Source organism: Halichoerus grypus, chromosome 10 (assembly GCF_964656455.1).
Source record: "Halichoerus grypus chromosome 10, mHalGry1.hap1.1, whole genome shotgun sequence".
In the NCBI taxonomy this organism is placed as follows: domain Eukaryota; kingdom Metazoa; phylum Chordata; class Mammalia; order Carnivora; family Phocidae; genus Halichoerus; species Halichoerus grypus.
Genome location: NC_135721.1, coordinates 86,451,963 through 86,596,141, shown reverse-complemented (window position 1 = coordinate 86,596,141; position 144,179 = coordinate 86,451,963). Strand labels below are relative to the sequence as shown.

General features: G+C 40.3%; 2 protein-coding genes and 1 pseudogene across 6 annotated transcripts; all 3 read left to right on the top strand.

The window, feature by feature from the left end:
* Positions 1 to 27,137: 27,137 nt before the first annotated feature.
* On the top strand, positions 27,138 to 28,499 carry LOC118532905 (baculoviral IAP repeat-containing protein 3 pseudogene; annotated as a pseudogene).
* Positions 28,500 to 53,138: 24,639 nt separating this feature from the next.
* IL1RL1 (interleukin 1 receptor like 1) lies at positions 53,139 to 96,062 on the top strand. Its single transcript, XM_078056720.1, has 12 exons — positions 53,139 to 53,347; positions 75,249 to 75,488; positions 76,305 to 76,501; positions 77,206 to 77,416; positions 78,461 to 78,635; positions 78,728 to 78,890; positions 81,222 to 81,293; positions 82,725 to 82,866; positions 83,294 to 83,433; positions 88,081 to 88,227; positions 89,195 to 89,362; positions 91,860 to 96,062. The coding sequence occupies exons 3-12, from the start codon at positions 76,441 to 76,443 to the stop codon at positions 92,243 to 92,245; spliced, it is 1,665 nt and encodes a 554-aa protein (XP_077912846.1). The 5' UTR covers positions 53,139 to 53,347; positions 75,249 to 75,488; positions 76,305 to 76,440; the 3' UTR covers positions 92,246 to 96,062.
* A 1,994-nt stretch (positions 96,063 to 98,056) lies between these two features.
* On the top strand, positions 98,057 to 134,437 carry IL18R1 (interleukin 18 receptor 1). 5 transcript variants are annotated; one of them, XM_036089507.2, is made up of 12 exons: positions 98,057 to 98,729; positions 105,110 to 105,195; positions 109,184 to 109,427; positions 113,388 to 113,556; positions 116,471 to 116,621; positions 118,562 to 118,624; positions 121,835 to 121,955; positions 124,354 to 124,493; positions 125,656 to 125,817; positions 130,294 to 130,452; positions 131,117 to 131,274; positions 132,179 to 132,280. In XM_036089507.2, exons 2-12 carry the CDS (start codon positions 105,138 to 105,140, stop codon positions 132,203 to 132,205), a joined length of 1,452 nt encoding a protein of 483 aa, XP_035945400.1. In that variant the 5' UTR covers positions 98,057 to 98,729; positions 105,110 to 105,137; the 3' UTR covers positions 132,206 to 132,280. The 5 variants fall into 5 exon arrangements, with proteins under 5 accessions (XP_035945400.1, XP_035945399.1, XP_035945397.1 ...); XM_036089506.2 differs by lacking the exon at positions 131,117 to 131,274 and adding an exon at positions 103,519 to 103,624 and having other exon boundaries at positions 98,058 to 98,729; positions 132,179 to 134,437; XM_036089504.2 differs by lacking the exon at positions 131,117 to 131,274 and adding an exon at positions 103,516 to 103,624 and having other exon boundaries at positions 98,058 to 98,729; positions 132,179 to 134,437.
* The last annotated feature ends 9,742 nt before the right edge of the window (positions 134,438 to 144,179 follow it).

The following is a 144,179-nucleotide window of genomic DNA, read 5'->3' as shown; positions in this document are numbered from 1 at the left end:
TGAGTGTATTGATTTCAACAGCTGCTGTGATCACAGAGGCAAGTTAGTTCCTCCCTTGGGGGCTCTGTTGAATACTCACATGCAGCTTAAAAGCCAACATCCCTGGTTCCACAGGAGATGCTCCCAATGGCTGTGGATCTTCTCAACTTCCCTTGGAAGGTACATGTCATGGTTGTCAACGTGCCAATGGCACAGCATATCAGCTGAACACTTGTCTTCAAATCATAGGCTTTCTGACCCTAAAGAAGGTAGCAAAAAGCCACTCGTCCAATTCCCCAGGTCCTAGAAAGACTACCTCCCTGGGTGCAGTGATTGGAAAATGGACATGAGAGACATCTACAATCAGACCTTTCTTCTTTGCAAGTTCTCAGATGAGTTTGAATCCATGGAAAGATCAACCTGGTAGTAAATCTCTAGAACTGACTCCTCTAGTTGAACATGAGGTGATCTGTTGAAAATTAAGAAATGAGGACAATCTTTCTGTCCATTCCCTAGTAACTTTCTGCCTCAGGGCTTCTGGAATGGTTTACCTGATGTTTTCAGACTGGTGAGTCTCTCTGAGGCCAGCAAGGAAGAGGAGGTTGGCTTAAGTCAGATGCTTGTCTGCATACTCTATCTGCAAATGAATGACCATTGTCAACAATTCTTGATCTCAGTAATCTGACAACAGGTGCAAGACTTGGACTGTTGCATAAAGATTCAGAGAGTGCAGTGAGTCATTCCAAGAGGCAGTTCTCCCCAGTGGACCTCTCATTCAATGGCCCCGCAAAATCAAAATGGATTTTTGCTTTTTGGTCAAAATTAGGCCCTTAAATAATAGCATACTTTTCTTCATTAAAAATCCTTTCCAGTGATTGCACATACTATCTGCAAGGGGGGATTCAAGGGGGTCTGGAGTCTGATGCCATGGTGCTCCTCTCCACACAGTTATTGCTTGGGGTGGCCATCATGCTCTCAGGATGTACTTGCCAGGATGTACTGACCAGCCTCAGACATGCCCCTTTCCAGGTTGCACTCCTTGTTTTCCAGTGGATGGCGAATGTGTTGAGAACTCTGGTCACCAGTCTATACTCACAACTTGAGGGTCTTGGGTAGGGCCACCCTACTGCCCACCACTATGTCTCTCTACCTTGGAATTCCTGGGAACAGTCCATCTCTTTCCTTTCAGCAAAAGTTTCCCTGTAACAAGGTCTATTCCCCCATAGAGACAGCCCATCCAAAAGAAGTTTCAGGGGCGCCTGGGTGGCTCAGTTGGTTAAGCGTCCAACTCTTCTTGGTTCTGGCTCAGATTATGGTCTCAGGGTCATGGAATCGAGCCCCGCATCAGGCTCTGTGCTCAGCAGGGAGTCTCCTTGAGGATTCTCTTTCTCTCTCCTTCTGCCCTTCCCCCACTCTCTCTCTCTTTCTCTCAAATAAATAAATAAATCTTTTAAAAAGTTTCAATTATATTGTTCTCTGAGGACAGTGACTGCCAACTCATCTATGTTTCAAACCTAAGAGCACACTCAAGTGACCTCACTCAAGGAAAAAAAAAAGGTCTGTTCCAAGATAACTATTTGTCTTCCAAAGGAGGTGGGGTTGGAAAGTTCTTAGGAATTAAAAAAGAAAAGAAAAGAAAAGAAAAGGCCACCCACTATTACATATAAAATGCTACCATTTTTGGTACTTTTATTATGGACCCAGCATTTTACATTTGCATTTTCTCATGTAGCATTGCAATAACCTTAGGAAGTTGTTAATAGTTACCTCCATTTTACAGATAAGGAAACTGAGGTTTGGAGATGCTAAATAACTTGCCCAAGATTACACTGCTGTAAGCAGTAGGGGAGTTTCATACACAGGTGGTGTGGCCTCAGAAGTCTGTTCCTAACCGCTGTGTTTGTCTACCTTCTGGGTCCTGATGTGGCTAGCCAAGGCCTTGAGTTCCCTAAAACATTTCCTGTTAGGTTCTGCATTGTATTCTGTCACTTGAGGTAACAAACAGGTTGGGCAGTTTGCTGATCTGATGTGATCAGGGGATGTGATGTAATATAATTTGCGTAGATGGTGGGGACATTTTCAAAAGATCTGAAAAGGGGGAAAAAAGCAAAAAAAAAAAAAAGCTCTAAACGAAGTTTGATCTGTATAAGCAAAACAGCTATCCTGGAATTTCTTGGTCGGTAAACAATAACAGAAGTACTATTACCAGCTCATGTAGTTGGCACTCCTAGTGTCTTGGCGCTTGGAGATTGAAGGGCAGCTCCAGCTTGCAAGAGGACACATCTGTGTAGGAGGGCTTTATGTCCATTCTTCAGTTCAGTGACAGAGTTTAAATCACTATTAGGTGAGGTCAACTCCTAAAAGCACCCTTCCCTACTAGGAAAGGAAAGGTTTACATACACATACACATAGAGAGAGAAAGAGATGGAGTCAAATAGCCCCAATGGGGTTTAAAGTTCTTGTTTCATTTTTGGAGTGCATGCATCACAGAATTCCTTTATTTGAAGCAGCTGATGTTGTAGCCTAAGGAATTTCTTCTTCTTTCTGCAAGTACGTATTGTGCTAAAACAGACCAGCCTTCTTGGAGTTACTTTGAAGGTAGTCGCTTTCTGGGACGGCAATGCCATCTGTGGAGCATGCTGGAACCTCTTGCCTGGTTGTTCTGCTCACTCCTTAGGGATTCATTTCATCATCTCTGGATCTTCCCTTGAAGACGTCACCCCCTCTCCTCTTGGCATGCCCCGCCAGAGGACATGCCATGACTGTTTTCTGTGCTTTCTGGTACCACAAAACCTGTCAAAAAACATTTAAAATATTCTACACTGATCCTCTAGATCTGTCTATATGTGCATAAACCACGCTGTCTGTCTCTAAGTGAGGACTTCCCAAACACACCGTTGTCCCCATCTTGAGTTTAGGAAGCACCTTCTGGCAGTTCTGAACTTGGGGCTCCCTCCTGGGTGGCCATCCCAGCCCACTCCTGGATCTTCCATTTCTCCCCTTCGTAGTTGTCTCTGGGTCAAGAGCTTGCCCTAGTCTTCAGGAATAGTTAGGTCCAGTGCATCTCCCTTTCCCTTTTATAAAGGTCTATACTATCCTTTAAGGTCATTACTTTCTTCCTAGCAAAATTCCTCTCTTCTCCAGCTGGATATTCATGTGTCCTCCTTCATTTAAAAAACAAAAGTTCTAACACTACACTTGTTCCGACTTATAGGACCAACACTTGTTTTTTTTTGTTTGTTTGGTTTTTATTTGTTTCTTTAAACAAACACCATTCTTCTTTAGTGTCAAATCAACAGCACTCTTAAAGATAAGGCAAATCTTTTGAAATGTCCTTTAGGTTCTTGTTGAAGTTTTGTTTGTTTTTTGTTTTAATCTCAATTCAAAAAGCTAACTGACTTACTATGTGATGAGATCATCCACCCTTTTTATAAGGATCCTCTAATAAAAACCAGCCACCCCTAGTGGTTGAGCTTACAGCCTGAGTCCCACAAACTTCATCAGACTTGGTGCAATTACTGATCCAGAATTAACATAAAGCTTTGAAACACAGGGTCTTTCTCTATGCTTGAGGGATTGTGCGCAGGCCCCTTGAACCCAAAGATAGCCCCGTCGACAGTAAGTTCCATCACCAACTGGGGGATGGGCATTAAAGAGGGCACGTGATGTGATGAGCACTGGGGGTTATAAGCAACTGATGAATTATTGAACACTACATCTGAAACTAATGATGTACCCTATGTTGGCTAATTGAATTTAAATTTAAAAAAACCCAGTAAGTTCCCCCTGTATTTTATAAAGAGGGACAGAACGTGGGCTGCAAATCTGGTGCTGTCATGGTCCTGGGACCCGCCCCGTCCTGGGAATGATACCAGAACAAAAAGTCTCATGCACATGTGCCCTGGAACTTTTTCAGTTTATACCTCTAGATTTGAAACAGAATGAAGGGGAGAAAAATAGATGGGCTTCTGCCTAAAATCCCATGCACTTGAGATCCCCTCGTCTTTGCCTTCCAGTACCTGGGGGCCCTAGTCTTTAAGGTACTTAGAGACCCACCCATCATATTGTTTTTGAAGCCTGCAGACTCACCTGAAGTTGAGAGGTGAGGTCTTGCTAGAGGATTGGATTTCCAGGAATCCACTTAACCAGAGCACCTGAAGCCAAGTGGCTGCCACCGCAAGTCAGAGTTTGGTTTCTCGGTGTTGGACTTTGCCTCTCAGAGGTCACTATGGCAGCTGGCCTGGTAGTTTCCTGAAAAACACAGTGTGTGCTGCACATTTGGGAATGTTATCCCCCAGACCTCGTCCTAGGTAGGTTCTATGTGGTGGATAACAAGACCCCAAAGACCCAAAGCTCCCTCAGTGAGAAGGCGGGGTACAGAGGAGGATTTCTTTTCCTCCAGGATATGGTGAGCACAGTGCCACAATTACCATTTAGAGGAAAGCCTCCATCCACATGTGAGGAAGTTCAGAGGCTAAGGATGCTGAGAAAGAGTCACAGACTAGCCGGCATCTTGGTAAAGCTAACAAAAGACTTTCTCCTTTTCTTTGCATTTCCTTGCCATGCTCCCTCCTCCAGGCAAATCAGATATCTTCTGTGGTCTTTGCAAGGCGACAGGACACTGGTCTAGAATGTACTGTGTCCTGGGCTCTGACAACATGCAGTTCCTCCTCCTTATTCATGGATTCTGTATTTGTGATTTTGCCCATTCGCTAAAATTTCTTTGCAACTCTGAACTCAATACTCCTGGTGCTGTTGCACTATTCATGGACATGCACAGAATGGCACAAATTTGACTCACCCACTGTGCATGTTCCCACCTGATGTGGAGCAAGGCAATGCTCTGCCTTCTTGTTTCAACTCTCGTATTGCAAACAAGGGTCTTTTTTGCGGTCTAGTTAGTACCAAGATCTTTGCATTTTTGTGCTTTTTGTTGGTGATTTCATGGCTTAAACTGGCCTCTAAGCCTGATGCTGAAGTTGGCTAGTGTCCAAAGCACAAGAAGTATTTGCAAATCAGTGTTCACAGTGACTTTATAGAACATAATTACTGGGAGTAATGAAAATCAATTGTATTTGATTGGGAGATGAGTTGTAATGGCTGAGATTCGTTTTTTAAGTTTTACGAGTATCAATGGGGTTGGTGATGTAAAAATGCTTTAACCTTGGAGCATTTTGGGAAAATAGGATGCATGAAGGATACCATTGGATGAAATACACTGTGGAGGGGTATCTGGTAGGAAAGGACCAAACTGATGCTAAATAAAGGGATCAAGGACTCCCCTGGCTGAGTAGTAGAATAAAAGAAATAAGTAGAAAACGATTTGGATTTTTGGTTTTTAATTCAGAGTAAATTGACCTAGAGGTTAATTTCTTCTTGAGGTCTTAATAATGGAAACCAATTTAAATTGGGGACTTTTTTTTTGTTGCTGGAATTGGGATATGATTGTATTATCATCCTGATTTATTGTTTATTTCCTCTGGTCTATAAGGATATTTTATTTGGCTTCACTTAAGGCTAGAAGGAGATTAAGCCATGAGTTTTTGTCCTCAGTTGAGAAATGTATTTAATGTCCTGTGCTGACCCCTTGTAGAGCTGTTTCAGTGCTCAAGCTAACCTTCTTTCTCCTAGGAACAGAGGATAGTGGAACAGTCTCAAAACAGGAAACAAGACTCCCCTAATCAACCACAAATCTCTTCTCCCAAAGAAGATATCGAAAGAGTAAGTCAGACAGCTTGATTGCTAAGCCTGAGGAGTCAAGAGGACTAATAACAGGGTAATGTTAGAAGTTGCCTTATCCTCCCTTCTTCATGTTTCTCTTAAAGGGCTTTTGTTACTGATGAGACTGGGGTCTAACTTTCAAGCAGCACCTTATTGAAAGGATGGACCTGAAATTCTGTCAGGGTGGGTGACTCTTTATCTCCCTCTGTCCCCTCCTTCTTGTCCTTAATTCTCTCCTTCTTTTTATATAGAAGACACAGGCTTACCTTACCCATGGAGTTATGAAGGTAAATCAGAGTCTTATGGTTCCAAGTCTCGTGTTGAGGTAAGAGGCTCTGCTTTTTTTTTTTCTCTCTAATCCAGATTTACTGTTAACGTTGACTGTATATCTTAATCCATAGCAGATGTTTTGTACGTATTCATCAATGATAGAACCCAGAGAAGATTAGTATCCTGGAAACCCCATTAAGAAAGAGTACAGGGTTGAGCCAGAACCATGATATCAGGGAATGACTCCAAAGGTGGTCTGAAGGGGAGTGGTTGTGTGGCTCAGTTGGTGAAGCATCTAGCAATTGGTTTCATCTCAGGTCATGATCTCAGGGTCGTGAGATGGAGTCTCACGCTGGGCTCCACACTCAGTGGGGAGTCTGCTTGAGATTCTCTCCCTCTCCCTCAGCCCCTCCTGCTCACACATTTGCTCTCTCTCTCGAATAAATAAATAAATCTTAAAAAAAAAATAAAACAAAAAAAAAACCAAAAGTGGTCTGAGGAGTCCAATATCACTGGTCAAAGGTGTAGAGGGCAAACTCAAGTTCAATCAGCATCTGATTTAAATCACAAAGAATCCGACTTGCAGAAGAGATGAACAGTTTCAAAACTTCTGTTTGTTGCTTTATTTTCTTCAAGTGGGCATCTGGGTTAGTGATTCATAGATATCTGAGGACTAGAATCCAACATGGAAGAAGGGGAAAGTCAGCAATGAAGTGAGGCTCAGACTCCTTGGCCATTGGTGCCATTGAGGGTTCATCTGAAGAGGAGACCCGAGAAGGTCAGGCTTCTCTCCATTCTGCAGGTGCAGTGAGGGGTGTGGTCCTGTAGGATTTCAGCCTGACAGGTGCATACACAAGGAGTTGCTCCCACTGGCATGCTCACTGTGCTCAGGGACAGAGATTTTCAGATCCTCCTTGTTAGGGAAGAGAAATAGCAAAAAAAAGTAGCGATTGAATTAAAAATGGTCAGAGGACCTGAACAGAAATTTTTTTCTGAAGAAGACATACGAATGGCCAATAGGTACATAAAAACATGCTCAGTATCACTAATCATCAAGGAAATGCAAATCAAAACCACAATGAGATATCACCTTACACCCGGAAGAGTATCTATTATCACAGAGACAAGAGAGAACAAGTGTTGCTGAGGATGTGGAGGAAAGGGAGCCCTCATGCACTGTTGGTGGGAATGTAAATTGGTGCAGCCACCATGGAAAATAATATGGAGGCTCCTCAAAAAGTTAAAAACAGAACTACCATATGATCCCACAATCCCACATCTGGGTATATATTTAAAGGAAATGAAATCACCGCCCTGATAAGATACCTGCACCCTCATATTCATTTCAGCATTACTCACAATAGCCAATAGATGGAAACAACCTAAGGGTCCATCTATGGATGAACGGATAAAGAACATGTGGTATGTGTATGTATATATACATACAATAGAATCTATTTCAGCCACAAAAAGAAGGAAATGCTCCTATTTGTGACAACATGGATGGACCTTGAGACATTACACTTAGTGAAACAAATCAAACAAAGGTAAATACTGTTTGATATCACTTATAGATAGAATCTAAAAATGTTGAACACATAGAAGCAGAGATTAGAATGGTAGTTTCCAGAGTCTGGGGGAAGTGGGGAGATGATAGTCAAAGGGCACAAACTTTCAGATATAAGATGAATAAGTTCTGGGCAACTAATGTACCACATGGTGACATAGTTAAAAATACTGTATTGTAGGGGCTCGTGGGTAGCTCAGTCGGTTAAGCATCAAACTCTTGGTTTCAGCTCAGGTCATGATCTCAGGGTCGTGGGATCAAACCCCACATTGGGCTCTGTGCTCAGTGTGGAGTCTGCTGGAGATTCTTTCTCCCTCTCCTTCTGTCCCTCCCCCTGCTCACTCTCTCTCTCTCTCTCAAATAAATAAATATATAAAACCTTTTAAAAATACTGTAGTGTATAATTCAAAGTGGCTAAGAAAGTAAATTTCAGTTGTTCTCACTATACACACACAAAAGAAGAAGGTCATTATGTGAGGTGATGGATGTGTTATTGTGGTAACCTTATTGTGGTAATCATTGAGCAACAGATATGTGGATCAAATCAGCATGTTGTGCACCCTAAACTTACACAATGCTACATGTTAATTATATCTCAATAAAGCTGGAAAAAAATGTTCCAGAACATTCCAGAAGCCTCTGGTTCACTTCTGTCCTTAAACTATCCCTTTGTTCCTGTCACACCTGACCATGGCTACTTTTTACACATATCTCAACCCTCTTCAAACAGAAGGAATGCAATTCTGAAGGCCCCTCTTTACTTTCTTACCCAAACATCTGCCTCCACTGTGTCATCCTCAACCTTTGGTTTCAGTCTGGTTCTACTTACCTTCAGTGTTTAACTGAGACAATCTGTGACAGCCACTGGATCCTCGTGACTCTTTTGAAGTGGTGTGTTTAAATGGTTACATGAAGCTTGGGAGCAGGCTGCCTGGGTTTGTTTCCCAGCTCCAGTTTTTACTAGCTTTGTGACTTGGGGAAAATTTTTTAACCTTCTCTGTTTCAGATTCATCATCCTATAAAGTGCCTGCAGTGCCTTCCTCCTAGGGCTGGTTTGAAAAAAACATATAATAGCTATAAAGTGCTCAGTGAAGCATCTGCCCTCTAGCAAGTGCTCCTACGTGTTGGCTTTTATTAACATGTGGAAGCAGAACAGGTAACTCTTCTTGAGGTCTTCTTGTCAGAGGAAAACAATCGTTGAATGGTTCTATCCAGTAAATGACAAAGGATTTTTGTTTTGTTTGAAAAAGCATGTTTATTTTCTGTACAACTATTTCTGTTTATTTTCTGTACAGCACCTACAATCACAACATGCACTTGATATAGTCTTCACATAATACTTCACATAATACTTTGGATAGTCTGTTGAAAGTTTCCATTGGTAAATTATTCCACCACCAATGGCCGGTGGGTCAAACCAAGAGGTCACCATATGGTTTCATTAATACCACATGTTTTTTCCCAAGTAGCCATTGCAACAGCGATTGAGTTAATCCTCGTATGATGAGCAAAGGCACAGCAGTATCATTAACCCTAACTATAAATCTTTAAAAATTTATGTGGAATGTTTTTATAACCAAATCTGGGTCTGTAAGGTCACCATGCTGTAGCATCCATGTTGCATTCACAGTGATATTGCAAATACGACAATCGTCAGAAGCAACTGTCTCAGAATTGTCTGATGGTGGTACCCACATCCTGGTCTTGCCCGTTTTGCACGTGAACATGATCACCTGCTGAAAGTGTTAGGAGCTATAAAAAGAGTTGCTAGATCCCCAAGGGTGTGTTTTCTCAAGGTGGCCCACTTCTTTTGACAGATTCTACATCTCCGTATTGTTTAATGCAAAGGCAAAATGCTAGGGCAACTTGTCATGACCTGAGGAGGTGTTGGTGGGTCTTAATTGATCCATAGATTAAAATGTTCTGGGTCAGGCATTCCTTTTAAGAGCTCTTTGTAACAAACAGGTCTCTAAGAGATAACTGTACCTGCATAAAGGAGACAAACTAATAACATAAAAGAAGCAAAAGAACAAAAGTTGAACCATATCAGCTTCTAACAAACATTATTAGTAAGTCACATGTCATAGAATTTTTGGAATTGTTATGGAATATCCTAATACTTTTACTGAGATTAAAATATAGGCCTACTTCTGTTTCATCCAATGTTCTTACTGAGGATTGTGTTTGACCTGTAATTGGGGCCACTAATTCTACCCTGTAACAAAGAGCAAGACAAATAACAAAATAGCAAATAGCACCAATCAACCTCAGAATTCCTGCAAGAATCTGGATGGAGATTCAGAATTTTTTTTTAACATAACACTCCAGGGAACCATGCCAAAGGATCAGAGTTGACAACAAGTTGGAATCTTTCAGTCATTCGTAGTTTTCTATAGTCTTCCCCTTTCTATTTTAATGAGCCAATCGCATCACAGGAGAGTGACATCTCAAGAAGATGACTTTGAGCCACTCTTATCAGGGAGCCTGATGTGTGCGTCTTAGAGCCACACACGTGTAACCCTGGATCTGGCTTACTGCTGTGAAGATGGCGATTCATGGGAATCGAGGCCAATGCAGGAGACTACCCTGACTGTGTGTGCACATGAGAAGGAAAAAGGCAGAGATTGAGTGCAGGAAGCCAGGAGGTAGCAAAAAGCAGAAGGTGGTGTCAGAATTTGCAATGTAGGGAACTAGAAACAGATAACAGCCTGTGGCAAGAAAAGTATATAAGACTACTTTAACTTCGGGTACGGGACATTGTTTGCTTCAGCAACAGACTCCTCTGCATTTCGCCTTGGCAACAGCCAGAAAGAAAAGCTTGGGCATAGGAAGAAACACCTGGGATAGAGATGTGCGTCTAGGCTGCCATCTTGCAGGCAGGTGTGCAACCTCCAGGTAAGTGAGGCTGTGAGGGAGAGAGCCGACGTGGGGAAAGTGGATATGGGGCCGGGACTGAGTCAGGAGGATGCCCGCAGGTAAGTGGCGGGTAGAGGAAGACAGCTAAATGAAACACAGTAGAGGGTTTTCTGAGGAGTATACGTTTGCTGAGAAATAAAAAATGTAACCAAAGAGGTGCCTTCAGAGATTATAGAGGCAGAGTGATTAAAAGTGCCAACAGTGGCAAAATCATTTACTGGATTTGACCACACTGAGGTCATCGGTGATTGTAGAATGAAACTCTTGGGTCTCTTTCCACCTCCATTTCAGACAAGCTTCTTCCCATTTTCTGCGATGGAACAAATCTCATGATCAATAATAATCACCTCTCTGCACTAGATCCTCAGACCTCTTCTCATCTAGCCTCTCATCAGCATTTGACAATGTTGACCACTTTCCTTTGCTTAATTCCTCTCTTTTCTGGGATTTTGATGTGCAAGCTACTCTTTGTTTTCTATTAACTCCAAAACTGCTCTTCTGTCTCCTCTCCCTGGCTGTTGATGTCAAAGTTGCTCAAAGATTTATGCTTGTCCCTCTTCACTTCTCACTTTGTATTCCCTCTCTGATCCCACCTGCATCTGTGATTTCAATGACCAATGAAATAGTAACAACTCCCCATAGCCAGTCCCAGTATCTCTGTTGAGTCCATACACTTAGCTGCTTACTTGACTTTCATTTGAACGTCTCAAAAGTCCCTCTCAACTCAGCATTTCCAAAACCAAATTCAAGTTATCTTCCTCTTGAGCCAGACTGTGCATTCTCCATTCTTCTACCTCTGTTCCACAGCTTAGGAGTGGGAGCACTGTCCGTTCTGCTATGCAATCTGGAAACCTCTGCTTTCTCCTCATATCCATTCTATCACCAAGTCCTGCTAATGTAACCTCTTCAGTACTTTTCTCCCCCTCTGCTACCACCACATTGGTTTAAGCTACCCTCCTCTATCACTATCTCTATTGAGATGACTTTATTACTAATTTTGCTATTTTAAACATTGCCCTGAAGTTCTTCGATGTATCTCACATTGACAAATGAAGTTTTATGTTCTGTGCCCTTGAAATTGGCTGCACTTGGGACTGCCCTGACCAATAAAGTCTCATTGAAGTAGCCCTGTGTTACTTTAGAGTTGGGTCATAAAAGGCAGGGCAGCTTTATCTTGCTTGCTAGAATGCTCATATTGGAGCCCTGAGATGCTCAGATCACCATGCTCTCAGGAAGTCAAGCCACGTGGAGGGGCCACATGTAGGCATTTTGGTTGGCAGTTCTATTTTTTGCGCTATCTCAGCCAAAGCCTAGACAAGTGAGCGATCAAGTCATTTAGATGATTCCAGACCCTTCACTCCCAGTTTTTAGTCTTCCCAGCAAAGGTCCTAAGCATCATGGAACAGTGGCAAGTGATGCCTGTTCTCCCTCTGCCTTCTGCTTTCTCCATCTCCCACCTCCACCCCAACTGTACAAGTTGCAGAAGCACTAAATCAATCAGCATAATCAAAGATTGTTCTAGGAGATGAAAGGTACAGCAAAGGGAATAGAGTCAATGGCATCATGATAACAGCACTGTATGGTGTCAGAAGTGGTGAGCGTAGCCTTATATACAGACTTGTCCAATCACTATGTTGTGCACCTGAAACTTATGTAATATTGAGTGTCAACTATACTTCCATAAAAAAAAAAGCTGAGGAATTGAGGGGTAATTTGTTGAGCAGGAATAGCAACTGCAAGACTGATATATCCCATCTGTGTCTGCACATTGCTACTTTGTTCTTGACACTGCACAGCCGGAGTAATCTCCCTACTCAAAACTGTTCAGTCGGGTCCCACTGCTCTTAGGTTAAAGATGGCAATTCTTTTGTTTTTTTAAGATGTATTTATTTATTTTAGAGAAAGAGAGAGAGCACGTGAGTGCACAAGTGGGAGGGGTGGGAGAGGGAGAGAGAATCCTCAAGCAGACTCCCTGCTGAGCGCAGAGCCCGATGCAGGGCTCAATCCCAGGACCCCAAGATTGTTACCTGAGCCAGAATCAAGAGTCAGCCACGTAACTGAGTCACCCAGGTGCCTCTAGAGATGGAAATTCCTCATGTGACCTCAAGGATTGAGCAGGCATCTCCACCCTCATCTTGTAGCACACACACAACATTTGTCCTCTGATTTCAGTTCTCTGTGTCCCCCACCCTCCTTCCTGCCATGGTGATCTGCTCCGTTTCCTTTGCCTGCTCTACTCTTCCCCCGCCTCTTCCCCTGGAAAGGGCAATTCATGCTGCAGGTCACACAGCAGTCATGCTTCCTCAGGGAGACCTCCCTTGGCTGCACAACTCTAGGTCACATTTCCTCATTGCGTGCTTTCACTGACCCCCATTCCTCTCGGCATGACAGTTCCCACTGTCAGAGAGTTTGCACTTTATTTGGAAGGTAATAGGAAGCCACTGAATGATTTTGAGCGAGTAATTGATAATGAGATGTAAAATATATCCAAGCAAGAAGCATGGATATATTTTACATATTTTGTTGTGGTTGTTTGTTTTTGTTTTTGGTAAATATCGCATTAGTTTCTGTTTCCTGCATTAGACTGTCAGCTCAACATGTCAACAGACCATGTCTGTTTCTGCTCCCAGGAGTATTCTTGCTGCTTTGCATGGATCTTTGGTTTTTAATTCATGTAACACTGAGTATATACTTGGGAGGATGAATGAACAAACCTTGGGGGTTTAGTTACAAGGTCAACGTTTTTAACCATTATGGTTTATGGCACAGCTTTAGGTTATGGGGAGGGTAAAGAGATGAAGTAATAAGTCTGTTCTTCAGGAAATCACAGTCTGCTTGGGGAGAGATGCATTACTAGGATACGTACATCACTACCTCTGATGGTTGAGCATCTATTGTAAGACAGACACTATGCTATGTGCTTTATATCAACTATGGTATTTATTCTTCACCACTCCTATTTTATAGATCAGAGAACCAAACCTCAGGCAGGGTTTGAACCAAAGACTTTGATTCTAAAAACTAGGCTGAACGCATGAGATTTTTCTTGGTAGAAAATATTTTAAGAACAGCAGTGGGAAATAAAGTAGATTGAATCTGATTTTCAGGCTAAGGAATTTTGAGTTTATTCTGTAAATAGTGGTTGATCTACTAAAAGATTTTGAGCAGGAGACTGCTGTAATCAAAATTGATTTTTCAATACCATGACAGAGCATCTGGTGTTGGACTAGCCTTCTTACCACAAATAACTAGAGGAATGGACAATGCTTATTAAAAATTCATCCAGACTTTGGACGGCAGGCACTGTATACCTTGAAAGAAGGAAAGCTATTTAGGTAACTCCCACATTGCCTGAGATTTTTGCTTGCAGGCACTTTCTGAACTGTAGTGCAGGGCAGGGAGCACAAGCGTTACTGTGGTCATCCTTAGCTGATAAGACAGTGATCTGAGTTTGGAGATGTCTTGATGGGGAAAGAATACCAGAGAAAAGGGAACTATACAGAGAAGCACCAGAAGTCCTTTTGGGGATTTGGCTAAATACGAAGCTGCACACACACGCAGTTTGAACAAAGAACATCTATTGAAGCTGTGAGCTAAAAATGAGATCCAAATCTCTGTGAGAGGTAGGAGATATTTAAGGTTTTATCAGCCAAGCCAAAGTGGAGAGACCTTGCTGAAACTGAGTAGTAAGTAGAGCTAGTCCACCATGGGTAAAGGCTAATCTAGACCCACCCAAAGAAGCTTTATAATAAGCTTTCAAAGGATCAAGTGGATCCACAAGTAAATTACTTCTTACTAGAACAATAGTCACAATTCAAGGAAAATAACAAAATCCAGACACAAAACAGCATAGCATCCCAAATATCCAACATAAAATAAAAAAATCACAAAACATTCAGAAAATCAGGAAAATGTGACCCCCAAACCAAGAGAAATAGAAACAAATATGAGAGAGATGCTGGAATTAGCAGACAAAGATTTTTAAAATAGCTATTTTAATTACTTTCAAAGCTTTAAAAAAATGTGACCATAGTAAGGACCAAATAGGACATCTAAGGAAGGAAATGGCAATGAAAAGGTTAAAAAAAAAAAAAACCCAATGGAAATCCTATAACTAAAAAAAAAAAAAAAACCCAAAAAACCAATATCTGCCATGAAAAAGTCTTTCAGTGGGCTTAACAGTAGATTGAATTATGCAGAAGAAAAAAATCAGGGAACTTGAAGACAGGGTAATAGAAACAGAGACTATAGCGTAGAAAAAGGAAGAAAAGGTGGAAAAAAAGAAAGAAAAGAGATTCAGGGACTTGTGGGACAGTAAGAGTCTAACACAACATCAAGAGTCTCAGAATGAAGAAAGAGATTTAAATACAAAAAATATTTAATGAAATAATCATGAGAACATTTCAAAATTGGGATGAAAAAAAAAGCCACAATTCTAAGAAGCTCACCAACCACAGACAGAATAAATTCAAAGCAATGGCATGCATAATCAAATTGTTGAAAACCAGTGATACAGAGAAAATTTAAGCCAGAGGGGAGGAAAATATATTACCTATAGCAGAATGATAAAAATGATTGCTGTGTTGTCAGAAACAGTGCAAGCCAAAAATAATGAAACAACATCTGTAAAATGCTGAAAGAAAAAAAAAAAAAAACGACTTAACCCAGAATTTTATATCCATTGAAAATATCTTTTAAAAAGGAAGGTATGTGTTGTGGTGAGTGCTGTGAATTGTGTAAGATTGATGAACCACAGACCTGTACCTCTGAAACAAATAATACATTATATGTTAATAATAAAAAAGGAAGGTGAAATAAAAAATATTTGTATGCAAAGCAAAACTGAGAAAATGTATTACCAACAAATCTTCGTGAAAAGGCAGTTTAAAGGCAGTTCTTCAGGGTAAAGGAATGTGATCCCAGGTGGAAACAAATTACACGAGGGAACGAAGAGAGTAAAACATGGTAAATATGTGGGGAATATGTTTGATAGTGGATTTAAGACATAATTTACTGTTTAGAGGTGCCTGGGTGGCTCACTGGGTTAAGCGTCTGCCTTCAGCTCGGGTTGTGATCTCAGGGTCCTGGGATCGAGCCCCACATTGGGCTCTCTGCTCAGCTCTCTCCCTCTCCCTCTGTGTTCTCTCTTTCACTCTCTCTCAAATAAATAAATAAAATCTTAAAAAAAGACATAATTTACTGTTTAAAGTAAAAAGTAACTAACCATGTATTGTAGGGCCTTAATACGTGTACAAGTAATATGTATCACAACAATAGCCTAAAGGGGGAGATAAAACATATTGCTTTAATGACTTTAATGTTCTTTCATTTTATTTACATGGTATGAACTACTGGAAGGTAGACTATGAAAAGTTAAAATGCATCTTGTAAATCCTAGGAACCTGTAGCAATAATAAAAATAAACAGGTTGAGATAATAAGCCAATGGGGAAAAAATGCAATATTAAAATAATTAATCCAAAGGATGCCAGAAAATGATGAATAAAGAATAATAAATAGGAAACAAACAGCACAATGATAGACACAAACCCAATATTAATATTTACATTAAAATATTTACTTTGCTAATTAAAGACAGAAATTGTTAGACTGGGTAATAAATAATAAATAATACCAGTACTAATAATACAAATTTCTGGTGTCATTCAGATAATACTCGGCTACTTACTAAGTAAGTCAAGTCATGGTGGCACTTATCATTTTACACAGTGCCTTTCTTGAAGAAGAAAATCTCTCTGCTAACAATGCTTTTGATTTCTTCCACAGCAAATAGAACTTGCAAATTCAAAACTAATCTTCTGTAATTCAATTCTGCAAATATTTGAAAAAAAATTAGGAATGTTTATAATTCCATGTAGTTACCACATCTGTTTTGAAATAATGTTTCAGAGTAATGAGAATGTATAAAACAAAGCATTTGGCTATGGAAACATTGGAAAAACAAACAGAAATTTAAAGGATGTTGTAAATTCTAGATCTTTATCTGATAAAGTTAATCATTTTGAGTACGACCTGAACAAACATTCACAGTGGATTCAATAATATGAAGCTAGTAACGGGATAAAGAAAGGTTTATGGAGAGGGGAGGAAAGTAATGGGAATTCAGTTCACTGTGTGCATGAAGCAAATACAACATAGACATGTGAGTGTCTAAGATATCCTTAACATTACCAATGAGTAGGATCCCAATCCACTCAAGATAAAGTAAATTATACTACAGAATCATAGGATTTTAGAGCAGTTAAAAGAAAAGAAAGTAAATGGACTAAATCCCCCAATTAAAAACAGAAAGTATCAGTCGGGATTATTAAAGCAAAGCCCAAGCATATGGTGTTTACAAGGCACGTAGCCAGTAAAAAGACACAAGTAAAATGAAAGTGGGAAGTATGCCATGTAAACTCTATCAGAAAGCTGGGGTGGCTGTATTAATATCAGACAATGTAGATTTTTAGGACAAGGAGTACTGCCAAAGAAAGAGACATTTCATAATGTTAAAAAAAAGCAATTCATCAAAAAAGTAATAATTATAAAGCATATGCACCCAATAATAGAGTTTCAGAACACAGTAAATAAAAATTGCCAGAGCTGAAGTGAAAAATCACCAAATCCACAATCATAGCTGGAAATTGCTTTGATTTTCTTTCAGTAACATACTCTTAACCTTAAAACAGATCCAAAACACCCCCAACCTCTTTATGATATAAAAAACTCAATAAGCACAAGTGATTGACCCAAACTAACTGACATTTACAACACTTCACCCAATAACCACAGAATATTCTTTTCAAGTGCATATGGACCATTCACCATGATAAACTATATTCTGCATCATAAAACAAGTCTCAACACTTTAAAAGTATTAAAATCATACAGAGTGAACTATCTGACCAAGAGAGAATGAAATTGGAATTCAATAACAAATAGGTGTCTGAAAAATTCCTAAATTATTTGGATATCAAATAACGCACTTTTTGTTGTTGTTGTTGTTTTTTTAATTTTTTATTGTTATGTTAATCCCCATACATTACATCATTAGTTTTAGATATAGTGTTCCATGATTCATTGTTTGTGCATAACACCCAGTGCTCCATGCAGAACGTGCCCTCCTCAATACCCATCACCAGGCTAACCCATCCTCCCACCCCCCTCCCCTCTAGAACCCTCAGTTTGTTTTTCAGAGTCCATCGTCTCTCATGGTTCTTCTCCCCCTCCGATTTCCCCCCCTTCATTCTTCCCCTCCTGCTACATTCTTCTTCTTCTTTTTTTCTTTCTTAACATATATTGCATTATTTGTTTCAGAGGTACAGATCTGAGATTCAACAGTCTTGCACAATTCACAGTGCTTCCCAGAGCACATACCCTCCCCAGTGTCCATCACCCAGTCACCCCATCGCTCCCACCCCACCCCCCACCCCAGCAACCCTCAGTTTGTTTCCTGAGATTAAGAATTCCTCATATCAGTGAGGTCATATGATACATGTCTTTCTCTGTTTGACTTATTTCGCTCAGCATAATACCCTCCAGTTCCATCCACGTCGTTGCAAATGGCAAGATCTCATTCCTTTTGATGTCTGCATAATATCCCATTGTATATATATACCACATCTTCTTTATCCATTCATCTGTCGATGGACATCTTGGCTCTTTCCACAGTTTGGCTATTGTGGACATTGCTGCTATAAACATCGGGGTGCACATGCCCTTTTGGATCCCTACTTTTGTATCTTTGGGGTAAATACCCAGTAGTGCAATTGCTGGATCATATGGTAGCTCTATTTTCAACTTTTTGAGGAACCTCCACACTGTTTTCCAGAGTGGCTGCACCAGCTTGCATTCCCACCAACAGTGTAGGAGGGTTCCCCTTTCTCCGCATCCCCGCCAACATCTGTCATTTCCTGACTTGTTAATTTTAGCCATTCTGACTGGTGTGAGGTGGTATCTCATTGAGGTTTTGATTTAGATTTCCCTGATGCCGAGCGATATTGAACACTTTTTCATGTGTCTGTTGGCCATTTGGATGTCTTCTTTGGAAAAATGTCTGTTCATGTCTTCTGCCCATTTCTTGATTGGATTCTTTGTTCTTTTGGTGTTGAGTTTGATGAGTTCTTTATAGATTTTGGATACTAGCCCTTTATCTGATATGTCATTTGCAAATATCTTCTCCCATTCTGTCAGTTGTCTTTTGGTTTTGTTGACTGTTTCCTTTGCTTTGCAAAAGCTTTTTATCTTGATGAAGTCCCAATAGTTCATTTTTGCCCTTGCTTCCCTTGCCTTTGGCGATGTTTCTAGGAAGAAGTTGCTGCGGCTGAGGTCGAAGAGGTTGCTGCCTGTGTTCTCCTTTAGGATTTGGATGGACTCCTGTCTCACATTGAGGTCTTTCAATCATTTGGAGTCTATTTTTGTGTGTGGTGTAAGGAAATGGTCCAGTTTCATTCTTCTGCATGTGGCTGTCCAATTTTCCCAACACCATTTGTTGAAGAGACTGTCTTTTTTCCATTGGACGTTCTTTCCTGCTTTGTCAAAGATTAGTTGACCATAGAGTTGAGGGTCCATTTCTGGGCTCTCTATTCTGTTCCATTGATCTATGTGCCTGTTTTTGTGCCAGTACCATACTGTCTTGATGATGACAGCTTTGTAGTAGAGCTGGAAGTCCGGAATTGTGATGCCGCCAGCTTTGCTTTTCTTTTTCAACCCCTCTGGCTATGCGGGGTCTTTTCTGGTTCCATACAAATTTTAGGATTATTTGTTCCATTTCTTTGAAGAAAGTGGATGGTATTTTGATGGGGATTGCATTGAATGTGTAGATTGCTCTAGGTAGCATTGACATCTTCACCATATTTGTTCTTCCAATCCATGAGCATGGAACGTTTTTCCATTTCTTTGTGTCTTCCTCAATTTCTTTCATGAGTATTTTATAGTTTTCTGAGTACAGATCCTTTGCCTCTTTGGTTAGATTTATTCCTAGGTATCTGATGGTTTTGGGTGCAATTGTAAATGGGATCGACTCCTTAATTTCTCTTTCTTCTGACTTGTTGTTGGTGTATAGGAATGCCACTGACTTCTGTGCATTGATTTTATATCCTGCCACTTGACTGAATTCCTGTATGAGTTCTAGCAGTTTTGGGATGGAGTCTTTGGGATTTTCCACATAAAGTATCATATCATCTGCAAAGAGTGAGAGTTTGACTTCTTCTTTGCCGATTTGGATGCCTTTGATTTCTTTTTGTTGTCTGATTGCTGTGGCTAGGACTTCCAATACTATGTTGAATAGCAGTGGTGATAGTGGACATCCCTGCCGCGTTCCTGACCTTAGGGGGAAAGCTCTCAGTTTTTCCCCATTGAGAATGATATTTGCTGTAGGTTTTTCATAGATGGCTTTTATGATATTAAGGTATGTACCCTCTATGCCTATACTCTGAAGAGTTTTGATCAAGAAAGGATGCTGTACTTTGTCAAAAGCTTTTTCTGCATCTATTGAGAGGATCATATGATTCTTGTTCTTTCTTTTGTTAATGTATTGTATCACGTTGATTGATTTGCGGATGTTGAACCAACCTTGCAGCCCAGGGATAAATCCCACTTGGTCGTGGTGGATAATCCTTTTAATGTACTGTTGGATCCTATTGGCTAGTATTTTGGTGAGAATTTTTGCATCCATGTTCATCAGGGATATTGGTCTGTAATTCTCCTTTTTGATGGGGTCTTTGTCTGGTTTTGGGATCAAGGTAATGGTGGCCTCATAAAACGAGTTTGGAAGTTTTCCTTCCATTTCTGTTTTTTGGAACAGTTTCAGAAGAATAGGTATTAATTCTTCTTGAAATGTTTGGTAGAATTCCCCTGGGAAGCCATCTGGCCCTGGGCTTTTGTGTTTTGGGAGATTTTTGATGACTGCTTCTATTTCCTTAGTGGTTATAGGTCTGTTCACATTTTCTATTTCTTCCTGGTTCAGTTTTGGTAGTTGATACATCTGTAGGAATGCATCCATTTCTTCCAGGTTATCTAATTTGCTGGCATAGAGTTGCTCATAATATGTTCTTATAATTGCTTGTATTTCTTTGGTGTTGGTTGTGATTTCTCCTCTTTCATTCATGATTTTGTTGGTTTGGGTCATTTCTCTTTTCTTTTTGATAAGTGTGGCCAGGGGTTTATCAATCTTGTTAATTCTTTCAAAGAACCAGCTCCTAGTTTCGTTGATCTGTTCTACTGTTCTTTTGGTTTCTATTTCATTGATTTCTGCTCTGATCTTTATTATTTCTCTTCTCCTGCTGGGTTTAGGCTTTATTTGCTGTTCTTTCTCCAGCTCCTTTAGGTGTAGGGTTAGGTTGTGTACTTGAGACCTTTCTTGTTTCTTGAGAAAGGCTTGTATTGCTATATACTTTCCTCTTAGGACTGCCTTTGCTGCATCCCAAAGATTTTGAACAGTTGTGTTTTCATTTTCATTGGTTTCCATGATTTTTTTTAATTCTTCTTTAATTTCCTGGTTGACCCATTCATTCTTCAGTAGGATGCTCTTTAGCCTCCATGTATTTGAGTTCTTTCCAACTTTCCTCTTGTGATTGAGTTCTAGTTTCAAAGCATTGTGGTCTGAAAATAGGCAGGGAATGATCCCAATCTTCTGGTACCGGTTGAGACCTGATTTATGACCTAGGATGTGATCTATTCTGGAGAATGTTCCATGGGCACTAGAGAAGAATGTGTATTCTGTTGCTTTGGGATGGAATGTTCTGAATATGTCTGTGAAGTCCATTTGTTCCAGTGTGTCATTTAAAGTCTTTATTTCCTTGTTGATCTTTTGCTTAGACGATCTGTCCATTTCAGTGAGGGGGGTGTTAAAGTCCCTCACTATTATTGTATTGTTGTCGATGTGTTTCTTTGCTTTTGTTATTAATTGCCTTATATAATTGGCTGCTCCCATGTTAGGGGCATAGATATTTACAATTGTTAGATCTTCTTGTTGGATAGACCCTTTAAGTAGGATATAGTGTCCTTCCTCATCTCTTATTACAGTCTTTGGTTTAAAATCTAATTTGTCTGATATAAGGATTGCCACCCCAGCTTTCTTTTGATGTCCATTAGCATGGTAAATGGTTTTCCACCCCCTCACTTTAAATCTGGGGGTGTCTTTGGTTCTAAAATGAGTCTCTTGCAGATAGCATATCAATGGGTCTTGTTTTTTAATCCAATCTGATAGCCTGTGTCTTTTGATTGGGGCATTTAGCCCATTTACATTCAGGGTAACTATTGAAAGATAGGAATTTAGTGCCATTGTATTGCCTGTAAAGTGACTGTTACTGTATATTGTCTGTGTTCCTTTCTGGTCTATGTTGCTTTTAGGCTCTCTCTTTGCTTAGAGGACCCCTTTCAAGATTTCTTGTAGGGCTGGTTTCGTGTTTGCAAATTCCTTTAGTTTTTGTTTGTCCTGGAAGCTTTTGATCTCTCCTTCAATTTTCAATGACAGCCTAGCTGGATATAGTATTCTTGGCTGCATATTTTTCTCATTTAGTGCTCTGAATATGTCCTGCCAGTCCTTTCTGGCCTGCCAGGTCTCTGTGGATAGGTCTGTTGCCAATCTAATGTTTCTACCATTGTAGGTTACATATCTCTTCTCCCGAGCTGCTTTCAGGATTTTCTCTTTGTCTCTGAGACTCGTAAGTTTTACTATTAGATGTCGGGGTGTTGACCTATTTTTATTGATTTTGAGAGGGGTTCTCTGTGCTTCCTAGATTTTGATACCTGTTTCCTTCCCCAAATTAGGGAAGTTCTCTGCTATAATTTGCTCCATTATACCTTCTGCCCCTCTCTCTCTTTCTTCTTCTTCTGGGATCCCAATTATTCTAATGTTGTTTCGTCTTATGGTATTGTTTATCTCTCGAATTCTGCCCTCGTGATCCAGTAGTTGTTTATCTCTCTTTTTCTCAGCTTCTTTATTTTCCATCATTTGGTCTTCTATCTCACTGATTCTCTCTTCTGCCTCATTTATCCTAGGACTAGCGCCCCCATGTTTGATTGCACCTCATTAATAGCCTTTTTGATTTCTACTTGGTTAGATTTTAGTTCTTTTACTTCTCCAGAAAGGGTTTCTCTAATAACTTCCATGCTTTTTTCAAGCCCAGCTAGTATCTTTAAAGTGATGATTCTGAACTCTAGATCTGACATCGTACTAATGTCTGTATTGAGTAGGTCCCTGGCAGTCGGTACTACCTCTTGTTCTTTTTGTTGAGGTGATTTTTTCCGTCTTGTCATTTTGTGCAGAGGAGTTAGATTAATGACAGAACAAAATGCTAGCAGGGTAACAACGTCCCCAGAAAATATACTCTAAACAAATCAGAAAAGACCTGAAGCAGTGGGAAAAGAAAGGGAAAGAGAGAAAAAAGAAAAAGAAAAAGATAAAGATAAAAACAAACAACAGAACAAAACAAAACAAAACAAAAACAGAATGTGATCAAATATGATCAGGCTGGTTTATAGATCAGTGCCATACACTAGATTTTGGGTGTATTTTGGTCTGTTAAAAGAAAGTGCCTCCCAAAATTTTAAAGAAAGAAAAACTTATATATGTACAAAAATAAGGGTTGATATGATGAAGGGATGGAATATGACTGTAAAGATGGAAATTATAAAAAATTTTATAAAAGGAATTGATAAGTTGTTTGAAAAAAGAAAGAAGAGGATTTAAAAAAGAAAAAAGGGAGAGAATGTGATCAGGCAGGGGAGTAGAAAAAAACCATACGCTAGAGATTTAGAGTATATTTTGATCTGTTAGAAGAAACTATCTCAAAATTTTAAAGAGAGAACAACTTATATATATATGCCAAAAATACGGGTAACTACTATGACGGGATAGAATATGACTCTAAACATGAAAAATAAAACTGTTTTTTTAAAAAAGGGATCGATAAGATGTTGGTTGAAAAAGGGAAAAAGAAAAATTCAAAAAAAAAAAAAAAGAAAAAAAGACCGTTAAAAAAAATAATTAACTTTGAAAGACTAAAGAATCATGGTAAAAAAGCTATGAATTCTATGTGCAGTATTCCCCTAGCGCTGGAGTTCTGCCGTTCTCATTGATCGGTAAACTTGGTCTTGGCTGGCTGTTCTCGCTGATCTTCTGGGGGAGGGGCCTGTTGCCGTGGTTCCCAAATGTCTTTGCCAGAGGCGGAATTGCCCCACCCTTGCCTGGTCCGGGCTAAGTAATCTGCTCAGGTTTGCTCTCGGGAGCTTTTGTTCCCTGCAAGCTTTCCATACAGCTTTGGAGGCGGAGAGTGAAAATGGCGGCCTCCCAATCTCTGCCCCGGAGGAGCCGAGAACTCGGGGCCCCGCTCCTCAGTGAGCCCCCAGAGAAAAGCAGTCAGTCACTCCCGTCTCCCCGGTCTCTGGCCGCACTCCGTGCTCACCCGGTCTGTGACCGCGCATTTCTATCTCTGGCCCCCGACCCTGTGTGGAGTCTCCAAACCCAGCAGATCCCTGCGGTGCACTCCCGCACCTCTCCTCCCTGGGGAGGAAGGGGAGTCTCCCCGGATCTGCCGCTTGTTGGGTCCCTGCTGGAAGAGCAGTGGCCCGACTGTGCTGCGGGTCACGGTTTATGGCAACCCCGAGCTGAGAGCCCGTGCCTCGGCTCCGTCTCTGCAGCCGGCTTCCCCGCTCCGATACCTGGGAGCTCTGCCGCACTCAGGCACCCCCGGTCTTTCTGTGACCCCGAGGGTCCTGAGACCACACTGTCCCGCGAGGGTTCCTCCCCCCACTTAGCCACCAGAGTGACGTCCCTCAGCGGAGCAGACTTCTAAAAGTTCCGATTTTGTGCTCCGTGGCTCTATCACTTGCCAGAAGCTGCCGATGGAGGCCCCTCCCCCGCCGTCTATCCTCCCGAATATCGCCTTGGATTCACTTCTCCGCACGTCCTACCTTCCAGAAAGTGGTCGCTTTTCTGTTCAGAGAGTTGTTGCTCTTCTTTTCTTCGATCTCCTGTTGAGTTTGTAGGTGTTCAGAATGGTTTGATCCCTATCCAGCTGAATTCCTGAGAGGAGACGAAATCCAGGTCTCCTACTCCTCCGCCATTTTGCTCTCAAATAACGCACTTTTATATAATCAATGGGTCAAAGAAAAAGTTATAAGAGAAATTAGACAATACAGGGAACAGAATGTGTGCACATGTGTATGTGTGTTTATATGTATATATTTGTGTGACAAAATTAAAGCAGTGCTTAGAGAGAAATACATAGCTCTGATTTATAATATTCATAAGTTATAATAGAAGAGAGGAAAGGATTGAAATCGGTGACCTAAACATCTATTTTAAGGACGACAGGGAAAGAACAACATTACAGTCGACCCTTGAACAACATAGGATTGACCTGCCTGGGTCCATTTATACATAACTTTTTTGTGATAAATACAGTATAGTACTGTAAATGTATTATCTCTAACTCCTGCATTGTTCAAGGGTCAGCTGGAATCAAACCCAAACTTTATACTTCAAGGTAAAAAGCTGAATATTTTCTCCTTAAGAACAAGCAAGATATCTGCTCTTCCCATTTCTATTCAGTATTATACTAGAGGCCCTAGGCTGTATAATAAGACAAGAGATAAAAGACATAAATATTGGAAAGGAAAAATAAAATTATCTCTGTTTCCCAAAGAAATAAGTCTGTATGCAAAAAAAATCACTCAAAGGAATCTAAAACATAAAAGCTTCTCAGGCTAATAAGTGAATTTACAAGGTCATAAGATGCAAGATCAACATATGGAAATACTTGTTTTTCTATACCAACAACGAATAGTTAGAAAATAAAAATTTTTTAAAGAATATGATTAACAATATGTGTAAAACCTCTACATTTCAAACTATAAAACATTGGTGAGAGAAATTAAAGTAGATATAAATAAATGAAGAGATATAGAACATGTTTATGGGTTGAAAGTCTAAATAATTCTAAAATGTCAATTCCCTTCAAATTGATCTACTGATACAATGTAATTCCAATCAAAATTCTGGAAGATTTTTTTTTGTTTTGCAGGAATTGCCAACCTGATTCTATAACTTATATAAAACCATAAGGAACCTAGAATAAGCCAAAATAATTTTGAAGAAGAAAAAGTTGGAAGACTCATAATACCTGATTTTAGCACTCACTATAAAGCTATGGTAATCAAGACTGTGTAATACCAGCATAAAGATAGACAAACAAATGAATGATGAAATAGAGAGTTCAGAAATAGACCCACAAGTATATAGTTTTGACTAAGACCTTAAATTACTTTATTGAGAAAAAGATTGTTTTAAGAAATAGGAATATAAGAGCTACATATCTCTATAAGAAATCTACCTAGATTCATATTTTACATTACATAAAAACCTTAATTTAAAATGGATTAGAGATTAAAGGTAAAAATTAAAAATATAATACCCCTGTAAAAAAACAGAAAAAAATTCACTTCACAATCTTGGAGTAAAAAAAGATCTCTCAAAAAGGACCCTAAAAGCCTTAACTTAGAAAGAAAAAATATGTATTCGACTTCATCAAAATGAAAAACTTCTGCCCATGAATATTTACACAGCATCGTTATTTATAATAACTCAAAATGGAAACAACCCAGTGGCCCATCACCTGGTGAATGGCAAACAAAATGTGGTCTATCCCTATGATGGAATACTACTCAGCAGTAAGAACAAGTGAAGTTCTGATACACAGTAAACATGGAAGGGCCTCCCAAACATCCTACTAAGTGGAGGAAGTCAGGCACAAAGACCACAGAGTATGTTTCCCCTTACATGAAATGTCTATAGCAGGCCAATCTACAGAGACAGAATGCAGATGTGTTTGCCTGGCACCAAGAATGGGAAGAGTGGTTCACTCTAAGTGGGCCCTCAACTGTCTTGTTGCAGTGGTGGGGATGTCCTAAAACTGGATTATGATGGTGGTTGCACAACTTGCTAACTTCACGAAAAATCATTTGATTGTACACTTAAAATAAGTGAATTTTGTGGAATTAAATTATGCCTCAATACAGTTGTTGAAAATCATTCAAAATTGTACAATGAGTTGGAAGAAAGAAATGAAAGGAGAGTACAAAAGATAGAAATGGAAGGCACCTTTTAAAATGTTTACAGTAAGTATGTGTAACCCATTTCAAAATTAAACACATTTAAAAAAAAAAAACAATGACTTTGGGGGTAAACAAAAAAGATGTTGATAACAATGGAATATAAATATCAAATAAATAAATATCAAATGTTTGAGCAAGAGATCTGAAAGACTTCTGTGATTAAAATCTCTAAATCTGTAAAACTTTTTTTATAATTTTAGGTTTTTTTCTTTTTTATTGTTAGTCACCATACTACATTAGTTTTTGATGTAGTGTTCCAAGATTCATTTTTTGCATATAACACCCAGTGCTCCATGCAATACTTTTCTAAAAAGCACGGAAGAGGACTTAAATACATGGAATGGTGTGCCAAGCATCTGGAAAAGGACCCTCATCATTGTAAAGACAGCCATTATCACTAAATCAATCCATAAACCAAATCAAAATTCTGAAGACTTTACAAAATGAAACCTAGAAACTTTAAAATTTATCTTTCCCTATCAAATACACACATATATTAAATAGAAAGTTACTGGTCTAGTAATTGACAAATAGAACAACAGGGGAAAAATAAAACTTTCCATATGAAGATTCAAGCCTGGAAACAGGTTCAAATATCAAAAATTCCAAGGTGTGAGTACTTGATACGCATCAAAGGACAAGAGTTCATCAGTCAAATTCAAGCCAGTTACCCTCATCTACTTGAACAGCTGTTATCTACTTCAGACAACACAGAAGATGAAAATGCTGAATCACCAATTGTCCATTTTGGACCTGAAGAAAACCGTTCAGAAGACGCAGTCATGATGAACACCCCCGTGGTGAAGGCCGCCTTGGAGATGGGCTTCAGTAGAAGCCTGGTGAGGCAGACGGTGCAGAGTAAGATCCTGACCACCGGGGAGAATTACAGAACCGTTAACAATATTGTGTCTGATTTACTTCACGCGGAAGACGAAATAAAGGAAGAAGAGAAAGAAAGAGCAGCTGAGAACAGAGAATCAGACGACGTATCATTGATCCGGAAGAACAGAATGGTGCTTTTCCAGCATTTGACTTACGTGCTCCCAATCCTGGATAGTCTGCTAACTGCCGGAGTGATTAGTGAGCAAGAACACAGTGTGATTAAGCAGAAGGCACAGACGTCTCTGCAAGCAAGAGAGCTGATTGATACTGTGTTAGTAAAGGGAAGCTTTGCGGTCACCATATTTAAAAACTCTCTACAAGAAACGGACCCCGTGTTATACAAGCGTTTCTTTGTGCAACAGGACATAAAGTATATCCCCTCGGAAAATGTCTCAGATTTACCAGTGGAAGAGCAGTTGAGGGGGCTGCAGGAAGAGAGGACGTGTAAAGTGTGCATGGACAAAGAAGTTTCCATAGTGTTCATTCCGTGTGGCCACCTGGTCGTGTGCAGAGACTGCGCCCCGTCTCTACGAAGATGTCCTATCTGCAGGGGCGCAGTCAAGGGCACAGTGCGTACGTTTCTTTCACGAGGAAGATCCCAAACTTTGTCTACACTTTAAAATTAATGGATTAAATGTATTGTAATTTTGACTACTATGCTGGTTGGTTTTCTTAAGGTATTTATCTATTTGCAACTCAAAACTGTTTGATATAAATATATATCTAAATGCTGTGAGCCGTGTGTACCTAAGAGAGAGTGAGAACGATAGGCTTTTGTTCATGTGAACAAAGAGACAGCACTACAGGCACAATACTAAATCAGAATTTCCGCACTACTGAACTCACAAGTGAATGAAGCTTTCAGAATTTTAAATACTTTGGAGTCGTATTAAGAAACAGGAGCACGGATTATCTGCCTTTCTTGATCCAAATCCTGTATGTAGAAGGTCTTAATATTTGTTGAATGACTTTTTGGGGACCTGGTGGTTTTGTAAAGAATTCTGTGATGAACATTTTAATAAAGCCATAAAATTAAAAAAAAATGAGGACTCATCATTGAATTTGATTTTACTGCCAACCCAGTAAAAACAAACTTAAAGTATAGATTCAAGTTAAGTAGACAGGGAAGAGGATGTGGCACACTTTTAAACCCGGTGCCTGTTTTCATGTCACATTGGGATGCCCTGAGTACGGCAACGTCTCTGTCAACCTTGTCCAGGTGTGTCCCACATCCAAGCTAAGGGCCCAAATGTGGGATGAACCGGGGAGCACCTGACAGGGGAATGGGTGGGGTGTGTTGACAGCCTTTACCTGCCTGCGGAGTCTCCAGGAGGTATTTGGATCTCTGGGTCTTTTCCCAGGAATGGTAAAACCCTAGCCAAATGAGCCTGGGATCAGGAAGGTGCTGGCAAAATACCTTTATCCCTTATTGGGGCAGCCAACTTGGCCTCCTCTGTACCCTTTCAGAATCCAGTTCATAGACCTGGAATCATGGACAGATCCAGCTTAGTTGTGGCCACTCTTAGAGAACCATTTGGATCCAGCAGATAATAAATACATACATATATACTTCTGCTCATATTGGAAGACAGTGTTAAGAAAATGAATAGGCAAGGTACAGAACAGGAAAAATATTCACAAAAATTTACATTTCAAAAAGTTCTTTTATCCAGAAAAATAAATATATATATCCAAAATAGATGTATGTTCCTTATGACCCCACAGTTCCATTTCTAGGTATATGTTCAAGAGAAAAGAGAACAAATATTCACAAATAGACTTGTACAAGAATATTTTTAGCTGCCTTTTTTTCACAGTATCCCTGAATTAGAAACAATTCAAAGTCTGTCAACATGAGAACAAATGAACAAATCGATATAAATCCATAAAATGAATTATTATTCAACAATAAATAAGCATGAACTACTTGAAACCCATAGCAACATGGATGAACCTCAGAACCCTTATGCTAAGTTAAAGAAGGCATGCACAAAAGAGTACTGAATATTTGTTTTTACTTATATGAAGTTCTAGAGTAGGCAAGTGGAATCTATGGTGAAAGAAATCTGAACAGTGATTTCCATCAGAGGGCGAGGAGGTGGGAGTGGTGGAAATTGCCTGAGGTGATATGGTAGCCAACCTCCAAGATGGCCCTCGATGATTTCTCCCCAATATTCACAATGTTGTATAATTCCCTCTCACATGGTACCAGGCTTGGCCTGTAATAGAATAAAGCAAAAGTGAAGGCATAGTATGCTTCTTCTGAGATTAGGTTACAGACATCGTAGCTTCAGCCTTATATTCCTATTCTCTCTCTCTCTCTCTCTCTCTCTCTCTCTCTCAATCTTTCTCCTTCTCTCTCATTCTCTCCAGTACTCTGGATCATGTCATGAACATCCCTATGGAGAGGCCAACATGGTAAGGACCCAAACCTCTTGCCAACAACTGAGTGAGCTTAGAAGTGCATCCTCCAGGTCCAGTCAAGTCCCCAGAGACTGTGGTCCTGGCCCCCGGCTTGACTGAAGCCTTAGGATAGATGCTGAGCCAGAACCACCCAGTTAAGCCACTCCCAGACTCCTGACCCTCAGAAACCACGTGAGATAATAAAACAGAAAGCTTGTTGTTTTACATTGCTAAGTTTTGGGGGATAATAGGTTATTTAGCAAGACGTAACTAGTACTGGTGGGCATAGGGGAGCTTTTGGGGGTAACAGAAATGTTCTATATCTTGATTGAGGTGTCAGTTATACAGGTTTATGTACATGTTAAAAAAACCCATAGTGCTATACTCTTAATATCTGTGAATTTATGTAAATTGTAACTCAAGACAATATATTGTCTATATAAAAACATTTAGGTTTAAGAAGTTTCTTAAATATCCAACACTCAGGCACAGTCTTGGGAAGATGTGAACCTTTTGGCAGACACCAGAGACAACTGAGTAGTAGATACTATTGCTTCTCATGGCTTCCACCATACTTTGTAATATCTGAGCAGACTCTTCAGGTCTTTCCTATGGCTGGCAGTTTGGGTGGTGAGAACGTCCCTGTGAATAGGTGCCCAATATGAAAGTATAATTCTCAAATTGTTAAAATCATAATTCTCATAGGAGTAGGTAGTATCTGTCAAAATTTAATTAATGGGGGAAACAACAGGACATTGGACTCATTCTGTAAGTTTATGAGAAACTGGAATGTTGAGATAATATTGCTAAGTTGGTTACAAAATTGCTTAAACCATGTCTGTTATGTTATCTTATATGTCAGACAGGAACCAAAAACTCATCTGACTTATCAGTTTTCTGCAAACTAATCTCTAACTTTGCAGAGTTGCAAAATAGCTGAGCTCTAACCAATTTTGAGTCAAAATTATGTTTTTTTGTGTGTGAGAAAATGATGATTTCCAGACTGGCTTGTTAAAAAATGTCCTACTCTTTTTTACATTATTTTCAATATACCTTAAACACCAGTAAGCCTTTTGTTGATTTCAGATCGAGGATCTCCAACTTATTTTTGTCTTTTGTCTTTGGTGTTCCTTAGAATGAATGTGTTGGGAAAACCAGTCGGCTAAGCAGAGGGTGTGCAGGAAATAAGAGGAGGCCTCAAAGATGGTCCAGGTTATGGCCTATGAATGCCTGAGGAGATGTTGGTGGTGGAAAGTAGGAGGACATAGGAGAAAGATACTGTGTTGTTAGAATCAATAAGATTTGGCACCTGGTTGAACACGAAGGGCAAGGGAGAGAGTTCCAACGTGTTGAGCCAGGGGACCAGGGGCCCATTAATAAACACAGAAACCTTCTGCACTTAGGGGCAGAAGGAGAGGGAGTGGAAATTGGAAGGAGGGGTCAGTGAGGAAGCAGAAGAGCCAAGACAAAGTAGCAACTTGACTTGGGGCGCCCTTATTTGATGGTTCAGAGCATGGTGTAGGAGTCCTATGGATAAGGGTTTACACTTACATACACTGTGTATGCTTAAACAAGTTACATCATCTCTCCAAGCCTGTTTTCTCTCTTATAAAATGGGGGAAATAATAGCTCCTTCCCTGGATCGTCCTGAAGATTAAAGTAAAAGAGAGTGTAACTATTCAGCGCAGTGCCTGCCACATAATAGCAATGCAGGAATAACTCCATAGCCAGCACCATTCTCACAGAGTCCCGGGTGCCTAGCATAGAAGGGGAGAGCCAAAGGATGACGTGGCAAAGACAAATTCAGGAGACTGGAGACTGAGAAAAACCCACTGGATTTTTGTACTTAGGGCATTGCAAACTTCAATGAGAACAGTTTTACGAGATAAGCAGGTGGGGGTAACTGGACTTCAGGGTTAAGCAGCGAGTGGGGTCTTGAAAAGTTGGGCAAAATGAATGTAGGGGTTATTTTATTATTATTATTCTTTTTTTGGTGGAGTTGAGAATGCAAGCCTAGGGTGTAGATCAGGGAGTGGCAAGGCTGAGGAATGTTCTTCGTTCTGGCTTTTCTGAGAGCGGGGAAGACTGGGTTATGCTTGTAGACTGAGAGGAAGAGCCTCATGGAGGACACAAGGAATGATAGTTGGCAAAAGATTTTGGGGAGACGAAAACAGAGTGGGTTGAGCGAAATTTTTTTCCTCAGCACAAGGAGGGAAGAAGGAGAAAAATGGGAGAAAATAAAGGGAGCTTGAGTTGAAGAAAAATGCAGTGAAATATATATCTGTGTTATCGTCATAGAGGGGTGACTGGCTGGTCCACAGAGACTGTGGAAGTGGGGTGTGCACTTGAGGGAGCTGGGAGCTGCATGGCGTGGGCCCACATGGGGGAGAATCTGATAGGGAGACCATGCAAGAATTGAGAAGCAGGTGTGGGGGCTGGGTAGGAAGGAAGGAGGGGTGACATGGCCTATGTGAACAGGAACGGACTGAGGACGAGGATGGCTAAGGTCAGGACAAAGAGCAGCTTAAGGAAGAGTGAGTAAGGCATATGGGAGGCTGGAAGGAGGCAGAGAAACTTCTAAGATCAAATTTTAAGTCCAAGGATGATCAACTACAGATTGGTTCCAAGGTATGTCTCTGCCTAAGTGTGGTTGAGGCAGAGTGGAGGTGAACTTTGTTCAAAGTATAGGAACTTCCAGGTGTGAAATAAAGCCACAGAAATGGAAGCAAGAGAAGTGGGGCAGCCAGCACCGGGGCTCACACCTTCTTACTGTGGGGGTGTCCAGGCCAGAATCACCTTGTGGGAGTCCCGTCAAACGGTCAAGGTGGGACCAATTTTGAAACCCAGTCTGTCCCCTGGCCTGTGTGCAGAACAGCTTCAGAAGGCCTGCTGGGGACAGGGAACTTTTGGCTCGTGTCAGGGAAGCAGCCTCCATTCTCTTGTGATTTAGCTTTGCTCAGTGAGAACTCTCTTGAAGGGTCTGGGATACCAAGTTGCTCTGCCAGGTGATACTCACCAGAAATAGAAGTCTCTTGTGTTTAGAGCACCCAGAAACTCCAAACCCCTTGTAACCACCACTGCAGTGGGGGGAAATGACTGTGTTTCCAATTAAGCAGTATGGGTGGAAAGGCTGGGAATTTCTGAAGAGAGGAAGTTGGTTTGGCCTCAGAGTTCCTTTCCTGTTTGTTTGTTCAAATTAACATTTCAGTTTGAAAGTCTTAAACCTCCTAGGGTTATGATTTCTCTTTGTTTCTGATGGGACTCTTTTCACCCTGGAAATAGAAGTATGTGACAGGCTTGAGGCAAGTTTGCAAAACAGAAGACTGCCGGGCATCTCTTTTTTACAGAGAGTCCCAGGCAATTCTGGCTCATTATGTGTGGGAATCACAGTTGAGAAATACTGCTCTAGGTGCATATTCCAGCTAAAACTCCTCTCACCTATGTGATAGGCAAGGAAAGGAACCTGTACTGATTCGTACTAGAATGTGAGTGACTAATAGGAAATTATTGCATTCAGCCTCCTGTATCTCAGGATACAGTTACATCTCAGCAGGGACACACACTTAACTCAAAGGAATGACAGTGGTGGTGGAGTGTCTTCCCAGGTCCTGTGAAATCACATCACATGGCAGAGGACTATAAAGAAACATGCCCTCATAAAGAAAGGAATGTGTTTTATAAATGATGAATGAGTAAATATTCTCTTGACTGTAAAGAGTTTATATGGGTAAAAGGCTTTTCTACCACACACATTCATTAAAAAAAAAGAAAAAGAAAAGCAACATTCTTTGTGGATTTACAAGTCTTTTAACGAGCTTCCCGGCCAGATAATAGATCAATGAGATAGGAGCCACACCTTACGACTGCATAACTCTGTCATTTTATGAAGTGTTCTTCTTACTATATCCCCCAACAATTCTATTAGTACCATGATTATCTTTATTTCCTAGATTAGGGTCAGAAAGCCTGCTTTGCTCTCAGTGGTAGAACTAGAACCCAAACCCATGTCTTCTCATTTTAGCAAAAAATCTTTCTGGCTCTTCACAGCGGCCCCTGACATCATAGCTGACCCCGCAGAACCTTCTTCAGACCTGTCCTCCAGCAGCGTGGTCCACAGGCCGCCACTTAACCTGTCAGGTATCTTCTGCTCTCAGGAGATCATCATGTTTCCAGTGTTTGTAAATATTTAGCTAAATTTGTTGCAGATGTCTGGTTTCATGTTGAGAAAGAAGACTTTTGTTTCTGTTAGGAAAATATATCTAGATGGAGAGCAGTAACAGCAGTGTTCAGCATTAAAGAGGGTGAGGCTTGAACTTGAGTAAAAGAAGCCAAGCAGCACAGCCCGTAGGTCTGGGAGTGGAGGGAAGGGTTACTAAAGATGTCAGAGAGAGGAAAAGAGGCACAGAGAAAGGAGTGTGGGGAGTAGGCAAAAGAGAAAGGAAGGGAGCCAGGAAAGAGGAGTGATTTCTTTTAGGAAGGGGTGAGGAAGTATAACCTGCCTGATGGCAGGTGGAGGGTTTCTATGTGGGTGACTCTTAACGGCTTAACTACTTCTTGGGGGAAGCAGTTACATGGGGAGTGTGATATGGGAAATGCCATGTGCTACACCTTCACAGCTGGGATAGATGCCATCGGCAAGAAGCACTTCTTGTCAAAAAAGCTTACAAAACCCTCTTTGTAGTGTCCCTTGGAGAATATGTCACCAAAGCAGATCCCTGCAGTCTGAACATAAATAGTACCTACTTAGAAATACGGTGTGCGGAAACTTTCTCCAGAGTCAACAATGAAAGATTTGTCACTGAGACTAGTAGCAATGCTTTATTATTTTTTTAAGTTTTTATTTAAATTCACTTAGCTGCCATACAGTGTGATATTAGTTTTCAGGTGTACAATCTGGTGATTCAGCACTTCCATACATCACCCCGGTGCTCATCACAAGGGCCCTCCTTAATCCCTGTCCCCTATCTCACCCATCCCTCCACTCCCCTCCCCTCTGGAAACCACCAGTTTGTTCTCTATAGTTAAGAAGGAACAAAGGGGCGGTGCCGAGCTGTCAGGACTGGTGGAGCAACCCCACTGGTAAATACTGGTGACATAGGTTTGTCTTTGTAGTCTTAGCGATAAGAAGTGCGTCCTTTAGAACTCTGTCAGCTGAGCTTTTTAAACTGCCTTTGAGGGCAATGTTTTTTTCTTGGGTAGAAAAGACTATTCAGAAGTTGTTTTTGGTTTAAAACTAATATTCAATTTATCAAAGCTAGAAATTTTTAAATATATACTTTATTAAGGGGCGCCTGTGTGGCTCAGTCAGTTAAGCGACTGCCTTAGGCTCAGGTCATGATCCCAGGGTCCTGGGATCGAGCCCCACATCAGGCTCCCTGCTCAGCGGAGAGCCTGCTTCCCCCTCTCCCTCTGCCTACTGCTCTGCCTACTTGTGCTCTCTATCTCTCTGTCAAATAAATAAATAAAATCTTAAAAAAAATAAATAAAAATAAAAATCTACTTTATTATGAGTGAAGTTCCCTTAAAAATCATATTATGCTATTTATGACTCTAACATTTTAACAAACTTTAACACCAGGTTACTCCATTTACAGATTTAGTAAACTAAATATCTTCAAATATTTTCAAACTTCATTTATAAATTTAATGTATTTGATTATGTTTCTTTTCTTTGGCCAAGATCTTTCTAAGTATTTAATTTATTAATTCTTACATGTTTAAGTTCTCTCAGGGCTTCCAATGATACATATAAACTTAAATATTCTGTATAAATAAGATTAGTGAGGATTCTACTTAAAATTGCAAGTCTAAGTCAATTACTCAATTACACTTTTTTTTTTTTAAGTAACCTCTATGTCCAACATGAAACTCAGGACCCAGAAATCAAGAAGTTTGTGCTCTACCAACTGAGCCAGCCAGGTACTCCTTAATTATATCTTCTAAAATAGATTTAGAAAACTGTCATTCCAACAGGTTGATCTCTTAGGATTCAAAGTGCATGATTTCAAACATGCTGATTCCTTAACACACAAAAATCATGCTACTGCCACGATTCTCATTACATAGATGTGTACATCTCTTCCTCCCCAGGTCTAAGTACCAATGAGCCCAACGTGGGCCCTGCATTTCTAGTGCCTCAAAACTTTTAATGATTATTAAAAAGTGACCCAGTTATTTATGGATATACTTTTTTGGTTTGGTTTTGTTTTTAGGAACTTTAATTAAGCACTTTATTTTGTATTTCTTTTTTTTTTTTTTTTTTTTTTATGGATACACTTTATGGCTGTACCTTGATATGTGGTCCCAAATCCAAGGTCATTCTATTGACAAATTGTATAGAAAATATGCAAAATAAATTGCATAGACTTCTCATTTCAGCTTCTGTGTTCAGATTTTGTTAATGAATCCATTTGAATCGTACATAATGTCCTGAGTCAGAGAAGCCATGACTGCTATGTAGTAATACTTAGTACTGCCAAAACGGTATTCACCTCTTAGGGTCACCATGCTCATGCCCAGAGCAAGCAAAATGAGGCAAGCAGCCTCCCTTGCAGAGTGATGTCTGGTGTGTTACAAGCCAAAAAAACATTTGGGGTTTTGCGGTGAAGATTAAACGAAATAATCTGTAAAGGCACCTAGCCGGGATTCTGGTAAGTAGCAGGTGTTCCAAAAGCTAGCTGCAAAAAGAATGGCCTGAACAGAAATTGAAATAGAAAATTAGAGATTTTCAAGTAGTTTTAGTTCCCTGTTATGATCATCTGCTTGATCTCTCTCCTCACCTTTACTCTTCGGGAAGAGACTGTGAACATTCTCAGACAAGCTGTATTTCAAATTGTTAGTAACGATCAACATGGCTTAGTCATTCTGTATACATGATGCCTTTCGCATTAGTCAGGATAGAAAAAGAGCTCAAAAATAGAGTGACTCAAACAGGACACATTTATTCCTCTCTCACATAACAGTGATCGGGTAGCCAGGTGCTCTGGGGCTCGCAGATGGATCCACTTCAGGAAGTCATTCAGAATCCTGGATTCCATCCAGCCGGCAGCCCAATCATTCCCCAGGGTCCAGCCCTCATCCCCACGGAGGGAATTGATTCTCCACTGATTCTCCACTGCGGCCCATCGAGAGAAGAATGTATACTATTTCTGTTCAACTTGTGGTATGGATACCAGATGCTTGTCATACAGAAGCTAGTCAAGAACCTTGATATTCATTTTATTAATACTACAACACGTCTTTCTACAGAAATATTTAGTTTAAAATTTTATTCTGTTACTGTGTAAGCCTCAGGATGAAGGCTTAGCTTGTAAAAACAGAAATTATCCTATATTTGGGCAAAACATGCTATTCATGTGTTATAATTGGAGAGGACACCAAGAAATGATTTCTTCTTTAAAATAGCCCCTCCATATGAATTTCCACCATTAACTGTGTGTTCAATTCTCCCCATTTTTCTCATTGTTCCAGTGGAGGGGGTACATGTAATTATTAACTTAACTTGTATAATCTGTGCTCCGAAGTAGTTAGTCTACAGTCGTTTGGGAATAATGTCTTTAGGGTTGGAAAGGAAACTAACAGTTAAGTTTCTACTTTTGCCAGACATTGTGCTAGCTTTTTTCACATTATCTTATTTATACCATCCAACCACTTGCTACTATCCCCCTTTTACAGATGAGCATCTGTGACTTGTATTAGAATTTAAGGGACTTCCTCCAGATTAGACAGGTAGAAGGTTCCTGGGTGGAGCAGTGGTCCTAGAGAGAAAAGGAAGGTCAAAAGACACGTGTCGACTACTTTGAGTAAAGAGCTCGGGCCCAATGGCCTTATTAGGTCTGCCTTTGAATTGGTCACAAATTGGTTGTATATAGCCTTGGACACATCCTATCATATCATCAGGCTTCATTATAAAAGAGAGAGTTGGGTGTAGATATTCTTTAAATTATCTTTTGTTCAAGATTTCTACTCCATTTTCTCAACTTTGACTTCTGAGTATTTTGAGCACATGCTAAACTGATAAAATCCATTTTACCAAGAAGGTTATCTGATGACACTTTTCCTGAGTTTCTAAAAGTGCAATGTTGTCTTTTTGGCAGCCTTTTTGAAACAGTGTTCACTATCTCCTGTTTCATTTTTACAGTTGGCCTTTCAGTGTCAAGTGTAACAGGAGGCTGCTGAGATGCTCAGAAACTCTCTTACCTAATGTCACTCAGCCGATGGGGGGGCTTTGGTGAAGGAAACACTAGGCTTCCTCTCTGATTTGGCCCTCTAACCCAACTATGGATCCTAGGGAGTTAATGCCTTTACTCTTAAGCTGAACATTAAAAAAATTTCTGATCTTTACTGATTTAGTAGTAAAATGTTGGTACTGTAAAACCCTGGTACTGATCAGGATTCTGCACCCAATTCCAATATGTGTGTGTGTGTGTGTGTGTGTATGTCGGGGTGTGGTTCCCACACCAACAAACAATTCTCAGATAGCGTCAGATCCCATAGGTTAAGGGTTCAGTCCCACAAGACTGCCCCCACCCCCACCCACCACCACTTCAAACACCAGTTGCAAATCCAGGTGTCTCCCATGCTTCTGACCAACTGGCTGTAGATCAGAGGTTCTAACGATCCCCTCCTTGGGTTTGATTAATTTTCTAGAGTGGGTCACAGAACTCAGAGAAGCATTTTACTTATTAGATTACAGGTTCATCACAAAAGGATATAACATAGGGACATAGGGGGAGGTATGGGGACAGGGCTAGGAGCTTCCATGCTCTTTGAATGCACCACTGTCCCCAGATCTCCATGTGTTCACCAACCTGGAAGCTCTCTGAACTGCCTATTATTGGGATTTTATGGAGGCTCCATTTCCAGCCCCTCTCCCCTCTCTGAAGGATTGGGAGAAGGTGGGACTGAAGATTCCAAGCTTCAAATCATGGCTTGATCTTTCTGGTGACCAGTCCTTATCCTAGAGTCCACCCTGAGCCACCTCAGTAGAACCAAAGATGCTCCTACTGTTCTTCTCACATAGGAAATTATAAGGGTTTTAGGAGCTCTGCCCGAAACCAGGGGCAGAGACCAAAATATGCATTTTCTGTTATCTCACAGGTAGATAAAAAATGCAGTAATTCTTTAAATTGCATTTTTCATAGGATGGCTCAAAACATTTATATGCACTTATTGGTCATTTGCATTTTTCCTTTGTAAATTGTGGAGTTTATTAATTTGTTTTAAATCATTTTTCTTACTGACTGGTAACATCTCTTAATGAATTAACTAGGAAATGAATCTTTTTTCTTCCAGTTTTTATTTGCCTTTTAATTTGTTTAAAGGTTTATGTATTTATTTAAATTGTAGATGAGAAACAGTTAACATTTTCATCCTGGGAGGCCTCAAATTTTGGGAGATACCACTATTCCTAAGGTTTTATTGACATATAAAATTTAAAATTTTATGTGATTATAGCTATCTTTTCCTTGATGCTTTCTTGTGCATTTTATCATGGTTACCAGTCTAGATATGTCTCCATGAAGATAGGAAATGCCTGTTATTCCAGCTTATTCTTTTAATACTTAATAGTGACCTGAAATATAGAACATGCATAATAAAAGTTTCTCTAGTAGATAAATAGAAGGTGTATGAGAAACAATTGTCCTATTTGCACTTTGTCGCCTGAGTCACTTTAGCACCATTTGAGTAGTTAGAGTCTATGTTCATCCTAGTCTTGGCCACAGTGGGCTTGGACAACCTGGAATGGAGGTGGTTGACCACTGGAAGTCAGGTATAAATTACACATGGAGACAGGAGAACAGAGTTTGTAAACTGGTTTTAAATGATTACAGAAAGTTACTGGAGGAAGAATTTCCCAGTGAGAGACAATAAACCCCCTATGCCATTACTGAGGCATATATTATGCCATAATTTCCTTTTCTTGAGTCTTTAAAATAAGGGGATTTGTTGTCTAAATTTAGGCTAGGTGTCATTTTGCCTGGACTTAGAAGAAGGATGGAATACCCTCTTATGTTTACTTGGGACATGACCTTCTACATCTCAGAGCCAAAATTCAGAAATTTGCCAATACCCCTTCATTGAGAATATCATAAAAATGTGTATGTGTGTGTGTGTGTGTGTGTGTGTGTGTGTGTGTGTGCACGCACGCAGGAAACAGGAACCCTCCTGATATAAATAGGGATATCTAGGGCTATCTTTTGCTTTAGCGTACGTGGTCTTGAATCACCTTTTAACTCATGTGATATCCTTGACCCACAGCTATATCCTTGACTTTTGAACAGCACAAACTTTTGGATTTGTATATATTCTAGGGTCTGCTTTTGCAGGAATAGAGGTGTATTTTCCCAGGGTGGAGACCAAAGTTGTTCATCATCACTCTTATGTAGACATAATATATAGAAATGTAATTTAAAAATTCACAAGTTAAAGTCAGAAACACATTTGCTATAATACAGTCCACAAATAATACATTTCACTGTAGGAAAGTAGAAATCCTGAAGGGGAGAAAGGAAAACAGAAATCATTTACACTCCTACTCATGCAAATAGTCGTTGACAAGAGTTTAGAGTTACTTCTCATAGAGCTTTTTTCTGTGTGTGCGCGCGTGTGTGTGTGCACATACGTACTTGCTGCAAGTGTGCATGTTATTCCAAATTGAGGTCATAACTTATATTCCACTTGAAACCTTTTTTAGAGCTTTATTGAGATATAATCGACATACAGTAAATTACACACTGAAATTGTGCGATCTGATAAGTTTTGACGTATGGATAAACCTTTGAAACCATCATCACAATCAGAATAATTAACATATTCTCTACCCCCAGAAGTTTCCACAGGTCCTTTAAAGTCCCTCCCTGCTGCCTCTCCCACCCCATCCCCAGGGATCCACTGATCTTTCCGTCCCCATAAATTAGCTCACGTTTTGTAGAATTTTATGAATGGAATCATACAGCATGTGCTCTTTTTCATCTAGCTTCTTTCATTTGGCACAATGATTCTGAAATTCATCCATGTTATTGCATGTATCAATATGTCATTTCTTATTATTCATTTAAAAATTATTTTATTATTTTCATTGTTCATAGTGGTGTCAACGCTCTCAGTAATCCTGATATTAGAAATTTATGTCTTCTTTGTTTTGTTTTTTTTTCACCCAATCAGTGTGGCTAGAAATTTATCAATTTTATTCATTTTCTCAATGAACCAGCTTTTGGTTTCATCGATTTTTCTCTCTTGTTTTTCTGTGTTCTATTTCCTTGTTTTATGCATTGATTTATATTATTTCCTTCCTTCTGCTTACTTTATGTTTCATTTGCTCTTCTTTTTTCTAGTTTCTTTGGGTGGTAACCAAGACTATTTATTGATTGGTGGACTTCATTCTTTTCTAATTTAGTGCTGTAAAATTTCCTATAAGGACCACTGAGCTCCATTTCCCCAATTTTGATATGTTGTGTTTTTGCTTCCACTCAGTCAAAATACTTTTTTTGAGTTTTCCTTTTGATTTCTTTGACTTGTGGGTTATTTAGAAGTGTATTATTTAGTTTCCAAATATTTGAGGATTTTCTAGATATGTCTGTGGTATTGATTTCTGATTCAATTCCATTATTGTCAGATAACATACTTTCCTTGTATGCCTTGAACCTTTTCAAATTTACTGAGACTTGTTTTAGAGACCAGAATATGGACTCTCATAGTAAATTACCCATGTGACTTTGAGAAGAATAAATATTTTGCTGCTGTTGGGTGAAGTTCTATAGATGTCAGTTAGGTCCAATTTGTTGACAGCATTTTTCAAGTTTCCTATATGCTCACTGATGTTCTATTTATTCTATCAGTTACTTAAATAAGGATATTGAAATCTCTGACTCTAATTCAAGATTTCTGTATTTCTTCTTGCAGCTTTATCCATTTTTCTTTCATGTATTTTGAAGCTCTATCATTAAAAGCATAAATATCAAGGATTCTTGCTCTATTTTCTTGATAAATTGACCCTTACACCTTTATGAAGTAAACATCTTTATTTCCAGTAATATTTTTTGCCCTAAAATCTACTTTGTCTGATATTAAGATTGCCACCCCAGCTTTGTTTTCATTGGCATAAATATGATATGGTATTGTATATCTTTTTTCTTCCTTTTACTTTCAGCCAATTTCTATTGCATTTAAAGTTGGATTTGTACAGGTAGTTTTTGCTGGGCTTTCCTTTTTTAATCCAATCTGATAGTTTAATCCAATCTGATCCACATTTAAGGTGGATATTGAGATGGTTGGATTTAAAACACTCATCTGAGGGTGCCCGGGTGGCTCAGGCAGTTGGGTATCCGACTCTTGGTTTTGGCTCGAGTCATGATCTCAGGGTCATGAGATCGAGCCCCACATTGAGCACCCTCATTGGGCTCCGGCTCAGCACTGAATCTGCTTGAGATTCTTTCTCCCCCTCTGCTCTGTCCCTGCTCATGCATATGTTCTCTCTCTCAAATAAATAAATAGATAATAAATAAATAAATAAATAAATATCTTAAAAAATTAAGTTCTCATCTTGCTTTTTGTTTTCTATTTGAGCCAATTTCTCCTTTTTCTGACTTTTTTGGATTAATTTTTAATACTTTTTATGATAACAATTTTCCTCCTTTTTAAGCTCTTCACTGTACTCTGTTGTTATTTTAGTGGTTTCTTGAGGGTTTGTAGAATACATCTTTATTTTATTTTATTTTATTTTATTTATTTTTTTGAGAGAGTATGCATGAGTGCATGAGCAGGTGGAGAGGATGGGCAGATGGAGAGGGAGAAAGAGATTCTCAAACAGGCTCCACGCCTAGCACAGAGCCCAACGAGGGGCTCAATCTCACAACACTCGGATCATGACCTGAGCCAAAATCAAGAGTTGGATGCTTAACTGACTGAGCCCCCAGGTGCCCCATGTACTATACATCTTTAAATACAGTCTACCTTCAGTTGATATTTTACTAGTTTACTTACAGTTTGAGGGATTTAGGGCAGTACACTTCCATTTCTCCTCTCTTGGCTTTTGTGCTATTGTTTTCATATATTTCACTTCTGCCTGTATTATAAACCCCACATAACACTGTAATTCATTTTTATTTAAATGATACATTACCTTTTAGGCGATCCTAATAGTAAGAAATAAAAATCTGTGTATTTACCCACATAGTTAACTTTTTTGGTCGACATTCCTATGTGTAGATTCAGATTTTTATCTGGTATCATTTATTTTTATGTGAAGGCCTTTCCCCTGAAATATCTCACAGTACTGTTCTGTTATTGATGAATTTTTTTTCAGCTGTTATATGTCTGAAAAAATATTTCATATTCATTTTTGAACAATGTTTTTATTGGGTTAAAGGTTTCTAAGGTGACTTTTTCTTACAGTACTTTAAAGACTTTGTTCTAGTGTCTTCTTTCTTGCAGGAAATCTGATACAATCTTTATCTTTGTTGCTCTGTAGTAATATGTTTTTTCCCCCTCTGACTTTTTTTTTAATTTAAAAAAATTTTTTTAAATTTTATTTTATTATGTTATATTAGTCACCATACAATACATCATTAGTTTTTGATGTAGTGATCCACGCTTCATTGTTTTCGTATAACACCCAGTGCTTCATGCAGTATGTGCCCTCCTGCATGGTCCTGGCACAAAAACAGACATATAGAGAGTGGAACAGAATAGAGAGCTCAGATATGGACCCTCAACTCTATGGTCAAATAATCTTCAACAAAGCAGGAAAACATATACAATGGAAAAAAGACAGTCTCTTCAATAAATGGTGCTGGGAAAATTGGAAAGCTATATACAGAAGAATGAAACTCGACCATTCTCTTACACCATACATAAAGATAAACTCAAAATGGATGAAAGACCTCAATCTGAGACAGGAATCCATCAAAATCCTAGAGGAGAACAAAGGCAGTAACCTCTTTGACATCGGCCACAGCAACTTCTTTCAAGATTCATCTCCAAAGGCTAGTGAAACAAAAGTAAAAATGAACTTGTGGGACTTCATCAAGATAAAAAGCTTCTGCACAGCAAAGGAAACAGTGAACAAAACAAAGAGGCAACCCACAGAATGGGAGAAGATATTTGCAAATGACACTACAGATAAAGGGCTGGTATCCAAGATCTATCAAGAATTTCTCAAACTCAACACCCAAAAAACAAATAATCAAGTCAAAAAAATGGGCAAAAGACATGAATAGACACTTCTCCAAAGAAGACATACAAATGGCTAACAGACACATGAAAAAATGTTCGTCATCATTAGCCATCAGGGAAATTCAAATCAAAACCACATTGAGATACCACCTTACACCAGTTAGAATGGCAAAAATTGACAAGGCAAGAAACAACAAATGTTGGAGAGGTTGTGGAGAAAGGGGAACCCTCTTACCCTGTTGATGGGAATGCAAGTTGGTACAGCCACTTTGGAAAACAGTATGGAGGTGCCTCAAAAAAATTTTTTCCCCTCTGACTTTTAAGAGTTTCTCTTTATCACTGGTTTTGAGTGATTTGATCCTGATATGCCCTGGGGTAGTTTTATTTGTTTTTAATGTTTGAGTTTCACTGAGCTTCTTGGACTTAGGGTTTTTATAACTTCCATCAAATTTGGAACATTTGGGGCCATTATTTCTACAAATTGCTTTTTTCCCCCTGTCTTCTTTCTCGCTCCTTTCCTTCAGACTTAAATTATACTTATAATACATGAGTTGAAATTTTCCCACAACTCACTGATGCTCTATTTTTTCTGGTCTTTTTTTCATTCTGTGTTTCATTTTGTATAGTCTCTATTCCCACACGATCTATTTTTTCCCGAAATATTTCATTTTTATCTGCAGGGGTTCTTTTTGTTTTTGTTTTTGTTTTTGTTTTTTTTTAACTGCCATGTCTCTGCTTAAAACAGTCTTTCATGTGGTTTTTGAAAACATATAGAATTCAGATATAATAGCTGTTTTCATGTCTTTTTCTACTGATTTTAACATCTGTTTCAGTTCTGGGTCAGTTTTAATGGACTCTATTTTTTTTCATCAGAGGTCGTATTCTCCAGCCCTTCATGTCTTGATATTTTTTGATTGGATGTCAGACCACATTAATTTTACTTTGCTGGGTACTAGATATTTTTGTGTTCCTTTAACTGTCCTTTGGTTATGCTCCAGCGCACTGTTAAATTGCACAGAAAACAATTGGATCCTTTTGGGTCTTCAAGTTTTCTCATGTGTAACCAGGGAAGTATTTAGTCTAAGGTTAATTTACATGACTGCTGGGACAAAACCTTTCTAGTAGGCTGTTTGATGACTCATGAATTACATCATTTTCCATTCTGGATAGTGGGAAGAGGTACTATTCCTGGTTCTGCATAAGCTGTAATGATTATTCTCGGTAATCTTTTGGGTGTTTCATTCCTTGGCTTCAGATAATTTCCTCACAAGTGTGAGCTGTTCAGTATCCCTCTGAGTAACTGACGGGCCCCTTTGCAGATGTCTCTATGCAGTGCTCCCTAAACTCATTACCTTGGCCTTCCCAGACCCCCAGCTCCGACACTTCAACTCAGAGTGACCACTGGGCCCCATTTCTTTCCCAGTCCCATGGCACAGCCCAAAAACTGTCCAGGCGATCAGCCAGAGTGACCATGGGCCCGCCTCGCGTGCCTCTCATCTCTCAGAGTCCATCGCCATTCATTGCCTGAGGTTGGTATCTTGAGAGCTGTTGGCTCATGCATTTTGTCCAGTTCTTAGTTGTTTTAGGAAGGAGGATGAATCTAGTCTCTGTTACTCCCTCTTGGCTGGAAATGTAAATCACAAGATCTGTTCTTTACACACTTCAAATATGTCACAAACATCTCCTGTTTCTTTAAATATCATTAGTCTACATAACTTTTTGATGACTGCAAAGTATTTTATTAGTTAGAAGTAGCAGAGATTATTCAATACATTAATGTGCATGGTTATTTCCCCACTCTTACCCACCACATTGCCAGTGAGAAGCTCAATATTTTTGAACATCCATGATTTCCTCAGATATATTAACAGAAAACAAATGACCAAGTTGAAGAGGATTTTGATTTAAATGTATATACTACCCTCTAGAAATGTGCCCATTTGTACGCCCAGCATCTCCCTTCCCTTTTTGTCAGGATCAGATATTGTAATTTCATAAAGCTTTTGTATAAATTTGGTAAGTAAAAATGGTACTTTTATTGATTTTAATTTGTATTTTTTGATTACTTTTGAGGACTAATATTATAATTAGCTTATTGAAAGGTTCTATAACCTCTTTTTTATATTGCCTATTCCTATCCTTTGCCAATTAAAACATTTAAGTTATGCTTTGTTATTGATTTATAGAATATATTTCTATAGAAAATTTATGTGTGTGTGTGTATAAACCATATAAGCCATATATAAATATATAAATATCAAATATTTCCCCCAGGCTTTTGCTTGCTATTTGGAATATAGTCAAATGTAATGAAATTGATTTGACTTTGCCATTATGGTTTCTGTCTTTATCATTTTGCTTTAGAAAGCCAAATATTACTCCTACCTCATAGCCAAGTCAATATTTTGTTCTATTTGTTGACAGCCTCAATTTCTTTTTTTACTTTTAAACCTTTAATTCATTTGGAACTTAATTTTTTCATCAACTGAACTTTATTTTTCCACTGATTATATTTTGTAATGCTTATATTAAAACATTTACATTGCTTAGGTAAATTTAAATGCCTTGAACATTATTTATTTAAAACCTGTTCTTGCCCCCAGGTTTGTTATGCTGTTTTTTATCATCTTGTGATAAATTCTTCTGAATGTTTAGATCTGCTTCTAGATTTTCTATTCATTCCATCAAGCAATTTGTCTCCTCCTGTGGCTGTTCCATATTATTTTAATATTGGAACTTTATTGGACAGCAGTAGGCCCATGAGAAAATATTTGGAAGGATAAATCATCCATTCCCTCACCCGTGTATTATTCTTTTATTATTTTTAACATTTTCCTGGGAAATGCTATTCATTTTTTCAAGTATTCCTGGAAAGTTGAGAAGAAGTACAGATATTGGGTATAGTGTAGGCTTCACTTTCCTGGTCACTGAGTTCAAATCCCAGGTCCCCAGCTGACCCAGCAAATTAATTCAATTCTTCATGGCCCAGTTTCCTTATCTAGAAAGTGGGGGTACCAATAGTCACTACTTTATAAGTTTATTATGACAATGATTGCTCATACAGTGGCTGGAACCAATGCCTAGAACACATGAGAACTTAATAAAGTGTTAGTTTTGCTGTTTTTATTTATTCTCCAATTTAATTTTAGAATTATTTTGCCAAAGTCCAAAATCATTCATTGTGCTTTTTATTGTGTTTTATATTGTTATGTTATTATGATTTATTATTATTATCTCTTCTAAAAACATAACATGACTCTTCTTTTCCTTGTTTTTTTCTGGTCTCTTCCATGTCTTTTTGTTGTGTGTGTGTATATATATATCATGTTTATACATAATTATATATATCTTGCACAATTATATTCATACACACACTCTTAGAAGTAGGGCTTAGAAATATATGGACACGTTAGAAATTATTATCTGAGAGTACTAGAGATAACATTCAGAAATACTCAAAATATCTTCTCTAAACATCACTTACATAGTCAGAAACACATGATTTTAAGATGACTCTGGTTCCCTAGTATTATGTTATTTTGTGCTTCAGACATTAAGGACAGTACCTGTTAGATATTATGAGCTATGTATTATGCAAGTACGTTGGCAAATAAATTTTTTTTTTTTTTTTAAGCAAAAACAAAACATGTTATCGATGAAGGAAGTTGATTTTGGGAGAATTGGACTTGATCTCAGAAGGTGGCCTGTTACGAATATTTACAGGAGTGAAGAATTTTAGCAAATAAAGGCCATGTTTAAGTGTTTAGCAGCCCCAGAGGGAAGCTTGCTTCGGGATTTCTAGGTTTAGGAGACGTAGGGTCATGAAGGAAAATGTTGACATTTATTTAGATAAGAGCAAAGAATGAGAAGATGACTACAGGTTAGCCTTCCTCTTAGGCTCTTACAACATGAGAAGGTAAGAGAAGTGACTGAGACACCAGAAAACAAGGGCCTCCACACAGTGGAAATATGGAGGACATGACCTACAGATTGGATTTTCCTCTTACACACTCACTATGTTAGAAGCCAAAGCATTTTCTTGAGAGTCCAGGGAGCAAAGTCCACAACAAGAGAAGCATCACATCACGGTAAGAACATTTCTGATCTAGACAAAGACGGTTTTCCCGAAGTCACAGACCCCCTGCCCCTAAGACCGGGCTGTGGCTCCCACCCACAGCTCTCACTAAATCCTCCCTTTCCTATTGCAACTTGTGCTGTCTCTGGCTGTGCTTCTGGTAGCCACACATGGGTCATCTCACTGTCCTTACAGACCTGTCACCATGAGGCCTCTCAGATGCCATTGCTGACCAGTACAGACATGGTACAGACCCTAAACTTCAAGGAAACCACCATGCAATCCTGCTTTCTATGATAAAACAAATTGATTTCCTCCATGGGGCACCTGGGTGCTGCAGTGGGTTGTCTGACTCTTGGTTTTAGCCCAGGTCCTGATCTCAGGGTTGTGAGATCAAGCCCTGCTTTAGGCCTCATGCTCAGCGTGGAGTCTGCTTAGGATTCTCTCTTCCTCTTCCTCGCCACTCGCATGCACTCTCTCTATAAAATAAATATGTAAATCTTAAAAAAATGAATTTGTTTCCTTCTAATAAGTGGGCAAAGATCTGTTTAATAAATAGGATTGTTCATGTAGATACTTGATCTGATGAGACTAGCAGAGGAGTGCTTTGAAGAACTGTGGAGCAGTTTCTCAGATAGGAAGTCCTGACAACACAGAGAGCAAAAGGCCTATTAAGTAGGAGAAGAAGTTGAATTTTTGATACTTTGCAAGGGAAATACAATGCAAAAACCCATGGAGGTCAAGTCATTTTATATTAGCAAGGACCCTGACTTGTAACTCTTCATTGACAGAACCACAAGGAAAATAGTTGTAGACATGTTATTATCAACTAGTAGTTATCTACTGCTATATAAAAAATTACCCTAAAATTTGGTAGCTTACACAATAAACCTTTAGTATCTCACACATTTTCTGAGGGTCTGGAATCTGAGAGTGCCTTAGCTGGGTGGTTCTACTTCAGGGTCTTTCATGAAGCTGCGGTCAACCTGTTGGCCAGAAGTTGTCATCTCTCCCAAGGTCTGACTGGGCCTGGAAGATTTCCCTCAAGCTCACTCATGTGACTTGTTGGCAAGAGGCTTTGTTACCTCTTCACGTGCACCACTCCATGAGCTGGTCACTGCACAGCTTCTCTTAGAGTGAGTGATTCAACAGGGAACCCTAACCTAATCTTGGAAGTGACAAGTGTTCACTTGTTCCATATCGTATTGGCTGCATAGACTTGCCTGGTACAGTGAGGGCAAGGACTACACAAGGGAGGCAGAGATCACTGGGGGCAATCTTGGAGGCTGGTTGCCACACCTACTGAAGGTGCTTTTTCTTGGGACCTCACAATTTCTAGCTACCCAATTGCTCATTCTTTTGTTTAAACTACTCAAGTCTGACAAGGAACACATGAACCTTGTTAAAATGTGGAACAGTCTAAATATATTTTATAGAAGTCGTTTTAGATTATATTAGGATAAATGGGAGTCAATTATTAAGGGTAATTGCTTCAATAAAATCATGAACAGCCAATTAAAGTCCCGAAGATAGAAAAATTTTTACCTATATATTCAATCATAAGAGATCTGAAAGAACTTACTATAGGGTGACTATGAAGTAAGGTTGAATTTTTATTTCCTCTTAAATACGATGAGGAGAACAGGGACTCAAGGTGAAGGATGAGGTAGAGACACAGTCTAGTTTAATGAAGAAGTAAAGTTTCCAGTTATATGTTCAACTTGATTTGAGTTTTCTGAGTTAAAACACTACTCCTACAGTTTTCTGTTTTTTTTTCCATAGATGCTGAGATTATTTTATAAGTTATTCAGATTTTGTATTTATAAGGCTTTCCTACTTTTCAAGTAATTATCTACTCTTTGGGAGAATAAAGCAGCAAGGCTTACCAGTCAATATATTCAGTGGGTTGTAGCAACCAGGTAAGAGGTGAGAAGGTGCTAGAAGGGGGAAAAAGTGATCATGAGGAGGGAAAGGTGAAAAAAAGGTGGATGTGATAGAGAGAAATGAATTGGCAACTTATAGTTTCAGCTTCTTTCTCAAAGGGATTGTAGCCTTTTTTAGCGGCCTAGCACCTTGGTGAATTTGGGGTGCGCTCATAGGAGGACAGGCACTGGGAAGAAGTGAAAGGCTTCTGAGCCCCTCTGGGAGAGAAGGGGTAGTGATGAACAGTAAGAGGGGATGAAGGAAAGAGTGCCCGCAGATGGTAGGAGGCCATGAAATCTGCCATGGTGCACAAATCTTTGCTTGGTGCCCCACATTTTAGAGCTGTTTGGTGTAAATGGATTTCTTGTGTACACACTGGAAAAAGAACTGAATTCTAGGCTGCTGCCGAGAAGAGCAGAGATGGGACTCCTAGGGACAGCTGCCGGAGACAGGGGGGACCTTGACATAATGAGCCCAGGAATTCGTGGACATCATAGGGAGGACCTGGGTTGTCATTTGGTTGTGAAATTGGCAGTGAGTCTGAGGCGATTATTCCCAGTTCTCCAAGGTGCAAGGAAGACCAGCTAACCTCTCAGTTTGGGCAGTTTGGTGAGATTTTTGACATTTTATGTTTTGGGTTTGGGTGCAGAGCTAAGATATCCTCTCCACATGGACAAAACTCACATGTAAACACACAAACAAGCACCTGTATACATGTGTGCGTGCACACACACACATACACACACACACACCAAACACATTTCTGCTGTTCCAACAGCGCCAATCTTTTGTTCTCATTTCAGATGAATGAGTTCAGCCAATTTTGATCTTTCCTTTCATGTCATTGAATGGCGAGTTGCCACGGTATGTTGCTCTGCTTTCTCATAGAGAAGCATCAACTTCTGTTGGTTCTGGGGTGCTTTTGTTTAGGAGAGTCACCTCCAAGGAGTCCAGTCATTTCAAGTGGGTGTGGCCTGAGGGAAAATCATACTTGGAGTGCACCAACTTCAGGCCTGGGAAGAGACTCTTGAAGGGGTGGGCTCTCGTCTCTCACACAGTCCTGTAGTCTTTCCCTGCCAGCTGGGTGCATCAGCAGGCATCTCTGAATTCCACATTTTTCAGAGCCCTTGCAGATAGAGGGATGGTTAAAGAGAAATTTCCTGAAGCTGCCCATGGCTATCAGGCGCCTCTATGCTCCTTAAAATAAACCTGATGGACTTTGAGAGGCACTGGCCTTGCTGAACTTCAAATCGCTTAAACTGTTGATGGAAACATTGAAAATACCATTACTCATTCTGATAACATTAAAGTATGTAAGTATACCAATCCTGAGAGACTCTTTGAAAGATAAATTCTACAGCAGAGTTGGCCCGAGTATCTAAACACTGCTGTCTCAACACTCCTATGATGGTAAAGTATATCAAGAGATCTAGAGTTAGAGGAGACCAGTAGCTCAACCAAGCCAGAAAGATTTTTAGAATTCCACTCTTGAATAAAGACGACTCAATGGTCTCACAATAACCTACCCTATTTTTAAAATATATGCAGATTATGGCGAATTTCTTTCTAATTTAAACTCAAAATTTTTAGATATGTAAAATGCTACATCCCCCCCCCTCCACACACACATCTTATTTTTTCTTCATAAAGTTTAAATTCCTTGAGGTCTGGAATGAGTCTTAGAGTTCTCTCACATGTTTCACAGTGCCTGATAAGATGTTGGGTGCATCCATGAGTACTGTTTGGTTTCTTTTTTTCTTTTTTTAAAGATTTTATTTATTTATTTGACAGAGAGAGAGAGATAGAGAGAGCAGGACACAAGCAGGCAGAGTGGGAGAGGGAGAAGTAGGCTTCCTGCCGAGCAGGGAGCCCGATGCAGGGCTTGATCCCAGGACCCTGGGATCATGACCTGAGCCGAAGGCAGACGCTTAATGACTGAGCCACCCAGGCACCCCTACTGTTTGGTTTCTTGTTTGAACATATTTTCCCCAGGTCTCTAGCAGCGTCCAAGAGATGATAGATGACCTCATGTAAAAACATGTTCCATATAAAGATGATGTAATGTGTAATTAGATTCCACTGTCAGTTTTTCATCTTTTATGTATAGTGGCCATAGGTAAGGAGAAGAGGTAATTTGACTCCCTTGTTGAGACTGGGTTCTTGAAGCAACGATGAAAGAAAGTATTTTGGGGGAGTGTTGCATGCATGTGTGTGTATATGTGTGTATGTGTGCACATGCATGTGTTTAGTATAATTGTGATGGGCAGAATAGGTTGAGTATATGATAGGGCAGAAAACCATCGTTATCCATTAATATGGCTGACCCCTTATACAGATTATTCATTTAATATTGATAACAATACCCTTTGCACAAAAGATGTAGCGAGATTAAGGAATTTGCCCAAGGTCACACTGCTGGTAAGAGGAAAACCAGGATGCATCTAAAGCTCATGCTCTCTCTGCTATAGTAGAGAATTCTTTAGCAGATGGTACGTCCTGATCGTTTGAAAGTCACCAACATTTTGAACCGAAAATCATGTCAGTGATTAATGCTGGTTCATCCAGAGCTCTAATGATTGTAATATGTGTTCACGGATCTGTATTGCCACCATCCAAGACAAGCTATCCGGTGGCACATGGAAAAAGCTCAGTTGCGGAGGCTTTGGACCCTGGCTTTTCCTTGTACTGCCTATTGCCTTGGGTAAGGGAATCATCAGCCTCTCTGAGCCTCCAATAAGGCTCTGAGGAGTGCCTGGGATTGCATGTGCCAAATCCCTGCCCACGGAGCCTGGCTCCCACTTACATGCCCGATATGTATTAGGATTTTCAAACCATTCACACTGAGGCACCAGCAGTAACACTTGCTGCAAGAACGTGCACAGTTGGTTTAGGAGCTGCAGCATGCAGGAAGTTACAGCTGCCAACTCACCCTCAGGGCACTGAATGACCTGCCACCTACATGGAGTCGGGGGAGGTTTTGCTGAGAAAGTCACCCACAAGGGAAGAAGAGTCTACTTACGGTGAAATGTAACCATCTAGGGAGATGATGTGAACATTGGGAGGGGAGCATCATCAGAGATCTTTGAAATAGACAATGTGGTGAAAACTAATTGGTGTCTGTTAACAGCACCGTTCATGAGTTTAGCTTATCGGGAACCTGGTTTTGTGTCTTCGCTGATAAAGAAAATCGGAGGCTTTTTAAAGAAAAAGTGGCTATTGTATCCAGCAGAGACCTATTAAACAAATTGGTGTTCAGAGTTCAACTCTGTTGGTAGAAAGTGGGGGAAGAAAGAGCTCAAGTATGACTCGCTGATGGTAAGTGCCCTTGGGTTATTTTTTAAACACTTTTATCTCAAAGGGAATGACATTTTAAGGCAGAAAATTAGGTTAAAAAGAATAATTGCTAGCCATCTTTTTTTGTTGTTTATGGAAAAATAGTATTACTGATGGGAAAATCCAGTTAGAGATTGATGGAGTCTTTGGTAGTCTTGTTTGTATAATATGGAACTTTGGCCTCATATGTTGGAAAGTTCTGGGAGAGGGTGGGAAAGCAAGGGGGCCTTGCTGTGGACACACAGAGTGTGCATATTCCAGCTATTCTTTCTGGAGTCCCTGAAAATCCTGATGTGTTGGGGAATAGAACTCAGGAAGTAAAGAGCTTCAGGACAGTAGGGGTGAGGGAGAGGCACGTGGTGTGGGAGGGGAAGTCAGCCATCAGGGAGAAGGAAATACAGGATGGAATACAAGTGGAGGGTATAAGGAGGAGGACTGGGGTGAATAATTGATTTCAGTTCACATTTGTCATTGGTGCCTGCTCTGAGGCTCTTCTTGATGGCTCCATTCTCTTTCTCACTGAAGGCTGCCCAACCAAGGGTGTCGATCAAAATATGGCAGAGCTGGCCCCAAAGCCTTACCCACTGAGCGTCAGTGTTTCCTAATAATTTCCTCCAGGAGCAGAGACATGGGAGGTGTGCTTCTCCATGGCTGCAATGGTTCTCTTACCAGCTCCTGAGGCCAAAATGTCCATGTGTCATTGTCCCCCGAATATCAGTATGAACATTGCTATCCCATTTCTGCTATTCTATGTAGAGAATTTGAGTCAGAAAGCCCTGGGGTTGTGCAGAATTGCATCTAATCCCTGCTCTTGCACTTAGGGGATGCACGACTCTAGGCAATTCATCTAACTGCTTTCATTTTTGTATTCCTTACCCACAAAACCAGCATGTTAGCACTAATGCCAAACTCCGAGGGTGGTTTCTAAAGAAGAAATGAATGCAGAGTACTTAGTTCAGTACCTCGCTGACAGTAAATGCTGAGTAATGTCAGTCCTCATCGTTGTCATTATGTTTTTCCTTTCTGGCTCTGGGAACTCTTATGTCTGTGCCCTGCAGACCGGCTGTCGGGATGCTGATTTGGACTTTAAGAATCCCCATCAAGTCATCAGGTTCTCTCTGCTCTCAAACTGGTTGTTTAGATGAGGCGATTGGTCCCAAAGTATTTTCCTACCTGACGCCTCTACTCTTGGAGACATGGGCCAATAGCTCAAGCGGGTCTGGGTGTCTGGTTTTCAGATATCTGCTTCTCCAGGAAGGGAGCTCTTCATCTGCGTCCTTCCAAATACTCACCCTGTGATTGGGAGGGTCTTTCTTTCTCTGCTCACCCCTGCAGACTTCCCAGTTTTCTGTGAATGCAGAGATGGACAACTTCAAAGGAGAGAGTCTGCAAAGTTTTGGGTGACATTGGGATCCAAGAGCAAACGCACTGCTGTGGGTAGGCACAAGGTGGGAGTCTCCCAGCAGGGGTGAGGCTGAAATGGTGTGAGTGTAGTGCACGTGTGTGCACGTGCATGTCATAGGGTCCTCGTTCAAGGTGAAGGGAAAGGTCCCTCTGGTCTGGAACAAAACTCTGACAGCAACCAAGTCCAGTTTCCAGAAAGAAAAAGGGAAAAGGGCCAGCCAGGTTATTTGGATTCTAAACAGGGGCCTTTAAATTTGTTTTTAATTGTAAAAATTCTTAATATGAGACCTACCGTTTTAACAAATTTGTAAGTGTGCTGACATTGTTAACTAAATGTTAACTAAAAGCACAGGACTGTAGAGCAGATTTCTAGAAATTACTCATCTTGCTCAACTGAAACCTTATGCTTGTTGGTTACCAACCCCCACCTTTTCCCCTCCCCTAAGCTCCAGGAAGCCACCATTCACTCTTTGGTTCTATGTATTTGACTTTACATCAGTGGAATCACGTAATATTTGTTCTTCTGTGACTGGTTTATTTCACTTAGCATAATGTCCTCAAGGTTCGGGCTGAATATTATTCCATGGTATGTATATACTCCACTTTCTTTACCCATTTACCTCCCCATGGACTTATATTGTTTCCACACCCTGGCTATTGTGAAGAGTGCTGCAATGAACATGGGAGGGCTAATATCTCTTTGAGATCCTGATAAATACCCAGAAGTGGGATTGCTGGATCACTCGTTCTATTTTCTGTTTTTAACTTGTTCAGGAACCTTCATGCTATCCTTAACAACTGTCCCATTTTGCATTCCCCCCAGCAGTGTACAGGGGTTCCAATTTCTCCACGTGCATACCAACGCTTATCTTTTGCTCCTTTGATAATAGCCACCCTGGCAGGTGCGAGGTGCTATCTCATTGTGGTTTGGGTTTACACTTCCTGGATGGTTAGCGATGTTGAGCATCTTTTCATGTACCTGTTAGCCATCTGTGTGTCTTTTGGGGATAAATGTCTATTCAAGCCATTAGCCTATGCTTTAATTGGGTTGTTCTTTCTTTGCTATTGAATTGTAAGAGCTCCTTATATATTGTAGAAATCAATTCCTTATGAGACATAGAGTGTGCAAATGTTTTCCTCTATCCTGTAGATTGCCATTTCTGTTGGTCATTTCCTTTGCTATGGAGACGTTTTTAGTTCAATGTAGATCCTCTATTTTTCTCTTGATTTTTGTCTATTTTACTATGCTTTTGGTGTCTTATCCATGAAATCATTGCCAAGACCAATGTCATGAAGCTTTTCCCCTATATTTTCTTTTTAGGAGTTTTACTGAAAACTGGGTGCAGACTCAGGAGAGACTGGAGATGTGGGGTGATGAAGGGGAGCTGGGTCATGGTTGGGGAGGCTCCAGCCTGTGTGGGACGCAATTGTCTTCAGTTCACTTGTAATAACACAGCAGAAGCAGCAACAATAATTATATATTGAGGGTTGGCTCTGGGCCAGCACCTGAGCCACGTGCTCTTCATCTACCATATCCTGTTGTCCTTATGATAATTCTGTGAAGTAGGGGTGAACCCCAGCTCTGGCTGATTCAGATCCCCTGCATTCAACTCCTATGCCATGCCAATGCCGGTGAGAGCTTGGGCTCCCTGTAGCAAGATTGAATATGAGCACAAAAAGGGTTGGGTTGAGTCTGTGGGATTGGCTCTGGATCCATGTGTGGCTGAGCTCCAGGTGAAAGGGGACAGTGCCCCAGTGGAAAAACAGAATAAAGATGGTGTCCACTACAGTGTAACTGAGATTTAAACAAGACCTTATAACTTATTCCCTGGGTGGATGGTTAACTTTGAATTTCAACAACCACAGACCTTATCCGAGACCATTTATGACAACTTCCTTCAACGTGACTGAAGTGTGGATGTTAGGTGCCCATTTGAGGCCACTGTAAGTTGGCAGTCAAGACTTCCCTCCATGTTCCTCTCAGAAGCCTTGTGGTCAAGGTGCTGAAGGGACTGGGGATGAGCCACGGTGCACTGGAGTCTCCACACTCTTGGCCCCACTTGCCCAACTGAGGATCCCAGGACATAGGCTTATCCCTGAGGAAAGGGAATGGGATGATGTGAATGGATCTCAGGTTGTTGGTCCCTCTCCCTGCTCCTCACACTCTTGGCCCACTCCCAGGACCAAACAGCACTTTCTAAAGTCCTCTTCACCCCAAGTCCTTAGTAGGCCAGAAAACATCAGCCACTATCTGCTGGAAGCTTGGCTTACTATACACTGGTATATGAAGGCTTTAATTCACCAGCTGAGCAGTAACCTTAAATGCTAAAAAAATCAGTCTCTTGACTCCTGCATTCAGGGGGGACAAGTTTCCTTGGGTTTTACTACTCTGTAGGAATGATAAGCAGAGAATAAAGACAAAGCGTTCAGTTGTGAATTCCCTCATCTTTTTTCTCTCCTTGTGCAGGACTCTGATAGATTCTGGCCTGGAATGTTTCAAAGTGCTTTATCTTCATTTTGATTTATTTTTTTGGGGGGGGCATTGTTTCTGGGAAATTTAAGCATGTCACACCCAACAAGTCTCCGTTAGATCACTGCTGACATAAATACCAACTTTTAAAAGACATCAGGGAAATTACTTTTCAAAAGATAAAACAAAAAAATTAAGGTTTTCAAAAAGTGATCAACATTAAGCTTTATATAATGAAGATATTTAAAAACAAATCATGGTGACCAAGCAAATGATCTTAGAATGACTTTGCCTCCTCTGTCATTAAGAAATATTTTGAACAAATCAGAGGTTGAATTCAAACCTGACTACTTTTGGCTTTTCTTCTTTCTCTGTCCTTTAGTATATGTGTGTTCCCACTTTAATTCCCCCTTTCTTCAATCTCTTAGTGATGGTTTGTGCCCCTGGCCTCTGACCCAAATGCAGAGCTACTTCACCCACCTCCTATTTCTCCTTCCACCTTTATAATGAAAACATCCTTAAACATGGGATTCAATTCAGTAACAATCTATTTGGAGAGTAAATTAATCTTCATGCTTACCTAACAATGTTTGTTCATTTGTTCATTCAAAAGCTATTTATTGAGGACCTATAATGGGATACATAAGGGAATAAAACAGAAAAAAATATATATGTGATACATAAGTCAAGGATTTTGTGTGTTAGAAGGTTATAAAAGTCATGGAAAAAATAGAGCAGAATAGGGAGACTGGGAGTGTAGGATTAGTTGAGGAGGAGGTAGACCTCATTAAGGAGAAAGTGAGGGAATGAGTTGGACAGATACCTGGTGGAGGGGAATCTCAGACAGAGGAGCCAGCTAGGACAAATGCTCAGAGGTGGTGGCAGGTGTGCGGTGTTCAAGGAAGAGGGAGGAGAAAGGTGGGCATGGAGTGGAATGAGGCTAGGGAGCACGGAAGAACCTGAATCAGAGAGGTGTGAAGGGTGACAGACCACGGAAGGGCCTTCTTGTCTGTTACAAAGAATTTGGCTTTCATTGGATAAAAGGGAAGGCTTGAGAAGAGGAGTGATCGACAGGATCATGATGGTTTCTGCTCCAAACAGATTATAAGAGGCAAGGGAAGGACCAAAGAGACTAGTTTGGAGGCAACTGCCGTCACCCAGGTAAGAGATGGAGGTGGCCTGGACCACCAGTGAGGGCCATGACAAGGGGGCACGTGCTTGGGCCCTGAATATACCTGCAAAGTAGATTCAGCGGGACTTGCTGATGGATTAGAGGGAATGTGTTGGAGAAAAATAAGCATAAGGACACCTCCAGGGATTCTTATCTATGCAGCCATAAAGATGGAGTTACCATCAACCAGGATGTTAAAGGGCTATTGGAAGAGCAGGTTTTGGGGGGAACAGCAGGAATTCAGTCTTGACAGGTTGATTTTGAGAGACCTAGGACATGGTGGAGGTGTCAAGTCTGCAGGTGAATACTTGAGTCCGAAGTTCAGGGGAAAAGTCTGCACAGCAGGTTTACCAGTGTGTAATCAGTGAGTAGGTGTTGTTTAAAACCAGGAAACTGCTGGGGGAGGTCACCAAGGGGATGTGACAGTTGGTTGCCCCTCAAGCTGGGAGTCAGAGACTCCTCCCCTCCTCCCCTATCCTTGGAATGTGGGTCCTGCTTGCTTTCTCCACTCCCAGAGGCTGTTCCCAGGGCATACACTTGAGAGAGCAGTGTGGTGCTGAGACCATCTGGAGGGTATACATTCCTGAACCCAGTTAAGTCCTCTATACAAACTTCTAAGATTTGGCAGGCAGGTGCAGAGGTCTATTCGTCTTGCTGTTACCTCTCAAGTAAGTTCCCTTGCTCATTAAGACTGCCACCTACCTATCCGGGATGGCCTGCCTCTTTCTTCAGCCTCTCTCTGTGCCCCTCCCCCCGCCCCACGTATGGGGGCCAGTTTCAGATGACGCCTGGGAAGCTCCCGAGGAGGTTGGGAACCAACAGAAACTGGATGACATCACATGAGGGATGAGTGAAGATAGAGAAGAAAAGAGCTCCAAGGACTAAACCATGAAGTAAGGGGAGAGGGGTGGCATGAAGGAGCAGCCAGTGGGGGTCCTGCAGGAAGATGCAGGAGAAGTCATTCACCTGTGACCGAGACACCTTCAAGGGAAGGTGAAGGCGGAGGACTGACCCTGGCTTTAGCAAGGACATGGGGGTAATCAGTGACAATGACAATAGCATAGTGCCATTATGATCTTATCGATTTATTAACAAATTGAAATTTAAAGAAAGAAATAATGCAGTGTTCCCAAAGTGGATTCAGATTCCATCAAGTTATTTACAAAACAATCAAGCAAACTATCCAAACAAGAAAAAGAAACAGAGAGAGAGGATGCTAAGTTAACAACTTATTTTAACTAATGCTGAATTCTCAACACTCCTCCAGTATTTTACACGGAGAGATCCAAATTTATCTTTTAGGGAAAAGTGAATATTTCTCTGCAGGGAAGTTTTATGGTGAAAAGAAGAAGTTGCTCTTTTGTGCCCTCCTGGCCTGTCTCCTTTCACTCTTGAAGATCTCATTTAGTCTCCCGGGCTTAATTTCATCTATACACTGATATCTCCCAAATTTGTTTCCTTAGCCTGAATGTGTTTCCTGAACGTCAGGAGCAAGCCCCCCTGTTAACTTGCCATCTTCAGCAGTATGTCTAATAGATATGTCAAGCTGAATATGTCCCCCACCGAGCCAATCTTATTCCAAAATCTGTTCTACCTGCAGTCTCCCCATCTCAGTGACTAGTAACCCCTTTGTCCAGTTGCTCAGGTCAAACCCTGGAGTCGCCTTTGGCCACTCTCTTTCTCTCACGTCCCAGATCCTATCCATCAAAAAATCCTGTCAGCAGTACGTCAATGTATATCCAAACTCCAGCCTTCTCTCACCACCTACACTGCCATCTCCCTCTCGCCTGGAGGACGACAGAGCCTTCTGATTTGTTCTTCTCCTTCATCCCTAGTCCTCCTTAAGGGCATTTTCAGCTCCCATGCCATTCCTTGGCTTGAAATCCTCCAACAGTTTCCTTCTCACCGAGTATAAATCCAAGGGCTCAAGATGACTCATGGAACTTTGCAGGCGTGGATCATCAGACCTCCAACCTGCTCTTACTTTTCTGCCATTTCTTACTCCACTCAAGCACGTGGCTCCCTGCTTCTCCTCTGACCCACCAGGCCCCCTCCGCTCCAGCGCATCCACACAGCCTGCCCCTTCTGCCCAGGCTCTGCTTCAGCAGTGTATCCAACGTCCCCTTCCTGGTTGGCCTTCCCAGGCCCCCCTACTTAAAATTCCATTTCTCCACCTCTCTTTCCCCTCCTCCTCTGTTTTCTTTTTCTATTCATCTAAAATCGGCTATAAATATTTTTTACTTCTCTATATTGTTTATGGTCTTTCTTCTCTGCCAGGAGGTAAATTCCACGTGGGCCGGTATTTTCTCCTGTCACTGTTTCGCTTGGTGCAGTGCTGTACCCCCAGGATCCGAAACAGTGATAGACATCTAAGAGAGGCCCTCACGGGGGTCTGGGTTCAACATTTTGCACTTCCAAGCCCTACTGATGCACAATTGGTATGCAGGTCCATGCTAATTATTAAAACACTGAAATACTTCCTTACTGATGAGTCCGTAGCACCCTTCAGCACCCCTCCCCACAACCACAATACCCTCCACTGTACTCCCCTGGGACCTCCCCATGATCCAGAAACCACAGGGTTAAGCCCAGCTCCTTTGCAGTGGCCTGTCCTTGTCACTGGTCAGTGCCAATGTGATGTTGTTTCTGTCAGATATTTCAAGCATTACCTTTGCTCTCACCCAAGAAACAACCAATAAGCCACGCTGGTTGCTCATAATCTTAGATAAAAAATTGAAATAAATTCAGGGAAGAAATTTACCTAAAAGTCTTTCTTTTTTTTTTTGGGAAAAGGACAGACCACAGAGTTTGTTCTAGACAACTTGTTTCTGGAATCATTCTCCTTCCTCCCACAAAAAATTAACAGTTTTCTCTACGGGATCATTTATTTGGGGAAGTTTGATGACAAAACACTGGCAAGACCTCCAGTGGAGATTTCATCCCAGAAATGAAGCTGGGTCTCTTGACTTCAATACAGTGCTTCTCCTATTACATATGTGGGAAAATAAGACTTTATTTTATTTTACTGTTTTACTGGGAAATGACTAACTCAATTGAAACCAGAGATCTTAAATGCTGAATGTGATTTAATGATTATATTCCCTCATGTAATTACCATCCCAAACACCATAGAAAACATTTCTTCTTCCCAGAAAGTTCCTACCCACACTTTTCCCACCAAATTCCCACAATTTCAAACGCATGCTTTCTGATTCCCAGCAAGAGATAATTAGCTTGCCATTGAGCTTCATAGAAGTGTAATACATAATATATATTCTTCTGTGTTTAAGCATAATTTGGGGGGATGGGCAGCGCTTTATTATTTTTTATTTTGCAACAAACTCAAACTTACTGGATGTCATCTTTTCAAGATTCATCATGGTATTATATCAGTAGTTCCTTTTTTTTAATGCCTTTTCTTTATCCATTCTCCTGCTGATAGATGTTTGAACTGTTTTCTGTTTCTGATATATGAATATGGCATTCATAAACATTCTTTTACAAGTGTTTTGTGGACATGTGCTTTTAATTCTCTTGGGGAAATACTAAAAGTGGAATTGTGAAGTTGCAGAGTAGATGTTCCTTAACTTTTGGTTTTGTTTTTCGACTCACCAAGATGTACATGCAATCAAGTGCACACATTTTAGGTGTAAAGTTCAGTAAGCTGTGACAAATGTATACCGTATGAAACCATCATCTTAAATTCAGATATCATCCTATCAATTTCTCTTATTCTCCTTTACAGTTCATTGACTCCCACAAACTCCCTCCCATTACCTTTGCAGTTTTAGAACATTATAGAAATGGAATCATACAGTGTGTACTCTTTTACACCTGGCTTTTTTCACGCAGCCCAGTGTTTCTAAAATCCATTCATACCATGTTCTTCCTTTATTTATTGTGAGCAGCATTCTATCATGTCCATTCACGTGTTGCTGGTCACCAAAATTCTGTGACCGTTTGGGTATGAGTCTTTTTGCGGGCATAAGTTTTGATTTCCTTTGGGTAAATCCTTAGAAGAATTTCTGGGTCACATGGTGAGCAGTTGCCAGAAGCTTCCAAACTGTGTTCCAAAGTCATTTATCATTTTACACTCCCACCAGGGATGGATGGGGTTCTAGTAGCACCACAGCCTTTTGCCAACACTTGGTACTGTCAGTCTTTGTAATGTCATCAAATAGAATCTCATCGTAGTTTCAACTATTTACATTTCTCTAATGACTAGTAATTCTGAGCATCTTTTTTATGTGTTTGTTGGCCATCAGTATATTTTGTGAAGTTGCAGTTTGAGTCTTTTTCTCATTTTTTAAAATCAGGCTGCTTTGTCTTCTTCACATTGATTGTATGAGTCATTTATAAATAATAGATACAGGTTTTCCATCAGATGTATAAATTGTATTTTGCCTGCCTGCAGCTTGGCCTATTCAAACCAATGAATTTAGTTTTCTTTCATGATTACTGATTTTCATATCTAGTCTAAGAAATATTTGTCCTTGTCCAGTAGGAAAACTATGAAGATTTTCACTATGCAATTTTTTACAAATATGATCCATTTTGATTTTGATTTTGATTTGTGTATAATGTGAGATAAAGATATGTCTTCCATCCATACAGATAGCCCGTTTTTCCATCATCACTTGTTGAAAACTATGCTTTCCCATAGACTTATGTTGTTGCTTTTATCAAAAATCAATTTTCTGCATGTTTGAGTCTATTTCTGGACTCTTTTCTTCTGATCCTTTGATCTATATGTCCGTCTTGATGCCAACACCACACTGTTTCATTATTATAGCTTTATATTAAGTCTTTTTTTTTTTAATTCTCTTATTCTTTTAAAAAATTTTTTTTATTGTTATGTTAATCCCCATACATTACATCATTAGTTTTAGATATAGTGTTCCATGATTCATTGTTTGTGCATAACATCCAGTGCTCCATGCAGAACGTGCCCTCCTCAATACCCATCACCAGGCTAACCCATCCTCCCAACCCCCTCCCCTCTAGAACCCTCAGTTTGTTTTTCAGAGTCCATTGTCTCTCATGGTTCTTCTCCCCCTCCGATTTCCCCCCCTTCATTCTTCCCCTCCTGCTACATTCTTCTTCTTCTTTTTTTCTTTCTTAACATATATTGCATTATTTGTTTCAGAGGTACAGATCTGAGATTCAACAGTGTTGCACAATTCACAGCGCTTACCAGAACACATACCCTCCCCAGTGTCCATCACCCAGTCACCCCATCCCTCCACCCCACCCCCCACTCCAGCAACCCTCAGTTTGTTTCCTGAGATTAAGAATTCCTCATATCAGTGAGGTCATATGATACATGTCTTTCTCTGTTTGACTTATTTCGCTCAGCATAACACCCTCCAGTTCCATCCACGTCGTTGCAAATGGCAAGATCTCATTCCTTTTGATGGCTGCATAATATTCCATCATATATATATACCACATCTTCTTTATCTATTCATCTGTTGATGGACATCTTGGCTCTTTCCACAGTTTGGCTATTGTGGACATTGCTGCTATAAACATCAGGGTGCACGTAGCCTTTCGGGTCCCTACTTTTGTATCTTTGGGGTAAATACCCAGTAGTGCAATTGCTGGATCATATGGTAGCTCTATTTTCAACTTTTTGAGGAACCTCCATACTGTTTTCCAGAGTGGCTGCACCAGCTTGCATTCCCACCAACAGTGTAGGAGGGTTCCCCTTTCTCCGCATCCCCGCCAACATCTGTCATTTCCTGACTTGTTAATTTTAGCCATTCTGACTGGTGTGAGGTGGTATCTCATTGAGGTTTTGATTTGGATTTCCCTGATGCCGAGCGATATTGAACACTTTTTCATGTGTCTGTTGGCTGTTTGGATGTCTTCTTCGGAAAAATGTCTGTTCATGTCTTCTGCCCATTTCTTGATTGGATTCTTTGTTCTTTTGGTGTTGAGTTTGATGAGTTCTTTATAGATTTTGGATACTAGCCCTTTATCTGATATGTCATTTGCAAATATCTTCTCCCATTCTGTCAGTTGTCTTTTGGTTTTGTTGACTGTTTCCTTTGCTGTGCAAAAGCTTTTTATCTTGATGAAGTCCCAATAGTTCATTTTTGCCCTTGCTTCCCTTGCCTTTGGCGATGTTTCTAGGAAGAAGTTGCTGCGGCTGAGGTCGAAGAGGTTGCTGCCTGTGTTCTCCTTTAGGATTTGGATGGACTCCTGTCTCACATTGAGGTCTTTCAACCATTTGGAGTCTATTTTTGTGTGTGGTGTAAGGAAATGGTCCAGTTTCATTCTTCTGCATGTGGCTGTCCAATTTTCCCAACACCATTTGTTGAAGAGACTGTCTTTTTTCCATTGGACATTCTTTCCTGCTTTGTCAAAGATTAGTTGACCATAGAGTTGAGGGTCCATTTCTGGGCTCTCTATTCTGTTCCATTGATCTATGTATCTGTTTTTGTGCCAGTACCATACTGTCTTGATGATGACAGCTTTGTAGTAGAGCTGGAAGTCTGGAATTGTGATGCCGCCAGCTTTGCTTTTCTTTTTCAACATTCCTCTGGCTATGCGGGGTCTTTTCTGGTTCCATACAAATTTTAGGATTATTTGTTCCATTTCTTTGAAGAAAGTGGATGGTATTTTGATGGGGATTGCATTGAATGTGTAGATTGCTCTAGGTAGGATTGACATCTTCACAATATTTGTTCTTCCAATCCATGAGCATGGAACGTTTTTCCATTTCTTTGTGTCTTCCTCAATTTCTTTCATGAGTATTTTATAGTTTTCTGAATACAGATCCTTTGCCTCTTTGGTTAGATTTATTCCTAGGTATCTGATGGTTTTGGGTGCAATTGTAAATGGGATCGACTCCTTAATTTCTCTTTCTTCTGACTTGTTGTTGGTGTATAGGAATGCCACTGACTTCTGTGCATTGATTTTATATCCTGCCACTTGACTGAATTCCTGTATGAGTTCTAGCAGTTTTGGGATGGAGTCTTTGGGATTTTCCACATAAAGTATCATATCATCTGCAAAGAGTGAGAGTTTGACTTCTTCTTTGCCGATTTGGATGCCTTTGATTTCTTTTTGTTGTCTGATTGCTGTGGCTAGGACTTCCAATACTATGTTGAATAGCAGTGGTGATAGTGGACATCCCTGCCGCGTTCCTGACCTTAGGGGGAAAGCTCTCAGTTTTTCCCCATTGAGAATGATATTTGCTGTAGGTTTTTCATAGATGGCTTTTATGATATTAAGGTATGTACCCTCTATGCCTATACTCTGAAGAGTTTTGATCAAGAAAGGATGCTGTACTTTGTCAAAAGCTTTTTCTGCATCTATTGAGAGGATCATATGATTCTTGTTCTTTCTTTTGTTAATGTATTGTATCACGTTGATTGATTTGCGGATGTTGAACCAACCTTGCAGCCCAGGGATAAATCCCACTTGGTCGTGGTGGATAATCCTTTTAATGTACTGTTGGATCCTATTGGCTAGTATTTTGGTGAGAATTTTTGCATCCATGTTCATCAGGGATATTGGTCTGTAATTCTCCTTTTTGATGGGGTCTTTGTCTGGTTTTGGGATCAAGGTAATGGTGGCCTCATAAAACGAGTTTGGAAGTTTTCCTTCCATTTCTGTTTTTTGGAACAGTTTCAGAAGAATAGGTATTAATTCTTCTTGAAATGTTTGGTAGAATCCCCCTGGGAAGCCATCTGGCCCTGGGCTTTTGTGTTTTGGGAGATTTTTGATGACTGCTTCTATTTCCTTAGTGGTTATAGGTCTGTTCAGGTTTTCTATTTCTTCCTGGTTCAGTTTTGGTAGTTGATACATCTCTAAGAATGCATCCATTACTTCCAGGTTATCTAATTTGCTGGCATAGAGTTGCTCATAATATGTTCTTATAATTGTTTGTATTTCTTTGGTGTTGGTTGTGATTTCTCCTCTTTCATTCATGATTTTGTTGATTTGGATCATTTCTCTTTTCTTTTTGATAAGTGTGGCCAGGGGTTTATCAATCTTGTTAATTCTTTCAAAGAACCAGCTCCTAGTTTCGTTGATCTGTTCTACTGTTCTTTTGGTTTCTATTTCATTGATTTCTGCTCTGATCTTTATTATTTCTCTTCTCCTGCTGGGTTTAGGCTTTATTTGCTGTTCTTTCTCCAGCTCCTTTAGGTGTAGGGTTAGGTTGTGTACTTGAGACCTTTCTTGTTTCTTGAGAAAGGCTTGTATTGCTATATACTTTCCTCTTAGGACTGCCTTTGCTGTATCCCAAAGATTTTGAATAGTTGTGTTTTCATTTTCATTGGTTTCCATGAATTTTTTTAATTCTTCTTTAATTTCCTGGTTGACCCATTCATTCTTCAGTAGGATGCTCTTTAGCCTCCATGTATTTGAGTTCTTTCCGACTTTCCTCTTGTGATTGAGTTCTAGTTTCAAAGCATTGTGGTCTGAAAATATGCAGGGGATGATCCCAATCTTCTGGTACCGGTTGAGACCTGATTTATGACCTAGGATGTGATCTATTCTGGAGAATGTTCCATGGGCACTAGAGAAGAATGTGTATTCTGTTGCTTTGGGATGGAATGTTCTGAATATGTCTGTGAAGTCCATTTGGTCCAGTGTGTCATTTAAAGTCTTTATTTCCTTGTTGATCTTTTGCTTAGACGATCTGTCCATTCCAGTGAGGGGGGTGTTAAAGTCCCCCACTATTATTGTATTGTTGTCAATGTGTTTCTTTGCTTTTGTTATTAATTGCCTTATATAATTGGCTGCTCCCATGTTAGGGGCATAGATATTTACAATTGTTAGATCTTCTTGTTGGATAGACCCTTTAAGTAGGATATAGTGTCCGTCCTCATCTCTTATTACAGTCTTTGGTTTAAAATCTAATTTGTCTGATATAAGGATTGCCACCCCAGCTTTCTTTTGATGTCCATTAGCATGGTAAATGGTTTTCCACCCCCTCACTTTCAATCTGGGGGTGTCTTTGGTCTAAAATGAGTCTCTTGCAGATAGCATATCGATGGGTCTTATTTTTTAATCCAATCTGATAGCCTGTGTCTTTTGATTGGGGCATTTAGCCCATTTACATTCAGGGTAACTATTGAAAGATAGGAATTCAGTGCCATTGTATTGCCTGTAAAGTGAGTGTTACTGTATATTGTTTGTGTTCCTTTCTGGTCTATGTTGCTTTTAGGCTCTCTCTTTGCTTAGAGGACCCCTTTCAAGATTTCTTGTAGGGCTGGTTTCGTGTTTGCAAATTCCTTTAGTTTTTGTTTGTCCTGGAAGCTTTTGATCTCTCCTTCAATTTTCAATGACAGCCTAGCTGGATATAGTATTCTTGGCTGCATATTTTTCTCATTTAGTGCTCTGAATATGTCCTGCCAGTCCTTTCTGGCCTGCCAGGTCTCTGTGGATAAGTCTGTTGCCAATCTAATGTTTCTACCATTGTAGGTTACATATCTCTTCTCCCGACCTGCTTTCAGGATTTTCTCTTTGTCTCTGAGACTCGTAAGTTTTACTATTAGATGTCGGGGTGTTGACCTATTTTTATTGATTTTGAGAGGGGTTCTCTGTGCTTCCTGGATTTTGATGCCTGTTTCCTTCCCCAAATTAGGGAAGTTCTCTGCTATAATTTGCTCCATTATACCTTCTGCCCCGCTCTCTCTTTCTTCTTCTTCTGGGATCCCAATTATTCTAATGTTGTTTCGTCTTATGGTATCGTTTATCTCTCGAATTCTGCCCTCGTGATCCAGTAGTTGTTTATCTCTCTTTTTCTCAGCTTCTTTATTTTCCATCATTTGGTCTTCTATCTCACTGATTCTTTCTTCTGCCTCATTTATCCTAGCAGTTAGCACCCCCATATTTGATTGCACCTCATTAATAGCCTTTTTGATTTCTACTTGGTTAGATTTTAGTTCTTTTACTTCTCCAGAAAGGGTTTCTCTAATAACTTCCATGCTTTTTTCAAGCCCAGCTAGTATCTTTAAAGTGATGATTCTGAACTCTAGATCTGACATCGTACTAATGTCCATATTGAGTAGGTCCCTGGCAGTCGGTACTACCTCTTGTTCTTTTTGTTGAGGTGATTTTTTCCGTCTTGTCATTTTGTGCAGAGGAGAATAGATTAATGAGAGAACAAAATGCTAGCAGGGTAACAACGTCCCCAGAAAATATACTCTAAACAAATCAGAAAAGACCTGAAGCAGTGGGAAAAGAAAGGGAAAGAGAGAAAAAAGGAAAGGAAAGAAAAAAAGAAAAAAGAAAAAGATAAAGATAAAAACAAACAAAAGCAGAACAAAACAAAACAAACCAAAAACAGAATGTGATCAAATATGATCAGGCTGGTTTATAGATCAGTGCCACACACTAGATTTTGGGTGTATTTTGGTCTGTTAAAAGAAAGTCCCTCCCAAAATTTTAAAGAAAGAAAAACTTATATATGTACAAAAATAAGGGTTGATATGATGAAGGGATGGAATATGACTGTAAAGATGGAAATTATAAAAAATTTTAAAAAAGGATTTGATAAGTTGTTTGAAAAAAGAAAGAAGAGGATTAAAAAAAAAGAAAGAAAGAAAAAAGGGAGAGAATGTGATCAGGCAGGGGAGTAGAAAAAAACCATACACTAGAGATTTAGAGTATATTTTGGTCTGTTAGAAGAAACTATCTCAAGATTTTAAAGAGAGAACAACTTATATATATATGCCAAAAATACGGGTAACTACTATGAAGGGATAGAATATGACTTTAAAAATGAAAAATAAAAATGTTTTTTTTTTTTAAAAAAGGGATTGATAAGATGGTGGTTGAAAAAGGGAAAAAGAAAAATTCAAAAAAAAAGAAAAAAAGAAAAAAGAAAAAAAGACAGTTAAAAAAAATAATTAACTTTGAAAGACTAAAGAATCATGGTAAAAAAGCCATGAATTCTATGTGCAGTATTCCCCTAGCGCTGGAGTTCTGCCGTTCTCATTGATGGTAAACCTGGTCTTGGCTGGCTGTTCTCGCTGATCTTCTGGGGGAGGGGCCTGTTGCCGTGGTTCCCAAATGTCTTTGCCGGAGGCAGAATTGCCCCGCCCTTGCTGGTCCGGGCTAAGTAATCTGCTCGGGTTTGCTCTCCGGAGCTTTTGTTCCCTGCAAGCTTTCCGTACAGCTTTGGAGGCGGAGAGTGAAAATGGCGGCCTCCAGTCTCCGCCCGGGCGGAGCCGAGAACTCGGGGTCCCGCTCCTCAGCGAGCCCCCAGAGAAAAGCAGTCAGTCACTCCCGTCTCCCCGGTCTCCGGCCACACTCCGCGCTCACCCGGCCTGTGACCGCGCCTTTCTATCTGGCACCCGACCCCGGGTGGAGTCTCCAAACCCAGCAGATCCCCGCGGTGCGCTCCCGCACCTCTCCTCCCGGGGGAAGAAGGTGAGTCTCCCCGGATCTGCCGCTTGTTGGGTCCCTGCTGGAGGAGCAGTGGCCCGACTGTGCCGCGGATCACGGTTTATAGCAACCCCGAGCTGAGAACCCGCGCCTGGGCTCCGTCTCTGCAGCCGGCTTCCCTGCTCCGATACCTGGGAGCTCTGCCGCACTCAGGCACCCCCGGTCTTTCTGTGACCCCGAGGGTCCTGAGACCACAGTGTCCCGCGAGGGTTCCACCCCCCACTTCGCCACCAGAGTGACGTCCCTCAGCGGAGCAGACTTCTAAAAGTTCCGATTTTGTGCTCTGTGGCTCTATCACTTGCCAGAAGCGGCCGACAGAGGCCCCTCCCCCACCGTCTATCCTCCCGAATATCGCCTCCTATTCACTTCTCCGCACGTCCTACCTTCCAGAAAGTGGTCGCTTTTCTGTTCAGAGAGTTGTTGCTATTCTTTTCTTCGATCTCCTGTTGAGTTTGTAGGTGTTCAGAATGGTTTGATCCCTATCCAGCTGAATTCCTGAGAGGAGACGAAATCCAGGTCTCCTACTCCTCCGCCATCTTGCTCCACCCCTCTAGCTTTATATTAAGTCTTAAAGTCAAGTTATGTAAGTTCTCCAACTTTGTTCTTATTTTTGAACAATATTTTGGCTATTCTATGCACGTAAACTTCCGGGTACATTTTAGAATTCTCACAGAAATTATACATGCTGATTCTAATGTTGGGAAAATAAAGGCCAGACTGAACCCAAGAGAAAGGAAGATATACAAGAAGTAAATGAAGAATGACAGATGCGGGCTACAGGTTATAAAATCATCATAAAGTGTTAGTCTTAAGCGGATCTTCGTTATAATTTAGTCATTGCACAAGACTGCTGGCTGGTTTTCATTTGGCCAGCACCTCTGTTTCTCCCTCCTCTCTGTCCTCAGTCCCCAGAGTTCCTTCTGGCTTGCACAACACTCTCTTCTTGGCCTCAGGAGTTTCCATGGGATGTTCCAAGAGTGACTTAGGCCTCACCTTACCATAAGATAGAAGAGAAAAGCCAGAGTTTCAAGGAAGAGATGGAAAAGCACAGCCCAAAGTACATTGTTCCTGCTCAGATTTGTATACAGACCTTTCCTTTCCAGACCAAACATTTCAACCCCTAGTCGGTTGTACCAGTTCATTCAACGAACATTTCCAAGCATCTACTTTGTGCTGGACACTCTGCCAGGCACGTGAGCTGTATCCATGGACACAACTCACAAAAATTACCTCTCCTTCTAGAGCTCATAATCTAATGGTGGAAAAAGAATACGAACAAGAAACACAATTCATAAGTAGAAAATTAAAGGCTGGTGGGTGCCCCGTTAAAAGTCCAGAACTGGCTAAGAAAATAGGGAATGGGGGAAGAAACGCTGTCATTTAAAGTCGATTGATCAGATACTCAAATGAATGTTTGGACATCAATGTCCATGACTGCACTATTCATAATAGTTGAAGGTAGAAGCAACCCAAATGTCCGTGAATGAATGGATGGATAAAGAAATTGTGGTATATTCATACGATGGAATATTATTCAACCACTAAAAGAAATGAGGTACTGATATATTCTTCAACATAGATGAACCTTGAATATACTCTGCTAAATGAAAGGAGCCAGACATAAAAGGTACTTATCGGATGATTCCATTTATATGGAATATTCAGAAGAGGCAGATCCAAAGAGGCAGAAAGCAGACTGGTGGTTGCTAGGGGCTGGAGAATGAAAGGAAGGGGGAGTAATTACTAATGGGAATGGGATTTTATTTGCAGTGATGAAAATGTTTGGGAACTAGACAGAGGTGGTAGATTCACAACATTGTGAGTATACTAAATGCTACTGAATTGTCACTTTCAACTGATTAATTTTGTTCTGTGAATTTAAGCTCAATAAGAAAAAAGTTACTCAGAAGTAAGAGAAAGGATAGAAAGAAGGAAGGAAGGAAGGAAGGAAGGAAGAAAAAGAAAGAGAAAAAGAAAAGGAGGGAGGGAAAAAAATAAAATTAAGTAGTCAGGGTAAGTCTTTCTGAGACGGTACCACAGGGATACTGACTTCGAGGAGGTGAGAGAATTAGCCTGGTGGGTAACTGGAAGAAGCTGTCCAGACAGAAGGAAGAGGAAGTGCACAGTAGAAACTGCCCTCGTGTGTTCAGGGTTGGAAAAGAGGAGTCAGGAGAGTGATGGATAGCCTCAGAGCTGCTGTAAGGGGGTTGGCTCTTCTTCTGGGTGAGGTGGGAAGACATTGGAGGCCTATATGATCTGACAGGTTTTAATAGAATTTCTGGAGCCTCTTTATTAGGAACGGTCTGAAGGGGGGGACTGGTGGAAGCAGGGATAACTATCATAAGCTATTGTTGCCATCAAGGCTAGAGGTGAGGGTGGCTAGGGAGAGGAAGGTGGCAGTGGAGGTGGGGAGAAGTGGTTGCAAGTAGGATGTGTTCGAAGGTGAAACCTATAGGATGTCCTGCAGGTCAGATGTGTGAGGAAAAGAAGAGGTAATCACACATGGCGAGCTCTGGCTTGAGCAACTGGAGGGATGGAGTTGTCATCACTGAGATTGAAGAAGACTATGGGAGAAGTTCCTTTTCTTAGGGGTGAGGCAGGGAAGGAGTGTTGAGATCTCCTAGAGTTTGAAGTGTGGCAAAGAAGAATCAAAAGATAAGTACTCTGCCCAAGGTGACACAGTGGATGGTGTTGCCCCCCAGAGCCTTCCCCCCAGACCACCTACTACCGCACAGGATCTGCCCCCCATCTGTTGCAGGCTCTAGAAACACCCCATCGGGAGAAATGGGAGGAAAGGGACATCCAGAATGCTCTCTAATGAAATGGGGAAAAGATTTCCCCTTTGCTTATTCTTGTGAAAATTCCTGAGTGAGACCCTGACCCACCTGGATTCATGTATATGTAATATGACACAAATGTCCTCACTTTTAACGTGGCTTACAGTAAGACCAGGCCATACATGGCCAGCTCTGGAATATGATACTTACATCTTGATTTAGTTATGATACCAGGCAAGACAAATGGAGAAGTCTTGCATGATATCTTGTAAGTTATGAAATATTTGAGTGCCACAGTCCAAATGCAAGTTGCTAGCTGTTACTCTGAAAATAAGGGCTTTTTTTTTGTTTATTTTTTGGCAGAAATGTCAGTGAGTTAGATTATAAATAGGGACATGCCAGATTTCAAAACTATAATCTAAAATCTGAAGAAAATTATGGCCAAACTCAAAAGTCAGATCAAAGTTATGGCCAAATTAAGTGAGATTAATTTTTTTAATTTTTCTTTTAAGATTTTATTTATTTATTTGACAGAGGGACATAGCGAGAGAGGGAACGCAAGCAGGGGGAGTGGGAGAGGGAGAAGCAGGCTTCCCCCGAGCAGGGAGCCCGATGTGGGACTCGATCCCAGGACCCTGGGATCATGACCTGAGCCGAAGGCAGACGCTTAATGACTGAGCCACCCAAGTGCTCCTAAGTGAGATTAATTTTTAAAATGAAGAGTAGTTCTGAGAAATCTTAAGAAGAAGGTATCTGCTAGAGAAACAAGCAGACACTGAAAGCTTTCTTCTTAACTTGACAGGAATCAAAATCTCTGTTGTATTTATTAGTTAGAAACCCTTGCCTTTCACATTTTGTCTAAGTTATTATGAACCATTATATGTTTATGTTGGATGGTGTCATAGTAGTGAGAAGCCAAAGTGGCTTATAAAAAAGAGGCTTTCGGGAAATTAGACTAGCTTATTTTGTTTAATAACCCAGCCCAGAATTATAAGAAAGAAAATTTGACTCTCTATTTTTTTCTCTTTTTTAGTTGATTTTCAAGGGGAAAAAAAAAGCTCATGGGTTTTATTTTAATCTGTAAAAGTTGAGTGGTATTGATAAGTACTTCAGCACTTTGAATGAAAGGACTTAATCGTTGAATGGATTACTGGATTATCTTACCATAATCATTAGATTTTACGAAATGTTTCTGCCAGGTTTCAGGATCATGTTAACATTCTAACTGAAGCCTGATTTTTAACTAAGAAATCTTATCTGAAACTAGGAAACCCATGGAAATGTGGTCTAGTCTCATGAAGAAATGCCTACATTTAATCAAGCTTTTTGAAAGATATTTTAGTGTGCAAAATAAAAGTTCATATTCAAGTATAAGAATGTTCAAGTTCATATTATTTTATTTAACAAAATGCTATCCAGAGTTTAACCATGCCATGGGCACTGTTCCCAGTTCACCTGCTCCTGATTCTGTGGTCTCATCATGAAACTCATATGATCTTGATAATAAGAGCTTGGACAACTAAATCGAGACTAGAGATAAGCAGACCCAATTCCTCAAATTGACACCAAACATGTCACGGTAAATCTCCTAGCCATGACAGGACTTTGTATTTCTTCCTCTCAGAGCACATGACTGATGTCCAAACTAAGACTGAATCCCCAAGCAGATGGGCATGCCTGCTCAAGAGCACTTCACCTTGCTCACCCAGTGGCAGTGTGACCTCATGATTAGGCATCTAGCCTTTGGAGCCAGCCTGCTTGGGTTCTATCTCTTAGCAGTATGTAACTCAGCCAAGTTGCTTAACTTTTCTGGGCCTCAGTGTCCTTATCTGTAAAACGGGCATTATGACAATAGTGCTTGCCTCCGTGGGTATTGTGACAGTGAAGGAGTTAATACATGTAAGTCACCTAGGACTGGATCTTGGCATGGAGTGAGTTCTAGATAAAGCTTCGCTATTATTACATTATTGCACGGGTCTGCAATTAGTCCCTGAATCCTTCGGAGATGTGGTAAGTTTTAAAAGTGAATTGAATTTACTCGTGATAGAGTCATTCCAGCTATGCATAGCTAAAATCTAACTTTGCAATTAACATTCGTTTTACATGGGGTCTGAGAGTTGAAGGCTATGGTCTTCCTAACAGCCCCCTTGAGGTAGCCTTCTTACTCATAGTTTCCCTCTATGCTCCTGAACTCCTTAGAAAAACTGCCCTTTTCCATCCAAACTGATCTGAGTCCCTACAGGGACTTATATTGGAGGAGCTGACATGCTGGGGGAACCTGGTTTTGGACAAGACTGTGTCACATTCTGGACCATAAGCAGAGCCTTTACAAACCTCTGTAAAGTCTGGCTTACTTCTCATTGCTTGCCCCCTCATTCGTTTTTGGAACTCTTTGCACAAAAGCTGCCAAAGCTGGATGAGCTCGTTTAGCTAGTGTTTGCCAAATGAAATGTTGAGAGATATCTGGAAAGGCAGACTCAAGGCCCCAGGACTTCAAGATCACTGAGAACCCAATGAGTAATAATATAAGGGCAGTAAACAGCAAGCATTATTTAGCTAAAGAAACTGATGCTAAAATAAGGGGAGATGGTTTGATTGCTTCATCTAGAGGGATTACTCAGTGTTGTCCTTATGTTTAAATATTTATGTACCAAGGTCAAGAATTCTCGGGACATGATGCACCAATATTTTTGAACAAGTCATGAATTATGACTAAAAATCAAGTTTCAGTGTGGGTGGAGTGATGAATTGCAGGATGCCTTTGAGTGTCTCCCCTTCAAAAGGAGAGAGTGCGTGCACCTGAGGAGACTTCAGGGGCAGAAATCACAAGAGTTGGAAACTATTCTTAGCTCAGCCATGGACTTGGAGTTCATTCCCTTCCGTCCTTCAGTTTGGGTAAGCATCAATTACTTATCTAAAGTTTATAATAAAAACTTTTCCATACATATAATAAGAAAAGTACCAGTAATTGATGTTTAGAGGAAATGTGCTTTCTTGAAGTCTGTTTAGGGTTGTTGTGTCTATTGTTCTATTTGCTAGTTTCTGTATTAGCTCAATCCCTTCCCTGACTTTTTAAGAAAAAACCATCTAGTTAAATGATTCTCTTGGTGAAAGGAAAAAGAAAAACACGTAATATTTTTCACAGACCTCCGACTATTCTCAGAGAAACTCTGGTGAACCTTGGGGACAAGTGGAAGCGGGGACACATTTTTGAGGGTTTGGCGTTGTGTCTAGGGCAATTACTTAATGATTAACGCTCGACCCGTCACTTTCCTATATTTTGAGTTGTTCTGTGATGACTATGTGTGTGTACGCCTGCATGTGGGTCACACAGGCATGCAGGCAGCCCCCAGCCTGTGTGGCTCTCTGTGGTTTTACCTTGGCATTTATAACATTGTATTTTCCAGGGTCTGTTGAATTTTATAGCTTTAATTTGTTTCAAAAATAGAAACTAGTTTTCTTTCCTCCTAATTCAGCTTCTTCCAGTACATTCTCATGATACTATGAAATAGGGTGACTACTGTAAGCCCTACTTGGCCCAAAGTTTCAGTAGGAATAAATGCAATGTTTCATGTCTGAAATCCTGCTGTTATACATATTTATACCTAATAAATACCTGTTGATTGATTAGTTCTCCTGCAGGGGTATTGAATAAGTAAAAATCATGACAATAAATATTTTGCTTGTGATTTTGTATGATTTATGTTTCAGTAGAGACATTGAAACTCTATCCTGCTGTAAACCATCAACCTCCTAGGGGAGACCTTCACCATCATATGTCACGGATTCACCTTGAATAATCTCAACAATCAATCACCAACACTTGCTCTGGATTGATAAGCTGAGAATGAGACTTTGGGTCTTGGCACTTTTAACAATTCTCGTACATTCCACAGCAGCTAAGTTTAGTAAGTACTGCTTTTCAACTAAAATTGTAAAATTTTAAAATTAAGTAATTCCAAAAACACTTGACTTTTTTTTTTTTTAAAGATTTTATTTTTTATTTGAGAGAGATAGGCAGCACGAGCTGTGGGGAATGGCAGAGGGAGAAGGAGAAGCAGACTCTCAGCTGAGCAGGGAGCCCAACGCAGGGCTCGATCCCAGGACCCCGAGATCATGACCTGAGCCAAAGGCAGAGGCTTAATATAACCAACTAAGCCACCCAGGCGCCCCATCATTTGCCCTGTTTTAAACTGTTTGCTTCTGGTTGTTCCTGGAAAATTCATTTACGCTCTGCAGTCATTCTTTATCATTAATCTGTCAGGACAGATTCTTCACAACAAATATATCATAATTTTAGTTTTACCTATTTAAATACATCAAAATTTAACCTGCTGCCTGCACATAGAAGAGAGAGAGATGTGGCTGCTTTCTCACTAAAGCAATGTCGGAGGGTTAGCTCCAAGTTGATGCACTAATCTGTGGTACCCAGTAGAACATTTCATAGAAGATCTTCATCATTTACTATTCTTTCTCAATGAAAGTGTCACAAAAATGGTCCTTTCTATATTTAATCCTAGAAGGATAGAATATAAGAATTATAATGTTGTTCTATGATCATTTCAGGATCCCATTTATGCTTTGTTTGTTTGTTTGTTTTTTGTATCTGCAGGCAAATCATCCTGGGGCCTGGAAAATGAGGCTTTAATTGTGAGATGTCCTAGGCAAGGAAAGTCTCGATACCCTGTGGATTGGTATTACTCAAAAACCAACAAAAGTATAACCACCCAGAAAAGAAATCGTGTATTGGCCTCGGGGGAACGTCTGAAGTTTCTCCCTTCCAAAGTCAATGATTCTGGAATTTATACTTGCATTATCAGAAGGTATTAACCAGGCAGCCACCATAATCTTCAGCTTGTTCCCTTTTCTTTGATAATTGATGGTGTGAGCTGTCCTTCCTTTCCTTTCCTTTCTAGACCTTTGTGGGACAGCTGAATTTCTAAAGTGGTTTGAATAGAAGAGTACTTCTAGGAACACCAACAGGTTGGGGTTGCATGATTATGAACTACTTAGAGGTAGAATGGCAAGAATTAATTTGTAGTCCAATTAGAAAAAGACCTAGATTTCCTAGTGACCAAGAGAACTGAGAACAATCACTCACTTTGGCTGGAAGTAAGAACAAACCAGCAAAAAGACCCAGTAATCTAGATGTTGGGCATCAAGGAGGCCTGTAGTGGGTGCAAAAGGGCTCTCACCAGTGCCTTAAACCTGAGAGGTAAGCTGAAGAGGGTTGTATAAGATTGTGTGCCTGCAAATTACTTACCCTACATATATATTGTTAAATGTTTTGATCTTGTCCCTGTATTTGGTACATACAATATGTCAGATGAACTACATCAAGATGCAGGATGTGTATAGTTAGGTGCCTAGGTTCTGAGGTCAGACCAGTTTTAGTTTCAAATTCATGTTCTGTCACTAGTTGGCTGTGTGATGCCAACAAGTGACTTCTCTGTCCCGCTCTGTCCTTATCTGTAAAATACATATGATAATATAGCCTACTTCAAAGCATCCTTATGAGAATAAAATAATGAAATGTTAGCACCATGAATGGTACATAGAAAGCTCTCAATAAATACCACTTATCTTTGTAATATCCTTGGCATGAAAAGGAGATCTAGTGTATAAAGAAATGGCGAGGGAGTCATTTTCAGGGCTACCACAGGGGTTATGTTTTATCTCAAATGCAACACAAAAAGTATTTAAAACTCTAGATTTTTATAGATGTTTTTAAATAAGAAAACAACCCCTGTACATCAGTTGTTTGAAGAAAAAAAAAAGGAGTATTAAGTAAAAGCTTAGAATTGGATGAAGTCATTTCATTTCATAATCCTGAGTAACTTTTTAAATCGTTTGACTTATTTTAATAGTCCTACCTTCAATAAGATTGGATATGTAAACGTCACCATATATAAAAAACAACCAGAATGCAATATTCCAGATCATCTGATATATTCAACAACATGTGGATCAGAAAAAAATTCCAAAATATATTGTCCTACAATTGACCTCTACAATTGGACAGCACCTGTTGAGTGGTTTAAGGTAAAAGGACATTTGGGGGAAATGGATGAAAATTACACAAAACAGGTGCAAGTAAAGAGTCACTGAAAATGGAATGGAATTTTTCATTGCAGAATTGTAAAGCTCTTCACGGGCCAAGGTATCACATACACAAGACCTTTGTGCTGATTGACAATGCAACTAGCAAGGACGCAGGTTATTATACGTGCAAATTTATGCACAATGAAAATGGACTCAATTACAGCGTGACGGCAACCAGATCATTCGTCATGAAAGGTAAGCTACTGAATTTAACAAAATACAATATTTGAAAAAAAAATAATGTGGGAGGAATTGTGCCCTTCTTGTTGATTTTCCTAGACTGCAGACCCCCTTATCTGCAGGGGATATATTCCCAAACTCCCAGTGGATGCCTGAAATAGGGGATAGTACTGACCTTATATATACTATGTTTTTTCCTACCCATACATACCTATGATAAGGTTTAATTGATAAATTGGACACGGTAAGAGATTAGGAACAATAACTAATTATAAAACAGAATGATTACAACAAAATACTGTAATAAAAGTTACCATAGATCTTAGCAAACTCAGCATATGATGTTTTTGTCTTTCCTTATTAAGTCAAGAGCTTTTACCTTTTCACCTCAAGGAAGTGCTCAATGGCCTCTCTCTGGCTTTTCTGCATTGCCTGCATCATTACTCTTGTGCTTTGGGGGCACTATTAAGTAAAATAGTGTTACCTGAACACAAGCAGCGGGATACCGTGACAGTCTGCTCATAACCAAGATAGCTATTAAGTGGCTAAAGGGCATGTGGCAGATAGAGTATGGATCTGCTGGACAAAGGGACGATTCATTTCCTGGATGGGACAGAGTGGGGCACTGTGAAATTTTATCATGATACTCAGAACAGTGAGCAATTCAAAATTTATGAGTTGTTTATTTCTGGAATTTTCAATGTAATCTTTTCGGACTGAGGTTGACCGTAGGTAACTGAAACCCGGAAAAGTAAAACCGGGGATCAGGGGCATGACTATACTTCATGGTCCTCCCTGAGATGTCCTCCAGCTTCATCTCATCTTGCACATTCTCTACAACAGAGCAAAGAGCTTTTTTAAATGTGCTATCAAGATCTCAGGAATTTTAGAGGGAGTTTACACTACTAATCTAAAGCCAAATCTGTTCTCTCCTCTATGACTTAAACTTTTCAAAGATGGCATGATCTGAATCCTAACTTAATAAACTTTTTTTTGGATGGCAACATAAGTATTCGCCGAGCCAGATTAACTTTCCTTCTCCCAATTTGTTGTCAGAAGTTCTATAAGTAGAAAAAAATCTATTTAATCTCTAATATAACTAATTGGATTAGAAATTTAGTGCAAAGTTCTATAAAGGGATAGATAGATATTGTTGGGTGGTTTTTAATTGTCAACCCAAAGTTATCAGGAGGCAATAAGTAAGCAAGACTGTTTATTTGGGATCAAATAATTGCAATTTGGGGTACACAGATTTGGGTAGCAACCCAACTAGTGTCCCACTAGGGAGCAAAGTCGGGGGATTTTAAAGCAAAGAGGGAATGCATGTAGACATCGTTTACAAATAATTCTAATGGGTATTAGCAGTAGAAAGCTAACCTTCATTTAATATAATTGGTGACTAAGGCTATCACAAGCAAGTCTCTTATTGTACCAAGTTGCAGATGTTTGGGCTCATTCTTGGAATATTTATAGTCTCACTAGTTCAAAAGTTCATGGTTCTACCAGTGAGGACATGGGGCCCATCTCCTTAATGGCCTCCTGGCTCCATTTCAAAACCTCTTGACGTAAGTGACACCATTCCATTTCACCTTTCACACAATCCTGGCTTGCAATACCTTCTACATTATCAATGACCTCAAGTAGATAATTTGATTCTAAAGAGTGTTTTTCAAATGTTAAAGTCTATAAAACCTATTGGTGGTGAAATACCTCACCACCAAGGGTATCAAATCTATAAGGAGTCAGGGTTTCCTTAGCATCACACTATTCTGAAATAAATGAGAATCAAGGGGTGTAGAAATGCAGCAGTCCTCCAGAAAACCCCCTTCACTGTCTCTAGGCATCAGTGCCACAGAATTTCCACAATGGTGAAACTCTGTGAGCGGAAGTGTGGACCTATATATTTATCATGGTCATAGGGCTTTTTTTTTTTCATTCAACAAGCATTTGTTAAGTACCTTATATATGCTGTTGTTTCATGGGACTGTTGAAATCTTCCTTCCTGTAGTGCTGTGCTTATTCTGTAGAACTGTGGTTTTCTAGCAATTGCCAGGTCATGTAATTTATTTAATGTGTTGGATTAACATTTGTTTTAATGATATAAAAGAGAATAGGAAATATGAAAGAGTATCATAGGTAGTAAGGGAAAGTATTACTTGAATGTTTTCTTTTTCGTTTGTGTGTGTGTGTGTGTGTGTGTGCATGTATTTGTTGCTGTGTGTCATTGTCAGAAAAATTTGAGAAACATTGCCATGAAATAGGATAGAAATATGAAAACACAAGCTTTATAATAATCACCATCCAATGCTATCTTAATATTTATATTCTCTTTGTCTTTGATTTAAGAGGAGGAAAGCTTTTCTTGGTTTCCAGTAATTATAGCCCCTCCGCAAAATGAAACAAAAGAAGTGGAAATCGGTAAGAAAACTTTAAGAATGCTATACATATTACCTGGAGAATCCTTCCATATGACTCTTGATCTGAATTCCCCAAGCATGGGTCAGGCAGTTAACACGATGGATCTTGGGGATTAAATGAAATGTGATGTGTGGAAATATTCACCTGGGCACTTGCTAATATTAGGAATACCCAGCACTTACATTTGTATTGTACTTGTAACTCATGGTGCTTTCACACGTACATTTTACTTCATTCTTACTTCTCTCCAGGAGGTAGACATTGTTCCCAATTTATGCTTGTGGATACTTAGGCTCAGGTAGGATCAATGACATGCTCAGGGGTGTGACTAATCTATGATAGAAGGATAAGAACCCAGGCTTTCCGACTCTGCTCATCTCTGTGTTCTCTGGTTCCCCACCAGAAATGAGATACAGCTCAAAGTTCTTGGCCTATAAGATAAGTCCCTTCACGACCTGGTTCTCACTACATCCTGGCTCATCCGCAGCTGTTAACCCCACCTGCCCCGTGTCCCCACCACGCTGACCCCGTCACAGTTGTCACACTCATTAAGGCAGCATTTCCACATTCTTTCTTGCTTTTGTCCATGTCGTTCCTCCTTCTCATCTCTCAACAGTGAGCTCAAATACCACTCCCCAATGCCACCCTCCTTGCCTGCCATGAGAACCTCCATCCGATCAGGTCCAAGGAAACCATTTTCGCGTATGGCATGGCAGTCCTGCTCCCTAGAATGACTTCTCCCTCTGTATTCCCAAGTCACTTGTCAGTTTTTCTATAGAAGACTAGAATACCTTGTATTTTAATCATTTGAGTGTGCTGTTGTCACCTTCTGAGACACTCTGCATTCCTCACCCCTCTGCATACTTCTGGACCCAGGAACCAAGGGCTCAGTAAGGGATGGCTAAATGCATGTCCCCAGGCATGAGGGCAGCCCCCATGCTTTCAGCTCAGGGCGGAGGAAGCCTCAAGTAAAAGGAGTTGTAATAATGGAGAGTGCTCTTGAACGATTCAATACTGGGATTATAGCTGGGTCCAGCAAAACATAGTTTTACCAACCAAGGAGCTTCCAGAAAGATGAAGAGAATTCAGTAAAAGGAGAAAGATGTGGAAGAAAGAAGTTACAAAGAAATTCCAATTTAGATTAAAAAGAAGCCCTACCTTATAATCTGGGATTGATGAAGCCAGAGTTATTTACCTCCTTAGTTTACGCAGCAGATGAGAGGCAAGTGGGAGCAGAGCTTCCTCCAAACTGAACGAAGGGGGTGGAGGCAAGGCGAGGGCCTGGGACAGAGAGGGAGGTGCTAACGATAAGGGAGGGGAATGGAATCAGTTCCCGGCACACACCAGATGTTCAATGATTTTTTTCACATTGAATGCACTACTATTGGCAGAACTGAATTTTACCAGTGAATTTCTTCACTTCTCACCTAGGAAAACCAGCAAACATACTCTGCTCTGCTTGTTTTGGGAAAGGCTCTCGGTTCATGGCTGGTGTCCGGTGGAAGGTGAACGGAACCATAGTTCAGAACTTTGGTGAAGCAAGAATTCAAGAGGAACAGGAGAAAAGTCAAAGGTATTTTTTTTTAATTTTTTTTTATTTATTTGAGAGAGAGAATGAGAGAGAGAGAGAGAGAGCACATGAGAGGGGGGAAGGTCAGAGGGAGAAGCAGAGTCCCCGTTGAGCAGGGAGCCTGATGTGGGACTCGATCCTGGGATTCCAGGATCATGACCTGAGCCGAAGGCAGTCATTTAACCAACTGAGCCACCCAGGTGCCCCCTTTTATTTATTTATTTATTTATTTATTTATTTATTTATTTGAGAGAGAGAATGAGAGAGAGAGAGAGCACATGAGAGGGGGGAAGGTCAGAGGGAGAAGCAGACTCCCCGCTGAGCAGCAAAGGTATTTTTATATTGAGGTTAAAGCATCCCCTTTTCCTCCCACACAATTCGCAACAGCAAAGTAAGCATTGAAAGTAACATGTCCCCTTTTTAATTTTAGCAGTGAGCTGACTTGTCAGAACACCATTTTAAGAATAGATGATGTGAGAGAGGAGGATTTGTCCCTGAAGTATGAATGTCTGGCTCAGAGTTTGCATGGTTCGATACGGCACACCATAAGACTAAAGAGGAGAAGTCCAAGTAAGGAGTGTTCCTGAGACTTTGGTCACCCGAGTTAGCTGCATGAACTGTAAGCTGAAATCATTTTCTTAGAGAACAATGTGTTGGAGTGTGGCTCTCAAGACAATGGAAGTGGCCCATCTCGTAAAATGTGCTTCTCCTCTTAAGAACACTGACCATTTGTAGTATGGTTTCCCTAGTTGCTTCTCTACAGCTTTACTTTCCCCTTCTTCCTCCCCTCACTCTTCTCCCTTCTCCCACCCCTTCTCCTCTCCTGGCTTCACAGTATCCCATTATACATAGAAACCATCATTTATTTCACCAAATACATTGTTTGGCTACATGTCTTTCTTTTTCTGTCTTTTTAAAGATTCAATGTATTTAAACTAAAAAAAGAAAACACAACCTGTTCACCCACTTCTCCCACGCCCACCCCTATCTCTGGTAACTACCAATCTAAATGTAGGTAAAACTCATAGGAAGTCTGGTAGTTCAGCTCATTTCTTTACTATATCTGTTATTCAACATGCAATTCAGGTATCACCTTTTGTGAGGAGACTTCCTTGGCCACCAGTTTGGAGTCTATATTCCTTCCCGGTGTTCCTGTAGGGCCCTGTCTCTATCTCTACACTCATCACACTTAAAAAATCTGAGAGTCTGCTGAACGTGACTCTAAGCTCCATGAGGGCATGGACGGCGTCTCATCCACCTTCGTGGCCTCCGTCTGTAGTGCAGTGCCTGGTACCTAGCCTGCACTCAATAACAATTTGTTGAATGAATAAATGAACGCATACCAAAGTTATCAAGGAAAATGATTTTTGTACATTTCCATTGCTCTAGCTATAAGGCCTAATTATTCAACAAAGCAACAGTTTACATTTATGTTTGTTAGGGTGGATAACCTTCCCAGTAACTTGGAAAGGCCAAATTGGTTAGTTTTATCTGAATCTAGCATGCCTTTAATGACTTCATTATAATTTGATGCAATAAAATATAATTATAACAAAAATAGGAAACTGACTACTCTTCAGTAGATCACGTTCAGACACTATATATCATCTTTTAAAATGTAACATTCTCTTTCACAAATAATCAGCAGCATACGGAAGCAAGGTGGAGAGAATGATCTGTCTTGGGTACAGGTAACAAGAAGACACATTGTAAAGAATCTGAAACAGCAATAAGACCATCTAAGAGTCATTGTGCTTTTTTAAAAAAGATTTTATTTATTTATTTGAGAGAGAGAGTGAGTGAGTGAGAGAGTGAGAGAGAGAGCACGAGTGGGGGAAGGGGCAGAGAGAGAGGGAGAAACAGACTCCCCTGCTAAGCAGGGAGCCCGACACGGGGCTTGATGCAGGGGCTTGACCCCAGGGCCCTTGGGCTCAACTCCAGGACCCTGGGATCATGACCTGAGCCGAAGGCAGATGCTTAACTGACTGAGCCACCTGGGCGCCCCAAAGTCATTGTGCTTTTAATCATCACCTTACCCAGACATCACTAACCAGTGTCAGTGATGACATACTCCTCCTCTGGGGGGGAAGACTGCTTCTTCCTCCCACTCCCTTGGTATGTCATTGCATGCAATGATGTCAACAAAAATAGTTTTACAACCATTTCCTTCCTGAGCACCTGTCAACTTCCTCCCCCATTTGCATTTCCAGGCAAAGACATCTTGTTTGTTAGGTGAAGCACTGAATCCAGTATAAATGGGTGGGGAGAAAAATATGGTATTTTTACACTTGTCACTCCATGCACAACTACGTGGAAATTATTTAATGTGTTTGTCACGTAGCCAAAGGGAGAGTTAAGCCCTCAGTTTATACCCCTAAGTGGGATATGCCCAGATTGATTTGGATAAACACACAGAGGTACAATGTGATGAAAAAAAAATTGGGAGTGATAGATAAGCAGACCACCAATTTGATGTGTTCATGTTAAGTCTCTGCCTGAGGTGGTGCTTGGAATTTTTCCTTTAATTTAGACTTAAACCACTGATTTATAAGTTTTTATCAAACAAACAGAATCATGACATTGAGTGCTATCGAGTTCCATGGGTTGCCAGGTTTCTACCAGTAATAATGGAGTCGCCCCAGGACATATGGACCACATCATAATGTAATATCACGGCAGTCTGGTGGTGGTAGCTGGCACAGTGGATCCCCAAGGAGAGGGGAAGCTGTGCCCCGCCCCTCGCCTCCCGCCCCCCGTGCCAGAGCTGCCATTGCCTCGATGTCCCCATGCCTTGCTTACGTTGTCACTTTATGAATGTTCTCTGATGACCTGTGTATTGGAATTGTTTTCATGTTACATGTACTTCGTGACTTTTTTCCTTCTAGTTTATTTGTATGTGCTACCCTTCCCCTGGTTTTCTTCAAATAACATGGTTACACTCTGTTTTGACAACTGTGTACATTAAACAAAAACTATTGCTACAGCAGTTTAATTGTCACAGTGAATTCCTTTATTTCTCATCACAAAATAAATTACATTATCTCGAATTTCAACAACAAGAACTTTAAAAGCTTATGTTCCCATGATTAAATAAATATTTGACACTCATAATAACAGTAGTACACATTTATTCATTGTTTCCTTTGGACCTGTCTAAATATTTTCCATTTCATTTCTTATTTATTTGATCAATATTCCACGAGGAAGAGACTGTTACTATCATCCAGTTTTGCAGATGAGGAAACTGAAGCAAGAGGAGGTTGAAGAACTTACCAAATTAGAGTTAGAGCCAGGACTCAAACTTAGGCAGTGTTTTCCTGTTTATAAACACTTTCAGAAAGTATTTAATGTTTAGTTACATTAGTTACAATAACATACAGAGTTATTTATACAGATATAAAGTCATGAACAGAAAGATATTGAACTTCAACTTTCTTTACTGTCTTGGATTAACTTCTTTCCTCCCAGTGGAGGCAGCCAGCCATATGTGCAGTTACTTCACCAGAAATGTGGGTTCCAGAGGGTATCCAGATAGGACTTTTATTTTATTTTTTTTAAAGATTTTATTTATTTACTTGACAGAGAGAGCGAGAGAGCACAAGCAGGGGGAACAGTAGAGGGAGAGGGAGAAGCAGGCCTCCCGTGGAGCAGGGAGCCCGACGCAGGCCTCGATCCCAGGACCCTGGGATCATGACCTGAGCCAAAGGCAGATGCTTAACCACCTGAACAACCCAGGTGCCCCCAGATAAGACTTTTAGAGAGAGTGACCTGGAGGCAAATCCTGTTGAAATGCTTTCCTTAGGGAGTATTTATCATTTAAATTGATGACAGTGCAGATAGTAAGCTCTCTGCCAATTTCCAGTAACAGGCCTCCTCCATCGCCCCCTGGTTTTGAATCTCTTCACTTTGGCCATTCTTGATTCACAGGGCTAGATACTCAGGATGCTGATGAGCTATGGGAGGAATCTGTGAATATGGATGAATGATTTTCTATGGAAAGACTGGGACCCCCTTGCTTTGAGACTTCAGACAAAAAATGCAGGGAGAACGCTATAAGAGACAAATCTCCTTTGAGATTCTCGTCATGGTCATCTTTAAGTGGAACTACTTGTAAGAGGATAGTTAATTCTAAAGAGAGAAGAAACTTAAGACAGCCAAAAATACCATTAATGAGTACAACTCTTGTATTCAATTTGTACATATCCGTTACAAGTCCTTGAAATCGGGAACCATCTCGTGTATGCACTTTGCGCAACAGTGAGTACGGGACACAGTTCAGTGATGAGAAGAGGGGTGTGTTTAGAACCTAGAACCCCAGTAATCTGACTTCTCCATCAATTATGCTTTAGAGACTTACACGGCCCCTGTCTCTTCCCTGCTTTCCAATGCAGTAAGACCCCAAGACCTTTTGATTTGTTCTCCTTAATGCCCCAACACCAGGTGTATCCGTTCCTTTCTCATTATTACATGAGTTTGAACCCTCCTTATCTTTCACCACAAGTATTGCAGAAACTTCCCGTCCATTTTCCTCTAAGTAATTATGGTCTCTTCTCACAGAGACAAATATTCCCCTACCTTCAGATTAATCTTGCTTGTCAACCCCTTTCATTGTTAACACCCCACTCAACACTTCTCAGTGGCTCCCATAACCTTCCCGAATAAAGGGAAAATGCCTTAACGGGAGCCTCAAGTCTGGTCAGAACCTAACCCTGACCCACATTTCTTATTGTGTCTTCCACTAATTCCACACACTAGATTACTCTAGTTCCTCAGAGAACACACCACATCTCTGCCCTCGGTCTCACAGCAGCCCCTCTTGCCAGGAGTACATTTTCCTTGTTTTGCGGTTCTATAATACTTCCCTCCTCCTGCAGGAAGGCTCCACTGCCCAGCCTGGCATGGAGGGAGCACTCCTAAAAGCCTCTGCCAGCTCAAATTACATGTTTACCTCCTATCTTAGTGAAGTTTACATTTGCCTCGACACCTTTTATGCTTTGAGAATCCCCTACAATGCCTAGCCTGCTGCCTTACCCAGAGTAGGCGCTCAACAAATGTTCACTTAGTGATTCTCAAAGCAGTCATGAAAATCCCAGGTAGGCATCTCTTGTATGAGTCTCTTGTACTCCCAGTGGAGGTCGGCAGACATGCATTTGTTTATTTTACCTTGTTCTAGTAATAATAGTGATCATTTTTGTCTTCCCCTTATCTTTTGAATAGATGACCAGCAAAGCATCTACTACATACTGGCGGGATTTAGCACCTTGTTAATGCTAATCAATGTCATGGTGATAACGCTGAAAGTGTTCTGGATTGAGGTTATTCTGCTCTGGAGAGAGATAGCTAGACCTTACAAAACTAGGAATGGTAAGTGGCAAGTTTCACCTTTTTCTTCAAAAGAAAAGGATCCATAATGGCTGTTGGTTACTTGTCTGTTGATCTCTTAATAGCTATGCTACTAAACCCAGATTTTGCTTGCTAACATATTGTTGGCAGATCTTTTTGTTTTTCAGTCCACTTTGAGGCCGTTCTCTAGCCTTTTTTGTTGCTCCTTATGGTTCTGAGATTCATCTCAACAGCTCAAATTTCTTCCCCAATAGGCTTGCTGTTCCTACTAAATCAAGAACAGAATCAGCCCAAGCCCAGAAAAGTTTAAACATTTTGGAAAATGTGTATTGGTAAAAATTTATGGAATTCAAAACATTAACAAAAGTGTTCCTGCTTTCCAGATGTGAACAGCTTAGAAAGGGCCATCAGAATGCAGGTGTATTTTACCAGAAAGCCCACTCCATAAAGAGTCCTACCTATGTACATGAGTATACACATGAAAGAATACATTTATGCCTGCTAAATCAGACAACATTCTTTCCTTTGGAAGCAGATATACTTTACATTTTCCATATGGTCCAATCAACTAGGGCTAATTATTTGATTCTCCTTTCGCATTTTCACTTCCTAGGTTAGGGGAAAACAATAGCTAAAATTGAGATCTACTCCAAACAACAGAAGACTCCTTATCCATGACAATAAATATTTACCAATAAATTGTAAATTAAATTTGACAATATGGTCTGTGCTAAACTGGACTGGCTCTTGCCTATTCTCTACCATTCAGTCTGAGGCAGTAAAGGGGGGAAATTTGGGATTAAGATTGATTTTATGATAATATTTGGTAGTGGTAGATTGTTGTCACCATCTCTGGATTTTAGAATATTTTGGGAGATAGGATACATGCACCAACAACAATAAAATTCAGTGAAGAATGTCTAGGAAGAGTCAAATGGGAATTTTCAGAGCCAAGTAATAAAGTTGTACTTCTTGACCTCATTTTCAGATGGAAAGATCTATGATGCTTATGTCGTCTATCCACGGAACTATAAAAATAGTCCCAAGAGGGCCAATGCCGTGGGGCACTTTGTTCACCAGATTCTGCCTGATGTTCTTGAAAATAAATGTGGCTATAACTTATGCATTTATGGGAGAGATCTGCTACCTGGAGAAGGTAAAGCCATCAACATACATTAAGGACAGAAATTCACATTTATCAGAAGGCCAAGAGATAGGTGCTCTTATCCCTATGTTGGGGATAGGACAATCATTATTCCAGGTCTTAAGACCAGAGTTTTTAAATATTTCTCCAGAAGAAGGAGATATTTATTCTTGTTCCTCTTGCTCCCATGGCCAACCTGATCATGAGGTCTTCACAAGAGTATCAGTGATGTGAAGACACAGCTAGGTGGATTGAGCAAGGCACTGCCCTATTTGACCTCCCATGTCCACCACTAGGATAACTGACATATATCTTAATTCTCTCTAGATGAGCCAAAAGAAGACTCAAAAAACAAAGAATTTTGTTCTAATATCCAGAGGCATTGGCTAAAATATTTGCAAGGATTCAGAGAGTCTTTATGATTTTCCTTGTATTGGAGAAACATTGCAAATGTATATTCTCACAACAACCACTAGAGCTGTCTTCTGTTTCTTAGTATTCCTAGTCGATTTCATGTACCTTTGACAGTTTGTCACAATTCTGGCCTCTCAGTAGCTGTTCTCCTCCTCCCTCTATATTTATGTCAAGTACCCATGAGCCGTCCTTATAGCTCTTCTCGAATTCCTCAGAGAGCAGGAAGTGTTTGGAATGTGAGTGAAGCAGGAGCATCATGAGGGTAAGTCCACTAAAGTTAATGCTTAGTAGACTGTGAATTTAAACTGGCATTTCCACTGCAAAGAGGGATTCAAGCATCTATAGATTTAAAGGAACACACAGCAGGTGAATCTGGTTTGTCCTGGAATATTTGGGCAATGTTAATCATCCCACAATGGTAGGGGAGACTTGTAAAATGAACAATTCAGGAAAATGGAATCCAAGTTTTCTCTAGAGGCTTTCTTTCTCCTCCAGATCTCCCTCCGGCTACTCATTCCAGGAGAGAGAAATGAGTAGCAGTGCTCAAATGCTCTTTTCATGTTACACAACTGCTCAGGAAGCTGGAGGGACCCCAGCTGTTTGCAATGTCACACCACCTGCCATATCTGGCTGCAAACTCTTCATCACTTTTGTCTCAGATCCATCGCCCTCATTTCTAGTTCTACCTCCCTCCAGCCCAACGTGAATGCCAGCTCGCTGAGGCCCAAGCTTGCGTGGCTTGCATTGTGCTGTTTTTCACTGGGGAACGTTCCCACGTCCCCTCCCTCAAGGATGTCCTCTGACCTTACTTTAACCAAAGTAAGATCAGATCTAACAAAACAACATCCAACTTCATTCGTCCCTTCGGAAGAGTTCATGACTGACTGCATCAGTGTATTTCTTCCCATGATAGTTACCTTCCGGAAGTTTGCTCCTTCAAATCCACTCTGCGCCCCGCTCCATCCAGTGGCCCTGTGGGGCTGGTCATTATGGAATCCATCACGCCCCTGCTGGGTTTGGCTGATGGAAGCACTGGCAGGAGTTCAGAGGCAGACATCCCGTGAGGTTGCCAGGGTAGCTGGGCTCTTCTTTCCTGGGACACGGGCTTCTTTAGCTGCCTTTATATTCATTAGCTTCCATAACTGTTTCCTCCCCTTCACACCTGGAGGAGGGTAATGCCTCCCTGTTATTTCCCCTGCTGGGGTCCTGAGGCACCTCTCACTGATTTCCCTTGGCTCTGCCCACATCTTTTATAAATTGTCCTTTCATTAACCTCTCTTAAGTCAGTCCTTTTGAGTGTGTCAAGTTTTCTGTTAGGATCCTGAGGTCTCTACCTGGCACTATTCGACATTTATTTCCCTAGTTCACACTACAAGGTTTGGCAGTCTTTCAGCTGCCACCCTCTGAGATTATCTGGAGTGGTTTCATTCATGGTTGCGTTTCTTTGTTGTCTCTGTTCCCTCCTTGCTGTGAGAGCTGAATATTTTACACAGTCTTTCTAAGTCTGCCCAGAAGTTACCTGCCATCACTATGGAGTTGATGCTATATAAACTCTAACTTGATAAGGGGATCTGGTCTTCCTTAAGATTTTTCTAGTCTGGATCAAATCAGCTTCTCAAATAGAGATATTGGGGAATGACATGACTCCAGGACACCCTTAGAGACTTTAATCAGTTCAGAGGAGCAAGGGTTCCTAAGAATGAAAGTACTAAGCCCTTGTAAAACACATAAGCTAATATTCTAAGAAGATAATATGTAGCTAATGAACTTGAATTCTAATTCTCCCACTAAATATCTCTACGTAGCTGCCATTTAACTCCAAGGACTCTGTTTTAGTTAGGACTGATCTACCTGGGAAGGAAGAGGGGCTTGGGACTGATGTGCTCACAGCAAGAGGGGTAAGTCGAACATAACAGGTTGTCCATCCAAGCCCATTCCCCCTTTCCTGAATAAAGAACTGATCAGTGTCAGAATGTCCTCCCAGACTGAAACCATAATGTTTTGTTTTGTTTTTTAAGTTCAGAACATTTATGATCAAAGCATTAGACTTAAAAATGCAGCAACAGGAAATGTGATCCTTGTCTTTTATTTCCAGATGCAGCCACTGCAGTGGAAAGCAACATACGAAAGAGTCGGCGGCAGATTTTTATCCTGACTCCTGAGATGGTGCAAAGCAGGGAGTTTGGCTACGAGCAGGAGATCGCCTTGCACAGCGCCCTTATCCAGAATGACTCCAAGGTGATTCTTATAGAATTGGAGGCTCTGAGCAAGCCCGGTGGACTGCAGTTTGGGGAGCTTCAAGATTCCCTCAAGCATCTCGTGGAAGTGCAAGGTACCATCAAGTGGAGGGAAGACCACATGGCCAACAAACAGTCCCTGAATTCCAAATTCTGGAAGCACGTGAGGTACCACATGCCTGTGCCATACAAACTGCCAGGGAAGACAACCAGTTTGGCTTCCCTGAGTGCCCAAGGGCAGTAAGGTTTGCTTTGATGTGTTGATAATGCACCCGATTTCCATTGACCTGAACTCTTCCTCTCTGAATGAAGCCACTGGACAGGACACCGGAGCAGAGCCATGAGGAGTGGGGATGTCGAGTGTGCAGGCCTCCAGTTTCATCTAGCAACTTTACTTCCATTTTCCTGATTCTGGGGGGATGCAAAATGTCCAGAAATTTTTATCCTCCATCCCCCTCTCTTCACCCCACTTTTCCTTCCTTTTCTCCTTTTGCTGGTTTTTCTCCATGTGGCCTAGGATCTTTTCATTATGCTTTTTTCCTCTTTCTCTCTCTTTCCTGTTCTCCTGCTCTTGATCCCTTGTCAATATTCTACATGTGGAACTTTGGAACTTCAAACTGGAAGTGTTAGAGCTAAATTTTCATGTAACCTTGAAGAACACTCAGATTCCCACAAGCAGAATATTAGCAGTGCATCTCGTTCCCAACAGACCAGAATTTATTACATTTTATTTGACTGGATGCTAGGTTTTATCATCCCAATGTTGTTGATGTTATTGGAGGGACATACCCGGTTACCATTATAATCAAGTTTTTGCGGTTCTAAAATTTCTTACAGAGATGTTCATTCTCTTTAGAAATATGTTTTTTCTCACTCTAAAAGTTACAGAAGAACAGAAAATATGAAAGAAGAAAACAGCAAAAATTATCAATAAATCCATCATCCTAAGATAATGACTTTTAAACGTGGTAAATTTGTATTTGAAAAAAATTTGAATTTGTGCTGAAACATACCATTTATGTAGCTGAGCTCACACAACATGTAGTTTTACATTTTTTTCTATTTTCTATCATGATAAAAATATTTGATATGTCACTTAAATTTTAACATTTTAAATATTCATAGAATTCTATTTCATGGTTGTGCCACAGCTGATGTGCCTCATTAGTTATCGTTGTATATCTGAGCTGTGTTGAATTTAAATGGCCATCATTATAAGTAATTCTTCAATGACCATGTCAGTATATCTTAGATTTCCCAATTATAAGTTTTTTTTTTTCAATTTGAGGAATTGGTTTGTTGTGACCTTTCTATGAAATCAGTAGGGCATTTTGGCAGAACCATTTGGCAAAAGTGAAGGTAAGCTGCACGGTCAAGTCCACTCCCATTAATTCCCTAAAGGAGTTCAAATGCCCTCAGGGGCCACAGAGTCCCACTGTGGATCCAGAACTCAGCAGTGTCTTCTCGGCCTGGGAGTCCTGTCAGAGTTCAGATTTTACAAGTGGATGGAGATCCTACCCTCAGCTGAGCTGCTTTAAAAAGTATATGATTTGGGTTTCTTTTTTTTTTTTTTAAGATTTTATTTATTTATTTGACAGAGAGAGAGAGAGAGCAAGCACAAGCAGGGGGAATGGCAGAGGGAGAGGGAGAAGCAGGCTCCCTGATGAGCAGGGAGCCAGACATGGGACCTCTATCCCAGGACCCTGGGATCATGACCTGAGCCAAAGGCAGACGTTTAACCTACTGAGCCACCCAGGCGCCCCTATGATTTGGGATTTAACTGCAAAAGAAAACTACACACCAGACCCTCGGCAAAGAGTGTAATTTTGAACTGTCATTCAATGCCTGAAAAGAAATTTCTGTAAGGCTGCCTAGAGGATCTGTAGTTACCCATCCCTCTATATACGGTATAATCTAAATCTATACTCCCCAGATTAAGGTTGCCAGATAAAATACAAGACATCAGTTGAATTCAAAGAATGAAATTTCATCTGAAATTGATCTGAAATTCAAATTTAGCTGGGACTCTTCTATTTTTATTTGCTAAATCTGGTTCCTCTACTCTGGTTGGTTATTGTGCTTTTATATGGTGATATTTGATTTTATTGAACTACTAAAACAATTAGCCTGTGGGAAGGATGCCCTCTAGTTGATCAGTTAACATCACATAATTTGGAATCAACAAGCCATCCTCTGCTATCAACCAGCTGTGTGACCGTGAGTAATACCATCAGGAAGAGATGTGCCTTTAATCCTGCTTCCCCACCCACCAAGACTTACAGACCTTTTTTTGATCTGTGGACATAGAGAATTTTGGAACTGATTTTATTTTCCTCTTTACTTTAGCTACTTGAACGCATAGAGCCAAATTTGGGCTCTTTCTCCAGCAAGTATGTAGGATATAACAAGGAAGTTCTAATAATCTCTTCCCTGTTTTTGACATATTTTATTTTTAAATATATTTTAACTGTCTATATTGTAAGCTGCTTTGCAAATATTTAGCGCTTGCATTTTTTGAACACGAGCTGAATATCTCCTTGAGAAGGGCAGGGAGAAGAAAGGCTGTAGAGGGGTACACAGGGGAATCAGGCACACTCCTTATTGACCTTATGGGGTTTGAATCTACTGAGGAAACCCAGAGGGAGGAGGGAAACACTTCACAGAACCCAGACAGAGCCGGCCCCAGGGCAAACTCGGACATTGCTGAGCTCTCTTCTCCAGCACTTCTTTTCCCAAACCTACACATCACCTCCCAAGTTACCTGAGCTTCAGTTTCTGCAACTAAAACGTGGGAGGATGGAGGAGAAGAGCTTTGAGGGCTTTCTCAGCTCCAGGAGGCTGATTCCAAGTGCATGCTCACAGACAGGCTGCAGAACCGCCAGAAGTCTGGCTTCTCTGGCACCACTGAGCTCTCCTGGTTTCTTCATCTGTGCGGTGAGAGTAACAGATGCTTCACCTACCACACAAGGTAGCATGAATAGAATGAACTCAGCCAAAACCAATGGGGTGTCTACCATAGGACCCTGGTAAAAATTCTGGTGAATTATAAAAACACAAGGAATTGCCCTTACTCTAGTCAAATTTGCATACGATAAAATGTAGATCCTAAGTTTGACGAGTCTTGACAATAACACATACCCGTGTAGTTGCCATCCCAGTAGAAATATTTCCATCAGGGGAGCCTGGGTGGCTCAGTCAGTTAAGCATCTGAGTCTTGATTTTGGCTCAGGTCATGACCTCCTGGGTCATGAGATCGAGCCCCAACGTCAGGCTCCCCAGTCAGTGGGGAGTCTGCTTGAGATTCTCCCCCTCTCCCCCTCTCCCTACTCATGCCCTCTCTCTCTAAAATAGAGGGATAAATAATAAATCTTAAAAAAAAAAAAAACAAATATTTCCATCACCCCCCGGGAAAGTTCCATCCTGCCATTTCCCAGCCAATCCCTCCCCTTCCTCAGAGGCAAACAATGTTCTGATTTCTATCTCCATGGATTAATTTTGTGAGATCTTGAAATTTCTACCAATAAAGTCAGACAGGGAGCACTGGGACTCCCTACTTCCACACAACATAACGTTTTGGAGATGCATCCATGTTTTGCATGTGTCCATACTTTGTTCCTCTGTGTTACTGAGTTGTATCCCATTGTGTGGCTGTACACAGTTTAACCTCTCCCTAGTGATGGACGTATGGGTTGTTTCATGTGGTACCTATCGTGAATATGGAGACTGTGAACATTCTTGTGGACATGTGCTCTTATTTCTCTTGGCTTGATACCGAGGAGTGGTCCCTTTTAGGAAATCGTCAAATTGGCAAACTAATTGTACCATTTTACTTTTTCTCCAGTCATGTACAAGACCGCTCTTGTTCCAACTCCTCACCGATGATTGGTACTGTCAGGTTTCTTTGAATTTTAGTTATTTCAGTGGGTGTTAAAAGAATCTCATTGTGGTTTGAATTTGCAGTTGTCTGATGATTAATGATGTTGAAACTTTTTCATGCTCTTATTCACCAGGAAGATTCATGTAACACTCAGTGAAAGTAAAATCTTCTACGCATTTTAAAATTGTGTTGTTTCTCATGTTGTTGATGTGTGGAAATTTTTTATATATTCTGGATACAAATTCCTTTTCAGATAGATGTAAGGTGACAATTTTTCCAGGTTTACCTTCTTACCTCTTCATTTTTTTAATGGTATTAGCAGATGTTTTTAATTTTGATAACACTAAATTGATCAGTTTTCCTTATATGGTTAGCGTTTTCTGTGTCTTATCTAAGTTTTTTTTTTTTTTAACTTCAAGGTCTGGAGATATTCTCCCGTGTATCTTTATGAAATATTCATGGTTCCAGATTTTATATTTAGGTCTATGGTGGGGTAGATCTATGATATTTGCATATAGGATGAGGTAAGTGTCAACCTTCATTTTTTTTTTCTCCCATAGAGATGCCAGTTGCTCCACAACACTTGTGAAAGACTTCTCTTTCTTTATTGAATTGACATGGTGCCTGGTCAAAAATCAATAGGCTATATATGTGTGGGTCTATTACTCTACTTTCTATTATTTTCCATTTATATGCTCATGCAAATATCACACTGTCAAGATTAGTGTTGCCTTACTCAATAAGTTGGCATAAGTCCTCTAACTTTGTTCTTTTTTCCCAAGATTGTTCTAACTATTCTAGGTCATTTGCATTTTCACATAAATTTTAGTAACAACTTCTCAATTTTTTTTGAAAATTCCTCCTGGGATTTGGATTGCATGAGAAATATAGACTCTATAACCTATAGAGCCTAAAATGTATAGACTCTATAAACTCCACAGTTTGTGCAGAATAGATATCTTAACAATGAATCTTCCAATCCATAAACATGGTATATCCCTCCCTTTTTATGTCTTTTCATTTCTCTCGGCAGTATTTTGTAGATTTCATGGTAGACATCTTGCACATGTTTCAAGGGATTTATACTTCAGTATTTGAATTTTTATGGTATTGTAAATGGTATTTTTAAGAAATTTCATTTTTCAAATTTCCATTACTAGTATATAGAATTATAATTGATTTTTGTAGATTGACTTTTTATTCCAGGATCATGCTAAACTCACTTTTGACTTCCAGCAGCTCTTTTGTAAATTTCGAAGGGCGATCTACATAAAATTATGCCCTCTGTCAGAACCTGTAGTTGTATCTCTTCCATTCCAATCTGTATGCCTTCTATTTTTATTTCTTTACTTATTACAAAAACGATTGTCCCCGGTGAGAGACGACATCCTTATCTTGTTTCCCATCTTAGAAAAAAGCAAAGTGTTTCACTATTAATGATGAAGTTACCTGCAGGCTTCTTATAGATGTTCTTTATTAGATTAGGAATGTTCCTTTCTATTTTCAGTATTCCTAGTGTTATCAATGAAGAAAGGGTATTGAATTTTGTCAAATGTTTGTTCTTATTGTGTTATTGAGATAATTGTATGATCTTTCTCTTTTATTATATGATGAACTATTTTGACTGAATAAAAAGGATGAAAATCACTGTCTCATTAAACCCTCTCCCTGTCATGGGTTTCATTCTTCACTCTTGTTGGAAAGATCCTACTACAGACCAGTCTAAAAATGTATCCTGAGTTCTACCACACTATAAAAACTTTGAAACACATGTTCTCCTTTGCCCTCCTTTTCTTCTAAACAATTTAAAATCTCAATTCAACACCTCTGCCCCCTCTCTATTACTTCCCAAGAAAGAACACCCCCCCCCCCCCAACCTAAGCAGAAGGCCTCAGCACAGATCTGAGACTTGAGTGCCTCAGAGAATGGCGTCCTCCTCACTTTGGATGACCTCAGGGAACCGTCCTCTGTCTTTGGGGCTCTTCCTTGGCCTCTTTCCTGTCTGCAGCCCTCCCCGGCTCCTTCCCCTTAACCAAAGACAGTGCCCCTCTGCCCAGTGGAGGCTGATTCCCTCCCCACCTAACTCTAGTGCAAACCTCTCGGCGGGCCTGTAGGGTGCGCAAGGAGCAGCACCGAGCGCCCGGGGCCCGGCAGGTCCCTCGGACACCGCCCACCGCCCGGGAGCTCCCGAAACTCGCGGCGCGCGGCTGGGCCCACAGTCTACCTCGGCGCAAGGGCGAGGCGCCGGATTTTCCAGCTGCGTGCCGTCGCCCCCGCGATCGAGCGGCTCCCGGAACTCAGAGGCGGGGCGCCCAGGTGGAGGAGTCCATATCCCTGGCACGCTGCGAGGGGCGCCCCAGACCAGAAGCACCCCGGAGCCAAAGGGCCCGAAACCGGGCGTACTCCCCACCGAGGAACACCGCAAACTTGGGGGGTTCCCGGCCCCCAGCCCCTCCCCGGGAGAAAACCCCGACGAGGAGCATCTCTGATTGGAGCCTCCCAGACCCGGGACGGTCCGCGGGACGGAGCAGCGCCCCTCCTAGCACTGCGGACACGGAGCTGCGTGCGCCCCCACAGCCTCCGCGGCTGCCAGACGCCTTTTCTTTCTACTGACTCTCTGTTCCTTCTCTCTCTCTCTCTCTCTCTCTCTCTCTTTCCCCAACCTTCTCTAGTTGCCTTCCCTCTTTATTCACACTTGCGGCTCCTCTCGTTCCTTTCGTGTTTCCCAGTGCTAGGGAGGCAGCGGATTGCCGTTTCTCACCTGCTTTTGGAACTCCTACTTCCGTCGTCGCGACCAGAGTGGAGGAGGGACTGCCGCCCCCGCCCAGCCTCGGGGGACTCCCCTCTGAAGGTAAGGAGCGGCGCCCCGCTGCCAGCCGCACCCCCTCCCCACTGCCCTCTGCCGCCAGCCCGCCGGGCAAGGGGCAACCCGGCCTCTGTGCAGGGGTTCTGAAAACAAGATCGGTTAAGAATGTGTGCCCTTATGTGCACAGATCTTCCTCCACTTATGATGGGGGTAGTTCTGAAAAACCCAACCTAAGTTGACAATAGTCACTACTGGAACATGCATTTAATACACCTAACCTCCTGAACATCATAGCTTAGCCCAGCCTACCTTGAAGGTGCTCAGAACACTTATATTAAACTACAGTTGGGCAAAATCCTTTAACACGACGCCTAATTCATAATAAACTGTTGAGTATCTCGTTTAATTGATGGAATAATATACTGAAAGGGAGAAACAGAATGGTTGCATGGGTACAGAATGGTTGTAAGCGTATCTGTTGTTCACCGTCGTGATCTTCAGGCAGACCGGGAGTTGCGGCTAGTGGGGATCATAGGGCATATCACTAGCCTGGGAAAAAATCCAAGTTCAAAATCCAAAGTATGGTTTCCACTTGAATGTGTATCTCTTTTGCACCATCAATCAAAAAATCGTAACTGGAGCCATCAGAAATAGGGACTGCGTATGTGTACGTATACATGCAGATATGTATATACATCTGTGTATATCTAGTTTTCAATATTGAGTGTGTATATGTATATGTTCATGTGTCTGTATATATACACACATATATGTGCGCACACACACACACGCACATGAATAATTGGTGAGCCAACATCATTGACTTTCCCTGATAGTATAATTTCAGAGGCTAAAACTTGCCAATATTTCTTTTTTTCTGAAAAAGTGAGAACAGCTAAAATAATTGGTAGTTTTTACTAATTAAGCACTTGTCTGACATGGTGTAGAAAACTTTTAGATGCATTATTTTCACTTAATCTTCCTGTAGGCCAAATGAAGTAGGCATTATCATTATGCTTAATAAAGGGAGGAGAATCAAAGCACAGAGATGTTTAGGAATTTATCCAAGGGCATCCAGCTTACTAATAGATCACAGATTCACACCAAAATTTCTCTGATTCCAAAACCTTTGCTTTTAATTCCAGGTGCTTCCAGGATTTAGAACCCCAAGCAAGTTGCATTGCAGTTATGAGACAAACTAATGACTGGGTGATCCCAGTCAGGTCTAGACACCTGAGGTTATGGTATTAATTTCACCCTCTTCCCTTGTTCTCTTGTTGGCAACCTCAGCAAACACTCATTTGGTGCTATGCAGTGCTGGGATCTGGGGCACACTTCTCAACCTGAGGGCCTTGAATGGCTTGGGGGGTGTAAATTTGGGAGACTCTGGGTGTGCGCAGGTTCTGGGACAAGGCAACTGCTCCCCGCCCCCCCCCCCACCAGCATAAAAACACACACAAAGGCTATGAACAAGTGGTCTGGGAAGACAGGGTCCCTGCCCTCAGGGAGCTCCCAGGGAGTGGGGATGGATCCAGGAATAATGGGAATGCAGTGTGGCGCAGGTGTGGACAAAGGCTGTTCGGGGCACTGGCAGTCAGAGTGTTTCCTTGAGAAGGGAACCATGCAGCCAGGCTGTAAGGACTGCAGGGACCCCGCAGTTAGAAGCGAGAAGGTTCGGGGAGCAAGACTAGCACATGCACAGGAGGAGGTGGGGGAGGCATCAAGGTACCAACACATATCTGTGTGACAGGACTCTGAAGTCGGAATGATGTTCCTGGCCTTGCAGATGAAAAACCTAATTCAGCGTAAATTCTGCTTTCCTTAAGAGCGGAAGCGTGTGTGTGTGTGTGTGCACGCCCCTGATGTGTGTTTTATGTCCAAGATCATTTTTCCCTCTTTGCATTGGTAGTTTTATCATCTCAATTGGTGAGTGAAACAGGCATCGAACACTGTGGAGAGGGAATTATTTTAAAAATCACTGGTGTTAAGATTTTCATCAAGGCAGTTTATCTTAGGAGGTGCTCGATTATGTTTTGCTGGTAAGAGTGACTTACACTGAGGCAATCTACAGTGATCAGTCAGTGTCAGGCTCAACAATCCGGACCGGTTCACCTGGTCCGGTCCCAGCTGCCTTAGCAGAAGGGACTTTGAAGTAGCCTCACAACTATGGGTCTCTGTGAATTACTTTTTTTTTTTTAAGAGGATGGTCACTTTGCTCAGGGTGTGGTCTATAAACAGGGCAGGTGGGCGGACCAGGGGCTCAGGAGATGAGCATTCAGACAGTCTGCAGGGGCCTGGACTGTCCCACCTCGGGGGTCAGAGAGAACAGTTGGCTTGTATCTGACCAGCACCCCAGGTCACACAATTTTTAGAAGAGAACCTTTTTCATTTAGAGAAAACATCATGCCACTTGGTGATTTAGGGGAAGTTTGTGAGTGTTCTTTGTATGTGTGTGTATGTGTGTGCGTGCACATACATATTTACATATATACATGCGTATGTATGTACAGATACTTAATAGCTCTTAAATAGTAACTTGTTAAATATATATACTTATGATATATTAAATTTACTTTTAGGTATACAAAGAAGTCCCCTAGATTAGTGTCTCCCTACCTTGGTTGCATATTAGAATTGCCTGGGAGATTTGTAGCAATCAGGATGTCCAGGCAGTACCTCAGGTGTCTGGCTGGGCACCCAGGCATTATTATTATTATTATTATTATTATTATTATTATTATTATTATTTAAGCTCCAGGGGAGAATGAGTGCCCTAGACTTCACATCAGTTGTTAAAACATATTTTCCAAGATGTCATGATTTAAGAAGCACTTCAGAGGTAAGATTATGCGGATGTTACAGTGGATCAGATGATCGACTAAGACACCAAACTGTATCTATTTAATGAATTGAATGAATTCATCAATTCAGCAGGTAATAAACAAACATAAAATAAAGTATATCAGTTAGGGATAAGTGCTATGAATGGAAAAACAAAGCACAGTGGAAGAGGAGAGAGTGGTGTGTGTGTGTGTGTGTGTGTCCGTGTGCACACACACGTGCTTGCGTACACACACAGGCGTGCGTGCATTTGCGTCCAAGGGGTCCTGCTGTTAGATTTGCGCAGAGCACTTGCAGAGGGCCCGTACGTGGTAACTATGCTATCAGCACACTGAAAGGAAAAGCAGGACTCTTTAATTAATTATAGAGAAGTAATTAGCTGCTCTTTGAGAAAAATAAGGTGAGTTAGACCTATCTTCATACCAAGGAAGAAAATTAATTGTTAATGGATAAAGCAATTTTAATGTAAAAAAAAAAACAACCCTAAGCCATAAAAATGAACAAAGTATACCTTGAGTATATATCTGACCCCTGAGGGGAAAGGAATGTTCAACATGTAAAAGTAATGGAAAAATCACAAAGGAAAAGCATGGTGGGCTTGACTGCATAACTATAACGTCTCCCATATGTGAAAACAGCAAAAGAGGAATTTGAAGGTAAACTCAACAAATTGAAAAAAAAAAACATTAAAATATCTAAGAACTGGACCAAAGGCATAAAAAGATAGTTCATACAGACGGGAATAAAATAGCTAAAAACTACATGCTTAATATTCTGCCTTATTTATACCAGTAGAAATGCAGGTTTAAAAAAGCCATGAGACACCATTACCAATTTGAAGAGCGAATTACATTTAAAGAATTTGAATGCCTAATGCTTATTGTGGGTGTGGTAGATGGATATTATCTTGCACAGCTGAGGAGGATGAATTATTACATTTCTGGAATGCGGTTTGATAGTATATGTTAATCATGTTTAAAATGTATTCTTGCCATTGTCATAACACCAAGAAAATAATGAGAAAGGAAGATAAATAACTAACATTGAAGTGATACTTTTATGCACTGGATACTTTGTAATAGAAACTCACAAAACCTTCACATCACTTCTGGGAGGTAGTGTTGTTACTCTCTTTCCTGGATAAAGAAACTGAAGAGCAGGGAGGGTAAGTGAATTGCCCAGAATTATTCAGCTGGTAAAGAGTAAGATGAGGATTCAAATCCAGCCAGTCTGGCACCAGAGGCCGTGATCCAAAAACTGATCTGTACCACCTAACACAAGAAGATAGTCATGGGGTTATTTTGTGATAAAATATATCTTATAGATTGTAATAGACCCATATCGAGGGATATATAGAGCAGTTAAGATGATGTTAACAAAGAGATCTTTGTGACTCAAGAAAGTGCTCATTGATTAAGTGAAAAATGCAGGATGTGAACATTTTTGAAGATTCTAATTATTTGAAAATTATGAAGAAAAAGTACAAGGAAACATGTTAAAGTATTATGCATGTTGAGATCATTTTCTTCTTTTCAATCTTCATTTTATAATGTCCTATATTGGGCATTTAATACTTTAGAAATCAAAAACAATTTTTTTAAAAAGAAAGAAAGGAAGAAGAAAGAAAGAGAAAGAAAAATTTAAAAATTATGGAAAGGAAAAAAAATCAATATCAAACATAACACTAAAAAAAAAAAACCTAAATTCCTTCATGAAAGAAATTTAATATTTATATTCTCCTATATATATCTTATTAATACTTAGTAGGGTATCTGTGACATTTCCCAGAATAACTTTTCTTTTGGAAATGAGCTCCATTATTTAATATCTTAATCTTTTAAATCCATAATAAGTACATTAAAATTTATATGTATACACACACAGAGTAGTGCCAATATCAGCTAATTTGGGATCTTAACATGTTTCATATTGAAACTCAGAGGTAACTCATCAGAATGCTGGATTATTTCATAGAAACTTTATCTCTCAGTAGACCTTGAAAATTCACAAAAACCCAAACCAAGAAAAAAACAGCAGTGCCCTTTACAAGGCTGTGTCAACCTTAGCCAGAGGAAACAATACTTTTCATTCTATCTGAGGTAAGAGAATAGATAGTTAATAATAAATGTGTGTATATGTGTGTGGGTGGGGGGTTGATTTCAAACCATAGAACCATAGAAATATTCTAATTTGGTTATGAACAGTTGGTACTTTCCATACGTACTTAACTCTTTTGTCTTTACTTTATTGATTGTTATCTCTTGGAAATTACAGCAGATGCTTTGTGATGTTATTCATAAAGATTGATGTAAATGGTTTGACAGCTTAGCCATTAAACTTCATCCAGGATTTGGGCATTAACAGTCTTTTTTTTTTTTTTTTTTTTTAGTATGGGAGGTGAGTGGCAGTTGGTAACAGAATTATCTGGGACTGAGAGGCTAGCATGCATCCAGAAAGCCTTCGTTACATTAGTTCATCTAATCACTCAATAATTTTGGTGATAGGCCTTGTTACTCATCTCCATTTTTGTAATGAGCAAATAGGATCTGAGACTTTTAAGTAACTTGCCTAAGATTGCACAGCTAGTCAAGGCTCTAGCTGGAAAGCCAGTCCAAGTTTGTATGCACCAGAAAACAAACTCTTCCATCGTGTTGTGCTCCCTCCACCCAGTGGAGCTCACTGTGTGCTATGCAAGGAACATGGGATTGCTTATGAAATATTCACACTCGGTGTCAGAGACCCACTGCCACTTTCTCCCATTTTACTCTCTAAATCTGTAATTCATAGGCTAAAGTATGTATTGGTGTAGGATTGAAATTCAACACAGTTTTGAGTCCATGTAGATTAGGCATTTGGAGTGTAGGAAACTCCTGCTTTCTCTGTTTCCCTAAAATAAATGCACGTGGGCATGTGTATGTAAATACACACACACACACATCCATACACCTATTCCTCTGTAACAAGTATTGGTGCTTACTCTGTGCTGGGCATTGTTCTGGACTCTAGTGGTACAATAATGAACAAAATAGACTCAGTTCCTAACTTACGAAAAACTTAGTTCTGAAGAAGGAAGATGGATATTTAAAAATTCAAGCCACAAATGAAGATCATGATGAGCATTTTGGTGTGATGAGAGAAAAAAGGACACACACACACACACACACACACACACACACACACACACACCCTTACATGGGCAGACCTGGCATACATATCTCGGTGTATCACAGATTGTCTATTCATAGAACAGTAGATTTTCTGGAAATATTTTTGTCCTCAATTTTGACCTTTGAGGTAAGGTTTAGTAGACCAGGCTTGAAATAACAGCAGACTTTCTTGTATTAAAAAATTGCATTCTTAGGAATTTCTTTCTGGATGCTGAAATTCATTACCTTGAAATTTTATGAATTCTGTGTGGCTGAAAGTTCTGAGAATGCTTGGTGAGTATATTAAGGGATATGAAAACTTACTGCACTGATTTTTTAAAAATCTGTGTGCCAGAAGATTTTTAAAAATCTCCTTCATGATACAGGTGTACATTTATTTGCAAGTTTTGGCTAAACCCTTCTTACTCTGTTTTCCAGAGAAACCACTGGAAGCAGAATCCTCAAGATGCATCGTATAGAACTACTCTTGACACTTTTGGCACTTACGTTTACAAGCACCTCAGGTAAGTGAATATAATCATTCACAAGCATACTTCATGGGTCCTCTAGAGGGAATATCAAGGTTTCACTTCTTTATGTGGAGGTGGCTATTGAAGATGCTGAATTCATTAAAATTAGTGGTTTTAGATTTTACTTTGAAAGTTACCATTTGGTGTCCCTGGCATAGAGAATAAAAGTTTCATAGAAATGAAATCAAGGGGCACCTGGGTGGCTCAGTCGGTTAAGTGGCTGCCTTCGGTTCAGGTCATCATCCCAGGGTCCTGGGATCGAGCCCCGCATCAGGCTCCCTGCTCAGCGGAGAGCCTGCTTCTCCCTCCCCCTCTGTCTGCCTCTCTGCCTACTTGTGCTTTCTCTCTATCTCTTTGTCAAATAAATAAATAAAATCTTCAAAAAAAAAAATGAAATCAAGTAAAGAATCATATGGGATTACTGAAAAGGAAAAGATTTAGTCCTCTGAGTTTATGCAGAGAAAACAGAATTGTATCTGGAAACAAATTACATTTGTCTGAGATGAAAATCTGCTTTATGTTATTTAAAACTGAAGAGTTCACAGCCATCTTTATTATTGATTTTTAGCAAGTTTTGCACACATTCTTTTTCTCCCAACATGAAGGCCAAGATTCATCTCATTATTTAGGTAGTGAAGACAGTGAGTGGGAATGCCTTACAGGTCTTGAGGGAAGTATTTGAGTTAGAAGGAATACATAAGAAAGACTGCATAGACTGGGCAAAACAAGTAGGCTTTATATCAGGTGGCAGGTACCAGTTTTAACTGATTAGCAGTGATGGCTTGGAGACTTTTATCAAGAAGGATTCCGTGGCTTCATCAGGATCCTTTGGAGAAGAGATTCATGACTGATTAGCAAGGTTCTCCTTGTGCTTTGGAGGAGAAGGTGGGAAGACAAGTATTGATTTGCCTTGATCTGTTAATTAGGAGAGAGTAACACATAAGCCCATATCCCCTACTTTGAGAATTACTGCTGAAGAGATAGGGAATTTAAGTTCTTGATACTTTCAAATAATTCCAGTCCAATGTTTACTTAAGTGGGCCCATTTTTGTTGAGATCCAGACAGTGCAATACAACCCAGATGTTAAAGGAAGGAGGTAGATCTGCTCCTCTTGATGCCAGATGACTAATCTTTTAGAAACTGCGGGGTGAAAAAGCAAGGCGCAGGGAAGTGTGCATTGTGGGTACCCTGCTCTGGAGACACACACTAATAACCTTGCCCCCAAGTTACAGTGAAACATGTTTCAGGCTCAAAACTAGTCACACAGCTCATTCTATAAGGTGACTAAGGTCCCAGCTCTTTGTCCTTTTAGGTATCTGAAGAGCACCCTTTGTAAAGGGTTCACTCTGGGCAAATATGACAATATTCTACATGAGGATTCATTTAACCTAGTAGCCGTTGAATGACAGTATCCTATTTATTATCCAAACTCAAGACATTTCCAAACACAGGCATCATTCCAAAGGGTCTAGGTTGTTGACCCTGTTGGATTCTTACTCTGTTCATGTAGGAATGGGAGTTCTTGTTCTGGGCAGTCCATACACCTTGAATTCCACTCACTTTTTTTTTCAATCAAAAACAATTTCTAATCAACAAAGCCTATAGTGTGAAGCATAAGAAAGATTAGGTAGCTGAAGCCATTAACTGCCAGGGGAGCGTGAACTTTCAACTCCAACCATCTACCCCTGGAGAGTCTGTAAGCCAGGTTAGGTTTCTACAAATGGTAAGTCCTCCCCCAAAGAAATGGTGAGGCACAGGTGTTTATAGAAGTGTTCTTTTAAGGAGTGGCCAAAACCTAGAAATAACCCGTATGTTCAAAACCCACGGAATGGATAAATTGTCAAATATGAACACAACTGGATGTACATAACTATGAGAAAAAGAACAAATCACTGCTTCATGCAGCAACATGTCTGCCTATCAGAGACGTGATGATTTAGGAAAGAATCTAGGCAGAAGAGCACAGACTGTAGGATTTGTGTCCTTTGTTTAATGTATATTACATACCTGAAACGGGAAAATAAGTGAAATTGTTTTTGACATGCCATCCTTTTTGATGTCAATTAAAACTAACACCAACACTTACACATGTATCACACCTTCTATGTTGAAGTAGTGAAATGTAAAATGGAGTTTCTATAACAACCACCAAACACAAGGTTGGTATTCATTAACACTTGTACTTTGAGGTAGATTCAACATCCATGTTTTCAAAAAATACTTCTACCATTTGAGCCACTTCCTCTTTACATTGTGGTTAACAACATCGAGTTAAAACCAGACAGTTGCTTTGAGAAATAGACCCTAACTATAGAGAAGACCATGCCCTCAGAGAAATGCTCTACTTAATTTAAGGATTATCATTCTCAAAATTCAGTTAAAGGGCACTGTTGGTGGGAATGAAAATTTGTGCAGCTACTGCAGAAAACAGCATGGAGGTTCCTCAAAAAGTTACAAATAGACCATACGATTCAGTAATTTCACTACTGGGTATTTATCCAAAGAAAACAAAAACACTAATTTGAAAAGGTACATGCACCTCTATGTTTATTGCAGCATTATTTATAACGGCCAAATATGGAAGCAACCCAAGTGTCCATTGATAGATGGATGGATAAAGACGATGTGGTGGATATATATACACACAATAAAATATTACTCAACCACAAAAAAGAATAAAATCTTGCCACTTGGGACAGCATGGATGGACCTAAATTAGGGCATTATGCTAAGTAAAATAAATCAGAAAGAGAAAGACAAATACCATATAATTTTGCCTATATGTGGAATCTAAAAAACAAAACAAATAAATAAACAAACAAATGCAGACTCCTAAAATACAAAGAAAATATTGGTGGTTGCCAGAAGGGAGGTAGGGAGATGAGTGAAATACATAAAGGGGATTAAAAGTACAAATTTCCAGTTAGTTATAAAATAAATAAATCACAGGGATGAAAATTATAGCATAGGGAGTATGGTCAATAATATTGAAATAACATTGTATGGTGACAGATAGTAACTACACTTATCATGGTGAGCACTGTGTAGTGTATAGAATTGTTGAATCAATATGTTGTACACCTGAAGCTAATATAACACTGTATGTTAATTGTACTTGAATAAAATAAAAGGGCATGCTGGAGCCGCTGGAGAACAGGATACGGAAAGGGTCCATGAGCGCTGACTTTGAACTATCAGAAGTTCAAAAGGAGGGGAATGATGACCCTGTCAGCTGAAAAGATCAGATAAATTTCTGAAGACAGAGTATCTGGGTTGATTGAGAAAGAGAGAGGGAAGGAGGGAGGAAGAGAGCGAGCTTGCAAGAGCACTCAAGGAGGGAAGTAACAGATACCCAGATTTGGAGTGATATTGTATTAATCAATTCTTGTCGGTCCACGTGGTAACCCAGAGAGATAATGAACTCACACACACTCTAAGCTACATAGGAGCACCTTAACCATCCCTAGGCCTGCCCAGGGAATGGTCAGGTAAACTGATTGAGAGCACACTTCTGGTGAGACAGGGGAGGAACTCTGAGGCCTCTAGATTTCTTGTTTCCATTTCCATGGAGACTCCCCAGCTAGGGATGTTTTGGGGGTAGGTGTGGCAACACGGTGACCTCTGTGGCTTTCGTTAGGAGGAATCTGTAATGTGTAACATCTTCTTTGAAAAGATTTCACTGCATTTATCTGTCCTCTAGCTATGGTCGGTTAAGTTTTGGTTGTGTCCTGTTTGGTAAAGGTGTTGGAAATGTCTACATTTATGCCCTGAGAGTGTCCTAGTGTTGGAAAGATTGACTTTCTGTCTCTTAGTGTTGGAAAGATTGACCCTTTTTAAAATGAGAACTCACAAGACTGAGACATTGAGATTGCTCAGGACTTTCTTACTCACCTGGCTTATTTGCCTCATGCGTTAGGAAAGAAAACATTTACCTTTGTCATTCTGTTTTTGTTTTTCTTTTACTTTGCTAATCTTATGAAGAAACTTGTACTTCACGTTTTAACATCACCGCAGTCAGAGGGGAACCTTTCTATCTGAGATATTGCTCATCAGCATCTGAGCCCAAGAATGAAACAGCCATCATAAAATGGTACAAGAGCAGTGGATCACAGGGGCGCACTGAGCTAAACTCAAGCAGTTCACCCAGAATTTCTCTGCACGATTATGTTTTGGAGTTTTGGCCAGTTGAGTTGGAGGACAGTGGATCTTACTTTTTCCAAATGGGGTGAGTATAGCTTCTCTTTGTGTTAGTATATTTCATAGCACTCTTGGACTTAGTTCAGCAAATCAGATATACAGCATCTGAAAGGATAATCCATGCATTAGGCTCTCCTACAACATGCAATAAATACTTCATTATGGAAAAATTAAATATTTGCCCTTGTGTTTATCTTCTTAGTGATCTTAACAAAAGATTACCTTAATATCTCTTTTGGGGGATCCTTACCAAAGATAAGTGGGTACCAAATGCAATTCATTTTAAAATTCAGCTGCTCCTATTGTGTAGAGTTGTTGGTCAAATTGGATAAGTGAAGACTCCATAATGAACATGTGGTGAAGGGGGGCAACGTCAGCTTCCTGGGTGGCACCCTCAGGCTGGGGCGAGGGGTCGGAACTGGTGTAGACTCATCCCAGTCCAGTTTTCTGGGGTTTGTTGAGTATCAGGTGGTAGTGTGAGTGAAGGATATGTGGGTCTTGCAGCCAATCACAGACCTACAGCCAGGGGCAGTGAGAGAGAAGAGCCCAGAAAAGGCTTTGCACGACTTTCATGGGACAGACCCCTATAGTCTATGCCAGGACACTCATCATCAAGAGTCCAAGAGTCATAAGTTCTTTGAAATGAGAAAAACCAACTGAATGTTTCAGTGATTATCACTGAACTAGGTTCTCTTTATACTTTATTTGGTGAGCTGGGAAGGAGCAACTGGGACAAGCGATGTTCTATGTGATGGATTATTAGTCTTGATGACATGGTGTTTATCTGGCACATTTGTGGTTCTGTGTATGTACTTGCCTCTGCATGTGAGTATGTGTGTAGTTTTATAGAGATCTGAGGCTGACCTGTGAAAGATAGCTGAGGGCCAGGTGAGGGGAGCGGTGGTGGTGTGCTCTCAGATGTAGTAGATTTCTGGGGTGGGTCCTGATCATTATCAACAGTGCTATCGAGAGCAGAGTGAGATAATCACGGTGAAACCTTGTTATCACTCATGTGGTTTTGCACAAAATGAGGTCATTTTGGTTTGTTTCTATACATAGGAACCCCCAGGAGTCAGAAAGAAATTCAAGAACTCTTTTCCTGTTGTTTGTTTTGACCAGTGAATTTTATGTGTTCTTTGAAGAGTGACGATTCTAGAAGTAGGTCACAACTGGGTCTTTTCACACTAATGTAGAATGAATACTCGCAAATGGGGTAAAAAAAAAAAAAATCTCCCTAGTCCTGATTGAATAAAGGCATGATTTAAATGCAGGAAGTACCCCAGACAGGGCAGGAAGAGCAAATTGAGGGGAAGTCAGTTATCCACAAACATCGCTTGGAGACAGATAGGGACAGAAGGCATTAACTGTCTCTCTGATACGGAGGGTGGAGAACACAGCCTGGATTAGGAAGGAAGAGTGGAAGCATCAAATAGAGACAGGCTGTCGGAGAAGTGTGGAAAACGAGGAAGACGATCAGACAGGGCAGGAGAATCAAGGTGGCTCAATGGCTGTGGTGATGAACTTTGAAAGGTGCTGGAGGCTGACGAATAACGTGAGACTAATGTGATGGAATGAGGAGAGGCCTTGACAGTGGTTTTGGGAAAAGCAGTGGGCAGGGTGCAGCACCTGGGTGGCTCAGTCAGTTGAGCTGAGCATCTGCCTTTGGGTTTGGTCGTGATCCTGGGGTCCTGGGGTCGAGCTCTGCATCGGGCTCCCTGCAGCAGGGAGTCTGCTTCTCCCTCTCCCCCAGCTTGTGGTCACTCTCTCTCTCTCTCAAATAAATACATAAAATCTTTAAAAAAAGAAAACCAATGGGAATCTACACAGGTTGTTTTGGACACCCAGGGGCATTGAAGTTGGGGATGTCTTCAAATTTGGGTCACTGGTGAACAGTATCTTGTGTGTGTGTGTGTACGTGTGTGCGTGTGTGCACAGATTTAGGTGAGCAAGCCTCTGTAATTTCATGTGGAATCCATCCATTAGAACCATAATCCTTTCATTTTTCAGGAGCCCTCTGCTAATAATCAAAGGCCTCTGGAGACTGATACTTGAATCCTGAAGTCAGATCAAATTTTAAGGAGGAAATCCACCAAGAAAGGAGGGGATGCAGGAGAGAGGGGGTTTTCGATGCTAGAGGGGAGGGCATGAAAATAGAGAGAAAAGCACATGCAGGAGTCTCATAGTCATGTTCTAGATTGACAAGCAGCAAGATTGACTTGGTAAGGGGCCTCCCATTAATGGGCTAGAGCTTTTCAAATCCCCTCTTGTGTGGCAGGAGTGGCTCCTGTGACCAAGAATGGATGGCCCTGTGGGAGAATAGGATGGTCACAGCTTTGGTCAGTTGGCCTCAGCTTCACAATGGCCTTCAAGCTCCCCAAGCAAGGACAGTGTCCCCTTGTTCCCACATTCCCAGGGCAGTGGCTGGGACATGGAGGTGTTCTGTCAGTCAGGACTTACTGAGAGTTAGGAATTGAGGATTGCAGAGGTAGAGAACAATATGGCCCGATAAGATGGAAATATGCATGTACTCTCTTCCTTGTAAGTGACAGGACAGAAAGATCTGGAACTATATCTCTGTCCAGCTCAGCGGCGCTGAAGTCGGGGAAACATTAGACACACTTGGGAAGAGGATGATGCCAATGGGATTCTGAATCCTTTCCAAGGGCCGGGTAGCTCTATCATGTTCCATGGCCATTGACCTACAGCCTTTAACCTTTAGGACAGCTTGTCAAGCCGCCCACCACTTCCCGCCCAGCCCAGACCAATCTTGTATGAATGCACACCCAAGGGAGGGGCCAGACTCACCTCGACTGTGAGAGCATAGTATTGGGCAGTGCAGTCCTGGCCTTTAGCACCAAACTGAAGTGTGTTTGCGTCCTGACCCTGCCGCTGACCGGGTGTGGGAACTTGGGCCAGGTATTCAGCTTTAGATGAGGTTTAGCTTTCTTATCTCACATAAGAGAAATCGCCATCCCCGTTGCACATGCGTGGTGCAATGCCCGGAGCTCAGTGAGTGTTAGTCTTCCTTCCACGCTACTGTAGACTTAGAGGGGGGACTGCAGGAGCCTGTGGTGGGTACAAAAGGCACACCGGACAACTTAAAACACGTCTGTTGTGTTTAGTATGGGGATCCATATAGTGCATGTGCAGTTTAAACAAACATCAGGTTGCAAACATTTCCTTGTTTCCTGGCCAATAGAACATTATTGTAGAAGGTAACACTTTTTAAAAATGTTTTAACTTAAGGGGCGCCTGGGTGGCTCAGTGGGTTAAGCGTCTGACTCTTGATTTCAGCTCAGGTCATGATCTCAGGGTTGTGAGATCGAGCTCCTTTTTAAAAACTGTGTTAAAGTTGTTTCCTCTTCCAGATTACTAATTTCTAATCAAAAGGAACAACATCAATAAAATCGATTCAAACTAATGTTTGCTCAGTAAAGTCCTAATATAGTTATGCAGCCACTCCAGACTTGGCTTTACTCAACAGTAAGAGAAGAGGATTAGAAGAAATTGCCCAGAGAAATATAAAACCCAATGCATATATACAAACTTCCAGGAAACAAGTTCAGGAGTTTGTTTGTGGATCTCATCAATCCACTGCTACTGTCCCATCCTGGTTTAAGAATCTTTGAACTTGTACATTTTCAAAGATCATTGAGGTTTTAAACATTTCTGTCCAGACACCCATAATATATGGTCTGCAGTAGGGTGTGTGTGTGTGTGTGTGTGTGTGTGTGTGTGTGTGTGTGTGTGTGTGTAGGACTGCTCAGGTTTTTCTCTTTCACAGCCCCTTACCCTTGTCCCATGATAATTGTTAAATTTCTTGCTGCACTGAACCAAAATGGGGCAGAGCACGGTCTGGGCATCAGGGAATGAGCCTCTTTATACAAAAATAAGGAAAGGTTTTCACTGGATGGATTGGTTACTAAAAGGTGGTATTTGCAAAGTCTCTGTACTAATTATAAAATACTTTGAAACCTTTATTTCATAGAAATGATACGCATGAATGGAAATTAAATGTCATTGGAAAAAGTAAACACAGCTGTTTTGCTGAAAAACAACTAATTAGTAAAACTGTGGAAGTTCAAAAATCTTTGCATGTAAACTGTAAACAAAATACATACTATCAAAAACTGGTCAATAGAACATCACTGTATAAGGTAACACTTCTAAAATATTTTAACTTAAGGGGCGCCTGGGTGGCTCAGTGGGTTAAGCGTCTGACTCTTGATTTCAGCTCAGGTCATGATTTCATGGGGCGTGAGATCGAGCCCTACGTCAGGCTCCAAGCTGAGCAAGAAGTCTGCCTGAGAATCTCACTCTCCCTCTCACCCAGCCCCTTACTCCCGCTCTCTCTCTTAAATAAATAAATCTTTAAAAAATATTTTAAATTGACGAATAAAAGACAAAAATCCAAAGTGAGGATCTGCTAGCTGTGGAGCATCCTTGTCTTGTCACGTACAAGCTGCCTGACCCCTCGACAGCTCAGCTGGACCGTCTGAGCAAAGTGTCCCAGCAGGGTTGCTCAGATGAGCTCCTGCCCCGTATTAAGTGTTTGATAAATGGTAACAGCTTCCTCTTCCTTGTCCCTCTTTCATTTTCCTTCTCTTTTGATAAATTAAATTTTAGGAATGCTAGCTTAGGGATTTTTATTTTCTTCTGCCACATATATTTAAAATTTTAAATTCTATTGTATACAATATTTTGTATTGTATATGTATTTTTTCTAAACATATGAGTTCCTTTTATAAAAATGGAAGATGGAAAAATGCACAATGAAGATAACAGAGCTCACTCAGAATTCCACCAGCCAGAGACGTTGGGATTTTTGTGGGTGTAAACATCTACTTTTAAAAAGTGATATTTTAAAAAAAATTTTCTTAAATAAAAATGGTATTTTTAATGGCTTGTATTTTTCCTTTATCCACTAAAAATTATATTGTGATTATTCCCCTACCTCTTTAAACATCCTTCTAAACGTGGGATTCCATTGTGTATTACACTTGTGTCCAACGAATCCCCTGGTATTGCGCATTTGTTAGTTTCCTACTTTCCACTATTATTTACAAAGCTAAAATAAGTATCATTCTCATAAGTCTTAGGGTGTATGTATGATTTTTATTCTTCAGTCACATCCCTAAAAGTAGAATTATTGGATCAAAGGCTATGAGCACATTTGTGGCTTTTGCTCCCCATTATTAAACTCCTCTCCAGGGAGCTATGCTAGTTCAAAACCTTCTTTTCCAACACCACCACACACTGTGAAGTCATACCGTTAGAACATTTAAAAATCTGACATGCAAAATTTCTGTAATTTTTAGTAGTTTTTTCCCCATTTCTTTTCTTAATAATAAATTGAACATCTTATATATTTATTGCACCTTAGGATTACTTCTTTTGTGGATTATCTATTTTCTTCAGCTGGTGTACCTTTTACTTGAATTGTAAGAGCTCTTTTAGACAATACTATGGAGATTATATATACATTCACATATGTATCATATATAAACTTATAGTATACACATACATAATACATAGACATACATAAATTACATATATGCAGACACCCAACACAAATTATATTATTTCTATAGAAGAACAAACCTGAAAAATGTGACTCTGTTATGGAAATTTTAAAAAGCCGTATGGGAGAGTGAGCCAGACAGAAACCCTTCAGAAAGTTGAAGCTACAGATGATTTCCTAGAAATCTTTGTTTGCATATTTTGCTTCACCACTGTTTACTTGTGATTTTTCAAGGAGAGCTCTTATCCAAATGTTTTCTAAATGTCTGAGTCAGTCCTGAGTGGGCTTGACTCTATTTCCTGTCAAATGTGCAAATATTTAACAGTACCTGTAATTTTGTGAGGTTCAGTGTACAGGTTTCAAGAAATCTCAACATGTGGATATTTAAATTTAGAAAATAGATCTATTGAGGATGTTTCTAGCTAGATCATTAAACACAAGGTTCACTATTCTCAGCCTATTTACATTATCATGGCCTATCTGAGGGGAGGAGAGCAAGGAAGCTAAATCAGTAAACAAATGATTGGAAATAAAAATGAAGAGTCTTTGATATTTAAATGTGCTTTGGAAAAAAACAGTTTGGGGTCATAAAAGTTTGACATGTACAGAAACAATTTACTGTAGTGAGGACACACGTGGGTGCTTCCATGCTAAGCACCCTCTGGGCTTAGCCCCAGTTGCTGCCAGCTTTGGCACCTTCAAGAGAGGTCTGTGGGCAGTACATTCTCCTTGTTCCTAAGCAGGAACAGTGTTGCATAGTCAAGGTTAGCAATTTAGTTCCCATTTTCCATATCTGGATCTTAGATTGCTTAGAACCTCTTCCATGGGTGACTGATGGCTAGATTGAAGAAGGTGGCTTTTTTGTTTTTATTCATTCCTGTGACCTATATGGAAATTTGTGATGGAGAGACATGTTTGTGTGTGCCTATGGATTTGAATATTCTTGATACATTTCTGATCAGTCTACTGTCTTCTGGTGGAAGACATCAAGAGGATGGGTGGTTTGCTAGGTACTCAGGTCTCTGAGTAATTCTGCTCCCACCTCCACTACCCACCCCCAGGATGGATAGTCCTGAGTATATGGACTTAAACTAAAAGTGTTACAAAATAGAGTTGTGCAAAAAGTTTTCACCCAAGCAAGGATTTTTTTGTTGTAGTGATCACTCTCTCTCTCCTCCTTTACCTCCTTCCTTCTACCCCTCCTTCCCTTCTCCCTCTCCCTTTGTCTTTACTCCTCCACCCCCCTAATGTGTAAAAGAGAGAGATTAAAAGAAAATGACAGGAGCAGCTACAGCACCCCCTATATTCTATTTCCCAGCATGTATTAGTAACAACAGTAATAACAGTAATGGGACTATGTTTCATTGTTACCGCAGAGGCAGTACCAAATCACTGGGGCATCTACTCAGAAATTGCTAGTTTTCAGTTTCCCCCTTTTTTTTAAATAAAAATCTTTTATAAATTTGAATCAATATAATATGATACTGCTTTTACTTAAAATATTTTAACTTGCTTTTCTTCTTCTTCTTTTTTTTTTTTTTGCAAAACAGAACTGTGAAAAGATGGAGAACAGTAAAAACCCATTTTTACAGAAGAATGCGGAGTTTAAAGATCAGGGATATTACACCTGTATGTTTTTCATTCATCATAATGGAAAACTATTTAATGTCACCAAAACCTTCAATGTAACAATAGTTGGAGGTAAGAGAAATTTTAGAATCGGCAAGAAGCAAATGTATCTTTGTAAAATGAGTTTTCTTTGTAATGCAGGAATCCAAAGGCAACTTACTTGGAGTTGTGACCACATTGCCAGCTCAAATATAAGGGTCAGATCATTTGGGCATCATTCACCACACTGGAAAGATTTTTTTCGGGGGGGGGGTAGTAAATGACCTTTATATAGGTGAGCCTCCCATGAGCCAGCATTCTTATTTCTTGTTTGAGTAATTTGAGGAATCTCTTGTTGTTTAGCATATGCTTTCACTCAACAGATATTCTTCGAAGTGTCTATAATTCAACAAACTGTACTGAGCATCAGGAGGTAAAGGAGGCAGGGAAATAGGAAATAAAGTGAGTAATGTACTAGAGAAATTTGATTATAGGCAGGGGAGGTGATAATCCACATAGGAGTACCCTAGTATATGAAACTGGATTCATCTGTGAGGTGTTAAGGGTGCAGAGAGAGTCCAGAGGAAGATCAGAGTCAGGAGACTCCGAGCTGAGTTTAGAGGTTGAACATGAGATGGGCAGGAGGACATGCCAGGGACAGGGTGCTCTGGGTTTTCAATGATATACTTCAAGTTTTAGTAGATGGCATACTGTCTTAAAGATGTTCTTTTACACCACCCCTCCCCCAGGGCTCCCACTGACATTCCTGAGCGGGGGGGGGGGGGGGGGGGGGGGAGACAGATCCAGAGAAAGATAAGCAATAGCAATTTTCTACAAAATCACCCCTTTGTCCTTGAATCAATTCATGTCCCTCAATATTCTCAAGACCTGAGAGTTCCTACTTTCTCTGGTGGCATCCCAGGTCCTGCTGTCTGCCTGTACGTATTCCACGCTTGCCCAGAGAGTCTGAATCCCAGAAGAACCAAATCTGACTCCCTTGGAGTTTCACTTTGCAAGTTTCATCCTCCAGTTCTTAGGCACACACTCACCACTCGTTTCTCTACCCTTCACTCTGCAGCATCACACTTCCCGAGAGGGCTTAGGTAGGCTTGGTGCCGGAGAGCCCCCCAGGCTCCCTTCACTCCTTCTGCACATACATTGTGTTTGCTGAGCACCGGTAAGCCCCAGGAGTTTGCTGAGCACTGGGAATGACTGCTCTGTACATTACTTGTAAATGCCCCAGAAGCACCAGCTGTACCAGAAGGGAGAGTCTAGGTCATGAAGAAAGTTGCCAGTGCTGATCTTTGGACTAACAAGAACTTGACAGCATAGCAGGTTGAATGTGTGCTCTCAGTATTCTGCAGTTATTAGCTCCCTAGGTTGTATGACAGCATTCAGAGGGAAGCTGAGGCTGAGAGTATTAAGTACCTCTAGTCAGGGTCAGAAGTCACTCAGGAACAGAAGCAGAGCTGAGCCTGCAGGTGTGGACATCCCTGCAGGGCCAGGACTAAGGTGAGGCAGGTGAGTCATCCAGAGCACAAAATTGAAGGGGTGTTTCCCTCAGTGCTTGCGCGGGAAGGGTCGACACCTGAGAGCGAGTGCCTTGCCTACCTCACAGAGTAGAGTCCCTGTCCCCAATAAATCTGTGAGGAGTTGAGGAGAGCAGACAGGAGGAATAAAGGCAGAGCAGAAAGGCATTTCCCCGGGACTTTGCCTCTAAGTCCTGCAGGTGGGTTTGTCCGCCTGGATGGACATTTTCCTCTGGCGTTTAGCTGCAGAAGCCACAGATTTGAGCTGAGGGAAACCCAATTCAGTGTGTTTTCTCCGGTTACATTAGCTTTGAGTTGACGGAAAGCGAAACGACAAACACTATCAGCTGCAACCATTAGTTAATGAAAATACGGCAGAAGTAAGTGTAAAGTGATGACTATTAGGATCTTTGTCACGTGGTATAAGCGTGTTACTACAAATACTTGTCTTAGAGAAGTTCAGTGCAATGCTGATGCATTTTTCTTTTCTTCTTTCACTTTTAGATCGCAGCAAAATAATTCCTGTTCTTCTTGGACCAAAGCTTAACTATGTGAAGGTGGAATTAGGTATATTTCGACATACATATATTCTGCATTTAGGAATGGGGGTATAACTGAGTCTTCCAAGGTTAAATCTGATTCATGATCGATCCATATTGTGTGTGCATCACACGTGCCAGGTTTAGTGAAGAACGTTACAAAGAGAAGAAAAGCCTATCATTGTTTGAATGTTGCCATTTGTAGGCTGGTGAAAACGAATAGTCTGTTGAAAACATTATAGAACCACTTGTGGTTTTTAGATAGGTTTTTCGTCACCCTGCTGTGGCTTTTCTGTAATAGTCTTTATGGCCACTTTTAAATATGAAAACTCCAGGGGCACCTGGGTGGCTCAGTCCTTAAGCGTCTGCCTTCGGCTCAGGTCATGATCCCAGGGTCCTGGGATCCACGGGAAGCCTGCTTCTCCCTCTCCCACTCCCCGTGCTTGTGTTCCCTCTCTCGCTGTGTCTCTCTCTGTCAAATAAATAAATTAAAATCTTTAAATAAATAAATAAATATGAAAACTCTATGAGAGAACACTCTGGAGGAATGATTCAGACTTATTCTGTGGTCTGAATATTTGATTGATGAATCAAAGGGCTTTGAATCAATGGACTTAACTGACTGTACATTTAAGATTTGCCTAGACAGGGCTTGATGAAATCAATGCATCCAGTTGCATAAGTAATTCCTTTCCAAAAGGGAAGGAAGGAAGGAAAAGAAGAAATTAACATATGCTACACCATGTTTTGTATTAGGTGATTGACATATATTCAAACAACTCCGAGGGGTATTATTCCCATCTTGTGGATTAAATGACCAAAGCCCAGGAGAAAGGGTTCTGTAATTTGTCTAAAGTTAAATCAATAAAAAGTGGCAAAGCTGGGGTCCAAGTTGCTGTTCACTGTTTCCTAAGCCCACACCTTTGGACCAGCATCTGTCACAATCATTTGTGGGACCGCATCTGCCCAACATAGCTCAGATACTTTGCCATTTGTAGTTGTGGTTTGCCTGCTTTTTATTGATTTCTGAACTTAGCTCTATTATTTCTTTCTTCTCATTTGGGGCTTAATTTGCACCTCATTTTTCATTTGTCGACATGGTGACATAGAGAATTAATTTCAGTTAACCTCTCTTGTAGCACATGCATTTTAAACTCTATAAAGTTCCCTCTAATCATGACTTGAGTTGTTTCCAACAAATACGGGTATGCCATATTTTCATTACTATCCGGTTCAAACATTTAAAAAAAAACTTCCCTTGTGATTTCTTCTTTCTTCTATGGATTATTTTTTCTTCTTAATTTCCAAATCTTTGGAGGATTTTCTAGTTGTTTTTTGTTGTTGTTGCTGTTATTGATATCCAGTTAAGTTCCATTCTGGTCCAAGATTATACACTGTATCATTTCTGTCCTATGACATTTGTAGTAACTTGCTTCAGGACCAGAATGTGGTGTGTCTTTGATGAATGTTCCAAGTGCATCTGAAACAAATACGCATTCTGCAGGTTTTGGTTTTATCATTCTGTAAATATCAATTATGTGAAGTTAGCTAATGGTATTATTCAGATCATCTATATTTTAACCACGCTTTTGTGTGTTTTCTTTATCTGTTACCAAGAGATGTTAACATCTGCAACTACGATGGTAATTTATCTCAGTATCCTTTAGTTCCGTCAATCCTTGCTTTATATATGCCGAGGTTATCTTATGGGCATATACAAACTGATGCCTGTTGAATTGATACTTTATCATTATAAAATTTCTCTCTTTATCTATCATACTTCTTTCCTGAGTGCCTACTTTCTCTGATAGTGGATAGACATATCAGTTTTCTTTTGTTTGAGACCGACAGGCTTTCTCGCTCTTTTTTTTTTTTAACATCTTTTTACTTTTAGCATTTCTTTGTAAATCAAATACACATAAAATGTATTTCACATAGATGGCATATATTTGGATCTTTTTTGAAATCCAGTCTGTATAGTGTGTAATCCATTTGCATTTCATGAATTATGGATGGAGGTGGTGTGAAGCCTCTCATCTTGCTACCTGTTTTTTAGTTGGTTTATGTGTTCTTCGGTCCTGTTATTCCTCCCTTCCTTTTGGATTCATGCAGTATTTTTCTTTTCATTATTTAATCTGCTTTGTTTTCTTTTGTGTATCCTTAGTAGTTCTAGAGATTACAATATGTATCCTTGTCTGACTGCAATGAGACAAATGTACATCTCAGCACATTTATAACTTCACAGCATGGGAGGACCTTGCAACAGTTCATTTCATTTGTCCCTCCTACCTCAGGTTGTGCTGTTATTTTATGTATTTCTCTCTTGCAGATGTGCTAAAACTCACAATAGATCACATTATTATTGCTTTAAATAACCCACAGTCTTTTACGTTACTCAAATATTTGTATTTTCTTGTGCTCTTCATTTGTTCCTGTAGTTGCTTGCTTTCATCTGGGATAATTTTTCATGAGTCTGAAAACTGTCCTTTGGGATTTCTTGCAGTGTGGTTTTACCGGGTGGGGGAGGGGCACGGGGACTTCAGTCCTGTGTTTGTTGTACAGCATTTCCTCTATGGGGGTTTTCTCTCCTAAGTACTATGAGACTGTAGGAGAAACCGGTCAGCCTTCGCAGCCTCCTCAGCAGTCATCCTGTAAGCCCGTGTGGCTGTCAGACTTTCCACTGGGCTCTCTTTTTTTCTATGAGATTCCCTCTACGCTGTACAAACCAAAACGGATTTCTCCCAAGAATAAGATGGCTAGCTATCTCAGCTTCCCCCCGGAAGGGCTTTTTCCTGACGGCGTTTTCAGCTCAACTGTTTCTCTTTGTTTTCTCTGCGCTTGGGGGTCTATAATTTTTAGCTAATTTCATTTTTGTGTGTGACTTATCCATTTTGTTTTTCTAGAAGTTGCCGTGGGAGTGTTGGTCTGACAGTCCCTACTAAATTGTATGTTGAAAAGAAAGTCCACTGGCCACTCTAAGTTTTAATAATTGATTTAAACATAAACATTTGAAGACAAACCATTTCATATTTTGGTGATGACTTATAATTGCTACCTAATTTCTCTGCTTTATACATTTTTTTAAAATTTAAAAATAAGGCATATCTGTTTTGTTTCTGGAACGTAGCACTATATTATCTTTATATATTAGGTTAACATATAGTGATTATATTCATTTTAAACCTTCGGGAAATCTGAGTTTCTAAGATCAGAACATTGGTTATCAACTTTTATGTAGGAAAAGATGTAGAACTCAACTGCTCTGCTTTGGCGAATGAAAAGGATACGGTTTATTGGAACGTGTGGGAAGAAAATGGAAAGGAACCTAATGTACATGAAGAGAACATAACAAGAACTAGGTATGTATATGCGATACATTATTTGTCACAATATATACAAATCACCTTTTGTTGTAGATACATGATATAAAAAAACACCAGAGTCCTGGACATCTGGGCTCTTTCCATAGTTTGGCTATTATGGACATTGCTGCTATAAACATTGGGGTGCATGTACCCCTTCGAATCGGTATGTTTGTATCCTTTGGATAAATACCTAGTAGTGCAATTGCAAAAGCAAACAAACAAACAAACAAACCCCAGCATCCTGAATCGATGATTGGATGTTTAAGTTTAAATTTTAATTATAATTTACATATTTTATATTTATAATTACCACGCTCTAGGTTGACGGATTATGCAGAAATCTATTGCCAAGATCTAAGCTAGAAAAAGTGAGGCTTTTTCGCATCATTTACAAAAGTAGCTTTTGGTCAGTCAGGATCTGATGGGGATGGGGATTTTACTTAAGCATCTTATAAGATTAGTAATCATATAAGACTCTCCAAAGCTTGTCAGATGTAAGTTTTGTCTCAAGGAAACACTAATGTACCCGTCGCGTACCCTGTGACATTCACTGTTGGCAGATTGACATTGAACATAGTTATTATTGCAGCATTTTGCTGTCAAGAGTCTATTAATGGAAATTAGAAACACAGTAAGAGCAGGTAAAAGAAATTAAAAAATAAACCACGAAGAGGGCATTGGTTAGATGTAAGTACCTAGGAGGCAGCTTTTGGTGCAAAAAGTTTCAAATCACATGCGTATTAGTACTTACGTAGCCTATGGTCTTCCAGTAAGGAACGGTCACACTTATTAAAAGAAAACATGCGAAGCCTGTGGTCATTTAAGTGTTTCTGAATGACTTCGGGTCTTTACTCTACTTAGTAATGTCCTGATACACTCAGGTTTTAGTGAGTAGTGACCCCAAGGTGTCTGTCACCTTGGCTGCACTTTTGAGGCTTTTTTCCTGCCTTTTACACTTCAAAACATTCCTGGTCATCCCACTGGCAGCTCTCGATTCCTGCTGGCACTTGCCTGCGAGCTCCTAATGGTGCAAGGACCGTGGCCTCGCCCGGTAGTGGGCGTGTGAATGCTGGTCCAGCTGAAATACATGCCTTGCCATTGTGTCTCATCCTCAGCATCAGACCTTCGCTCGAGTTCTGCATGTCCCCCTTCTCGTGATCTATTGCTAATCTCTGGGGGGACAGAAGACCAACTTGCCAAACTATTTGAAATGGAGCTTAAGCTAAGCTAGGGGAGTAAGGTGGTCTTCCTTTAGAGTTAGGTGCATGAGTTTTTTCCGTCACCTGTTTCGGCTTCTCACTGGCCTTTTGTGCCTTACTTTCGGGGTCTTTCACTGATCTTAGATAGTTGCTATTTCTGGATTGGTGACTTCTGTGCAGAATTACGTTCTAAAATGTATTTGAGACAGTTGGAGGCTACAGTGGGTGCTGTGTCCCGAGTACTAGAGACACCTGCTGCTAGGGGTGTGGCAGGTGAGTGAGTGGCCCCACCTGGGGAAGGCTTTCACAGGTTGTCACTGGTGGGGAAGCTGATGTCATGCGCAGTTGCCTTGCATCAACAACAGCACAATGTGGATCTCTTAAGAAGAGAAAGACAACTTGCTGCTGGTGTTTGTCTAAGTCATTTTCTGACACTCCCTGAACAGCTTAATTGGCATTTCTCATGTGCCTGTGGGCGTGTCTGAGAATAGTGTCATTCTTTTTTATTTTTAAAAGATTTATTTATTTATTTCAGAGAGAGAGCATGCAAGCAGGGGGAGGAGCAGAGGGAGAGGGAGAGAATCTCAAGCAGACTCCACACTGAGCGTGGAGCCCGACACAAGGCTCTATCCCAGGACCCTGAGATCATGACCTGAGCCGAAGTCAAGAGTCGGACGCTTAACTGACTGAGCCACCCAGGTGCTCCGAATAGTGTCATTCTTAAGTTGATTTTCAATGCTGAACAAATAAAAGTGACCTTTAGGATTGCATGGAGAAACCTGATAGGAATCTGTATTTACGCCAAACCATTTGCAGCCTTGTCACGATTGGTGGAGACCTCCCCGTGGGAGGAAAGCTAAGTAGTTAGGAGAAGAGAAATAGGGGGAAATAATTGAGAGAATATTTTCTTGTGTTTTCAAGTCAGCATCATTACCTTCCAGCATTTTCATTCTGGGCAGTGCACAGCATCATTCCCCAGGTGGTCTCAGGAGGGCTGTTTCTGCCCGCCCTGATGCTCCCTGGAGGAGCCGGGATTCGTGGTGGCCCAGTCTCTGAGTCCCCTTCAGAAAAGGAAGGTTCCATAGAGCCAACAGATCCACTGCTCTTGAGTGTTTGCATGTATGAACTCCTCTCTCGTGGGTAATGTTGCTGGTTATGACCAACCTATCACTGAATTATTTCCTCTTTTACAGGACTCCAGATGGCAAATTGTATGCATCAAGAATATTGAGAATTGACAATATCAATGAAAAAAATCTAGAGTTTTCATATAATTGTGCTGTGGCCAGCGAGGGAGGCATAGACACCATAAACTTTGTCTTGTTGAAAAAAGGTATGAGAAAGTTTTATCGTGGAAGTCTGTGGAAGCTTAGAACGTTGCTGCTGAGACACCCCTCAGAGATCACCACTCCCTCATTTTACAGCCCAGGAAGCAAGTTCCCGAAGGTTGAAATTGTCAACCTTGTGTCACAGGCATTCAGGCTAAACTGGGGCTCAGTCCCCAGCTGGAGTCCCCTGTGCATTGATTTTGTGCAGAGAATGAAAGCACAAACTCTATTCTTTTGCTCTCAATCATATTGTAGACCCAGATAGAAACCAGGGGCCCCGGACAGGGAAGCAGATGCAGCCTGGAGACAGAGATGTGTGGCTGGGTGTTGTGGGGGAGGCAGGCAGGGCAGCTCGGCACAGCCACAATGATGGGAGGCAAGCTTGCAGCTGTGTAGGATGAGACCAATGATACTGGGTGTACTGTTGCCTCCAGCCTACCTTAGCTGGGCACTGGGCACAGGGGTCCTTGGGTGTGGTCATTCATTCAACAAAGATTAACCGAGGCCTCCCTTCCTTGAACCAGTCCCTGGACCTGGCAGGTGGACAGTTGATGGCTCACATCAGTGGACTCCTAAAGTTTTGCACTGCCTGCCTGATGGAGCATTCCGGAGCCATCCCCCTCCTTCCTCCACCAATACAGTACAACCCAGGTCCATTGGCCCAGAAGCTGCTCAGAAGTGGCTTCATATTATGGATGAAGGCACTAAGAGTTAAGGGCATCAGTGACTTTCCCTAGGACACAGATTAAGTGATGGAGCCAGGCGGGGAGCCCAGATGATCTCAGTTCAGTGCTTGCTCTCTCAAGACTATGCAGTTCATTTATGTTTGCAACATACTAGCTGAGATGTAGGTTTGGGTCCCTCTGCATTTCACCCTGGTATCTTATATCCTAGAGACTCACCTTCCCCAAGTAGGGACAGGCTATATCACAATGCTTTCAGGTCGGGTCTCTGAATATCCTTGTACACATTTTTATTCTTTAAAAATTGGAGTAGAAAGATCAGTACTCTGGACTAAAGGCAGGAATGTGGACTAAGTTGATGGGATGTGTTGGGTTGACAACTGGATTAGTGGTCAGTGTAAAAACTGACAACTGTGGTGTGATGGTGGAAGACACTGGGAAACTGTCATTTCACTTATTATTCCTGTTTTCTTTTTCTTTCTAGAAGAGATGGTTGATATCCCAGGCTACGTCTTCACCAGAGGAATGATCATAGCTGTTTTGATCTCAGTGGTAGCTGTGTTCCTAGTGATTATGGGCGTCATTTATAGAGTTGACTTGGCCCTATTTTATAGACATTTCATGGGAAAAGATGAAACGTTAACAGGTAACGAATATCGTAATACTGGGATTTCTTATCTTATGGCTTCATTAAGAAACCAAAAAAAGAAACACTAATCTTCATTTCATATCATTTTGATTATATTGTTGTCTTAATGTGTGGTAGAAGTTTTCCATAGGAAAAATTGATTTGAACATTGTCTAGTATCATCTTTTCCTTTTTATACTTGTATGTTGCCAAAAACTGTTTGCCAAACAATTGTTAATTGTTTTATACATGTATGTCATGTCCTCCTAAATGCCCTGTGAGATGCTTGTGCCCAGGGGCTATCGTTATTCACACACTATCTGGGCACCTTATATAATGTGCATATTCAATAAACTTCATTTAAATAGAATTGAATTGTATTATGATTCATTATTTTAACCTGACAAAGGAGGCAACCTGATGTATCTGCAAGAACCCTGAACTAGAAGCCAAGTGACCTGGGTTCTAGCTTCCTAGATCCGTGTTTTTCTCTATCTGGTGACTCTTTGTTCCCGTTTCTCTATTTTTAAAGGTAATTTGAAGAAGTCCTCAAGTTTCAAGACAATTACTGAATTGTGTCAACTATAGTTTAATAAAAAAAGATAATTCCTGAATTTAAAAAATCAGTCTAATCCATTGCACTTGCTTTGTGTGTGTGTGTGTGTGTGTGTGTGTGTGTGTGTGTAAGACACACAGTTCAAAATGCAAAAAGTCTAAGAGTAGAAAATCGCCCTGTCAGCCTGTCCCATGTCTGTGTTTCCCACTTTGTCTGCCATTGATAGTATATCCAAACAAATATGAATATAGGATCAAATCCCACAGCTGTGTTAAAGACAAATCTGGGCAAATTATGTACACTGTTCTGAATTTTGCTTTGCTATGCTCTGGATGCACTTTGGTATCAGTTTATAACGCCTCCTATTTGTTAGAGTTGTACAGTGTTTTATGTCTGCAGATGTATCCCTGTTTGGTCACATTTTGGGTTATTCACAACCTCTTGTTATTACAGAAATTATGTGACAGAGAGTTTTGTAGAGTCATCGTTTCATTTGTGTGCAGGAAAAATTCCCCAAAGTGGAATTGCTAGCAATATTAAAGGGTAGATACAGTTGTTAATTGGATAGACATTGCCAATTTGCCCTCCCTACTACCATACTCCTACCACCTTCAAAGAATGGGGGTAACTTTTTTCCCATGGCCTTACCCACAACCTTTTGGCTATGTGCCAATCCGATAGGTAAAAAGTTATATCTCAGTGTAGTTTTCATTTGCATTTCACTTACTATGCAAGAGCGTAATTTTTCATTTGTTTAAGGCTCATTTGTATTTACTTTCTCAAAGTACTCATTCATATCCTTTGCCATTTTTCTATTGGGTTGTTGGCCTTTTTTTCTTGTTTATTTCTAGGAGCTATTTACATTTTAAGGAGGTTAGCCTATTGTCTATAATATGAAATGGAAATATTGTTTCCAGATTGTAATTTGTCTTTTGACTTTGCTTATAGTAGTGTGATATGTGGAAGATATTTTTTATTATTCTTAAAGTATACTTGACACAGTGTTATATTAGTTTCAGGTGTACATTTTTATCATTATGGAAGATTTTTTTTAATGTACTCAAGTTTATCCTTTTATGGTTTCTAGATTTGTGGTCACAAGTAGAAAGACCCTCCTGACCTCAAGTTATGAAAGAAGTCTCATGTTGTCCCTGTGAGATTTTTCTAGATTCATGATTCATATTTACAGCTTTTAGTTAATAATATCAAATGAACAAAGCTAATTAATTCAGCTTTGAGCCTGTGTGTGTATGCAATTTTGGTGATGGAGAGAAATGCTACAACTGAGAGATCTATTTTTGGTACCTTTTGAACAGGTCTCTACTTGCATGGACCAGAACATATCTCAAAATGGGCATTCACTAATATCTTTTTGATCTTCAACGAAGATTTTTTCCCCCTTTCTGTTGTGTTTGATGCAAGTCACAGATAATTTTTTCAGTTCACGCTTCCCGCCTCCCAGTGTGGCAGTGCATAGAAACATGTACAGACGGGCTCTACATCAGCTCTTTTTAAAGTATGACCTATGACAGTGATCGGTCATGAAAAAGACAGAAATAGAGACATAAGTACAAAAACTAAAACTTTCATAGCTATTTGATATTGCTGCAATATCCAATAGTGTTTTCACATTTTTTGAAGGATTGGAAATGAAAGAAAGCAATCAACCCAAACCAGTCAAATTAAATGAAAACATGATCATTTGCCTAACACAGTTTGAGAAGCGCGAGGCTGACTTCTTAAAGTCCCAAATATACATTCACATGAGGGTTTCGTTTATACAGAACCCAAAATAATTATTATTAGCTTCCAAATACCTTATCTTAAACACTTCACTTTGTCAGTTATCAAAGCCAGCAAGCCATTCAATTACCTGGGTTTAAAAGAAATTGTAATATAAATTACAAGATTTGCTAAACCAAGAAGAGAATTGCTTGAAATTAGGTATTTGAAAGCCATCGATAGTTGAAAAAACATTTTTTCATTTTTCATGGGTAAGTGTAAAGCTGTATTACTTGTATATCACCATATAAACTTGACTGAATTGTTTTCCTGGTTTATTGCAGTAGTAACATCATGATTACAAAAAAAAGGTACCTTTTAAAAAAATGTATTTATTTATTTCTTACATCTTGGTGCCTGTTCTAATCACCGACATAATGATTACAAGTGCAAGCTGTAGCTCTTACACTATTAAATAGCTCTATTTCACAGCAATCTAACAGAATTACTCGGGGCACCCATTTACCGAGTAAACTAGGCACTGGTTCTGTTTTTACCAACTTTTCCTACCTTCGATATGCATGTTAATTCTGCAGGTTTTACCAAAATGTCCTTGCTTTTATATGCATGCAATTCTGCAAAGCAGTTGCTTTCCATCAACAATAGGTTGGGACTTGAACTGCTGAACCTGAATGCTGTAAATAGAATTGAAGAAGCTTTGCCAGGAACAAAAAGAGTTGTTTTGTGAGCCTGGATGCCACTGAAGATACTAGGCTGAATTGTTGAGCATAGGTGATGTGCATCACAAAGAACATGGACCTAGAATGGTTTTGTCCTTTAGATTTTAATAAAGGATCCAATTATATTTAGTTTTCAACTCAGTAGCAAATTCATAATCCCAATACTATATGCAAGCATAAATCCAACCCCTGTACCATCTAACCAATTGTCATGGGACAGGGATAGACCATTCCCCGCCCACTTCCCCTTCTTCCTCTACCAGTCCCAGTTAGCATCAATTGTATTATTTAGGACCTGACTCAAAATTTCCTTTTCTCAGAAAGTATGTCCCCTAGAGATCACTCTTTAGGCTCTGACCAAGCTGATTCTGTTTGTTTTACTTGTTTTGTTACACTGTCTCACTTCTGCTAATGTGTTATTTGTAAACGTTTTCAAGTTGTTGCGTTTGCCTGCTTTCTCTTCTCAGATAGGTTGGATGAAGATAGAAGAGGGTGGTGTATATAATTTTGTAGTTACCCAGTTAGTACAGTGGTCTTTGTTATTTAGGTAACTCTTTCGTCTTGACTTTGTCCCGTTAGCCTCCTGAACACTGCTTCATTATCAGGAATTAAATAGGAGCAGATGTTATTATCGATGAAAACCTTTCAACAGACAGGAAGTTTTCATATTGGCATCTAGGAACATATAATATTTTTAAATATCACAGCATGTGTTACAATAGCATAGTGCTTAAATCACTTCTTTTGTTTCTTCCCGCTTGCCAGTGTAAACGCTCAGCTTTGTTTCTGCCTTTGCCTTTCAGTGGGTCATTTTGAGGGTAGACATTTTAGGATGCTGGTAGGATTAGCTGATACAAGAAAGCCAAGGTGAGATTTGCTTTCCACTCCTGGAACGAGGACATAGTTGGGCTCCTTGGCTTTTTATTGCCTTTAAATTCCTTTAGTTTCTGGATTTATATCTTGTATTTCTCTCCATCCCTCTATGGTGTCAAACAGTGAGAGTCTTAACATACATGCTTAAAAAACAATTTGCTAATTGGTTGCTTGATTAGCATTTGAGGTTTGTGGAGGCTATTTTTTGTTTGTCTTTAATAATAATTGAATTTATTTCTTGTTTTTGACAACTTAAAAAATCAGAGATAAAGAATAATACCTAAAAAGAATCATAGAACCAAAAAATATTTGACGGACCTTGCGAGTTACCTAGTTTAAACATTCTTGTTCTATTTTTTAATCGGTTTTCTGGCAAAAATATTTTCTGTATTCTTTTTTTGAACGACTTCATTGAGCTCTAATCAATATACAAGCAACTGCACATATTTAATGGGTACAATTTGGTGAGTTTGGGTGGGAGGATGCTCTACTTAATTTTTTCCTTTACAATGGTTCCACTCCCATTTTTTGTGACTTTCACTCAAATTTGTACTTAAACTTTTATTTGCACTGTAATTAAAAGAGTAAACCTTATTTCCCTAGATGGAAAAATATACGATGCTTTTGTGTCTTACCTAAAAGAATGTGGACCCGAGAATGGAGAGGAACACACCTTTGCTGTGGAGATTTTGCCTGGGGTGTTGGAGAAACACTTTGGGTATAAATTATGCATATTTGAAAGGGATGTCGTGCCTGGAGGAGGTAAGAAATGTCTATCTGGAATACCAGATAGAAAACTAGTAGAAAGATTTTCTTTTTAAAAGCTGAATAGTGTAGCCTTGCAAAAGGCAATCCTGTTTTGCTTAAAAACAAACATGAACATGATCCTCCAAACCAGAAATAACCAGCTAAATCAATATAATCAATAGTGAGAAAACAAGCCAACTACACTGCTTCTGAGAGTGACCTCCTTGGGGCCCAGACTCTTCATTGCCCTTCCTAGTTCTCTGAACCTTTGGGGAGAGGGCATTCCACTTTCAGAACCAGACCCAGAATCCGCATTGTCCTGAGACATTTATTTAGAAATGCCCCACAGTAAGAACACCCTTCTTGGTAATATTTTGTGCAGCAGGATTGGTTCCTAATTTAATACGTGATCCTCTGGGCTATAAACACAGTTCACTCTTACCAGAAAATACTTGTTCTTTATTGGGTTGACACTGGTGTGAAAATTACAGTAGAGGATAGGAGAGTCGGAAAAGGATAAATAAAGGGAGATTGGTGATTTGTGTCGGATTTTAGTGATGCAATTCAGTTTTTTATTAGTATCTGAATACAAATGACCATAAAACATATATTGAAGCAAATTCCAGTTCAAAGCCAAGAAATTTAGTAACACGTCCATATTTTCTCTGAAATTTTCCAGCACAAGTATTTGAAATCTGGTGTCAGAATAATCTGGGTGCTGATGCATTACCAAGGATGCAATATAAGTGTTTCTACTGCCACCATCATTCCCTCAGCCAACATATCCTGAGTGCCATCCTCGGGCCGAATTCTAAGCTGGGCACTGAAGACATAGCAGTAAATAAGGAATAGCTGTGTTTTCTCCCCCTCCTAGATTATAAATGAGAAAGGGAAAATACGACCAGTTAGAAGGAGAAAATAATACTACTTTTTCATAAACAAATAATAATTAATAAAATAGATTTCTTCTTAGTTCTCAAATGAAAAGAAAGACTGTTTGTATATTTAATTGTAAATAGTTGGGATCAAAACCTCTATTGGAGAAGGGGTAGAGGTCTAGACCAGAAATTGCAAACCCATGGGTCAATTCCAGGCTCTCAGCCTTGTTGAAACACAGCGATGCGCTGTTTAGTTTGTGTATTGTCTGCATTTGCCTTTGAGCTAAATAGCAGAGATGGGTAACACAACGCCAGAAATCGTCATTCTCTGGCCCTTTACAGAAAGTTTGTCAACTTCTGGTCTGGAATCATGGTGGGATATATACATTTTTATCTTTAAATTCGGATTTCAGCGTGCTCCTCCCTGCCTACGGAGAGGCGAGATAGCATCACGGGACTCTGGAAGCAGACCGCTTAGGTCCTGATTCTGATGCTGCCATTTACTGGCTGTGTGACTCTGGGCGAGTTACTTAACCACTCTGTACTTCGGCTTCTTCATCTGTAAAATGTTGGTGATAACGATACTTTCTTCATAGGGTCATTGTGATGCTTTAATGAGTTGATATACATAAAACATCTAGAAGAGGGTTTGGCACAGAGTAAGGGCCAAGTGTTCATTATTGCTGTCACCTAGATGATTGTTTTTAACAGGTGTATAAAGTTGAGAATAAGTGGTTTTTCTTGAGAAAAATTATTAGTGAAGTAGAGTTAAGTAATACAAAAGTAGACCTTCATCTCCTGTCTTCCCTCTTTAATTTTTAATTAGTTCTCTTTAATTATTATGCCACATCTTGCATTTTTAGCTGTTGTTGATGAAATCCACTCACTGATAGAAAAAAGTCGAAGACTGATCATCGTCCTAAGTAAAAGCTACATGTCTAATGAAGTCAGGTATGAACTTGAAAGTGGACTCCATGAAGCGCTGGTAGAAAGGAAAATTAAAATCATCTTAATTGAATTTACACCTGTCAGTGACTTCACATTCTTCCCCCAGTCACTACAGCTTTTGAAATCTCACAGAGTTCTGAAATGGAATGCTGATAAACCTCCGTCGTATAACTCAAGGTTCTGGAAAAATCTTCTTTATCTGATGCCTGCAAAAATGGTCAAGCCATGCGGAGCTGAATCTGAAGTCTTACCTGTTCTTTCACGGTCCTGACCTTTAGGAAAGCTGAACATAAGAAAGAACTCTTGGCACTCTGGGCCTGGAGTGGATGAGCCTGTTTTTAACAAAGGGCATTATTAAAAATATTTACCTCTCTGAAAATCCTACTTACAGCTTGAAGATGACAGTCGTCATTATGTTGCCAGGGATAAGACTGAACACTGAGCCGTGGTCATGTGCTCCCAGAGGAACCTGGGATTCCAAAGAAATGCATCTCCTGTTTCTTCCTCCTCAGTAACTGGCTACAGGTGCTCATTCTCAATCCATGTTCAGCAACTGTGAGGCTGATATGCCTTATAAAAAGGGTACATCTTTACATTTTTAATGCTAATGATTGAATTAAAGGATTGTAAGTTCATGAAGTGGCATTTTCTATGATCCAGTAGGTGACGTAATAGCAGGAACGGTGTCTTCACTCTCCCACAGTGCAGCCTACCTCTAAGCACCATGGATAGTGCCTGGGATGTGGTGGAGAGCTGGTGGGGCTGTGTGCATCGGGGACCGAGCTGTGACAGGACCTCAGCCTCAGGACACGTTTAATGTGTCCCGGCCACAGCTGCAGACCCACAGTTATCAGGACCCCCCTAAAGCACTGCACAGGGCTTGCTTAATTGGGCCTATTTGGAGGGAACTTCCCCAAACTGTTTTATCTTTCATGAGAGGCACACATTTGAATTAAGATAATTCTCTGGGTTTCTCAAAAATGGTCTAAAACATTTGTTGATTTAACAGGAATGTTTATAGATAGGACAGGTGCCAGATCATATCATCCATATTAGCCATTAGTCACTATTATCCATTAGCCACAGCAAAATATGATCGTTACTGGCTTGATTTGTAAAAAAAAAAATGACATATTTAAAATGCCTTCAAGGTGGAGGCAGCATGGCATGGTGTTTGAGCATGAGCCACACAGTCAAGACACTTGAGTTCGAATCCTGGGCTTGCTACTTACTTCGGTGACCCCTGGAGCCTTTTGAACCAATCTGCGCCTCCATTTCCTCATCTGTAAATTTAGAATTTATAGTAATTGTACCTACTTCACAGGGGAACTAAATGAATAAATATAAATAAAGTACTTAGAACAGTTCTTGGCACAGACTTAATAGTATATGTGTGACTATTACTACTTTACTATTAATTGTTACTATTAATTGTTAGATGAGTTATTTAGCAGTGAACTAAAATGGAAGGCAGAGAGCAGGAAAAGGAGAGAGACCTGGAAGGAAGGCAGTTTTGACTTGAGGACATTTGTATATAGGGAAAAGCATATGGGAGAAGCATATCAATAGGGCAAAAGGTATTTCTCCATTAGACATGTGAAACTTTTGGCATTGGAAGACATGTGCCTCTCACTCTAAGGTGAGTCCAGCACTGTAGGCTTTCTTGCTGGCCTCGGCAGTCAGGCTGTCCATGGAAATCACTGAGTGACTGACAAATATCCGCCTTACACAGAAAGAAAGAGTTGGGTTAAATCTGGAAGCCTGGTTAGAATATATGGGGTGCAAGGTGAATGTTCCAGAAAGGTTTAAAGCAGAGACTGTTAAAAACAGCTGTAGTAGATATTGCTGAAAATTAAAAAATTGAGATTTTATTAGATCTTTGGTCTGAGAAAGTGATTTACTTTTGTAGAGCTTAAAATTTTGTGTGCTAGTTGGGTGGCTTAAAAAGTAAAAGAATTTATTACTAACTTAATGTTTTATGTGTGAAAACATATGGTCTAGAGAAATTGTATTGCTATCATCAGAGTCTCTAATACATAGACGGATTTTGCTTTTCTCTCTTATTGTGTGTGCTATAAAATACATTAAGTGTATTTTGCATTAAGTATGTTAAATACATATATTAAATGTATGCCTTACAGGATATGAATAAACCATTGGTCTAGTGCTCTTAATTTTGAAATGCCTCTTGATGCCTTTTTCACTTGCATGAAGATTCTACTTTCTCATTCTCAACATAGATTCCTACCTGTTTCAATAAGATACGGGTCATTCAAAATGGACTTCTACATCTCTCCTCTTCTGCTTTTTTTAATGTCACATTACTTTGTACCTACCTTCTTTGTTGTACCTTCCATCCAGCAGCAAAAGGAGAATTCCCTTCTACAAAGCCACAAAGCCACTCAGTACACAGCACAAGTATTAGCTCTTCACATGCCAGTTAATTCATGTGCATATTTTTAAGTTTGAGTGCAAACAGTTCCAACTAAGATCAATAAATAATTATTATTGATAGAATAACGGCATTCTCTTCTGTGGATTCAGGTGTCCTTAAACTGTGGGGGCCATTTCAGAGAATCCGTGAACAGCCAGCTCTCTAAGATGTATAAATACTCCATGTATGTCTATTATGTACTGGAAACATTTATTAAAATAAAGTTATATTCTCTTAGAGCAAAGAGAGAGCTTATTAGCCACATAGCCCAAACCCAGGAGCCTGAAATGTGCTAAGTCCAGGGACTTGGCCCAGGTCACACAACTAGCTAGCATGATAGCTGGGGGCAGAGAGGTGTGTCGTCTCTTCTCTTTGGGGTTGCCTGTTGGACGGCAAGTCTTGAGATTAGTTTCTGGAGGGTGCAGGCACTTTCCTGGGTCGGGCACCTTATACCAGGGGGGTCTAGAGCAGAGCCTGCAGAGAGGAAGCATGGCTATTTAGGACTAGCTCAGAGGAGGACAAAAGAGTTTGAAGGATCTTCAGCCTTTCTTCTCGGCTACTAGGGTAAGGATAGAGGGGGGGAAATAGCACTCAAATCCTGCACAGGATGAAAATATCCGCTGTGGCATCTGCCAAGATACAAGGAGTTAGACCTCTGACGGGTACTAGGAGCTCCCACTATGTTGCTGCTGATGGTTGACCAGGATGGTCAGCGAGGTGTAGGGAGGCCAGGACAGTCAGCGAGGTGCAGAGAGGAGGAGCTTCCCTGCAGCTATCAACATACTTGTCTAAAGCAGGGACAATGGCAAAACCAGTGCCCAAGGCCAAGTCGAATCGTAGCTTTAAATTCAAGGAGGAAATAACTGAAGTGCAGCTCTGAGGGAGGAGACCCAGCGTCTGAGGGAAGCCATCTTTCTGAGCAGAAGCTACTCTGAGAGGTGGGCTCAGGAGTAATGGAGGGCTCTTCAAAGAGTGAGCAAGCCATAGATCTAACAGGAAACGGTGTGTGTGTGTGTGCTGTGGGCAGGACACACGGTCCTTTCTGCCTGCTCCGCTGGTAATGACCACAGTCCAGGCTGGGGGCTCCGAGACCAATGTCTATATTTCTGTGTGAGGCTTGTGACGACAAGATTTTCTCTCTTTACAGCCTATCTTGTGGTTGCTCATACACATTCAGGGAATGTGATTTATGTTATACCCATTTATACATCAAGATATACAACTTGATGTGCGTGCTTAATAATTAATGGTGAACATGCTATGAATAGACTTCTAGATTGTGTTTTGGGAGTCCTAGGGCTTTTTCTGTTTTTTTGTTTTTTGTTTTTATTTTATTATGTTATGTTAATCACCATACATTACATCATTAGTTTTTGATGTAGTGTTTCCTCATGGTGCCTTAGGGACCATCCTGGGCAGTGGGGTGGAGTGCGGGGGAACATGGGAACTGGGTCTAGTCTTCTCCCCACTGCCCATTCCTTCCAGATACCTCAGCTAGAACAACACTGCTTTTACCCATTTTTATGTTGAGGTTCCACATACTCATTTTATTTATTTTTTTAAAGACTTTATTTATTTATTTGACAGAAAGAGACAGTGAGAGAGGGAACACAAGCAGGGGGAGTGGGAGAGGGAGAAGCAGGCTTCCTGCCGAGCAGGGAGCCCAATGCAGGACTCGATCCCAGGATCCTGGCATCATGACCTGAGCCGAAGGCAGACGCTTAATGACTGAGCCACCCAGGCACCCCAACATAGTCATTTTATTTAACAAAATAAAATACCTCCAAATAGATCATGGTTTAGATGTAATGAACATAATCCTCTCTAGCTAGTTTAAACAGAAACAGTTCTAGAATTGTCAGAGAGGGAAAGAAATAGACCCTAGACTAATCTTCCAAGAATATCTTCTGAAGTCACACAAAAAACTGGGCTGTCAAAGGTGCTGATCCTCCACAGACAGGAAGAAATCTGCTGAATCGGGAAGCTCCTGATGTAGCTGCCAGATCCTGAACTAGTTTGGAGTCAAAGTTGAGGGAAAGCCCCATACTGTGGAATTGTCCAGGGCTGAAAAAGCCAATTGCTTCTGGGTACCTGGGCCCACCAGGACCAACAGAATTATTAATTTGCTTTATCCCACAAGAAACCTAGTAGCCTCAGAATAATTTATAATACTAACACAGCCATCTATATTTTGCTTATTAAAAAAAATTCAAGATTTTTTTTGGGGGGGTACTATATTAGACCTTGAGAATATCCCATTAGAATATAATAAAGTCAAGCTCTTGTGTTCTGGAGTCATTTGAAATTATTCTTCTTGATGTAGTTTTGTCAACTCAATAAATAGTTCAATTTCGTTGATTTTGATTTTGATTTTTAGGGATTGCTTCTTAAAATTTTGCTTTGTTTTATAATAATGCAAGATAGTTAACAGCCTTCTAGTGCAAATTTATAAAATAAGGTATATGCAGAAAAATCCAGCTTCTATTCCTCTCCCTGCTACTTGTTTGCTCCTTCCCATATAAGCAAACCTTTCTAGAAATGATGTCACTATATCCTTCTATTTTTAATATAAATGAAGATACATACATATTTAAACCCCCTCACTTCTTACAGATAAATGGTAGCATATTATATACAATTTTCCACCTTGTTTTCCCATTTCATAATATATTCCAGAGATCATTGCCTAATTGCATTTGGTGCTATTTCTCATTCTTTCTTAGAGATACATGACACACCATTTGTGTGGCTGTACCACAGTTTATTCAACCGGTCTCAAATATTTCCTGTCTTTTGCAATCTTAGATTATGTTGTAAAGTATAGTCTTATGCATACATCTTGTCATATTTTTGCTAGAATATTTTGGAGATGGATTGCTAGAAGTAGGATCTCTGCATCAGAGGATAATGCATATGTACTTTGGCTTAATATTGCCTTTTCATATGGATTGTCCTTTTGAACTCCCATTAGCAATGTAAGGAGTACTTACCTTAGTTTTTGCCAATTTTTCTGCAAAGATAATGATCTTTTTCATCTCTGTTGTTGGAAGATCTTTACATATAAGCTATTAAGACACTGCAATGTAAGTTGCAAATATTTTGTGTTCCCAATCTATCACTTGTATTTCTACTTTGCTAGTGGTATTTACCCATTTCCTGATTATAGAGGAATTTACCCATTCTTCCAATATTTGTATATATTCACTTTTTAAAATTTAAATCTTCAGTTCATTTGGAATTTATTCTGGTGTGCAGTGCAAGGAATGGATCCAATGAAACATTTTCTACATGGCAGTCCAGCTAGCACATTACTTTTTAAAAATATCATCTTTTACCCACTGATGTAACTTCCATTAAATTTTCATATCCCATCAGATCTATTCCTAGACCATCTAGTCTTTTCTATTGGTCAACTTTCTATTCATGAGATAATTCCACACTGTTTTAATTATAGAGATTTAAAAATGTATTTTAATATCTTGTAGTGGCTATGTCCCTTGCTGCACCCCAAAGCTCCTATTTTTCAGTGAATTTCTGATATTTCTCACATGTTTTTGTTTTCCTAATGAATTTTACAATTAGCATGCTTAACTCCAAAGAAAAACCTGATGGTATTTATTGGATTCACATTAAAATTTTTAAGTTAACATAGGGAGGATTGATTTTTTTTTTTTTTGAGGTTTTGTCTACCTAACCAAGAACATAGAATGTCTTTCTCCTTGTTTAAATCTGTATTTGATTCTTTCTGGAGAGTTTGATAGTTTTTCTCTTAAAGATTTTGGATATTTCATGTTAAGTTCATGCTATTTTGCTATTAAAATGGTATCTTTCTTACATCTTCTAAATTGTTTTTGTTTTTATCATCTACTACACTTCATTAAATTCTTAGTGCATGTAGTGATTATTTAATTGATTCTTTGTTTTTTTTCTCTCTATATAATCATATCATCTGCAAAAAGAGATGGGCAATTAGACATAATTAATTAGAGATAAGCAATTAGAAGCATTGGAATTGGAGGGGAATTCCAATGCCTCTAATTGTTTTTTCTTGTTTAATTGCATTGGCAATTTACCCCCAAGTGAAATAGAATTCATTCATCCAATGGTAATATATGTTTCAGTTATTTATTGCTGTCTAACAAACTATACTAAAACTTAGTTGCTTAAACATAAGATTTTATTATTATTTCTCACAATGCTGCAATCTGGTTGGGCTCAGTTGGACTGTTTTATTGCTCCATGTGGTGTCTGCTGGGACTGGAACATTCTGGATGTTCTTCACTCATATATCTGAAGCTGGGATGGTTGGAGCAACCGGAGTCTGCCCAGACTTCTCTCTCTCTCTCTCTCTCTCTCTCTGTCTCTCCCTCCCTCCTTCCTTATGTTTTTACAACCTGGCTAGCTTGGGCTTCCTTACTGCAAATGATTTTAAGATATTCGGAATTCTTGTATTGTGCCTGGCTTCCAAAAGAGAGGAGGTAGAAGCTGAAGATCTTTCAAAGACTGGGTTCAGAGCTGGCACATTGTCACTTCCACTGCATTCTATTGGTCAAAGAAAGTCACAAAGTCAACCCAGATTCAAGGACAGGGAAAATAGACTCTACTTCTGGACATGTAAAGCAAAATGCACATGACGAGGCAGAGGAATTGATGGCAGCCATTTTGGGAGACTATCCTTGCAATGCCTATACCAGGATAGCCCATCTCCGGCAAACCTATTCAAATCCTATTAAATAATGTGTTCAAATTCATTATCAAGGTCTGCATTAGGATCTCTGAAACTTCAGAAGGACTGCTTCCACACTCTAATTCACTCGAATCCAGTTTAACAGTTATTGAATACCTATCATAAACAACACCTTATGTTTAAACTTCTCCTTCCATCCTACCCATGTCTCTCCCCAGCCCCCAGGTCTGCTGCCTTTCTTCTTGTCACTGTGCAGCTCCCACAGGCCACTGTGAGCCTGGAACTTTACATGTCTGGAATATTCTTTTAGCTGCTTCTTATGACCTCTCTTGGAATAGGTCTGAAAAAAGCAGTCACATCCTCTTGGAATCCCAGGCAGATTTATGATCAGTGGCAGATACCTTTGGGGGTTTATTTCTGGCTGTAATTGCTAATTCCTTCTTCTACCGTTCTACACTCACCTCAGGTAAACACTTATTTTGCCTTCATCTCAAAGTGGACTTAGTCTTCACCTGTGTTTTATGTTCTCCTCTAGTTACGTGTAGAGAAAGTCGTGGAGCTCTGACGTGCTCAGATGAATCAGCCCTATCCTTGCCAGAATATAAGACTCTTGAGGGAAGGTGATATCAAGGCTTAACAGTATGCTTTCTGGGCCAGCACTCTTTTGGACTAGTGTGGTCTCAGGATCCTTATTAAGTGATTTCAGTTGTTCTATCAAAGGGACAGTGGTGCTCTTAATTATATGTCATATTTTGAAGCTTTCTCTATTAATAAATAGGTACCCCAAAACCTTGGTGAATTTAGACTTTAAACTTATTTCCCTCTTTGTCAATAAATTATTGCTTTATACAAACAGTGTGGGAGAGAGATTTTTTCCTCTTCCAGAATTAAAGTTAGTCATCAGAAAGGCTTAAGCTTATATCTTAAGGGTTGCACTTTCAGAGGTTAGTTTGACAAGACAAAAAAGAAAAAAAAAAAACAAAGTTGAGAAATTGAGTGCTAATATTCTTTACAGGAAATTCCTGTAAAGGGAACAGGCTTACTCATTCTTTCAACTAAACCTAACCACAAACCTTATTTGGTTGAGGTGGTTGGTCAGAGAAGAGTTTTAGATGCTTCATCTTCAGGACATTTCCTTCTATTGATAACAGGTAGTTCATTCGATTTTTCTCTGTATGCCAAAGATTTGGCAAAGACAATGGTAGTTTGCAAAATAACAAATGTTTTCTTCTTTTCTCCAGATATAACTCATCATTTCCAAACATGTGTGAGTTAAATGGCTGTTGTGTCTTCTCCAGGTATTTCTCTGGCTAGGAAGAGATATATAGTAGAACTCTGAAAATCGGTATTTTCACATGTTCTTCAGATACAAAAGCTGGCAGTTACTGAAATAAGGACTCAAAGTTCCTTCCTCTTTTTTTTTATGTCTTAAGAACAGGAAATAAATGTAAGAATTATTTTCGCTAGATTTCCTAACCAGAAAATATAAGTTGAGAAAAGAGCTTAAATAATTTTCAAAGTGAATTTAGAAATTCCTGTTCATGAGATTTTTTAAAGCTTTTTTTTAAGATTTTTTTTAAAGAATTTATTTAATTACTTGATAGAGAGAGAGCATAAGCAGGGAGAGCGGCAGGCAGAGGGAGATGGAGAAGCAGGCTCCCCACTGAGCAGGGATCTTGATGTGGGGCTCGATCCCAGGACCCTGGGATCATGACCTGAGCCGAAGGCAGACGTTTAACCAACTGAGCCACCCAGGCGCCCCTCATGAAATTTTTTAATAACAGATGTGCTATCTAAGAAAATTTATATCTCCCTACCTATACAGTCTTCACTTTATAAAAACATGATACTTATCAAAAAACTGACGTATAGTGATTTGAGCATTTTGTGGATATTGGCTAAGAGTAGAGAGACTCTAGATGTTTGCCAAATTCTAATGTTCATCTTGATGTGACCATAAGATCAAGTGATTGACAGCAGTCACTACACACTGGATTTTCTGTAATTCTCAGATAATAGGGTATAAAGCTAACATGGATCATGTGAAAATCATAACAATATTAGTTGAATTAAACAGTCACTATTACAGTACACCAAATCTCTATATGCACCTGTGTTCTCTGTGTAGTCACTGCTGATCCTGTGGGCAATTATAAAGTAGTTTTTTTTTTTAAGATTTTATTTATTTAGTTGAGAGAGAGAGAGAGAGAGCATGAGTGGAGTGGTGGGAGGGGCAGAGGGAGAAGCAGACTCCCTAGTGAGCAGGAAGCCCAACTCTTGGCTCAATCCCAGGACCCAGAATCATGATCTGAGCTGAAGGTAGATGCTTAACTGACTGAGTCACCCAGGTGCCCCTAAAGCAGTTTGTCTTTGACAGTAAGATTTCCATTCCTAAAGCTCTGTTGACACCTGCCTTCTCCAGCATTTTCCTCTCTTTTGCCTTATACCATCAAAACCTTGGTCAGCAAAAATTTTAGTTCACTCTTAACCAAAGATAGTTGAAGGTCTAGCTTTGACCAGTGGAGGCAGGGAATCATCAACCTCTGACAAAAGAATTGTGGCTCTCAAAAAGCAGGTATGAAAATGTTTTGGAGAGAACCTTGCCCTGTTGGGCTCTCATCTCCTTCTGTGAGGGGGTAACATGTGGTGATGAGAAAATCAGAGGTTGGAGGCCCTCTACATCTGGACATGAATTCTTTTTATACTTACCAGATGTGTGATTATCATTAATAGTGGGGTCCACTATTTCAAGCAATGTGAGCTTTGGTTGCCCATTAGTACAATAAGAAAGATAATCATCTTCCCATGTGTGACCAGAAAATAAATGAGAGCAGTGCACTATGTTCAGTGACACCTGCCTATGGTTTTAACTCCCCTCAACAGAGACTCTACAGACTGTTTTGGATTAAGTTGCCCTTGCTCAATAAACCATATACTCTGCATCTTGTGTGATTCCTTATGATTCTGAAAGCATTTTGGTAATGGTAGAATGCGAGTCATCACCTAGACGTTAAATAGTCCTAAAAAGGTAGATGTTGACAAACAAGTCACACAGTGTGTTATCCCACTTAAATGGGGTTTCCAGAATAGGCTTGTCCTTGTGTTGTTCAGTTGCCAACAGTACTGACAACAGCTGTTATAACTCAGCATGGACCCACCTCTCCAGGGTCTATTCTTGTCCCTGAATGGGGCTTCCCAAGGATGTGATTGCCCTGACCCTTGTTTATAATGTAGATGCCAATATTCTCCTCAGGAATCTGATTTAATATGATTTGGAGAGCCCAGAATTCTGCATTTTTAATCAGTGTTCCAGGTCACTACTGTAATCAAGAAAATTTGAGAAACGATGTCCCAGAGACAGAGCTATAGCCTGGAAACAGCTCCAGGCAGCCTGAGGTCGTAAGCCAGCAGGTGAGTACATCATGGAGAGAGCTTCTGGTGGCTCAAAGTTGGGTTGGAAATTCCTGAGGTCTGGAGGCTGCTGGATATGGTAACCAATTGGCTATAGGCTTTGACATTCAAACATGGAATCACAAAATGTTAGAGCTGAGATGATCTTAGCAATCATGTTCTCACGGTTCCCAAGCCAAGGAGCTTTAAAAAAAAAATACACATTTCCTAGTTTAAACCCCAGAACTTCAGATTCCCTAGCTCTGAGGTGAAGGAACTACTGATACAGCCCAAATAATTCATTTTGCAGATAAGAAAACTGAAGTACAGAGAGAGGTTAAGTGTCTTAACTGGAGTCACACAACAATTTAATGGTCAAACCTAGATTGATATGCATTTGTCCTGACTCCTCCTGAAGTGTTTTGCATTTATCTGGACAACAGAACTGATCGTGACTCATACATAAAGCTTTGTCCTGGGATTTGGAGCTAAGATTTCTGAAACAAGATCCCTGCTCTTAAGGAGCTCCCAGTCTAGTGGGAGAACACAGCATACAAGATAACAATGATACTGCGGTGTGGGTAAACTATGAACAAGGAGTTACTGAGGCCCTCTTGTTAGCCTGGTACTATTCCTGGAGAGAGCATGCAGGCTGGAAAAGACAGACCCAGCTCCTACTGGCGTGGAATTTCAATTCTTGTAGGGGCATAAGTTTTTAAAACAACATATTTTGAGACCATAATGTGAGCTAAGACACAGTCATATAAGATGAGTAACAAGATGGTTGCTGGCTGGTGCAGTAGTGAGGAGGGAGGGATGGGCTTCATTATATCAATGGCCAGACAAGGTCTCTCTGGAGAAGAAATGCAATACAAGACACAAGAGAGCCAAATCAAAGCCCACAGTGTTTTGCAAATGGTGGCTGGAATGGATTTTTTTAAAGATTTATTTCTTTATTTTAGAGAGAGGGAGACAGAGAGAGTGAGAGAGTGTGCATGAGTGGGCAGGGGGACGGGCAGAGGAAGAGGGAGAGACAGAATCCTCAGACTCCCCACTGAGCATGGAGCCCAACATGGGACTCGATCCCAGGACCCTGAGATAATGACCTGAGCTGAAGGCAGATGCTTAACCTACTGAGCCACCCAGGGACCCCCTAGGAATGGGTTCTTTATCTCATGTGTGGTGCAGCTGATAAAGTCTGCAGCATGGAAATGGCACGCTCAGGTTTGCTTTTTAGGAAGATGCTTCTAGAGGTTGGAGATGGGGAGATTATTCTTTGAGGGAAAGGAAAGAAAGGTGAAGGGGAGACCACATCTCAAAAGGCAGTTGCTGATCCTGTCTTGTTCCTCGACCATAGTCCTTGTAAGAAGAGCCACCCGTTGTCACCAATGGGGATAAACAGTGC

Coding starts and splice junctions, on each gene's coding strand:
- IL18R1 (XM_036089503.2), top strand. CDS start 105,138: ATGCATCGTATAGAACTACTCTTGACACTTTTGGCACTTACGTTTACA. Junction 109,428..113,387: donor TCTTACTTTTTCCAAATGGG/GTGAGTATAGCT, acceptor TTTATTTCATAG/AAATGATACGCATGAATGGA. Junction 125,818..130,293: donor AAAAGATGAAACGTTAACAG/GTAACGAATATC, acceptor TTATTTCCCTAG/ATGGAAAAATATACGATGCT.
- IL1RL1 (XM_078056720.1), top strand. CDS start 76,441: ATGAGACTTTGGGTCTTGGCACTTTTAACAATTCTCGTACATTCCACA. Junction 76,502..77,205: donor TTCCACAGCAGCTAAGTTTA/GTAAGTACTGCT, acceptor TTGTATCTGCAG/GCAAATCATCCTGGGGCCTG. Junction 89,363..91,859: donor AGATCTGCTACCTGGAGAAG/GTAAAGCCATCA, acceptor TTTTATTTCCAG/ATGCAGCCACTGCAGTGGAA.